This window comes from Aquila chrysaetos, chromosome 12 (genome assembly GCF_900496995.4).
Source record: "Aquila chrysaetos chrysaetos chromosome 12, bAquChr1.4, whole genome shotgun sequence".
In the NCBI taxonomy this organism is placed as follows: domain Eukaryota; kingdom Metazoa; phylum Chordata; class Aves; order Accipitriformes; family Accipitridae; genus Aquila; species Aquila chrysaetos.
The window spans coordinates 43059271-43203449 of NC_044015.1; the positions used below are offsets into that span (position 1 = coordinate 43059271).

Consider the following 144179-nt stretch of genomic DNA (forward strand, 5'->3'; position numbering starts at 1 on the left):
CATACCGTGTCCATTGTGCACAGCTGGCATTGTTTTTCAGCTGGTGAAATGCATCTATTTAGCCGGTGTAATGTCACAAGGTATGATTTCCGCTGTGTAAGCCAGTAACGATACATTTGAGGCACAATCATCAGCATCCAGTGACAAGCTACTGAGAATACCTGACAGATTAGGGAGATAAAAAAAGCCTTTGTGATGAGCCAAAACTCAGTTTTGCCAGTGGCAACACTGTTAGATAGTTTGCTTTTCTCACATATGTTCAGTTTAATAATTAGTCTCCTTTTTTTTGGCGCATGTCGTGTTTTTCCCTAAGTGCCACCTGCATTTTTTCACTTTGAAGTTAATTACTAGCTAGCAATGGATAGGAGAGCAGAAATTACCATGGATAGCATTTCCAAAACCATAAAAGTATCTATTTTGATGGTTTTGCTTCTTACCAAAATTCCACCTGCTCCGATTACAGGCATACACACCCATGTTGTGAAAGTACACGAATGGTACATCTTTAACAGCCACACCAACAGCAGTAGAGCAGGTCTCAAGCTGAAACTGCCAAATTCAACTCCGTTCTGCATCTGGTTCAAGTCCTCTGACCATTTTAGAAATCAGTTGCCTTAAAGGAGCCAGACAAGTGAACAGTACTGCAATGTCCCAGGCACAAATCTGGCTCATGTCACCCCACAGCTGTGTGGCACCAACGAGCTGCCTGTGGCACTGCCGGCGTGCAAAACAAGTGAGGGGAAAGGCGAGGACGGGAGCGGGGGGAAACCGTTCGGTACATCACAGGGAGCGAGCTGTCAAGATAGGGCAAGGACTGTTTCCTTTCCACAGATCAAACCTCACCTGTATCTATCTTGTAAATATGGCTGTCAGAAAGAATAATGAGAGAAAACAGATGATCTCATCAATATAATACAAGCTCAGAAATTACGGAGTGTTCTTGGGAAATTTGATTTTTTTTTCCATCAGTATATAAAACCAGAGTACTTGAAGTGTGGGGGTTTTTTTAGAGCAATACAAGAACTTGCACGAGTTGGCATGTTCCTAACCAAAGGATTCATTTCCCTAATTGTTAAAATCGTACGCACAAGTGCCATTTATAAATATTTTAAGTATTTTAAATAATGAATTGTCAGCTTTCCAGTTCCTTACAATCACCACTGCATTGTTCATCTGGGACTTCCCTGATGCCCCAGATCTTCTGCAGCCCAAGAGTGACATGGGAGTTCAGCTGCCTCTTGGTTACCAACACTTGCCTTTTTTTCTAAAAGGCTGAAGTGGATCTAGTTAAGTCGCCGTCTGCTGCTGCAAACTCAGTACTGTACCTGACCATCTTCAGCATGCTCTGAATGCCGGATTTCTTTGAAAGCAGCTTCTACGCCCAAGGACAGAACCCTCCCTCCTGGCGCAAGTGTTGGGAGCGCAGGCGGGGGGCTGGCGAGAGGCTGCACCAGGAGGAGAAACCGGCTTCAGCGATGGCTGCCAGCCCTGAGGACCACCTGCCCCCGGGCAGCCCCAGCCACAGCGCTGCCCGGGGAGCTCAGCCGTCGCCCTCCCATCGCTCAGCACACACCGCAGAGCAGCCCCTCGAAAGGAATCGCCCGGGCAGGGCCGTAGCCCCGAGGGGACCTCTGCCTCGGGCAGCACAGGTGGCTGCAGACCCCTTAACGCGACAGAGCCAGCGCTGCAGCGGGGACCCCGGTCCTGGTGCTCGCCATTTGCAGAGCAAGAGTGTTATTTAAGAGTATTTTGAGATGCTCTGCAGATCACTCCAGCGCTCACCTGCAACAAATGAATCAAACTTCTTCCCTCTTGCATTCTCATCCTGTGTTAAGCAGCTAAATGTCAAATAAACCAGTGTGGTTCGTGATCTGCCCAAGTACAGCCTTAGTTTTAATCCTGACCCTTCAAGGGAATTCCTGCTAAGGCAAATCCCTGCGCTCCTCCCTCTGCCTTTGTTCATCGGCAACACTTGAATTGCAACCCACATGGATGAACGTGCATTTGTAAATGGCTTTGGTACAGTCATGCTCACGAGCCACAGGCATTTGCTTTCCACAGGTATCTGCGTGATGCAGTTTTTGCGACACAAATATTCAACCCAACATTAGTCATCCAGTTAGAAAGCAGAGGTAAATACTGAAGACCAGGCCCTACTTGATTGGCAAGTATTATTCTTACAGTGAAATCATTTGCAAAAATTCAAGGAACTACACAGACTGGTACATGTACTTTTATAGACCCAAGTAAATGTGCAGGTGTGCATGTGTATACGGAAAAAACAAACCTCTGGAGAAGGTAATTAGCATGAATTTAAATTCTGAACACTTCACATACCAGGTGTATTCAACTGTAGAGTATGTAAACACTGATTATCTATTTACTGCACTTTTTTTATATTGAACAACACTGAAAATGTCTTGGTCCAGTGAATAAGCCACTTCTGATTTTGTGAACATTCCCTGGTTAAAAGGAAAAGACCGTTGTTGAATGGTCAAAAGTCAAATACATGCTTTGTAAGCAAATATTGCATATCTTGCACAGAATAAACATTTCAACCGCAGCACTCAGGATTACTTGATGCAATGCTTTCATTTAAACTGCTGAGGACTGTAAAGCTATTATTAGTCTTTTTTGCCTACTTTTCTCTTTCAAAACCCTTCCTGGTATCCAGACTGAAAATCAAATGCAACCAACTTTAGTACAGGAGGGAACAAACATGAATTACCTGATCACATTTAAATTTCCTATCCCATTTATACTGATCTTAAGTGACTTACAGTAACAACCCACTCAAAATCCTGCGCGTTTCAGTTCCATTTCCCCATCGAAAGCACAGTTAGAGTCTCCCGTGTAGGGGTTGAGCATCCTGCAGCCCACCGGCAATGCCTGCCAGGCTGCTGTGCACCCAGCGCTGGACGCCACGGCCCGGCAGGGTCTCGGGGAGCCCTCGGCGGTGCAGCTGAGCTGAAAGGGAGACTCCGGCAGCGGAGAGCCGCAGCCAGCGCTGGGCTGAAACAGCTTTACACTGACCACCCCTCCTGCAGTTTCAGCACAGACTCCGTGGGCCCAGGGAGTTACTCCCGACACCAGCAAAAGCAAAAGGCCAGGCTTTATTCATTTACAAATACATATTAGAATTGGTCTGATTTAACAATTTTCAACAACGTTTCAAAGTCCCAAGAATACCCTGAAGTGTGGCCAGCAACAAGCCTGGATCCCGGAGGAAAGAGAAGCCCCCACTGCATGCCACCCACCCGGCAGCATGGGGCACCTGTGCACACTGGAGGGCTCGCTTGCCTGTAACATGGGGTGGAGGCAGCCCCCCAAGCTAAAACCCCCTATGTGAAGCCACCATTCCCTCCATGATCCTGCTGTTCCACATCTCTGCTGAACACCCCCAGATGCTCTTACCAAAGCATTAATGTGCGCAAGTGCTCTATGCACAGCAATGAAGACACAGCCCAACTCACAGTGAAGAGTTTGTAGTTCAGAAAGGCAAATGACACACAGAAAAATGCAGTCAGTACATAGACACAGACACAGTCAAACACCGGCACTCTGTACAGACAACTTGTCCTACGGAAACACGTACAGCACATCACCCTCAGCCCTCCCTCCCACCAGCCAGCAGAAGCAAGCGGTGCCTGGGGGAGGAGGGGAGGTTCAGCCAGTCCAATATTTCTCTGTGTTTTGGGAAAAACAAGCATGACAGCTGTGGAACAATCCTTGCAATTACTGTCTTCATAATTACGAAGGAGTGCTGTTTCCTGGGCTGGCATATACAGGCTTATTTCAGTTGTCTGCTGCACACTGAGAAGCTGTTTTAGTAAAACGTGACAGATGGTTGTGGTGCTCAAGGAATACAATAAAGGAGTGAACATCCCAACCGGCACAAATCAACAGCAATTTGTGTAAATGTTGCAGGACACAGCACTGAAGGAGCTGCAGAAAAAGCTCAGAGGAGAGTTTCTTCCCCATCCTGGGGCTGTACCGAGGGCACGACAACCGCATCTGGGTTTACAACATCCTACGAAACAACGAGAAAAACATTAGCTTTACAGAAAACATGCTAAACTTTGAGCTACTGAGATACTGTCCTAACAGATTTCCTACAAGCAGATGCCAGAGTAACCGGAGAAGCTGAGTGCTGCTGTTGACCCAGAGCGTCAGAGCCAGCGGGTGCTGCCGAGGCTCACCCACTGCCACCAGTGCCGGGTGGCGGGAGCTGCTCCGTGTGGCCGGAGGGGCCAGACGACTGCGGGGCTGCAAGCATCAGCGCCAGAGCAAAGATATTTGCAACAAGACTTCGGGAACAGGAGAGAATGGAGAAGCTGCCACCCAAAAGGATTTATCATCCCTTACCCCAGGTACCAGCAGCAGACACTTAAGGATTAAGTGTAAGAAACGGGACAAAGTGGTTCATCCTCTGCTGCTGGCAGGGACCAGTCTGGGGACTCGAAGGGGCGCAGGGGGCAGCAGTCGACCCACGCAGGACTCACCCCACGGGGACCGCAGCTCCTCTCGCCGGTGTCAGCAGCTCCCGGGGTGTCTGGGCTCCCTCCAACGGGACTGTCCTTCCTCTGCTCCCTGACCCCAGCAGCGCTCCATGCACTCTCCGAGACACCCGCTGCTTCTCTCTCCCTCTTGTTTTCACAGAGGCCTGCCTGCTCCCCATCGGCTTTCGCTCCTGCCTGCTCTGTGCCCCCCTGCAGCCCACCCTTGCCCCCCACTGCCCCCATCCCGGGAGCTGCCAGCTGCGGCTGGGTGCCCAGGCACAGCCCCTCGCCGCCTGCCGACCCTCTCCCCCCCGACTCCGCTCCCCCATCCCCACGCGCAGGGGCGCTCAGGGAGGTTTCTGCAGTCGGCTGCTCCCCAAGGGACATCGCTCCATGCGGTTCTGCGTGCCATGGGGACACGAGACCCGCTGTGCCCCACTCCCACCCCGCCTCGCCCTGGCCCTCGCCCCCCAGCACCGCCTCCTGGTTCACCCCTCGCCCGCAGGCCACGGCTCCGTCGGCCACCCCTTCCCTGTCCCCCCCAGACTCCCCAGCTGCCCCCCTTCCCTCGGCTGACACCCCCTCTGCCCCTGCCGCCCCTGTCCCGCTCCGTCCCCCCAACACTGTTCCCGCCACCCCCTCCCGTGCCACCGCCCCATCGCCCAGCCCGCCATTGCCAGCCACCTCCTGCACCACCAGCGCCGGCTCCGCTGCCGCTCCCCCCTCAGGCAGAGCCCCTCGCCCTGTCTGGCCGCCCGCCGCAGCACCAGCCACCCCCCCTGACCCCCCCACCCCGCTCACACACAGCCCCAGGGCAGGCAGCGCTGCTTCATCCATCACCCCCTCACCAGGAGACCTCTCCTTCCCTCTCTGTTCAGCACGCTCCAGCCATCCCTGCGGCCCGGCTGCCAGCTCGCTTGGACTGGCTGCTCCACCCGCAACCTCCTCTCTACCTCCTGACCCTGCTCTGGCTATCTCTGCAGATATTCCCATCGGCCCTCCATCAGGTGTCTCTTCCATTGCACTCTCTGTCTTTGCTTTGCTGCCTAGAGATGGCTTTCCACTCGAAAGTGCTTCTGCTGAGCCCTCCTCCTCCTCCTCCGCTGTTGTGGTCTCCTCCAACTGGGATGACCCTTCAGTTATGGGATCCCCTCCAGCACCCACCAGTGCCTCTAATCCCGGTGCTACTTGCAACACGGGACCCTTGCCAGGCTCCACAGAGTCCTCCGCTCTCAGGAGAGAGCCGCCTTCTACCCCTGATGCCTTGCCAGTCTCAGATGTTCCTGCTCCTATGGCAGCTTTCCCCATCTCCATCCACTCTCCCCCTGATGCTTTCAGCTGGGAAAACTCATTTGGCTTTACAAAGTCTTCTCCTCCAGGCACTGCTTCTCCTGTGCAAATGTTTGCATCCCCTAATGTTTCCAGGAGAGCCCCAGGCTTCTCTGCAGCCTCCTCCCCTTCAGCAACAGCTTCCTCTACAGACTCTTCTTCAGGGCCAACTACCCCAGCAATCCCTTCTTCTGCCACGTTGGCATCCTCCACGGCCTCCTCTGCCTCAGACACAGCACCCACCACAACGCCCTTCCCTGCAAAACCTCCCTCCTCCACGGCCTCCTCTGCCTCAGACACCGTCTCGCCCACCACCTCCTTCACCGGAGGCCCCGTCGCTCCCGCAGCCTCCTTTGCCCCGGAGGCCTCCTCCGCTGCCTCTTCTCCCTCAGAGACCTCCCCAGCCACCTCCTCGCCCTCGGACGCTGCCTCCCTGCCTAGCAGTGCCCCTGCCAGCTCCGCTCCCCCAGGCGCCCGCTCCCCCGGTGCTGCCTCGCTCTCTGTCTCCTCCATCAGAACTTCCCGCTCCCCGGGTGCCACCTCTGCGCCAGGCTCCGTTCCCTTCCCTGTCCCCTTTCCTTTGGGATCCTCTGCCATGGCGCTCTCCTCGGCTGCAGATTCCTCCACCACAAGCTGATCCTCCGCCTGCGGCACGGCCACTGCGTCTTCCTTGGGCAGCAGATCTCCCACCCCTGCCGTTTCTTCTCCTGCCTCATCGGCGCGAGCATCTCCTCCCTCAGCAACAAAATCTTCCTTCTTGAGTGCTTGCCTCTCCCCTACCATCTGCCCTTCTTGTACCACTTGTTCTGCTGCCTTCTGCACGTCAAGTGTTCTTGTTCCTTCTGCCAAGAAAGCTCCATCTGGTGCTATTAAGAAATAATCAAAACATTAGTTTTATTGAGAACCGTGTTAGTGTTAAGGCTGTTTTACAGGGTTATTATTAAAGATGCTATCTCTCCCAAGCAATGAAGGGACATCAGCAAGGTGACAAGAAGAAAACTTGCTGTGCTGCTTCTCATCACACACCTGTGCTCTGACTACATTTCCAGTGCTCCCATTCTGGCATCTGGCATAACTAATTTAAGCAAAAATGTTGATGCACAACCAGCTTTCAACTCTGACAGTTCTGCCTGCCCTGCCTACTCTCCCTCCTTCCCTCACCTGCCTAGCAGGGAGCTCAGGTCTGTGTATGAAATAGCTATAAGCTTGACAGTAATATTCAAAAATTCAGAAATAGGTGGTAAATTGCTCATGTATAATATGCACACACAGGAAGAAAAATACTCAGCTGTTCATGTAAAATGGGTAATTGCTTCCCATGGATTCTGTAATTACACCAGGGGAATAATACAGGGTTGATTCCGGCCCCCTGGGAATTGAACAGCAATGCCTTCATTGAATTTGGTGCTCCAGGATCTGTCCCCGAGCAGGAGATTCCAGGCTTTCCAAAGACCACCTGCCTGGGAAGCAAACATGTTTCAACCCTGATTTGGAGGGACAATTGACACAGAAGTCAGGTGGCGCAGGCACTACATGTTCTCTACCCTGGTCTATGCATCAGAAACATAGATCCTTGTGAAGACCAACACATGAAGACTACTGGACTTTGAAATTAAATGTTATAGACAGTTGTTTGTGGTCAGCTGATGAGACCAAGGCAGAAGCAATCTCATCTGAGAAAGACTTACTGAGAAAAAGACAATTACTGAAACACCAGAGACGAAAAGGAACCTCCAGCCTCCTGTATACACCTTCTGAGTGAAACACAACAAACCTTAAAAGACTATGTTCTTAGACTACATAGAAGAAGATCAAAAGGCTCCCAGCTGACCAGAAAAAACCTTAGAAGACCCTGCATTAATGTGCCAAAGTATAAGACAGTGCACAACTAGCAATTTAAAAACAATGTATATAACCTGTTCCTGCCAGCTGTTAGACTCTTAGAGGATGGAAGAAGGAAATGTAAGAGCAACAGTGCAGACTGAAGTCAGTTTTTTCTTCTCTTTTCAGACTCATTGCTACTGTGGAGTAGAATCTTAACGTTACTTTCACTGTGGCTCATTGCTGCAGCAGGATAGCTGGCTTTAATACCCCCTGTATAATATGCAAGCCTCTTCTGTCAGGCACATCAAGTCTCCAGCAATAAACTGCTAGGGTTGCAAGGACCAGAAACATTATTGGAGGGAACAAAGATCAAGCTGAAATTTCCTCATTGCCAATTATGCCAACTGCTAACAGGGAGATGAGTTTGGGAGACAAACAGGGTACAGCATGGAGATCAAGTCTGCAGTTCAGCTCCACTCCTAGTCTGCCAGACCCATCCTGCCTGTCTGGACAATGCATTTCCCAAGGAGGCCCCGCACTACCTGGAAGCAAAGGGAAATTCACTAGATTCCTGCTTTCCACAGCTATTTTCTTGACTGGCAGCCTGGATGCCCTGGATTCTTTACCTAGGACCATTACAACTGCCAAAAAAAGCATTAATTATACATGACTACAGAAGCCAGCTACTCATCACCCAATTTTATACAAGTTAGGAAAGAAAAGAGCACGTGGGGAGTTTGATAGCCTAGAAAGGAAAGGGAAAGGGCAAACACTTCTATAAAAAGACTTCAGATGAAGAAGATTTAATCCATGTCCCTGATCAACAGCCAATCTCACCTTCATTGGCATCATGCTCTGTACTTGTTATGTTCTCTTCTTCCTCATCTGCACAGGAATCAGTAGGTTGAGGTTCAGAATTCACATGATGATCATTTCCAATTGCCTTTGCTATTTCCTCCTGGACTGGTTTGCAATCTTCAGAAACTATCACAAAGTTACAAAAGAGGAAGCAAGAAAGAGAAACCATTACAAAGCAAAAGGGGAGTAGAAGTCATCCAGCCATCTCAGCTTGGTTTAAAATTTGAAATGTTAGGGCAGACCCGATTGCAGCCATGTAAATCTTCACCAGCAATAATTTTTTGAAGTAGATTAAAACCAAATGGAGACAACCATTAAAAACCTAAGGGAAAATTCATGCAGGAGCATCTACTGAACCATAGAGTGGCAATCTTCCACAACATCTTCACAAAACAGTAAGACTGCTTTTGTCAGGCAGTCAGGGGGTGTGGGGCTGTCAACATACAAGCAACAACATTGTTGTATAGAGAGAAAATTGTTATTGTTCTATAAATACTTAAAAAAAAAAAATTTCTTTGTTAAGCTCCCAACTACAGTTCTGATGATTCCTCAATTCCCCAAACTAACATAAGTGACTGAAGACCTATGCTTATCTATAAATAAGTGGGGAAGTATTTTCTGCTCTGTAAATGCAATGATTGTGATGCTTCACAGTCAAGTCATACATCTGACATTATTGTTAAGATTGTGCTATTTGTTCCATTTTTGCTTTATGACTTGCCGGATGATTACATGAATGGCTTTCAAGCTAGTAATACTAAACAACTTCTTTATGAGCAGTATTCCAGCTATATACACAGCCCAATCCCTTCAGCATCTCCTCTGAAAGCTCTTCCCTCCAGCAACCCAGGCTTCTCCCTTCAAGTTCCATGAGTTTTCTATATCTTTCCTTTTCTGTTGCAGTTATTGCCTTAGTCTTTTACACAAAGAGCTTGCTAGTTTGCCAGTGGTATGGACTGACAGCATAAAGTCGAATCTCGCACTTGGTTTTACTGCCCAATGGCCTCTTTTGCCAGTATAGTGTGTCCATTAGGAACCACAGACTTCCAGGTATATCTCTGAAACAGCTGTCCGCTTTTGCTTGTGTTGTGACTGTTAGTGTGAGACTTGATTAATAATTCCTGTTGCTGCTGGGATGGTGCCAGTGGTCATATGTTTCAGACTGTTCCTCTGCAGCTTGGAACAATCAAGCCTTTGACTGAAAGGGAGTAACTCTGTCAATTGCTTGTACTCAATACTTATGTCAAGCATAACTTTCAGATCATAAAGGAGACAATCACATTTCTAGATTTTACTGCTGTATGTGACACGAAGCAGTACACTGGTCAGCTTCATCTGTGCAGTGGAAGTGCTGCAGAGACACTTGGTCCAAGTTTCAGTTTCTAGACATCTACAGACAATTTCTACATCAAGGCTCAGTGAGAACACAGACACCTTTAAATATCTTCACCAATGATCTTCCCAGAATCAGCCTATGGCATTTTATTTAGACAAAGTATTTTGTTTGAGAGTAGAGGAACAGGGTTTCGGCCAGCGAGAAAAAAAGATCTGAATCCTGACTTGGCCTTCTATTACAAAAATACAGAGACTGAAACCAATTGCCACAACAAACCACTCAACATGTTTCTGGCTAAATCATGACTCACAGACTAGATAAAGAGGTGTTACATGGTATGATATCTTGACTTCCAAGCAACACCTTACTTCGATTTCTCTGAAAATGAAAATAAGGAGCCATGAGTAACAAGCTAATGTTTCCACACTAAGGAACTGGCTGACTTTGGGCCACCCTGCAGTACGGCATATAATAAAGGTGCCCAAAATTTGGGGCTTCATAAAGAATGGACAGGACAGAAGCAGTGAACCTGCTGTGACAGGAGCCTGAGGGTCTGGCAGCATCAGCAGATTCAAAAACACGCTAGACAAAGTCATGGGTACAAAAGGACTAGGCAGGCATTTTTTTCTAACAGCTATTATACAACAGATTGGAGTGCAGGAGAGCTACAAAATGAGTGAAATTCAGAAAACTGAGCCTTTTGTGTTCGTGAACAGCATCTTCTCTTGCCATTGGGAGACGCAGACTACTGCAAGAGGTGTGCCTCTGGGCTGATCTGCTGGGCACTTCTGAAGTTACTAAGAGCTGTGCTAGAAGAAAATCAGTTGCATAAACATAAGCACAATAAGGCTGACTGACCTGGCCACTGGTCTCATCCAAATTGCCCACTTAACCCAGAGAAATACTGTCTTGCCTCAAAGCATTTGTACAGGTCTTCTATGGATCGCTGGCACTCCTGGGCGGCATGTATTGAAATCACGTGTACTTGCATGTGACAGAATGTTCCCTCCAGCAATTTATTACGAAAAATAGCTAACAATTCTTATGAGACTGATTTTTTTTATACATGTAGCTGGGTGTATGGGATTTAATCTGCTTGCTGCTTCAGAGTCAGTCAGGTCACTGAAAGGTCCAGGAGTGGGAGAGGCGTTGTTCCCGCTGGCTTGCAGTGAGGAGAAGACTTAACACTGTCTTCTCTGCCACAACCTTGCACTCTTCTCTTCCCAAATCCCTGCCTCTCTCTTGCAAATGCACACCCTGTGCTCTCTCACCTTTTTCCTAGGAGGTGTTTATTTTCTACACTGTCGATTCTGTCTTTCTACTCACCCTTGCATATGCTATTTTTCTTCTTTTTTTCACTTTTGTTTTTATTTTTTCTTATTCTTCCTCCTGTGGTTCTCCTACTTTATGCTTACACCCATCCTTCCTACCCCATCAGTACCCTGCACCCACACAGCTCTGAACAGAAATGTGAGAAAATTTTTAAAAGACCATTTCAGTCTACAGGACTACAAAAGGCACTTACTCAGCATGAATGCCTTTTTGCCTATACCATAGGTCCTAAAGGGCAGCGATGGCTTCACTCCTTGTCACACTTCACCTGGCTGAAGCGCTAAGACCTGCTCTGCAAGGAACCATGGAAGTGGAGCAGGGAAGGTCCCAGGAGAGCATTTGTAAGGTTCCTCCTGGGACCCAAGATCCTGGCAAAGGTCTCCACGCAATAGTGCACAACCTGCTTGAATCATTCTGACATTTCAGCTCTGCAGAAAAGACAAGAAGCTTTCTGCTCCAGGACATCCCTTGGCTGCCTCACGCAGAGGTACGGGGCCAGCACTTTCTTTGACTTGCTGAAATACAACGTGCTTTGCTAGGTATGGTGCATATATTTTACTTTGACCTGATTATAGGCCTGAAGTCTGACTAGCTGGCAGTTCCCGTTCTTTGCAGTTTACGGCCTGCGTAACATTTGACAAAAGGGAATTGACAGTCTATCAAAACACAGAGCCCAGGGAAGGATGACAAATACTGCTCACAATAATTCTCTCTCTTGGGATCAGCAATATCTCCTTGCCACAAAGAGCACAGCAAGATCAGAAAACACGCAGCAGGAGCCCATCCCAGGTATTTCCACACTTCTGACAGATCCTGTCACACCACCGGTTGTGATTTGTCCAGACTCAGCCTGCGACTGAACAACCCCACAGGAGCATTTTGCACCTTTTGCTTTCTTCAGCATATACAATTCTCTCTGATAAATTAGCTCTGCACTGTTAATGACAGCACTCGTTAGGAGAAACCCTGTCACGAGCAGAGCATGATGGGTCTCATTGGGGCAAAACCAAAATGGTGCCATGTCAGTCTCATCTAAACACAGGCTGGGTGGCTGATGAGAATGACCAGTCCTACAGAGAAGTTCATGTGAAAAAATCAGGGAGGCCCAAGAATGGACCGAGAACCAATTCTGCAGTCACAGTAAAGGACTGAGCTCTTCCAGCCCCCTGGGTGTCTCTGGAGGCTTTTAGTCCTCAGCCTTTTGGAGTACTGGAGTAGTGGGAGTTGTAATCATCTGGCATTTAAGGCTATAGATGTCCTCGAATTTTTTAATTAGAATCTTTACCATGGCAGCAACTGTGCTAAATACCTAGAAGAAGCTAAGATTCCCATGTGACCTTTGTTACCCTACAATATTTCTTTAGCATGCTCATTATATCTCAGAAAAGTTGCTCTACACACAGATTCTTGGCAATTCTTTATTTGCTGTAAAATTTACCTAGACAACGCCCATGCAGACAGGGGGAAATCTGTATGCAATTTAGCGAGTTGTTTCTTGTCCCTCCTTGATCTGCACTGTCCCTGAATCTCAGGTAATCTCCTGGCAGCAGAGATGATGCAGGACTTGACTAAGAAGTAAACGCTGTTACCTACATAACTTTCAGACAATCTACCTATATTTGATAGAGGATCTCTGTTCAAACCTAGAGCCATGAAACCATGTGTGTTGAATGTAAGCACAAGGAAATTATGCTAATAAAGAACAATACTATTGTTTTAGGCTAACTCAGTATCAGATTACTAGCTTGACACATTCGATTGATCTTTTCTTGGTTTTGTATTACAGCGTAATATTCTGTCCTCTAGGTTTTTAAAGTTCTTTCTTCTTCAGTAGTCCTTACTCAACTCATCTGAGCCTAGTGGTGAAGGTGCTTAAATTGAAGTTTCTTTCACACAAGAGAGGGGTTCCAGAAGCAAACATCTTTGATGACTTGAGCATTATTCAATTAATAGTATGTTGCTGTCTTTACCGTCTCAATTCTGAATGCATAACAAAGCAAACGCAATGCACAAGACAGTCAAAGTAACCCAGCAGCAACAGATTTGCAAAGCATTAAGCACCAGCATTCAAATTGTTTATTCCACGCACAGCTATCTTAGACAGATGAACTGCAGTGAACAGAAAGCAATAGAAGCAGAACCAAAAACTTCTGTTAAAATAAAGGAAAAGCACTCTACATTCCACTGCAAATCCAGCATATAGAGAGACAATTGGAAATTTCATCTACCATAGCTTGTGGCTCTCCTTTACGTCAGCACCAGTGCAGACAACTATTCTTTTATACTGACTGATTTAACAGCATCCAAGACATTTCCCTCATGACCTGGATGACATTGCAAAGCAAGGGCTTACATTTTTCCCCATTCCCCAGATACAATAATGCAAAGCCTTGCTCGCGTGGCCAACCTTTTATTAATTGCCCATTATCCATAAGGGTAAGGTTGAAACTGCAAGATGCCCATTTTATCAACAGTAAAAATGAGGTGTCACACAACTACCTGATTTGCTCCTTGCCAACAAATCCATGACAGAGTGAAACAACACAACCATGGATCAACTGACATAGTTTTGATCTTCATCTGCTGCACCATGATTCACATGGTAATTTTTGGTGTTCTTTTTGAACCTAGTATGTCAACATTATAAAACAGAGTCCCCCAATGTGGCATACAGATTATCCTATAGGTAATAAATCATGTTTGGATTTTATAATTATTGCATGATATGTGAAACCCAACTACTGGAGTAAAAAAGAACAGCCAAAGCCTTACACTAGAAACACTAGAAAAGAAACAATAAACCAAGGTTACATTCTGGGTGGTTATTTAGCTCACAGGAGTACAGACTACACTAGTAGCTTGAAAACAGTCCACGAACTGCATTCCCCATGCTGCACCATGACATAGTATAAAGGCAAATACAGCAACACTCGCATGCACTACTCACTCACAGTTGTGCAGAGGGATTGTACTCACCACCTCCTTCATCACCCTGAGGAGACTCTTCATTGCTATCCTCTGCTTCCGTCATACTGCTTTCCAAAGGCACTAGAAGACTTTCCTCCCCATCATCCCTCCTGGTACTTGCATTCTTCTCCCCGTCTTCCCCTATGTTACTTTCTACTGCCCCAGCCTGTTTGAGGTCCCCATTAACTGCAGGACTTTGATACTGTATTGCCATTGTATTTTCATGAAAAATTCCAGTATCTTCCCTTGCTGTTAGATCTTCTGGTTTTGCCTTTTCTGCTTCATCTATTCCTTCCTTTTCCAGTGCAAAAGCTTCCTGATCTTCCTCCATTCTGAGCAGTTTATTCTCCCCGTTCTCACTTCCATACTGTGCATGTGCTGTGTTATCAGATGCCCTTTTGATATTATACTCCTCTTTGTCCTTGACATCGTCTTTCATCATTTCAGCATGCGAGTCATCTTCACTGCTATACTGAGTACTGACGGATGAGAGAGAGTGTGCAGGCCTCCTATCTAGAAATAGCAAACATAATTTTGGTTTAGTATTTCTCCCTAAAACATCTGCATTCATTGTCCACTAGTTCCCTTTGCTATGCACAAAGGGACAGATGCTCATCTGGTATCAATCTCTGAATTACACCACCTGAGGATATCGTGACAAAATCCCAATAAGTGTAATAGAGGAACATTTCCCAGGTGTATCAAAGTGTTAAAATCAAAGCCATTTAACATGTTTTTTTTCTGACAGTGGAAATGAACCAGATTAGCTCCATCAACCACACAGAAACACACCTCCAAAAGCACCTCTAAATATGACTCTGACAGGTTTTAAAATAGTTTTCTTGAGCTCCATTTGATAAAAGATTTCGGCCATGGCAACAGCCCTTTAGTGCACTCCTGTTAGCTCAGTGAATATGATAAAGATCTCCCAGATCATGTGTAAAGCATTCAAGTTGAACTGGAGATGAAGTTCACTGTCTCCTCTAAAGAAACATACAGGGACCATTATATGAAATTCATAAATGGAAAATTTGAGGGAAAAAAAAAAAGCAATAATTCTTCACCTAATATTTAGCTGAATGGCAGAGCTTAATGCTACACAGCATTGCTGGTGTCCAAAGTTCACATGGGTTCAAGAAAAGATTAGTCAATCTCAAGGAAGAAATATCCAGTTAGGCCTAACAAGTAAAAGGGACCACCACTCTTGGCACCAGCTAATTACAGGGCTGGGAAGACACAGTGGGGAAGCACCACAGTATTCTTGCCCTTTTCTTATATTTTTCCTAGGCATCCACTGCTGGCCAAAGGCCAGAAGTAGAATTTGGACCCACAGTCTGTCCCTGAACAGCTATTCTCAGAGCCACAGGAGCCAATCTGTGCCACCTTATTTCTCCCTGCAGCCACAATCTTCCAGCAGCTTCTATGCTTCTTCTTCCTCTGTGGATCTGAGGAAGGCTCACTGCAATTTTTTGTAATATTTTAAATTATCCTTTTCATCTGCAATGTATTACAAAAACTTTGCAGGACTGCTTTTAAAAAAAACTCAAATATGGAAGCTAAAACTTCCCTAAAATATGTCAACTACTCCCATTAATTTTAAAACAAGAACAAAGAAGGTGTGTTTGAATGGAAACTGCAATTCTAAATGAATGGACTGCCTTGTATAGATGCCAGACTACTGATTCAAGAAAACTCCTCAATTTTCCTTAAAAGTAGCAAAGGAAAAGGAACAGCATGCAACTCCACGCTTTAGTGGTGGTGCGAGGAAGCTGCCTACATCTCTGGGGAAGTTATTGAGGCGTATGCTCATTCTGTCATCTTCGCAGAGACTGGCAGCAAGGATAATGAGTGGTACTAAATGTGAGGTGGATGTCCATCCTCTAGGATCTCTACTGCAATGGATTTCAGGCACAAATTACCGGAGAGGCACCACCTGGTAATGACTCTCAGTCACTTCCAGTCTTCACTGGATTTGCACCTGTGTTCTAACGGTAGGTATGTTTAGACTCCCAGAAAACAGCATCGCTCCTAAAGACACTTACAAGAATATAAACAAGAAAGTCAGAGAACTCCAATATGCAGATTACATATTGTACTACGGGAATTGTCAGTGATTCTTTCCAATTTATTCACAGGCTTGTGGTCCACAAGGATTTGAATGCCAAGGTCTCTCTTACATGCTCTTTATTTATGTCTGATTCGTAATATTGGATTCAAAAGTAACATCTTTGGCACCTCAGTTATCTGGATATTATTCTAAAACTCCATGTGCTGGCTGAACTGACCCAAGCAGCAAATCAGGCTGCTAAGAAAGAAGATTAAACCTGTCTTATTTAAAACCACAGAGAATGTAAATGATTTGAACGCATGTCCTGAGTTACTGCACTAAAGGAGAACAAAGCAAGACATGACAAATACAAATTGAAAAACTTTAGCCGTGCCTGCCAGCTGATCGGTGAGGAACACCCGCCTAGATGACTAGCTATTATACACTATTTGTTGCTGATGTTAAATGTCCGTATTTCAAGATTTGGTGGCTTCCCAACAGCCTTTTCCCCTCATCAGAGAAATTTATATTGAATTAGTGAGTTTTGGTGCATGCAGCATTATTACATCCCAGTATAAACAAAGGTGAATAAGGGTTGCTTAAGTTGTAAATGTCTATAAAGGAACTCCCTTCCTCAGCCCCTTGAATTTTCTAATGGTGGAGGAGTGGTACTCCGAGTGGGATTCTTTAAACTGTGGTTGTTAAGATTTCTTTGTACAACATGTTTTCTGAACATGCTGCTGGATTACAATTCTGGCATATGGATGGCACATGAGCGAAAGCCACAGTTAGAGAAGGAATTCTTCCTCTTCACCCTTCCGCATGAGTACCTAACTTGTGTGAAATTCTGTGACTATGTATTTTTCAATATTGAATGCAAGGCCCTGCCGAGGTGTAAAGTTCAATGCTCCATAGTGCACCTTGCAAAGTCTGGTATTGGTGACAGGGATAGCATAAATAGGGTGTTACTACATTAGCAATTTAGTCCACAAGTTGAGTTCATTTTAGGTGCAGAATTGTTTTGCATCTACCCATGGAGCCATGCACAGCACACAAAAATGCACTGCTGATGTCCTCAATGCACTTTTCTGTCTGACGGAATCGAGGTTGAGGCCCCCTTGCAGCGTGCATGCAAGATCCTCCAGTGTCTAACGCTGTGCATGCCGAGGGCTGGGAACTAATGTGGTTCTAATGTGGCTAAATGAGGCTAAATGTGGTAACTAATGTGGCTGAAACCAGGACAGAGCCCTTAGCAAAGGTCTTAATGTATGGGTAGCCATGAAAGGCCCTTAGAGTTACCTGTTCCTTTCCGCCTACACACATCTATGCATCCACACACTTTCACTTGATCATCACATACTGCTAGAGCTTGAGAAGCAGCTGATTAAAGTCACAAAAAAGTTCGTAATGCCATACACTAACAAGCAGAAAAGAATGCTTAATTCTACTGATTATTCATGAATCACAAGCTATTTCTGATTATCATGAGAAAACAAAAATTAAGATTCTTTTTGATCACTGCAATGATTTTATAAGCAAGGATGTTTAAAACCTGGTTTGACTTTCTGGTGGATTTTATACTTTCTATAAAAAGACTGGATCTTTCTTGCAGCTGCAACCTTTTCACAAAAAGCTGTATTACCTTTGCTTAATTCACCTAGAAATACAAATGTGAAAGTAATGTTTCCATTTAACTTGAGAAACAGTTTGCACATAGGACTGCCAAATGTAAGGAATATAAAGTAATTAATTTTAAAACAGCAGTAAATGGAGAAATCTTGGTACACTATGACAAGCAAGAGGCACGTAAGTCAGTTCAGGATCTAACAAAGCCATAGAGGAGAAATGTTAGAGAGAAATAAAACACTGCCACAGGGAAGAGGCAGTTCACTTCTGCCTTATTCACCCCTTGGTGAATGGAATTCTGTTGGTCATCTAATAAATGATAAATTGCCTGCAAGTTTTCTGTGGGATTATTTATGAAGATGCACAGCTTGGACTGCATGAAGGCCAACAGTTAAAACACTAGACGTTAAAAGTGCTGATCCAAAAACCTGAATGACAGAAAAAAACACTTTTTCTACAGAAATTTACTCCAGAACAGTTTAATCTTTCTGAATTAATAATAATAGCGGCCTTGGACACTTCACTGCACAGTTTTGTACCTACATTTGGATCAAGAATCACAGACCACCTTACTGACTCCGACTTTTACTCATTCACAGCCAGACTTGAACAAGGACCCATACAAACTGCCCAAGGGCTGCAGGTAGAAGGGACAGCTGAGCTGATGGCGTTTCCTCCCTGAGCCAGGACAGTGTCAGTGATGTACCAGAGGACAAAGCTGAGGTTCTGATTATTCAGGGCCACTAAAGATAGCACTTCTAAAATACAAGGTGGTATGTCAGGTTTCCTGGTGACTTCTCAGATAAAAGTGCATATCCTCAGCAGGTGTAAGTGGTCATAACTTCTCAGATGTCGGTGACCACTGCCATGAAGCGCTGACCTGCCCAAGTATTTAGAGCTAATTTGCTGACTGGCTCCATCTCCATTTCTGCAACTCAATAGTTCAGCAAAGTCTGCTGTGAGCTGGCACACGCTTACTCTGCCAGTGGGTTTAGCTGTATTTCAGTGATGGATGGTAGAATTAGTAACAGATGAAGTAGCTATCTTTTACCAATTCAGTAGAAATTGCATAGTTTTTCCCTATGCAGACACAACATACGTACTGGACACACAAAAAATGTAAAACATGCATCACGTCAACTTCTGTAAGCCTCATTATGAAAAAAACTAACCTTGTTTATCATCCTCGGAGTCACTGTTGGAATATCCATCACTTTCATCTTTCTCACCGTCAGAGGCCTGCAGTGCCTTCGGTGATGAGGTTTTACTCTCCTTTTCATAGACTAAATTATGTTTTTTATCATCTGAGGATGACTTTGACATTCCATTCATTTGATCACCAGTCTGTCCCTCTTCATGAACTTCTTCATCTGCTTCAAAATCTTCATCATACTCTAAAATAAAAGAATCATACCGTCAGACAGGAAATGGAATTTCACAACTAATAGAAGTTCTTTTTAAGTAGACAGAGGTTAACTTCATTAATCTCCTTTTGCCTTTGCATTTGCTCAGTCTTTTTAAAGCCATGAGAGAATCTAAGACCACAGATAGGAATCATAAGAGCACATTATCATAAAAAAGCATCATGTTCTTCATAGATAGAGTAGCAAAAATGCAGTAAAGGTATTGAATGATGCATCAAGTATGATTAATACATTAAAAACAAAACAAAATCATTAGTCACTGAAAGGACTAGAAAAATTAAGAGCTGGGCAAACTCAAAAATAAAATGCAAGACAGTCTCTTATTACAGGAGAAAAACTTGTTGCGATGAAAAAAAATACAAGCAATAGAGAAAGCTGGAGAAAGGTAATATATTGTAGCGCAAAGTAAGATAAATGTGGATTGACATGGCTAATTAGCAAAGAAGTGGCTTACAAACTAAAGGAATTAATTAAATCCAGCCAAAGGGTGCTGCAGAGGAACATTCTGTTATCGCACTGTTCTAATATGCTCCTTCAGGTCCCAGGTGAAATCCTAGTACAAATGAAGCTTACGGCAGAATTACCATTTTTACATCAACGTGGTTGGGATTTCATCCCAGGCTACTAGCCTGACAAGTTGTAACATTTGATAGATAACTTTGCTCAGATCTATAGGTAAAGACTGTCTTCATGCATATGCATTAAAGAATCCTTCCCTTTCCAGCCAAGGCTGCACTATTTAAAATCCCAGGCACCAGCATGCACAGTGATGTCAGTGGTTGCCATTTAAAATTCAGTAATTCCACTGCTACCACTAGCTCACTGCGCATGCAGCAGAGGCAACAAACCTAAATTGTGAAGGAGAGCTGTCACTGCTGACACACCAGCTGTCCCTCACGGCCATAATTTCCCACCTTTCAGATTTTATTGCTCACCTCTTTTTCTTTCCATCAGTACTTTTAAAGTACTGAAGTGACAGAATGCCAAGGACAGAAATGAAGAGTATCTGATGCAGAACCAATTAGGCAAATAAACAATTACCCAGACAATGAGAATTAAGGGAATAAGGAGATGTATTTTCTGTATTAAAAACCAATTGAGATTCCAACTGCATTGTTGGAAGTGAGGCCTCCTTAGGTAACTGTCAGAAAGGTGCCCACCTCCTGAAGGAAAAAGGCTTGATTAATGACAAACACACATCCACAGGGACTAATGAGGAAGCTGAGCAGTAGCACTGCAGAATTATGAAAGTAAAAATAGAAATAGGAAGTAGGAATTAAAATCCCTCTCTAAACTTGACTTATTCTGAAGAAGACTTTATAATAAGGAGTGAGTAAAGGCACAGGCTGACCTCACCGCCTCTTCCCGTAGGGGCAGGCAGAGGCGTAAGCATCCTGATGGCAACAGGGACTGGCCTTAGGTGGCACTGGGGAAACGGCACATTCTGAGCATGCAGTTGGAGCTGCCACGCATCATTTTTATACCACAAATATTATATTTGCCTGCCACAAGAAACAGCCCTGAGCAAACTTTCAGCAAGGGCAGCCTGTCTCTGGTCTTTCTTTTTAAATCTCTGTCAACAGAAACAAGATTTAAAGCAAAAGGGGCAAGGTCACCTAGCTACACCAGGCAATGAGAGCATTTGGTAATGGGAAAGGACAATAGCCCCAGTGGGGTCAGAGCAGAGAAGGCAAGAAAGGTGAGCTGGTAGACCTGGAGCAGAGGGAATGAACACTCAGACAAGTAAGAAAACTGGAGGTTTGGGCAGCTGTCGGGTAAGCAGTGCCTGGGGCAGGGTGGTGGAGAAGGGACTGGAAAGAGCCTTAGATGAACAAAGCATTGCACTCTCACTAGCAACAGACAGGAGAAAAGACCAAAATACTTCCACTGGTGCTAAATTTTGCTGACATTTTGCTGCTATGTGCTCTTCCCACCTTCCCTCCCCTTCTGCACCCAGCATTCGGCCTCCTCCCCTCCACAGTTCGTCCCTCCCTCCCATCCATCTCGAATCAGGCAGCAGGAGGCTTTTCCACCTCCTGCCCCTGTGTCCACCATCTTCTCTCCATTCACCTGATGCTGACCTCCTGCCTCCCTTAGGAGCTCACTGTCTCCCTACCCACACCCAGTCCCATTTCTTCCTTCTGCTCTACTTGTTCTCCACCTACCGCCATTCTCCTTCTTCCTTCACTGTGCCCCTCTTTCCTCCTGCCTTCCCACCTACCTCAGGCTCCTGTTTCAGCCTCTCAGACCTTTCTTACTCACTTATTTGGCTCTTGCAAAACCCTCTCATCCTGTTGCTTGGCTGAAAGGAGCCCCGCTAATTTTATTGCCCAGACACAGGCATCACCACATTTGCAATAGATGAGGTATCCTAAGAGAGGATGCCCCAGACGAAGTGGGAGGCCCACAATCCTGTACCTTCTCCAGAATCATCCTCTCCCATTTTTCATCCCCTGCTTGTGTTATGGAATACTATACCATTTTTACCGGTGTCTTCCTGACTATCTTCACTCTCACGATCAGATAGTTTTTTCCTTTCTTCTTTTCTGTATTCCTGTCCGGTCTCCACTTTGTCCTCAACAGCTTCCACACTTGCTTCGTGACCTGGTAAGATGACTAACACTGAATCTTTTCTTGGTTTCTGCTCAACACTGCTTTTACTTGGCTCACTGCGCACTCCATCTCCCCAGGAACCCACATGCTTTTCCTCATGGTCCTCCTCTATCTTTCTCTTGGGAGGGGATGGCTTTTTGTCCAGACCCATTGCAATAATGCACCTATAAAATAACAAGAATTGGAAAGTACCACGTTTTTCTTTCTGTGAACAATGGAAGGGCAGCAGACACAGCGAGCTATTCCGCTCATTATCAGCAGTGAAACCAGGTACCTATCTGCCTCTGCATTGCCACTCAGACAACAAGGTTACTGATAATGACTCACTTGGAGAAGCACCCTGAAATCCTCAAGAGCTCCACTAACACAGATGCAGTTCTTCCTTGAAGGAGAGTAACGGTGTCCACACTTAAAGGTGACAATTGAAGTATAAACAGATTAAAATCAAAATTATCATAAGTGCCCATTAATTTCAAGCTACACCAAGCATGATCTGTGAAGACTTAACCACTGAGAAAGGCAGACAAGCTCCAAGTCAGATGTGTGCTGGATCCAGATCCTGCTGTAACACCCAGCAAAGTGATAACTCAAGTTTTGTGGGTAAGACTTCTTTTTTTTTTTTTTTTTAATTTGTCTGCTGGGTCTAATAACTGCAGGGTAAGAGGGAGATTGAAATTGAATTATTTTCAGTTTCTGTTTGTTTTTCCTACCTAACAGAAACCCAAAGAGTTGGAAAACAAAGCATTTTGAATGACTTGTTGAGACTGCTCCTCTTGTATAAAATGGAGTGACAGCCTCTCTATCTTGTGGTTAGGAGGCTCATATAAGAAACTAGAGCTCCTAATCCTGATTTAACATTAACTGCAGACATGAAAAGCCACCCTACACCACCCATGAGTGTCAGGACATTGTGCTGTATGTAGTACGTTGATTCAAATCGGCAAGCACAGCATGAAACTGAAACTGGAACTTTCACTTTAGCTAATCACAAGTCTCTCTGGAAAACCATATTTTCTTTACAGACAACTATGTCTTAAAATCTTTTCCTCCCCCAAAACTGCTTTTTTTTATGTAAGGCTTGATTGCAACTCCCCTCACATTCCAGCTGTTTACAAACTACTGTGAAATATCCTACAGTCATTCAGTCTAGAAATCTTTCAGTTTTGCAGGCATAAAATGTAAACGTGACAATTTCTGAAAATAGTCCTACCTTTTAATTACTTGTTCCTGGTATTTTTTCCAGGGACCTTTGAGATAATTGAAGCACTTCTACGGTACAGAAATGCTGGACCCAGGCCAGCAGAAAACTCTTGGTGCAAGGATCACAGCATTGTTGTAGAAATCACCGCGGCATCACCTCTTTGTGAACCAAAGCCTTAACCCAACAGGGAAAATCAACTGGGATCTCTACTGAGAATCAGAGTGGGTATTTAATCTATGGATGTGGTGTCATACTCAAAGCGGAAAACAAATACGACTGCATTTGACCTGAAGGAGATGTGAAAATAGTTGTCATTTATGGGGAGAATCTGGTTAATGGAAATGTTTTTTAGTCACCAGATAAGGTTGGCTGGACTGACAAGAGACAGGAAAACAGAGATATCACTAATAATAAGAGGGGAAGGGGGACAGAAAGTGGGGATGACTCAGGAAAAAATTAACCAATATCTGGAGACTATAATAATTCAGAAAATCCACTTCAAATCTTTTTAGAAATCACACAAAAGCTGAGATTTGGGCATTTCCTAAACTGTATAGCCACTATATCCATTCTGAATTCAGAAGTTTTTCACTACTTTAAACATACTAAGTAATACATTTACATAAATCATGTTCAATGTTAGACTGGAGTAGGAAAAATACAGTACAATAAAGTAGAATTTTCTTCCTTAGAATTTGGTCCTTCCTTATCTGAAAAAATAGAGTACAGCTCTGTGGAGGTTCTCTTCTTCCAACTGCTTGCCGCTCTTTTAAAAATTACTTACGAAAAGAATATAAAAGTTTTAAAATTATCCATGTGTGCAGAAGTTTACTTGTCTGGCATGACTTAACAATCACACAAAAGGAAAATTTTATTAAAATTAAAGCTTCTTGGCAAAACCACAGCTGTTGCTCACAACATTGACTTTTGCCCAAACCTGATAATCTTCTGCACAGATTTGCTTTCTGAAGCATGGCTAACATTCAGTACTGTCTTATTATGCAGCCAGGGGTATTACAGCAGAACCCCACCTTAGAGGCAGAGCTGTTTAAAAATAAATTATCTTATTCTCACAATCACAAAGAAAACTCTGAAAACTACAGTTAACTAAGCAGCATTCTTGATATTTATTTCACTATCACTTCCACCAGAAACATGCAAGTGGCATATGTATACCACCCCACTCCTATTCCTCCATACTCGACTGCTTGAGGAAGTGCTGACTGCCTCCTGACAAGCTGACAGATCCAGGGCAAACATTGTCCATTGCTGTGCGTACTCCACAGAGTGACTGAAGAGGCAGCACAAAAGTAGCTGACTTTGATGGCATCCTTGGATGTGGGACCCTGAGGGATGAGCTCAGTTCTGCACATTTCAAGGGGTGCTGAGAAACAGACCGGGCTCTACAGAGCTGTGGGGTGCCAGAAAGATTGAAAAAGAGGAAACAAGGGATAAACTGTCTAATGACTGGGCTACTAAGTCCTTGTGAGCAACGTGTATTCATCTCCATACCTGTAGCAAGGAGATGCTCCCTCCACATTGAGAAACCTGAAGTATCCATGTCTGCCTCCCAGCCTGGAACGCTTCTGATGTTTGTACTCACAGCAACAGCTCAACCTGTCCACTTGCATCCCATTCAGAAAAAACGTGAGGCTGAATGGGAAACCACGGTGCCTCTTTGAGACAAACTGAAAGGTCTCTGTAATCACAAGAAAGGAAAGGGTTCAAAGAAGGTGGTTATGCTTTACTGTCAGCCTGTTGCAATTGTTGTATCTCCTCTGCATCACCACCAAAGCACCCAGCCCTCTGAGGTCAGGTACTTTGGTTCTCGGCTGTATTAATTAGTTGGTAAAACTCTACCTCCTCCCCACACAACAGCCTTGTCTCTTCCTGACCCAGGAGTACCAAGCTGGACACCCCTGTGACAAGCTAACACATCGTCAGTTTGGCCGCTCCCTGCTACAGCAGAACAGAAACCAGAGCCTCCTGTCTCAAAAAAATTAACTCTGCCACTTGCCTTGTAGGAGTGTACATGATGCACGGAAAGCTCAGGATTCCTGGCGTGTGTCTACGTGGTGCAGTATGGCAGTATGTCAGAGCTCCTGCAGTGTAATGCGCACGTTCCTCAGTGCAGCACCTCGCAGAGTGCGACCAGGCTCCAATCAGTACAGCTGCACTATTAGTGGCGCTGGGCCTGCACTAATACGGTCATACTCACAGAACACTGAGCAGCTGAAAGATGCTGTTTCTGGAGCCATTTCAGACTACTCTGCAAGGGCACAGTTCGGTATCCAGGCCTTAAGGGCACTGAGGCTGCTACCCAGCTCCGTGCCGGGTGGGACTGGGTTGCGCTCCCTTCACCCACAAGTCATAGCATCCTTCCAAAGTAAACTGAGCACACACCAGTGGGGAAGAAGCCATGCTGCACACCGGCGGGTTCCCTGGTAGGTGTGAATGGGGCTCCGGACAACAGGAGGACACACAAAGGATACCTTCCGCGCAGCTGGGACACAGCTAACCAGATGTGCAGGCACACTGTGGTGCACCCGTAACCTGAGGGGACAGGCTGAAGTGCAGGGATCTCTGCACCATCTTCCCATATCCAGTGAAAATGCAAATGCAAACCAGGGGGTTCTGTGAGCTGCAGTGAGGGGTATAATCTGTGGAATCACTCTTCCTCATTAGTGAAAATCTCCCAGCCATTTCCTCCTCCCAGTTTCCCAGAACACAATTCACCTTTTCCTGGTGTGGTGGAATCGCACTCATGTAAAAGAGATGCGAACTGGGCCCCCACTACATACTTTTCATTCTGGAATAATAAGCAACATGCACTGATGTATTGTACCAAGTCAGAAACAGATAACCCCTATTTAAGGACAGTTTACTGCTACAACTACTTTATTAACCATACATCTCTATACAAAATTAATCTAAGCTACACCATTTTGTTAAATCAGTTCTCTAAATTCATTCTACCATAATTTGCAAAATTGTAACATCACTTTCAATCATGAAACAGTAGATCCAGATTTAGTGGGGAGGCAGATGGTATAAAAATCCCTGAATGCATGTATCTTGTCTGAGTTCAGCTGAAATCATTTTGATACCACATTGACATTTTAGCCAATAAAAAAAGATGTTGCCAGAATCAATATGAACTCTTTGACTCTTTATCCTTACCTCCTTCCAGTAGCTTGCCTTTGTAGACACAAAGGTTTTCTCCTCCACAATGCTGCTGATAGACTTTGATTTCATCTCTGTAATCAGCATCATCGTGAGATAAATGCACACTTTTTCCTAGAAAGACCATGGTAACAAATGCATTGCTGCGTAACGAGGGCTTAGGGAATCCTCCAGAATTCTGCAGCAGGAAATACACAAAAAGTGCATTCAGCTTCCAACTCTTACAAAAGGTGAACACAAAGATCATGTATGTGCGGCATACACTTGAGGCTTCCAATCTTTTAAGACAGGCCTTGAGCTGCTTCAATTGGAAAGTGTTTTGTAATGTGCAGAAGGGCAGGAAAATATTTTGGACTGAAAATCCATTGCACTGAACTGCCCAAAATTGCAGGGGTGAGGTCTAATGACCCATATTGTCCCTCCCAATCCTGGGTTCCTAGAGTTTCCTTTACAGGAGTCAAAACTGGCTGGAGATACAGTGTAACAGAATAAGTTTCCATACACTAAAGGCATTTCATATATTCCTCTGAAGTTCTGCTACTAGATATGGTCAGAGACAGGATCAGATTGGCTAAGATGGAAGACTTTAAGTAAGAGTGCTATGTTTTTTTTGTTCAAGCACCTTTTTTCCCCCCAACTGATGAAAAACACCAAATGTTTTAGTTTAGTATATATAGAGATGGGTGGCAGTTAAATATTTTAATAGTTGTAAATTTTCTTTCTTTCAAAAATTCAGTGAATCTTTATGCAAACTAGGTATACACATCTTTCAGCATTAGGCAAATACACCAATGAGGAAGGTAACATACCTATACATAAACAGAGAAGTAGACAGAGATAACTTACCTTTGTTAAAAGTTGCTCTACGTCATTTGGTGCAGTGGTGGGATGATACCGCCTGCCTCTGTGCACCCCATTTCTCACCGCAGTTATGCTCTTGTCTCCTTTTTGCAGGGGGGGAGGTGGCACTGGTATCACATAATTGTTAATGACGGGGAGCTGATATGGGGATGTACCAGTCACATATTCCATTGAATTCATAAGTCTTAACCCACTCTTCTCCCCCTGCAAAAACATTTTAACCAGGTTAAATAGGTTATGCAAAAATAGCTACCAAGCATACTGAACTAACCATGGTTTGACTGCTCTTTACATTTAGCAACACACATACTTCTAGAACAATTCTTTAACTTGGTGCTTGCAATTTTGTTCATGAAAACATTTCTGTGCTAAAACCCTTTCTTTTAATTTGCAAAGCAACAGGCAGATTGCTTGGAAATGCCACCCTCATAGATTATACAACATTGTAAACCATATACTACTTGTAACCACACAGGGTTCTGATCACAAGCAGACAGAATATTGCACAACCCCACAGCACTGCTGCGTTCTCTCAGCTGGCAAGCAAATTCCAAAGCAGCCAGAATCTTCCAACAGTAACATCATTTGGCATCAGTTATACAAGATGTGGTTCAAAATGCTTTGTTCCCATTTGTAGTGGAGGTTTACTCCTCCTTCAGGATGAAATGCAAACAGAGAACCAGGGTCCTGAAAAGCAAGACATCTCTAGAGAATAAATGCTGCAAAAGTTGCATGCTTTGATCTGAGCTCTGCATCATGTCTTCATCATCTATGACTAATTTAGTTGTTTTGTCAGTAGTGAGCATTAAAGAAACCATTTAAATCACCCATAATTTGAGCAGACATAGATAGTGCCAGCAAATTCTTGGAGAAAGGATCGTGACTTTGCAGCTGTAGATGAAGATGAAAACTTATAAGACTGTGTGAAAATATTCTTGAGTTATTGGTGTTAACCAGGTGGTTGCCTCCCTTTCTACATAACAGAAAATCTATGTAGAGAGAGAAAATTTTGCATGCAGAGAGATTTTATACTATAAAAGATAAGTCACCACATTTTTCCTGGCTGTGATCAAGAACTGGGCATTAGACCAGTAAGACAATGTTTTGAAAATTAAGAGGAGGTTAAAAAGGAGAGTTTAAGTAAAAGCTGATGACCATTTGGAAAGCATGTGGCCTGCAGTATGTAGTTCTGGGAACTACAGTACTAAAGCAGTATTATAAAGCTGCCCCTAAAATTATATTATTTTCAGAATGAAATATGGCCTCACCCCACTGGCAAACTGCTGATCATGTTCAAGTGTGTGGCACTTCTGTTTAGAGCTAGAAGCCTTTGGTACAGACCCCACTGCAGCACAGCTGCGAAGTGGTTGGAGGCGAAGTGGGTGTTGCATATTTCCTGGAGCTGTATTTGGTCGCCAGGAAGTCTAGAAAAGGAAAAAGAAAACAGCTACAAAATCTCAGCGTATAGTTTCCAGTGCAGAGCAGCATCAACAAAAAATAGCACTGATCAAGATATTTGGAATTGATGAGTGATTCTGGTACCTCTGCCTCCCTTTAGGCATCTCTAATTGAGCATCCAAAAACTGGAGCATCCAAAATAACTCTTGGCCATAAATACAGGTTTTGATACTGCCTCTTCACAGTGCAGCCTTGAAGCAAACATAATGAACTCACAGAACTGTAGCATTGTGCTATGTTTTGGTGACTTCAGCACATGGACACTGAGAGAATGCATGACAAAAGCATGCCTATTTTTGTTCAATACTCAGCATTTTTCTGACATTTTTAGTTCATCTTTTCCTTGTATACCCATTAGAATACCAAGTTAAAATGTTAAAACCTAAAAAAACTGTTTAACTGAGTTAACTCACCATCTTAGAAAAAGCAGGCTCCTTGGATCGGTGTTGATGAGAAGGATGTCCACCATTATAATCGACTACAGGTCCAGGTGCCCTCTGTACGGGATGGAGAGGAGAAGGTCATTCAGGACTGAAAGTCTCTCTTCAGTCTGCATCAATTATCATTAATGAAATGGAGAACCAGTTAAACCTTAACTATATATTTGACCTTTGACCTTAGACTTCAGTTATCATTATATTTCAAGAGTGTATTAACATTCCTTCTCTGCCTGTTAACAGAGAGTAAGAGGCTTCTGAGCCAGAGCTCCAAAGCACGGCCTTCTGGAATGAGCTTTAGTCTTACTGCACCCCTTCAACTCTGTTTTCTAAAAGACCTCCATTGCTTTCAGGATTTTATGATGTGTAAACTTGCCTACAGCCACAGTTTTCACTGACAATACTTAATGTACTGATACCAGCCTAACCTTGGGTGACAAGGCAGGTAAAAGGGAAAGACTAAAGCAGATTTATCACAAAGCAAAGCTATTTTTTTCTAGGTTCTGATGTGCCATTCCTGCAACATTGGCTTCTCAAGAATTCTCTTCAATCACACAATCTTGCAAACGGGAAATCACCTTCAAGTGATGAAGGATGAGGCCCTAATCTGTAACAATCAGGGCAGTCAATGCTCTAGACTAAGCACAGATGTCATAGACACATGTGCACACTTTCAGCTGTATGTGCTCCCATTATAGCATGTGGCGAAACTCACCAGTTGTGAGTGACTAGCTGGTTCCCCAGCCACTAAAGGATGGAGCCCATAACGATTTCTTGGACCAAGTGGTGGATGGGGGGGGGCGCATAGGGCTCGCACCTTCCACTGATCTTCTGGATTGTTCCACCTAAAAGAATAGAAATTTACATCTCTGAGGTACTAAATATCCTAACAGCAATGTCTGAGCTTGCCTTCCATCTGTCTTTCATTGGACAGCTATGATGACCAGCTTGCCTAGACCCAATGCAACACCTGGTTAAGGAAAGGAAAGGAAATCACGGAGAGAATGAGGGATGAGGGAAAAGACTTATTCCCACCTCTGATTCATTTCCCTGCAGCCTTCTCCAGCTGCTGATCCCCCCAAATTCAATTCATCTGCCTGTTCCCGTGCATCTCCCAATTCTTGGTTTGATTGAAGGTCTCTTTCTTTTTTAAATTTGAGTGCATCTGCCACTTCCTTGTTCTGACTGCTGCCCCTCCCTACCTTTTCTTCTCAAAAGCTCCACGTTGGGCTGACCACCCTTCTGGAAATAGACAGCTCTGTCTTTCACCCTCCCTTGTTCAGTCATCTGTCTTTCTCCTTTCCTTTTAGATTAGCTACTCAGCCGAATTCACTGAATGTTTGAGGTGAGAATTAAATTACACTGCTAATTCCAGCCAGGTTCCTGTGTCCCAGTGTGGCATCACAGCAAAGATACAGATCACATATCTGCAGGCGTCTCCCTTACACTTCTCACTGAAGGAAGCTGTTTTGGCTTATGTTCCAGAATTATCCAAGTCCAGAATCCCTTGACAGGGTGCCTTAATCGCTGCTTCCACTGTGGTGACTTTCTATCAGCAGGAGTTCAGTCAGTAAACAATGCCTTTGCAATTACCACAGTGATCAGTGTTTTTCAGTAAAAGATCCTCCTTTCTTTACGTGATGAATTGCTCATACATGTGTTATTTAAAATTAAAAATATTTGACATCATTGTTTTTCAACTGCTTAAAGAAGCAGCTAGCTTCTCAATGCATTCTTCTCAATGTATGCAGGCTCCTAATAAAGAAATAAGAATTTGAGTATATTTCAGCCAAAACGAGAACAACTTTTCCCATATGAGTCCAAGTGACTTCAGGGGGAGAAGAATCACTGACTTTTGTGGGATTTCCATGACTAATAACTACAGAATCAAGCTCTACCTACGTGACACCAAAGTGAAGATTTCTGAAACCTCTTTTCATTACTTACATGCTGGTTCTGCTAAATATCATGTGGAGAGGCCAACGACTGAAAATGTGAGCTCAGTGCTCAGCAGCAGTCAAAAGCAGATAGTGTCTAGAATTACTAGGAGCAGAACTGTAACACATATCTTGAATTATTCATCCTGTTCTGGTTCCCCATTTCAAAACAGAAATAGTAGAAGTAGAAAAGGTAACAAAATGGCAACAGTAATGAGAAGCCTGGAATGGCTCATGTATGAAAGATTCAATAGACTGAGGGTCTTCAACTTGGAAAACTGAGAAGGAATGTGAAAAAGGTGTATAAAATCACAAATTCCTTGGAAACGGAGAACAATTATTAACTTTTTTCAAAACAAGAACAACGGAGCATCAGAATTATCAGACAGCAGACACATTAATTATTGTGCAGAAATGCAAGAAGCACCATTTCATACAACTCATAATTAAATTCCACAACCAAGAACACTGCAGAGCCAAAATAGTAAGTAGATTCAAAAGGAATTAGGTGCATGAATGGAAGTTCCTCAACTGCTGGATAGAGGAAGAAGGAGATGTAACCTGGGGCAGGATCATCCTCTACTTGCCTGTTTCTTGTACTTTTTCCATAAATATCAGAGACAGAACACTTGGCTCAATGAATCTCTTGCCTGACTCATGGCTGCTACTTAACACAGGGCAAAACTGCCATGTCCCATCAGTACTCAGTAGCACTCAAGCCTTACCTTGATTTTCTGCACCCTCTCCTTCCTCACAGAATTTTCAAGTTTTCTTTTTATTTCTAGCTGATGATGACGCTATAAATGTAAAAGAAAGAGAAATCTCATTAATGGACATTATGAGATGTCAATGAATGTAAGAACACTTGCTTCTGTTCTGCTTATCACTTGCCTGCTCCTGGTCATCACCCTCATTGAGCCCTATCATAAAACTACTATTGATTCAATCCACTTGCATTACACCTGTGTATATTAACACTGGCAAGGGAACAACTGAGCATTTGTAAAGTTGCAGGGACCAACTCCATTCTTGATATGTAACACGAATGTGCCCAAATTTTGTACTTGGATAAGATATATAACCGTGTTCAAACTATTTTGTTTTGATTAGATTTTTTTTTAAGCAAACTGGCCCTGTGAATATCATCCCATAATCTGATGACTGCCAAAGATCAGTACGTGAGCCAGGACAGTGTATGTTCTACTGACAGTATGGTTTAACAACCAGAGGCCAGTGGAGATTTCATATGGGGGACATCAAGCACAAAGATTGTCCTTTTTCCCAGCTGGAGAGCGCCTTTCAGGGGAGCACGAGGGCACAGCTATGGAAAACAGTCCAGTATGAGTTAACAGCCACTGGCCATCAGTAGGGAAGTATCTGAAAAGGCTTACACATCACTAGTAAACACATACCTCCATGTCAAGGACCTTATGAAATATGGCATGAGCCAGGCACTCCTGGACACATCTCTGGTGATCCCTCCTCATAGCATTTAGCCGGTATTCTTTCTCAGATATTATTCTTCCACACCTTGAGATCTGCCGTAAACAAATATAATGTAACTAAAAAGGAGAAGACAGAATAAAGTATGTTTTTAAAGAGAGTGCAATTTCCCAGAAAGACTTCTTTCTCTTCCCAGTTAGGTACCACCTCTGCTTCTGCCATTGTGCTGGAACTCACCATCCCAGCAGAGAATTGTAGTTCCTTTGACCCCATGGACCCCATCAGCCAAATGAAAAGAGCAGCAGAGCAGCAATCACATTTCCTAACAGCTGAGGGATCAGCCTTACTCTTCATGGGTCACTGCCCAAGTCAGTGGAGAGAAATTAAATACTTGCCTTCCTGTGCTAAACAGAGTCACACCTAGGAGTGCATAAGTAGTTTTAAAAATGTTCACTACATTCACCTTTACCAAATCCTTCAGTTTTCCTTTAGAGCCAAAGATGCTTAGATTTCACAGTTTTAAAAACCTAGGAGAATCAATATGATTCTGTATGTTTCCAAACTGAAAGATTTTGCAGAAGCAAACCCCAATGAGCAAAAAGAAATATGGAGCAAAATCATAAAAACATTCCAAATTTATCAAAACCTCTCCATGAAATATCTTCTTCTGCCTGGATGTGAAATACAAGCAGATTGACAAATGTTCTCACATCACCGTAATTGTGCAGTAATACAGTGCCATGTGTAATAACTTACTGAAACTGCATTACTGAGCAGAAGTTCAGGACTAAGCTGAGGCTCTCAAGTATTTACATACACCATCAATCCATGTCAGCCACTGTTCCCAGTTTCACGCAGATAAGCATTATGACTGCTGCAGTACAGAAGGTGCAGTGGAAGCATAAGCGTGATATTCTATGGAGTATGGCCTCCAAATTGACTGTTAGCACATCACTTCTAGTGTGCAATCATCACCCACCATCAGCCCACATGCCAGCATCTTCATAGCCCCAAGTGGCCCTTGGACCCTGATGTCCTGAAACATGCTCAGTGCCAGCTACAGTATGTCCTCAGCTGTCGCTAGTGTCGTCCAAAACCACTCAGCACACAGAGCTAAGCTCCAAATTTAGTTTAACCTGTCTTTTTGTCATTCTGACTCCAGTAGCACAGCCTTAAGCACCACAGCTCTGTGTCCCTGCAATATCTAGCTGACCAACAGTAGATAATAATGCAGTGGGAGATGCTTTGATTAAACAAACCCACCCTCGGTCACAGTGTGATCATGTGGCTTTGATCTGGCACAATAAAATTTCATGTGTTTGGCCAGCTGGTCAAATTCTTACCGATGACAACCCGTACTTCTAACAAATGAACAACAGAACCATCAGTGTTTTGACTTGTGCAGTATTAAAAGAAACAAAGAATTCTTTTCTTTTTTTCTCAGAAAAGGGAACTTTTCAATCTCACCAGTCCTGATCTCTGAAGATGTCGTCTTATCCTGGTATTGCTGAAATATCCAACCAGGTGTTTGTCTGTAAGGCTATTGTAGGTTGCAAGAAATCTGAAATAAAAATCAATACAGATGCATATAATCCCCTTGACAGGCAAATTATTACAGCTTCAGTTACAAAGACCTACCCAATAGCTTGCTGCACAAAATGCTGTCTTGATGAATCATGTCCAGTGTTTTGTCAGATAAATGCCCATTAGATTATGTAAAAGCAACATCTTACTGCCTCCAGAAGATTCATATCAGAAACAAGTGACTTCTACATAAGATACAGCAGCTCAGAATTGAACGGCGTACCACCACCGAGGCACGGGGTCCGACAGAACCCAGCCCTGAAGATCTCCTCCAAGATCAGCTCCCGCAACAGCCGCCTCAGACAATAAACTCTGACCTTCGGCAGGTCAGTTCCTTCTGCCACCTCCTAACTCATGATAGACAGGGCAGCGACAGAGTTTCTGGCAGCTTTTGCAAAGACCTGTAAGAATAACTTGGGTTGGGAGGCACCTCCAGAGGCCATCTAGTCCAACCTCCAGCTCCTGGCACATCACTGACCAGACTTAACCTACGTGAAGGAATTTTCCTGTGGTCTTCATTGCCAGCTCTCAGCCATTATTGTCTGGTATCTAACATAAAAAAAATTGCTTTCTTCAGTCAACTTATGTTAGCAGAAACTGCTAGCACCAAAACATATTTTTAAGACAGGACACTTTCCACAGTATTTTCACTGGCTTGAGAGTTATCATACATGTTATTAACTTGGGTGCAAATCTTTGTCCTGATGAAGACTACTGATTTGTGTTTTCAGCCAAAGCCTCCTTCAGTATCCACATTTCCATCCATTTCTTTATGGCACTTCCCTCTTCTTTAATGATCCCACCATCAGAGGGACTGCCTATCAAATTCATCACTTGGAAGACCTACACAGAAAACTAAGTGGCTTCCATTTCAGGTGTCAAAAAAGATGCTTAAGACTTCCCTCCTATTTTGAACCATTTTCTCAATTGGGATTCAGCTACGTGTCCGTTAAAACGTTGCCTGGCCAACCACTAATTTGTTCATGAACAAAAAAGCCTGTTTCAAAAAACAGTTCTCAATTTGGCCTTTACACCAACAGAACTCACAAACCACTTGGGAAAACTAATCCATGACAGCAAGATTAGGAACCGTGCTGTCTGTTTCAGGGACCATTTATTTGAACGCAGCAGTGACTCTACAATATTTATTTAAATAAACAGCCAAGAATGCTTGTCCCACAAACATATTTGTAAATTCAATTGCACAAAACTTGTACAGGACAAGATTTATTACTTTTGTGGTATTTACAGGCTAGAAAGCATACGTTACTGTAGTATGTTTTTGCTGGCTGCCACCATATGGCAGCAGTTTGTCTGAAGTGCAGCTTGCGTTGATGAGAATACTTCTTTTTTTCCCCCTCTAAATACAGCTACGACATTTTACCAAAAATCATCAGATCTACTGTATGTGACCGATTTGCTCAAGCTAAACAAAAAACAAATGTACTCCGCAGGAAACCAAAGAGTTTGCATGACAGGCCAGCAAGCACACTCGTCTGTCTGCATGGATCCCGATACGCTATTGCTCTGGCACTCGGCAAGCTGCCACCTTTTCACCACCTCGGTCTTTCTGTGCAGAGTATGCTTTGTGCTGGAAGCACAGGAACGAGTCCTCACCCAAAGCAGGGTATCAGAAGACAGCTGAGTGGTGAGAGACAGTGCCTCTCTCTCGAGATCCCAGCCCCTCCTGGGCTGGAAAGCACAGATACTGGACAACTCATCACTCGGTTCAGTATTGACCTGCGCAGGTCAAAGCTAAAGACCCAGATCTCTTTTGCCACACCACGCTCCCAAGATTTTAAAGAGACCAACCAGCCGGTTCTACGACGGCTCTATGGCACTACGAACCGTCATTCAGTCTAAAAGACTCGTGGGACTACACTGCTGCAGCAGCAGAACGGTTGGGCTAGACTACTTTCTGCTAATCTTCTTTAAAGACCCCTGATGTAGGGGTGCACAAGTCCTCTTCTGTATCCAGAGCAATAAAAATGAAATGCAAGAACCTCTCAAGTCTTTTCCGGTTCCCAAGTCAATATACTAAAGATTCTCTTTAATGCATACACTGAACAATCCAAAGTGAACAAATTGCATCTCTCTTCTACTTATTGGTGAAAAACTGTAAGACCAGCAACATGGAGAACCAGACCATGCAGACCACTCAAGCAGGGCCCTCCCCTGCTCTACCCAAGGAATGCCACCCATCTCTGGAAAGCCAACAGAGCTAAATCATCACAGCTACCGAAGATCAGAGCTTCCAAAAACTGAACCTAAGATATGAGAGTTGAACACAAAAACTGAAGCATCCGTAAGTAGCAGATATATTTTTTAATAGTTCTTAGCACAACCTTATCTCACTTCACTCTCTGGAAAACAGGACAAATAACAAAGTAAGTGACAGTAGGCTTAAGTTTTTAATACTCTAAATCCATTCACATTTGTAAAAATTATACACTCAAGATACATGTTGCATAATATGTTCAGCCCGACCTTCGGGCTCTCTAGGCAGGATATGTTTTAATTACACAACAAGAGATTGATCTCTTTTGTTTCCTTTGGCTTTAAATTTAAATGCCACTGTACCTCTATTACAAGTCTTTCAATGGGATAATTCAAGATAAATATCTATTGCTGAGGTAACTAGCAATACACACAAAAGTATACTCAAGGAAATAAAGAACAATTAAAAAAAAAAAGAAATCCAAAAAAACACAGAGATATGGATTTACAGCAATTTTATCTGGGGTTTCACAATAATCTCATAGGTAGCCTACCAGCAATAAATTAAACTTTAACACACAATTTAGCTTACCCTGTTATGCATGTTGATTAAACACTGGTACTATAGCAACTGTTCTACATTACTTTTTTAATCCACTGTTTGCATTCACATTTGAAGCCACCAGATTACATCAATCGTGCTAAGTATTGACTTATGGTATCACCTAGCAATTGCATACGGAGGCAGAGGAGAAACTCAGTCCAGTTCCTTTTCATTTACTTCCTTCCATCTAATATTTCATGGACCATATAACTAGTTAAAATGCAACTCCCACCTGAGCACAGTGATGCAGCAACTTTAGTTTCAAAGAAGTCTCCGTACATGTATTTTCTTACTTAAATTATGAAGAGGCTTGTCCTACAAAAACACGGAACTAAATTCAAAGTTCAAAAGGGTATTGGAAGAAATAAGGAAATGTTTTGGGCCTGAACTAAAACTCATTAAACCATTGGAAAGACTGCAGCTGGATCCACTGGGCTTTGGCAGAGCCACACTGCCAAGGGAAGCCTGAGCTCTCTGCCCAGGTGAATGCCTCTGTTGTCAAGAAAACCAGCACAGACAAAGCCACACAGAATACCCTGGGCATGGACTCGAACTCCGATTTAAGTCACGTGCAGTAAGCGGCGGCTGGCCCTGCAAGCCTACGCTCACCTGGAGCTTCTGCCAGTTTTCCTGCTTATTTCAGCTGACCCGTTCACCCTCCACCAGCAGATTTTAGGCCAGTTTAGTTGGGAGTGGGCCATATTGGTACTATGCTTGGGCTTGGCCCAAATCCCTCTGGAGTATCCCACTGACACTAAAGGATCATTCAGTGCACCAGCAGATGGGGTGCAGGCATACTTTCCAGTCTGAGGGCAGCCAGGGTGAGACCTTATCCTCGGAATGGAATCTGTGCCCTTCGCTCAAAAGCATGCAACTTATTGTCAAGCGTAAGCTTCAGATGAGACCTGTGCTCCCTTGCGCCAACCAATGACTATGGCACAGACGCGTGCAGCGTTGGGAAAAGGGCACGAGCAGCATCTTCGCATGATCCCCCCATTCGGCAGCCCGAGTGCTCTTTCCTTTCAGTCTTTGCTGACTCACAAAATCATGTCTGGAGATAAAATTCAGACCGCTGCTTACAAATGACAAGGGTGAAACAGACAAGAGGATGATTCAGAGAGATGCAGTAACAGAACTGCTCCAACACAGATTTGGGTTCATTGTTTGCTTCACAGAATAAAGCAGCCTCTAACAATGTGCTATATTCAGAGCCAGTGCTGTGTATCACAATGATTTTTAAGACAACCCTTACTCATTTGAAAGGATATCAAGACAAAGTCGCAGTGGGCATCCTACATTAGTTTTGCAAAGCAAATCTTCAGTTAATAATTTACAGTGCAATTAAATCGGTGACTGCTCACCAAAGAAATAATCTAAGAGAGCACCAAAGCTTTAGTTATTGATTGGTAGAGTCACAGGGAATTACAGCCCCAGTGTTGTATGTTACAGCTCGAGTTTATTGCTCCTCCAGTCAAACAAACAGTCCTGCCCGTGATGGAGACCATTCCTCACTCTAACAAGCTACTGGATCTTGCACTGTTTCTGCTGGGGACATAAACAAGAAAGGCTTGTCTAGCTTTCAGACAGAACAAATCTAACTGCAGGCTGTCAACCACAAACAGTGAGTTCAACATCCCACAAGGCAGGGGGACCTGCCCAGCACATTCCATCTGGGAGCAAAAGACTACTCTCGGGAGACTTCCCAGGTATCTGGCACCCGTCTGCCACTCCCTCCCTAAGGAAACTCTTCAGCCACCATGAAGTACACCCCACTTCCAAATAAAACCACTGTCAGGATCTCCAGAGAGGTAAGCAGATGGTGGCAAAGTGGTTTTCTGCAGCAATGGAATTCGGCGTTAAACCCTGAAGGTAAGGACTTCGTGAATCCTAGCTGGGAATGGCCTAACAGGCACATGTGGGCTTAGGAATCAAATGACGATACAATTCCATCACAGAGAATGGAGTTTTGCCATCTACTCACCAGTACAGGCATTCAGAAGATAACTGCTGCCTTTATTACACTATTCAGCATAAATGCTTATTTTGTTTGGTGCGTCCAAGCTTAAGCCAAGCGAGTACAGCCAGTGACTATGCTGCGCTTGGGTTCCTCTCTCTCTGAGAAAGAGGGCCATCTATTCAGAAGATGAAAAGCCAGGAAAACAATCCCCAGTCTCCACAAAAGGAGGCTCTTGCTTTGTCAGGAGACAGGGCTGTTACCCGTGTAAATTGACCCTTCCAACTGCAAGCCTTAGACCACATTCCTCCTCCTCCCAGGGGAAGCTGCTGCCGTCCAGCTGGGTCACCAACCGACCCTTGGCTGCACCACCTTTGGACTTCACCTCGAGGAACAGCTCCGGCTTCTACGCTTATTAATTTCAACTACCACTGCTGTGCTTGTGAGAAACCATGCTGGAATGCAACTACCGAATCAAAGCTCACTGAAGTCAGCAGATGACTTGAAATTTTCATGAGGCTTTGCAGTCTTAACAGTAATTAATCGGTTTATTCCAAGCCCACAAAAACCTTAAGCACATGTACACTTTTACTCAGGTGATAACCAAAGAAGGGAGAGGCCACGGTCTCTCCAAATCACGTTGTATCTCTGCTTAAATATCTGCAGCACCCCTTCAGCCCCGGTCATCTTGCCCCACAGACACACAGGTCACGTTCGCCTGGGTTTTTGTTTCAAAAGCTTCATACTACTTTCTTTACTCTTTGTCTAACCTGACTTTTTAACAGTCAAACCACTGAGGATTCTTTGCCCAGATACTCAGTGAGAATTACTTTATTTTATGAATACTTTGCCCCAGGGGATGGTCACCACACTCAAAGGCATCTGTAGATCTAACAAGGAGAGAGAAATGAGCTTGCTCTGCCCATACCCAAAGGTAGCCACGATGCTCTGGAAGGCAGACAGTGGCTCACCCAACACTGCACCTGAACACGGTATGGGACCCTTACGAAGTTCAACAAGGACGGATGAAAATCCTGCACCCGGGAAGGAATAACCCCGTGCGACAGCACAGGCTGGAGACAGCCGGGCTGGGAAGCAGCTCTACTGGGAAGGACTGGCTGCCCCTGGGAGGCACAAGCTGAACGTGAGCCGGACAGGCAGTGAGGACGGCCAGCAGCATTCCGGGGGGGAATTAAGAGGGGCGCAGGCAGTCGAGTGAGGGCAGCAATCGTCCCCTTTCCTCAGCACCCGTTAGACGCCACGTGCTCTGCTGTGTCCAGTTTTGGGCCCCAGAGCAAGGAAGCCATGGAGGCAATGGAGCAAGTTCAGGAGAGGCCGCCAGGATGGTGGAGCCAGAGCACGCACCCTGTGAGAAGAGGCTGAAGGAGCCGGCACGGCCTGAGGAGGGGCAGCTCCGGGGTCCCACAGCAGCCTGCCAGGACCTGGGGGTTGTGGAGAAGACGGAGCCAGAGAAGGGACAATGGGTACAAGCTGAAAGAAGTGGGGCTGAGGCAGGTCTAATGAAAACGTTTTTTCCTCACGAGGAGGGCCAGGCAGTGGAGGGGTGTGCTGTTGCCACCCTTGGAGGTTTTCGGGATGTCTGGATAAAGTAACCTGGTCTGACCTCATGGCTGACCCCATGAGCAGGAGATTGAACTAGAGACCTCCCGCAGTCTCTTGCAGAGTGAATTGTGATCCCACGTCTCATTTGGCTGCTGTACTAGGCTAGCTCTGTTTGAGGGTTTCCAGAAGGGAAACGGGCGAGGAGCAGAGGCAAACCCCACATGTGTTAGCCTCTCCCCATCCACTTCAGCAAGCTCTTGGTAAGTCACAGCTCTGCAGTTTTCACAGTTTTCTGTGTCAGATGCAGACCGGAGGTATTCCTTGAAATATCTGTGACGTGAATGCAATCAGCCACAGCATAATCATTTCCCAAAAACTGAATTAACAAATGCCACCCAGAGTCCAAAAGTGCCTTACGTGGTAACTGGAGTGAAACAATCTTCCAAGAATAAGGTTTTAAGTATTTTGTTTGGAGTTCTATATATTTCTTCATAAAAGAGATTTTCATGCAGAACACTTTTTCAAAGGTTTTAAAATAACCAAGTCATGCTACAGGTTCCAATTCTGAACACAACTAGACATGGAAATGAGAGGCAAAATACTCCTGTTCCGCTACTGGTTTGTTGTATGGCCATGAGCAAGCTATATCATTATTTCTTTACTCAGAGCATCGCCCACTAAAACAGGGTGTCTTCAATTTTGTCATGGAGATGGAAGTCTACAGAGATACTCAGTCTCTCAGTATCTGTAACTCACATCAGCCTGGGGAAGTCTGGATGGTCTGAAACTCGCGACCGGCAGATGTGGAGCCGGACAACGACAACGGGAAATGCCCGAAGTCAGTGGCCCCGTTACCTGTGACTCCATCGCCCCGTTCCCAGAACCAAGCAACCACCTCGGCGGAGGGCCGCAAGAGCCGGAGGGGACCTGGGTTAAAAAGCGCTCACCTCCGCCCGGGGCCACCGGTTCCTCCCAGCCCGCCGCCGCACGCACCTGACGCCCAAAGCCAACGTTTTGCCCGCGCTGGAGTGCAAGGAAACACCTTTAGGTCTCTCAGGTTGTTCGCTCCATTCTAGGCCATTCTTCTCACAGAATTAAAAAGGCAAACCCGATCGTTAAGCAAGGAGCGGCCGCCCAGCTCTCGTTATTCCAGGCAGGCGGGCTGCGGCGCCGCGGGCGGCTGCGGGACCCCGGGAGCACCCGAGGGCTCAGCCCGTTGGCGCGGCGGCCCCAGGGCCCCCCTGCCGCCGCCCCCCCCACCTCAGCAGCCGGCGGGGCAGCGAGGGACGGCGGGGCAACGCCGCGGGGAAGGGACCGGCCCGCGCCCGGCCCCGGCCGCCCCCCGCCCGCCGCCCCACTCACCCCGGCTGCGGGCCGCTCATGGCGGCGGCGGCGGGGGGCCTGGCGGTGCCCGCGGCCCCGGCGCTGCCGGCCGCGTCCCCGGGCGTCGCTAGGACACGGCGGGGCGGCCGCGGGGGCGGGCGGGGCTCCCGCCGCCGGTGATGGCGGCGCCGGCGGGGCCGGGGGGAGGCGGGCCGGGCCGCGCCCGGGGACGGGGGTCCGGCCCCGCGCCGCCGGCGGCTCCCTGAGCCCCGGCCGGCCCTGCCCGCGCACCGGCCGGGCTGCCGCCTGCCCCGGCGGCCCTGGAGCGCTCCTGCGGCGGCCCCGCGCACCTGCCGCCGGAGCCGAGGCGCGCAGCCCGCGGGGAAGCGGCCCGGGCCCCGGCGTCACGCAGCCGCAGCAGCCCGTGGGGTGACAGGGCCCGAGCTCCGAACGGGCAGGGGAGGCCGCAGGGCACGTTTTGCCCGGCGGGAACTCCAGGCTTTCAGGGGAAGAGAAGGAAAAGGAGGGGACGGAGGAGGCGTTTTGATGCGACACGGAGCCGTGAACTTAGCGGTACGGCACAAGAGGTGAGAGGATGCAGGATCGTTTCAGATACCCACCCTGATTTCCGTTCTTTCAGCAGAAAGGACAGGGGAGGTCCAAAGTATGAATTTCAACGATCTCTAGCTGTACTCAAGCAAAGGAGGCGGAATCACCCTTCCATGCTCCTGTTTTTCCCTTCTTCCTCCACTTCTCGTGGGTTCAAGTTGAAGCACCAATGCACAGGTAATGCGTTCAGGGGCCACAGTACAACTGAACCGGCTGTAGGTCCTCAGCGTGTAGGGCCGGCCTTCCCCCGCTGCTCCAAAATGTGAAGGGACTGCCGCTGTCCTCAGGTCGTCTTGGGCACCATCTACCCGCACTTCATATTGAATTGTCTTTTGTAAAGGAAGCAACTACCAAGAACATCGATATCCTCTTGGTTTTTTATCTTCCCAACCCCATAATTAAAGTCTCATTAACTTATTGTATCATGCTGTAGCACACGAAGTCAGGAATACACACAGGGACCACATGATGACAACGAAGAGGGGATTAAAAATGACTAGAAAGCGTAGGCAGCATTTGTTTGGGGCACAATGAGATTAACAAACAGCAGCTGCTTTTCAGAACTATTCCACTCTTCTGTTTCAGAAACATGTGTAGCAGCAGTTTCCAGACCGTGGCATGCGAAAAAAACTGCACACCTTGAACCCCAAACCTTACCTGCACAGAAGTGAGAGAAAGCCCATGCAACCCTTCCCACCACCCACAGCAGCACCCAAGCAGACTACCACTGGGAACCACTGCTTCAGAAAGCCCATCTGATTAAATCAGGACAAGTTACTCAAAAATAAAAAACAACCTGACAGACAATTGACTTAGGGGCAGAATAATTCTATGATCCTCATCCTCTTCCCTTCTCTACCCTGCCAAGGGGACGGCATGTCCTAAATGGAGAGCTGAACCAAGGACTCTAGACTGACAAATTCTCTGGATGGGTGGCTTGAACAGACCAGATACACCTGAGAGATTAGCCAGAAACGTGACAAATAACAGCTCTAAGAAATTCAGCTGCAGCAGCTGAAGAAGTTACCTAGCCAAGATGATCTTCCCTCCACTGGACTTCAGTGTCTCTCTAACAGAGAGCGCAGCCTGAACATCCATGAACAGCTCAGCCATTCCCCCTTGCACATCACAGCCAAGGTGGGTTTGCACTAATATGCAAGGCTTGGACTACTGTAACTGAGTCACGGGCAAATCGATGCCCCCCCACCTTCAGCATGACAGCGCTGACAAGGTCTTACACTGCCACAGCTACACCCACCAGCTGGAGCCCAACCTCGTACCAGCAATACAACCCGGGTCTCACATACCCATCTCCTGCCCGCAGCCTGAAAGCACCCACTACAGCTTCCTCACTCCTTCCCACGCTATGTTCAGTGCTACCTCATCATTTTTAGTCACACTACTTTTTCCAAAATCAAAACAACCTCTTCCATTTGTATGATATATCAAAAATGGACAAAAACATTAAATGTTATATTACATTTCTTCACAAAGCAGTCTAAGTTATGCTGTTTTATTCTGCTAGGTTACCTTTGTAGAGAGAAGCCAGCAATGTAATAAAAATAGAACTACTCTGACACCTTCTGGTGAGAAACCCCGTAACAAACACTACCCGTGTTAACAGCAGCAATGCGTACACAGACTGTATGCTCTGAATTTCATCTCCAAGCATTAGCTTAGGCATTAGCATTAGGCAGCACTAATCAAGAAAGTAGTCACTGTAAATCATAAGCCTCTCATTACTATAATACCCTCTGACCAAAGGCCAAATTAAAAAGAATTAAATATTTTAAAACATGCACTGTATAAAGAAAGCATATATTTTTGTATGCACATCATCTCCATAACCACATCCGTCATTAACTGTTACTCTTAACCTGCTATTTAGTACCTTAAGAGATGTTTTACTTTTTCTAACAGTGTTGTCAAGTGGAATCACAGATTCCCTACATGCCATCACTGCCCCAGACTGCATTCTGCCAGAATGAATAGGAATAATCAGCATCTTTTACCTGAATAATCAGCTAAAGAACTACCTACCCACATCACTTACACTAGGTTAATCATTCTTAAACCTTCAAATTCCGACTAAGTAGACATGCAGCTCCCTACTCCTATGGAAAGTGCAACATGGAAGGAAACCAGCTTCTACCCATCCGGGCATCTACACAGCTTCGAGGTATGAAGTATCCTACTACACCTGGGGGGGACTAGGATGCAGGGTACCAAGTTAATGCGTTACTACAGCTGAGTCTGCCTCATCCTTCTCTTCCCTAGCAACTATTTTCAAAAGCACTTATTGAAATATTAGTTTGAAATCAAACTCCAGTTTGAAATTTAACTCCAGAAACACTGAATCTTCTTCGCTGGTAAAACAATCCATTTGATGCAATGGTTTTAAGGTTTATAAGAACAAGAAATCATTAAATGACTCGGTATAATAGCAAAACAACCTCACACTTATATTTGCACAGAAGAAACAGTACTGTGGTCTACCCACTTTAGAAGATGGAGCTCAAGAAGTTCACAAAACCAATTATATGACAAACTGCTTGAAAGAAATGAGGGCTTAAGTCAGTGATCCAGCATATTCCTTTAGTCCTGCGTTTAATAACAAGGCTTACAGCTCTAATATCTTAACATCATCCACCCCCACCAGAAATACAAATACTTACTTAAATCCTACTGAATTAATATTGTTGGAAAAAGTATGTATATCTTTGTAGAGACGTGTATCTGTTTATGGTATGTTAAAAAAATTATTCACTTGTAAGTTTAAATTATCACTTGAGTAGCAGTCCCAAATAAAATTAACATGGCATTAAAAGAGACCTTTCCATACCTGAAAAAACCTGACATTGCAAACCTGAATCTTGAACTTCAAGGGGTCTCCTATCTACCAAAGAGTTAATTTAAAACACAGGAGATGCACTTCCACAGGGACCAACTTGGTGCTGGACAAAGTCTTCCTTACATTACTTAACCTTGCATTAGAAAAACATTCCTTCCCTATTTGACACTAAGACCTTGCTGTTTTATCATCAGTATTCATTGAATTGGTTTCATAAGCTTCACTGTAAAGATTGTCTTTCCTTTTTTGTGATATGTGCCTAGTTATTGCTCACAAGTTCATATTCTTGAAAATGATTCTAATTTACTCCCCCAACCCACTACAATTTGCACAACAATATTTGTCTCCAGGATGTTACCTGTCTTGGACCTGAGCCTCAGTTCCCAGCCTACAGAAATGATAAAACTACTACCCAATGAGACCTTACCAGTGCCTTTAATAAAAAGAAAACATTAATCTAGGTGTAACTGAAGGACAGATGCCACAAACAGATCTGACACCAGTCTTCCCTATCATTGATTGCTAACTCAAAAGTGAGTGTGAGCATTAGAATTAAATTGTAGAATATGAAAAAGATTAGTATCTATACTCAATTATTTAGAAAAATATCAATGTTCATTATTTATCTCACATTCTCTCAAATTAGAAAATAACAACATGCAACTGGGCAAAGAACAGTTCCCAACAGTCTCATTAACTCTGCTAGCTAGATTTGAAGTAGCATGAGCACACATACTTCCATGGGCATCCTGGGAAGAATACAAGGACGCTGCCCAGATGTGTAGGGATGGGATTAGGAAAGCTAAAGCACAGTTGGAGCTGAATTTGGCGAGGCATGCTAAGAATAATAAGCCTCTTGGCCAGAAAAGGAAGATTAAAGAAAATGCACTACCTCCAGTAAGAAAGACAGGAGAGCTAGTGACAACCAACATGGAGAAGGCTGATGTACTCAACAATCACCTCTCCCATGAGGACAGGCTGAGAGTTGGGGTTGTTCAGCCTGGAGAAGAGAAGGCTCCAGGGAGACCTTACTACAGCCTTTCAATACTTAAAGGGGGCTTATAAGAAAGGTGGAGAAAGACTTTTTACCAAGGTCTGTATTGACAGGACAAGGGGCAGTGGTTTTAAACTGAAAGAGAGTAGATTTAGGTTCGACGTAAGGAAGAAATTTTTTACGATGAGGGTGCTGAGACACTGGAACAGGTTGCCCAGAGAAGTTGTGGATGCCCCATTCCTGGAAGTGTTCAAGGTCAGGCTGGATGTGGCTTAGAGCAACCAGCTCTGGTGAAAAATGTCCCTGCCTGTGAAAGGGGAGTTGGACTAGATGATCTTCAAAGATCCCTTCCAACCCAAACCATTCTACGATTCCATGATACTTCAACTATTGTTATCCATATCAACTACAATGACACAAAAATAAGTCTTTTTGCTAGAGCTCTAAAGAAAATTCTCTCTTGATTTCCATGCACTTACCATGAATCATCCGCTTTCCATTAACAAAGTGCCAAAATATTTTCACCCATTTAGGAGTGATAGCACAAGAAACGTGGCTGTTGGAGAAGACCACATGAAGCCCAGGACCCGCTTCCAGGTCTATCGAGACTGCACTTGGAAGAGCGGGAGGAAGTAAAGCTATATTATCTTATTTCCAAGCAAGTATTTTGCATCTCTTTATATAACTATGCACAAGAGAAAAATCAAGCAGAAAGACTGGATATTTTCTGAGACAGATTTTAAACAAGCTGGCACTGCATCAGTTGTAATGATCCAACTATTCCTGGTCTCCTCCAAGGGAAGTTACTTGGCAAGAAGGAGGATCTTACAGGTGACAGAGGCTATCACCTGCAACATCTTCTGTGTAAATAAGTCAACAATTTTCTACCACTTTTTTTAGTACACCTAGTATTTATATGCTAACATGTCTACAGGCTTGGAAAATATTTCAATTCCAACTACTCTAATTTAAAAAAAAAAAAAAAAAAGGTGCAAAACCAGAGATCAGGCATAAGTTTTTGTTTTGTTTTAAACACGTCTGCCAAGCACAACGAAGACACTAGAATGTCAGCAAGAGTTCAACACAAACAGTGTCCAATTTTCTGAAAGGAGCCAGTTTTTCCTAGAGGACACACAGGTAAAATAACTAACCAGTTTCAGGCTCTAGAGACAAGTAGCGTGTCAAGATTTGGTTTCTCCCAACCACACACAGAACAGTCGTGGTCGATTAAGCACTAAAACAAAACGTTAAGATCTGATCGAGAGGCTTATAAAGAGCCATATTGTGGGGTCCTCTCTTACCTTAGTATTTTAAGAAGGGATCACAATCATAGAGCAGAAATCCAGACATTTCAAAAGATTTTGCCAATTATTTTCTTAGTTTAGATTAAGCAAAACATCAGTAGAAATGAATGCCTGTTCAGAAAAAAAAATCACAATTTAGAAAATGCTAGTGTGATGAAGCTACCACCCTGAGAAAACTATACATGGATTCAGAGAGTGTGTGCTGATTTATGATAGCACGACACCAAATGAATCCAGACCAAATGTTAAAAAGCAAGAAACCTTCACAGACAAAAATACTTCTAAAAAGTTTCTGTTTAGTAAGGACTCACTTTTCCTCAAAGGAACAGAAAAGCTCACATTCAAAGTTGAGAAAACTCTTCTGCAAGTGATGACTTCACTGCTTATTAGAGAATTATATCATTAAAAGGAAGTGCCTGTAATACCAAACAGTATTTTGAGTGTAAAAACTGTCAACATATCAAAGAAACTGTCCTTCCTTAATTGGATTGTATGTGGAACAAGTCAACAATGTATACACATTCATTTATGAAATAACATGAATTCTCAGTACTCATGAAAGCAGTGCAGCCTCTCTTTTCTCCTCATTGTAGCCAGGGATTCAGGTGACTTTAAATTTAATAAAGATCACAGGAAGAATTTAAATCCTCCCTACCCAGCCATTTACCGTCAAGGAATCAGCTGCTTCTGCCAATATGATTTGTTGCCAAGTAGCAAGTATTAGCATGCAGCTTCAGAGTTATGGTCCCTTTGGATTAACTGGGACACTTTCACCTCACATACTAAGTCAGGCGTAGAAAAATGAAACTGCCTCTGCTTCCTAACAATTCACATTTTAGAGATTCTTTGGCCATCTTTTGATCTGGGAAGTGAACTATTTTGGCAGTAAAAGCTTTTATTCCAAGTAAATTACCTGACAAAAGATGAATAAGGCAAATTTTGCGGCTGAAGAATTTAGAGTCCTAGTTATATGCACATAGTTAGTTATATACATTTGTGTATCTGCTGAAAAAGCAGGCTTCATTTTGCACTACCTACAGTGGCCTCACTATAACTTCACATAGAGCATGATATCAAATTCTATCTTAGATATTAGTTTCCCCTGCATCACAAGGCCACACCAGCCGAGAAAATTTATTATTTCCACATCAGCCAAAAAAGCTACAAATTTACTTTGAAGTATATGCAACTCTGCTTATTACAAAAGGAAAATAGATTGTTAATTAATTAATGTAAGTTAGCATTTGCTGTTACTGTCAAACCTGATCAAGAGTATGTTTTACATCCAATGAATCATGTAAGCAAAGGTACCATTAAGAACAGCTACAAAATAAATGGAAAAAGACTTTATGGAACGAGCACCATCTTTCCTCGAGCACCACTGCTATGAATAATATCTTCATGAGCCTTAACTACTTTCTCCAGCGGATATTCAGAGCCCACAATTGGTTTCAGCCAGCCAGCTTCTATGCCATCAAGGAGTGCTGTTGCACATTCATGCCTCTCCTCCTGCAGGTAATAAAGACAGCATTTACCACCAGGTCTTTACATTTTAGAAAATATTGACTATTTATGCAAGTGTTAAACCAAATTTCACAAGCCAAAAATATTTTATGATGTTCTGAGATTCAATCATAACATAAAGGAATGAACAAACACGTTCATTACGCTTTCATCCCTACAAATGATTTTAACTGGAAATAGGGAGGTGTTGGAATAAGCCAACAAAACATTCTTTAAAATAAAAATGTTTCTTACCTCAGTTTCAAGAAACAGACTAACTCCAATTATGCTAGATTCTTTACTCATAGTATCTCTCGGATTTATCTCAATAGGACCTCTAGAGCCCACAACCTGTTACAAACGAATTAAAAGGTAGTTCAAGTTACAACTGTTGAATTGCATTGCTAAATGCACAAACTAAAGTCAGTCACAAAAAATACTTACCATCACCCTTCCTCCATAGGACAGCAGTTGCAAGTCAGTAGCAAGATTGACATTAGAGAGCATTTCTATTATTATATCAACTCCTTCCATCCCTGTGTGTTCCTATACAGGACATAACATGTTATTTAAATCACTCCAATTAGTGCTTGGGTACCACTGTTTATTTCATATGCTACAGATAACATACATTTTACAGTTTATTGTTTAAATCTTAAATACAGCCTTTGTACTAAAGCTGACAGCTACTAAGTTTAATTTTAGCATATTTGATATGCTGAATTATGATATGCTACCATATTGGAATTTTCTGGAATGCAAGAGTCTCTAAATGCCATTGTCTGTGAAGAAAGCTCAGCTTCCCCAGCCTGGAAAAGTTTTCCCTTGTGTAGAAATGAAAAAGGCAGTACACTATTACTTCTACATAAATCTCCTTTAAAAAACTTCTGCAAACAACTGTTCACATTTTGTTAGTAAGAAAAATACATGCTGCACCACCTAGCCCTGAAAACATGCTTACCTTAACTTTATCAATGTAATTAGCTTCTCTGTGATTAAATGCTTGGTGAGCGCCATTTCTCAGAACTATGTTCATGCCTTCCTCGGTTCCTGCTGTACCCAAAACCTTCAAACCACAAGCTCTGGCAATCTGACATGTTGCTATTCCCACCTGAGGGAAAAAGAAAATAAGAAAAGAAAACAAAAAAAAGAAAAAGAAAGAAAGGTCTTTTTTTCTCCTTCTTTCTTAGCTTTTTAAATTTTATGTATTCTACCAGCAACTTGGAACTTACTCATTTAAAAGGCTGGCCTGGTAACATTTATTTTTAGCCATAATAAGTAATTTGGATCTTAAAGATAGCAAATACTCTTTGAAAAAAGAAAAGATATTTACAGAGGCATAGTACAGTCTTGTGGGTTTTTTAATAGCTCTCAGCATTTGATATAAATCCATGTAGAATGTTGTCTATCTGTTAAAGTTGGGCCATATATATTAGATACAAAGCCAAGGAAATTCTTCTCTTCACAGAATCAGCTGCTATTGATACCAGCATTATATATTGCAAAGACAATCTGCAAGCACAAATTTTATTAACAGTACTTTTGTACCTTTCACAAACAGATTAAATAATATCTTTAGAAACCAAATTCTCAGTGTCTCATACCAGTTTTGCACTCCAGAGGATGTTTAGAGGTGAGGGATGCCTTCATAAAAACCTGACGTTGGAGCCAATGATCACTTGAGGCATACCAATGCCATCTCTTGGTTTTGCTTTGTGTCACGCCAACGGAATATGAATGCAAAACGAGGGAACAGCTGACACGAACAATGGGATTCAGTCCCAGCTGGTCAGCTTCCTGAGGCTACAGATTCAGCAGCCCACTGTACCAACCATACAGCTGGATACCTCCTCTGGGATATGTTAAGGTACGTATGTTTTTATATTTTTGGGGGGACAACAAAATAATAAACAAACACACAAAGAAGACCATAAAAACTCCATTCTGTGGCTCTGCTATTTAAATTTGTATGTATGAATAACACAGAAAATAAATGGACAGGCTTCTCAAAAAAATCTACCATGACCATCTGTGTGGCCAGGATCTGCCCAAACTGTTTGGCAAATGTGACCTTGTTTTCTCAATAGCAGATCATCAGTTTTCAACTAAATGAAAAAACAAACACCACTAATTAAAATACATCATGGCCAGACTGATTTTCAGAGAAAAATTCAAAAGGAGGCACATTTTTAAGAATCATTATGTAAATCAGCATCACTTGAAAGAAAAGATACAGCACAAACAATCTTTTCTCTTCAGCATGTGCTTCATACCTACATGTATCTCACTGCTTTGACATGTATTCCTATAACAAAGGTTACAAGTCCACAGAACAACAGATTCGCATTATACGCTTCTGCAAACCAAAGGCAATATATCTTTTCAAGAAACATAAAACAAATAAGAACTATGTTTAGTTTAAAAGAAAAAAAAAGAGGCTATGATGCTGAATATCATTCTAGAATCTTAGAATGAGATCTGAATTCCTCCTCATACGAGACTGTCATAATCACCTTTTTGCTGTCTACCAAATAATTAAGGAAACTTTGCCCGTTTATAGCAGCTGTTCGATATGTCAGCAGAAGCTGAGCAACGAAGTGCAGAGTACGGGGGACAAACTAGAACATTGTGTGAAAGAAACCTAAAGTTAGCTTGTCATGTAAAACCAAAGTAAGAATGTATGTTCAATTTCACACAGTATTCAGTCAGGAATATATATATATATTCCAGTGTATCTCCTTGTGCAGCTAGCTGTTAGCCAATAGGTAAAAAATATGCCAGAAATGCACAGTTGCTATGCACCAGTGATTACTGCTCAGAGAACTGAGAACAACTTGCACATATTTTAAAATTACAGCTTTCTGCTATTAGTTTTATCTTAGGAAGACCAGTTATAAAGCTTCCAGACCAACTTCCGCAATGTGTTTATTATGTGACCCTCTGTATTAGGGGCCTTACACAATCACTCACGCCGTTTCATAGTTATTTGGAATAACAGGATTTGCTCTAAGAAAAAAGTATCCTAAAGTGTCTGAAATAAAAACCTAATTTTGTTAATCTATTAATTGATATAAATGTGGCCATAAATCATATCACAGACAAAAGCAGATAACAGGGACAGAAAGCGGCATTTCTTATAACTTGCCTTCTCAAAATACTTACTCCTCCACTCGCACCATGTACTAGCACACTTTCCCCTGCTTTGGCACGCCCTCTGAATGGAAAAACAGAAAATACTGGCATTACGATTGTAGTACATAATCATTAACCATAAGGCTGTATATACTGACATCAAATCTCAGCTTTCACATAGTATTACTTCCAATTTATGTTATGGCTAAACAGGTATAATCAGCCTCTTTGGGAAAACAAGGAGGCAAAATAGACCATACCATTTATGAATTTAAGTAATATGCAATTTTGTCAACATGCAACTAGCAGCAAGTAACAGTCTGGTACTGAACCTCAGTTCAAGACCTTCAGCTGTTACAGATCTGAAAATCACAGAATGGTTTGGGCTGGAAGGGACCTTAAAGATCATCTCTTTCCGACGCCCCTGCCATGGGCAGGGACACCTTCCACTAGACCAGGTTGCCCAAGGCCCCATCCAGCCTAGCCTTGAACACTTCCAGGGATGGGGCAAAAAAATAACATAAACATAAACCACACTCGTTCTAATAATTTGTTCTATCAAACTAAACCAGTCCTAAGCTCTTTACCTAGCTGACACGGAAGTCTGTTTTTTACTCGTCATACTGTCCTAGGGCACCAGACAGGACTGTACACAGAGACTCTGACAAGAGAGGCTCATGAAGAAAAGAGGTGGGTCTGCTCTACAGCACATTGTCCATTTAATTAAGAAATTAGAACTATTCCTGGTTTTCTTCCCTAGCTAAAATACCAAAGAGTACTGAAAAAGAGTTACACGTTTTATTACATGATACTTATAGAAGAATCCTTCCCAGGTCTGTTCTCTTAAGAAGAAATACTTAACAGGAAAATACAGTCATTAGCTTCTAGGTAGCAATTGTCTGACAATTCCATCAGTATAACGAATTTAACTTAAGTGTTTTAAACATTTCCCACTCATTGATCTCCCCCCATTTTGCAAGACAATGAAAATATGGGCTTCAGTATTTTAAATATTCAAAAGCAAAATGCACAAACTTAGATTTGGCACCTTACTTTTGGAAAAGAGCACGATAAGCAGTGAAGTAGGGTATTCCAATCGCTGCTCCTTGCCTAAAGTCCAATTTATCCGACAAAGGAAAGACTCTATTAGCTGCAGCAACTGCATAATCTGCATATCCTCCAGAGATTGTACCAGTGGTAAAAACCCTGTCACCTTTCTGGAAAGGAGGGAAAGAAAATAGAGAAATTAATAATCTCCCTTCTTTTTTCCTTAATATACATTAAGAACCAGTTCACAGAAGTTTAGGCTATTTCTAACAGCTCTATTAAAAATAACCAGTTATATTTGTCACAGAGAAGATTTTTATAAATGCTAATACATACAATCAATGCAACACAAACCATATAATTTCATATACTTAGATTTAAGTGTCATAATTATAAACCCCGCTCCACAGTGTAACACACAAACCTGCTGTCTCATTAATATTAACCTTAATGAACCTGAACACTAAAGAATTCCATCCACAGATTTCAAATGCAAAACCTCGAAAGCTTTTGCAGACACAAAAGAAACATTTCTCAATTATTTTTGTTTAAACATGGAAAAAAGATATGCTGTTAATATGCCCTAATGTAACTAAATATCGCTGCTGTTCTTCAACAGTGAATACTCCAACCAGCAATTCAGCAGGCGATGCAGGAAACGTACCACCTGGCAGCGTGCTGTGTGTGCGGGCGCTGAAGCGATTCAGTCCTGCCGACGGGGTACGACGCCAGCTGCTGTGCTCCAGGTCAGCACCCAACCTTCTACAAGCCCGCTTGCAGAACGCCAGTACCCGTTAACATTCGCAGTTACTGAGCTCTGATTTTTCGACTTATTTGCACGTTGATCTCATTAAACATATAGTATGTGGACTACGCCAGTTTGGTTTGCAGACATTGGGTATTAACTGCTGTGCAGAGGGCTGCATAGCAGCACAGCTGTTTCTCAAGCACTATGAGTACGCGAATGAATGAGCTTGGCTACTCTGCATTTTCAGGATGTCTGTCAGTGGCACGTATTGATCTCATCATCTCTCTCTTTCGTTCAAGCAAAGAGCATCATGAGTTCCGTAAGAAACAAAACACACGCACAGCAGATATAGCAAACTACTGATAAGAAAATATGAATAAACATGATTCTTCTCTCTAGATAACCAAATCTCTCATCTCTCCCACAATAGTTACATAAATTCCAAGTCAGGAAATTCCAACACAATTTTAACTACAATTTTTATGTTTGCCTGAGACCAACAGTCTTAGTCACTTGAAAGGAAGAATGGATTTAAAAACTAAATAAATTTCATAGATATCTTTCAGCAAGCTGATAATCGCCTTCTCCTGTCCCAAGACTTTCCCCCTGGGAAAATCTAAGCAAAATTACTAAACTGGAGTAATGAAGTATTTTAACAGTTTTAACAACAAATATGTAATTTATGGGGTTTCATAGGTCAGTAAAATAAAAGCTATTTCCACTTCCCCAAAAAACTTTACAGAAATTTTTTCAGTTCTGCATGAAATTATTACCTCAAATGTGAAGCATCCAACTTCAAATATTTCTGCGATGCCATAAAAAATAGTTGTGACCCACAACTTTTGTACACCTGATACCATTGTTTCAAGCAGACAAACTGAAGTGCCTCTTCTGAGACCTTCTAACTCTTGGAGGCCAACAGCATTAAAGACTTCCCTACAGTTCGATCTGCACACTGGGCTGCCAGTATGATTCTCACTGCGTGCTTTTACCAGTCAATGAAGGTGATTTCCCCCCCCGAACAGATTACATGATTATAAGCAATAAAAAAAGGAACAGTAGTATAGCAATCACAGAAGAGGATACAATAAACAATAATGAATTAAAACCCAATGTATAAATACCTTGAATGCAGTCACATGTTCCCCAACACATTCTATTACACCAGCCACATCTGAGCCAGGAGTATAGGGTAAAGCCGGTTTTCTAGCATAATTTCCAGAACGAATATATGTCTCGACAGGATTTACCCCACAGGCATGGACTTGAATTAACACCTAAAAGAAAAGATGCTTCTTAAGCAATAATTAAAAAGATTTAGAACTTGAATTCACAGCACAGTGTCATGGCATTTTAACTAAATTCTTACACAGAGTCAGCAAAAATCCAGTGTTGAACTGAAGCTGTTTTCAGGAAATCCTTTTATGGATTATGTAGCCCATACGACAGTAAAAAGCCCACATTTGTTAAACATGTCAGGTAGCATGAATACACTGATCAAAAACTACGTATTCAAGATGGAAAGTTTTGGTTTGTATTCTTTACTCTGTTCCAAGTGTTCCTATTACCATTCAATGTCATTATTTCAGTTCACAGAACTCATATATACCTGATTTTCTTTTGGAACAGGAATTAAAACATCTGACTGCAGTTTAAGCACTTCAGGGCCACCAAATTCAAAAACTCTGACAGCTCTCATCACATTTCTTGTGGCCGCCATAGCGATCAGAATATCTGGGGGAGAAAAAAAAACACCATAATACTGTAACGCCTTCATAATTTATTTTCCATTTTCAAAATAAAGAAATCAACTGCCTGTCAAGGAACTGATTAAATAGAAGATCGCTCCTGATTTAGATTTAAATTGGGGGGGGATGTTGTGTTTGTTATGGGTCTGGTGGTTGTTTGTTTTTTTGTTTTCACAAATCTTGCAAAAGGCATAAAATTAACCCTACCATATGCAGGACTTTATGGGTATTGAGAGAATCACAGGCAAATAATTTATCCATAGAAGTATTTCTACAGCAGCTCCTGCAAACACTGCACTGCTGTCACGTATGCAGAGATGTACGATACTTTGGGGAAAAATATTGACAATTTACTATTACATTCTGGCAAAACAGCCTGTCGTACATTGGCTGACTGGGTAATCTTAACCAAGTGACATTCCAGTCACTGCTCCTGCTTACTATTAAACTTACCTGTAAAAAAAAAAAAGCAACAAAAACCTAATTACCAGCTATCAAAAACAGAAGATACCGTAGGACGTTAAAACAAGTCAGCAAAAACAAGTGCAGACGTTCAAGATTCCAATCCTTAATTCCAGCTGGATTTCGCCACTGCAGCTGTATGCGACAGAGAGCATGAACCACAGCCCTCAGCTGCTGCAGCTCACAACCTCATACGCATTAATGGAAGCGATGACAATTTATCAGCAGATGAAGCTGCTATTCCAACTGCATTCGTTTGTGAGGTATTCTAACAAAACACTGTGAGCCAAGTTACTCCTACTACAGGAAAAGCTATACACAATTCTTTCAGGAATGTGATCGGCTCAGACTGAGGCGCTTTACTGGGTACGCAGCAAAAAATCACAGGAGAGCAAACAGGAAGGTTAAAGACAGCAAGAGATCACGCTTTTGATCAACTCCGGCTAGAGAACTTTAGCACCGTAGCCTGAAGCAGGCTTTTTCTCAAGGACGATTACAGCTTTTAGAAGTACCCGACTGACTGATTTTTTAAAAGTACCTGACGACTTTTTTCTCCTCACTGATACAGCCAGCAAGGCTTCACGTTTTTGGTTACCTATTCACGTCAGGAGGAGCATCAGTCACACGGATATACACTACTAACTTCTGCGGGTGCCCCGGCAGCCGAGGGGAGCGGAGGGGAGGCCGGGCGCGGCGGCCCCGACTGCTCTGAGGCCTCCCCCGCCTCAGAGCGGCCGCCGGGAGCCCGGGCCCCGGGGGCGGCCGGGCAGCGGACCCCGCTCCTCCGTCGCAAGCAGGGGCACACCCGGATGAGAGGGGCCTGGCCCGGCTCCTGGCAGGCTCACCGGCTGCTCCGGAGGGAAGCGCGGCCGCGGAGCACAGCGGCCCCGCGGCGTGCGGACGGAGCGGGCCCGCCGCCGCCGTCCCCTCAGCGTCGCCGGCGAGGCCGCGCCCCGGACACGCCCCTCATTGACAGGTCCCTCCCCTGACACGCCCCTCGCCGACAGGCCCCGCCCCTCCGAGACGCCCCTCGCCGCCCGGCTCCGCCCCGCCGCTGCCGCCGGCGGGGCCGGCCCGAGCCCCGCGGCCGTGTCCGCCTCGGCCTGCGTAGCCTAGCCCTGCGCGCCCGGGACAGCCGCCACGGGCAGCGCGGGACTGGCCGCGGCCCAACCCCGCCGCCGCCTACCTCCGGAGCGCTCCTGGCCCCGCGGCGGAGAGCGGGCCCGGGCCGATCGGCGGCGGAGTGCGGGCGGAGGCAGCCGCGGGCAGGAGGGGGGGCGGGCGCGGCGGCGCGCACCCCAGGCCCCGCCCGGCCGTCGGGCGCGGAGGCTTGGCCCTCGCCGGCTGCCGTCAGGCTCGGGCGGCGGCCGCCGTAGGTGCGGTGCCGGCGGCGGGGTGCCGCCGCCTGCCCCTCCATGGCGGCGTTCCGGCAGCGGAAGGCGCAGCGCCTGGCGCGGGCGGACGCCAGCAGGAAGGGCGGCCTGGACGAGCGCGCCGCCCCCGTCGTGCAGCTCCTCAACGGGCGAGCGCGGTTCTGCACCACCAGCTCCTGCTCGGGCCGCCTGGTCCTGGCGCAGGGCAGCGCCGCGGTGAGTCCCGCCCGCGGAGGAGCCCGGCCGAAGGCTCGGCTCTCGGGGCCCGTGGAGGCTCCGGCGGCGCCCCTCCGTGCCCGCGGGCCCGCCGCGCTCCCCCGCACCGGCCTGGGCCGCTTCCCTGGCGTGGGTGCGGGGCGGGCCCGGCCCCGCTGCCCCGCTGCCCCGGGCACCCCGCGGAGGGGCCGCAGGCCGGCGGAGGGGCCGCGACCGGGACCGGGGCCGGGGCCTCGCCGCGCTGGCGGCGCCGGGAGCGTGCCGGGCACGCGGTTTGGGAGCCCCGGCGCGACGTGCCGGGGTTTTGGGACGTGGAACGGCAGAAGGCAGCGCTCGGCGGTCCGCCGTGTCCGCTCTGGCAGCTGTCATCTCGGGGGCTGGGACACGAACGCGGCTAATGCCGGCCCTCGGTCTGGCTGCCTTACCGGGCTGAGAATACCCACAAATGCAGATAAGCCGGTTTGGAACGACTTTGACGTAAATATGGTTTCCTGCGTTAAGAAAACACGCTTTTTTAAAAGCGACATCACTTATTCTGAAGCACCATTTTCTTATATGAGCACAAGATCAAACGTCACCTACCTGTAGTGCTAGTTTAATCGTTTCTCTTCATCACTAGGATACAAACAGCTGTGAGATCCAGAAGAAAAACTGCACATGGCTCATGGTAACACATGAAACGTGTACCAAAGACGATGTGGTAAGAGGACAGTACGGTACAACTTTTGATGTTTATTTAATGCAGTGTTCCTAATGTCATGGAAAACACATCATGTAAAACATAAAGAAATATTTAGGGTTTTTATTCCTGGTACTGAGATGAATTGACACTCTCCTTTCAAAATAAACTTTTCTCCAGGTGCTCTGCTTAATAAATTCTTAAGACCTGCTTTGAAGAGAATGCTTTTGAGCCTCATACCAAATTCTCTGCATAGTTGTAAATGCAGCTGATACAAAACTTGAATAATTTTCTCCTGTCTGGAGTCACATAATCTCCACATTGCAATGGCTCAACAAGAAGTCAGTAATTACTGTTGTTGCCATAGCAGAAGATTGTCTTTCAAAAAGCAGTTTCTGAAAATCTAAGATACAGTGATTCTTACTTTTTCAAAGCCTTTTCCTTACTCAGAATAAGTGGAAATAATGCTTTTCTAAGCAAGTGTTCTTCCTTTCCTGAAAGATTACTGTTAGTCTAACAGTGTATTTTCCATTTTTTATCTGCTCTTTGTTTTCCCTTCTTGTTGGATTGCCAGCAAGGTATCAACTGGAGACTAGATTTGATTTAAAAGCCTTCCTAACCAAAAGTAAAATAAGCTTAATTTCTGTAGAGTACTTGCTGGTCTTTGGACAGTGATGACCTAGTCATTAGCAGACTACGCTGGGCTAAATGGAAACAGTGTATTCCTTGTTAATACCAAAGTAACAATTGCTGTGTGAAGCTAGGCATTTGCCTAGTGAAAGTTCTGTGTCAGGCAGCATCTGCGATGACGCTTACTCGAGCAGCAATGTTCCTGGAGGACACAGACGCAGGATAATGTGGCACTTATCCTGTTCTCCCACAGTCAGAGCCTGACATACCCATTAATCCAGTAATTGTAATGCCTCCTCCAGAATGAGTCAGCTGTGATTAACAAACATTTTGTGTCCTCATTAACTGTTTCATAAGCTATGGCCATTCTTGCTTTTTTGTTTTGGTCAGCAATTCCAGAAGGAACCAAAATGAATTCCTTTGTTTCCATTAAATGTAGATGTGTTCAGGTAAGCATGCCAGTGAGCATGTTCATTTTGTATGTAGTAACTCCTTCAAGACAGTTAAAACTGTCTTGAGTTTAAAAAAGTGCCCTGAATTTAAAACTGTCTCGAGCCCAGCTTGCTGTGCTAACAGCCTTTCACTTACAGACACCTGAAACTAGTGTAACAGTGAATCTCTTATACTGCATTTTCAATTTAGTATCTTAAAATCCCCTGAAATTTAAAAGAAGTATATATAGTGGGGTGGTTTTTTTTTTTTTTTTAGTATGCTTTCAAAATAGCCTGCTCTCTGCATACATCTCTTTGCTTTGTCTCTCCCAAAAAAGAAGCGGTTACAAGGTCAAAATTCTTTCACTCAATTCACAGCTTTCTTTACCACGTGCATACGTTCTCACACATGCACAAAAGAAATCTCCTCCAAAATATTTGTCTGTCTTGGTATTTGTTCTAGCAAAGCAGAGCTTGCTGAAATTTTCATCAGCAAATTTCAGGTTGAGTAGGACACATTGGGTTGTTGCTGACCCTTATGAGAGGAAATACTCTTGATTTTTCCTGTTCCCTTTAACATGTAGATGGGATTTTTTTTTTAATGCATGAATTGCAAGTGTAAGAAAAATGTCTTCAACTAGTTTTTAAACTACTGTACTCTCATGTATGACAAAGCTTTGCTAGTGCAGTATTTAGGAAATGAGAAGGGAAGTCAGGATCTTGTATGCTGTGTGTTGTGCTTTTCGGCTGTCAGGTCATTTGACCTCACTGTGTGTATTAACCTCAACAATATGAACATAGGATATTTGTTTTGTAATTTATTTTTATCTCACTATCCTCCCAATGCTTAGAGAAAAAGCATCATGTATCACACAGTGCCTCTTTGGAAGGTTACTGATACGACACAAATATAATCTCATAATTACACGATAGCGTAAAACTGAAATGGTGTAATTTTTTCCTTGACACACTATTGGTGTGAATCTCGACCATCTTCAGCATTGGATATTCAGATGTAGGTACAGCAGAATTGGGCCCACTGCTGTTTAATACTTTAAGATGTGCATGTGCAGAGCATTCCCTTCTACCAGGACCGATGCACACAGTTTTGTCCACGTGTCTGTACGGACAGTCCTGTAAGGTATGCTGTCAGCTGCTGGGTTTGCCTGTTGCTGACAAACCTTCCAAATGACTAGCTTGAGCATCAGGAGAGTGTATCTGGTGAGTGAGGTGTCATCTCATCCCTTTCTCGTCAGCAGGTTTTGCCGAATGCAGTGAGCTGTGCGCTGCCCTCATCACACTGTAACTTACACCTGAGCTAGTAACGTGACTGGAGCTGTGCAGCGCTGCAGTGACAGCATTTGCTGTAGTACCAACAGACACTCTTTCTAGAGCAAGAGCTGCGTTCTGCGTTACTGTAAATGTGCTGCTGTGGTCAGTCACTAAACACAAGTCACTTTCTGTTTCGTATCACTTCAGCAATTGCTCCTGTGTTTGGAAAGGAGTGGTTTTCATTTGTGTGAGTTTGTTTACGTATCGCTGACAGGTATTTTCTGTCATTTCATGACAGCAATTAGACTTTGACTCTTTTAGAGATGAGGGGCCTAATCCTATTCCCAGTGGGTGTTTTCCCATCTGCTTAACTGAGAGCAAATCAGGGCCTCAGACTTCATAGACTTAATAGAAAATTACTTTCAGCATTTCCCTATTAAATTAAGTTCGCAGGGAATTAATGATTTAGACACAGTAAGATAATAAAAAATCTTTACTGAAAATATTTTGTTCCATTAATAAGCTTTTGAGGAAACAAGTGTTGTAGGGCAGCTTTGGGGCAATGCTAGCATGCATAGATGATTTCAGTCAGTATGACTTTCTTAATTAGTTGTAGTCTTGCTGAAAAGCTGCCTCTATAGAGTATCTGCTAAATTACTTAGCCTTTTCAGAGAAACAGAAACCCTTAAAACCACCCTCACCGATATCACGCACACGGATCACAGCTAATAATGTGTCCTCTGTTATAATACTTGTCTCGGAGACAAGTCTGTCTGACTTGGCTTCCAACCACAATGGATGCCGATCATTTTGCTGAAGCAGGACACTGTATTGCTCAGACGGCTAGAACAGAGTTCTCAAACATGGGAAAGCGTCTGAAAAGCGATCACGGAAACACGCCTGAAAAGGGAACGCACGCACCCGTGGCAGGTCCCAGCCTGTGTTACGCACCGTGAATGCCGACTGCTGCGTGTGTTTGGACTGCTGCGCGTGTTTGTACTCCTGCTGAAAGCAGCGCAGCCCAAAGAGACACTACACAAGGCGGGGGCCTCTGGAGTGTACACAGCCAGCCTTGTGCTGCGCTGCAGAGGGAAACCACACGAACTCTGCAGAGCCTGGCTTTGGATAAGGAAGCTGTTTGACCGTGCTAGCACACTCTCGGGCAGGGTGAATTCACCTCACTGGAGCACTGTGTCAACAGAACGCGTTTCCAGGCCCAAGGAAATGCTAAATAGGTTAGCTTAGGTGTTTCTGTACAACAGTGCATTATGCAATGTTGATCGTTTCTGTTTCTCATCAGCTTTAGCACAGCTGTGGTTACTTGGGTATTTTTTAAAATCTGGCGCACAAATTACAAACTTGGCCATTCAGAAATACCTGCTTTCAACTTAAAATAAGAACATTTATGGAGGAGATGCTGCATAAATGCATTTAAATACTTTTCAGTGTTTAAAGAAAAGGAGAGAGTGTTACTTCAACAGTTTCTTTTGTGCCATCACATCTTAAAAAAGCATATGAATTTTAATATTTCCTGAAGATTTTATTGAATATTTTCATTTTACAAGAAAGATGAGAAGGGCTAGACAAAACAACAAAGTATTGGAAAACAGCTGAAATTTCTCAAGTTAACATAGCAAATTTTTTAGTGATGTGAATTAAGCAAGAGAAGGCAAACAAGAAGGGGGGGGCAAATAGTGCTTATGATTAAATAATCATACAATGAAATAAGTAATATAACTGCCTCAAAGCGACCTTTCTGAATGGAAGAAAGTAATATCAGCCCTTAAGATCTCTCTGCATAAAGACAGCATAGAAGAATAGAGAAATTGTAATAGTAAGCCATGCAGAATGTCCTATAGCTTTCTCCACACTCGCAAATCCAGGAAAGATTGCCACTAGCATCTTGGTCTTCTAGCAGAACTGAGGGGCTTGAAGGTAATTTCTTGAATTTTATAATTATGAAGTTACTTTTTTTTTTCTTGTCTTGTGGGTTTATGCCTCTAATTTCAACCTCTGAATTTTTTATAACTCTTATACAGTAGGCTATGCATTATTATTTAAACTGGGATTAAAAGTGATCAAGTATGTTAGGCCATGAATTTAATCTGCTGAATCCCAGAAAATTTTCTGAAGTTGAGGAATGTGCTTCAGAAACTAAATGTCTTTGATTTTAAAGAACAGTTTTAAAAAAAAAAAAAACAAAAAACACACCAAACTAAAAAAACCTGCTCAGGTTTCATCTGATTGCAATAAAACAGTCCTCTTCCCGTGCTGTACTGACTGTATCGATCTGTTTGAATGTGCAAAGAAGTAAACAGGGAAATGCAGTTTTTCAAGTTTTTAAAGTCTATCTTGCAATGAATTTCTATCAGACCTAATCAGTTTAGCAAACAGAATCATGGAAATCCATGGAATTTCTATGTATTTTGAGCAATGAAAAATCAAAAGCAGCTGAACAAACCTGATTGCTTGGAACTCATTTGCTGTATTTTTAATGCTTGTTTCACACACTGACTAGCTATTCTTTTCTTTTCTTTTTTTTTTTTTTTTTTTTTTGTAATAACAGTACACACTTGCAGTATTAATATAAATATTTTGGTGTATTTTCCAGATGACAGCACTGGAGAAAGCCACTGGTGATGTCGTGCTCAAGTTTGAACCATTTGTTCTTCATGTGTTATGTCAAGAGCTGCAAGATGCACAGCTTCTGGTAAAATTACAACAAGTAACAATGTTACATTGTTGTTCTGTTATATTCCTTGCTGTAAAAGTAAAAATATTGGCTCCTGAGTAAGCTTTAGCACTTAGAATAGTCCCAGATGTGCTGTATGTTTAATAACTGGGGTAATAAGAGTATGCTGATGAAGAAAACATAGCTTTAAACTTAGTAGAGATTTTGCTGTACTTCTTAGAAAACAAAATTACTCAACTACAATTCAGTGTTCAAGCTGAAGCAGGTTGCCTGGTAAAAAAATGTTTTCCAGTGAGCCTGGGTTGCTTTCGCTGGCTGAAAGCGATGGGTTTTTTTTATATGTCATTTTGCTACCCGCCAGGCCATTTGGCTCCAGTGTTTCAACTAATTGAGTAGTACCTTTGCCTTCTGCTTTTCCAGAATGACTCCAGAGAGTAATGCGTGATGGGTTTGTTCCTTCATTAATGTAGAAGAGAGTTGATTAGCTTCTTTTATAGTACTGCTGCACTTTTAGCTATAAAAGTGTTTCATGACTGTCTATATGGTTACCAGCTCTTCAAGATAAAATAGTACAGTGCCCAGAGGGATGTTAATGTCCCATCTGCACTAATGGATTAAGATTAGACAAATCAAGATTGACTGTGCTTGGTTGAAAACCAACCACAATTTGTGATACTACATGCGTTTGATCTTAAAAACATTTTAATGTAACTGTTACTGCATTAATTTGGGGAGATGGTTTTCAATAAGTTTTTTTGCAAAATTGAGATTATAAACTGCATTGCAACCCATCCATAATTATTTCTTGCTGTGAAAGTGTGTAAGACCTGCTTAAGGCATTTATTTGTTCTGCAGCATTCACTGGCTATCGATTCTGGGTTCAGGAACTCTGGTATTACGGTTGGCAGAGGAGGAAAAATTATGATGGTAAGGACTTTTCTACTTACACGTAAAGAATGTAACAAAATCATATCGTTACTGTTAACCTTGATTTTTTTACGAGCCAAGATCTGAATTGTAATGTGATTGACAGCTATCACAGGGCATGCTGTAGCAAAGAAATACCTTTCTGCTTTAGTTGACAGTGAACTAACCAATTGTGTGCATAAGTGGTTTTTTTTCTGTAATGAACTTCCCATATTATTTAAATAACCTTCATAAAATAAAAAACTTTATTCTAGATAAATCCTGCTGTGTGTGTTTTTAGGCTGTCCGGAGCACTCATTGCTTAGAAGTTCCACTGAGCCACAAGGGGAAATTGATGGTCTCTGAAGAATATATTGAATTTCTGATACATGTAGCTAATCGGAAAATGGAAGAAAACACAAGGAGGATTGACAGGTTTGTAAGAGTACACCAATCCTATTCATGACATCTAAATCCAAAAGTGAGAGAGGTTATGTAAAAAAGAAAAAAGAAAAAAAAAAAAACAAACCAAAAACATCCCCTCCAAAGTCTAAAATACAATTTCAATTAATTTTTTGAGCTCTGAAGACTATAAACTGTTTAAGCAAAAAACCTGTAAACAACACCAGTTTACAGACTATCTTTATTACTGAGTAGGGTTTAAGTTTCTTTTTCTAATGATAACAGCATTTGTTATTCTAACACAGTAACCATTTCAGAAGTATTCAGATTGCAATGCACACTTAAATCCACTAAATGCTTTGTATAGTTTCCAAAACTGATGATTTATGAAGGCGGTGGAAGGTTACGCACACTTTGGGTCTTTACATTTGTCTCCAGCTGAGGAACAGAATACGCAGAAGAGTCAAAGAGCATGAGGATGAAAAGGATGCTGGAAAGACAGACACCTACATGTACTAGGACCAGTTTCTTTTTATACGTCCATTGAAAATTTCTGTAGTTGTTAAGTTAAAAGCAATTGCTAATAGTAGCAGTCCATCTGATGATTCATGCTATCATTCATCAGTCGTTTAACCTGATACCATTTTATAGTTTCTGTAAGATTAACAGGGTCTTAATGGCACATGGGTACATCCACTAATTGATTTCTAACACACAAGCATTACAAAGGGGAGTGGCCCAGCATACATAAGGACGCAAGCTGGTATTTCGAATTTTTCTTCCAGTATTGGCTAGAACATTTCAATGTTAGTAATGATTTTCTTCTCTTAACACATTTTAATTATATTACAAAAGCATTAGTTTCTCCGAGTAGTTTTGCAGATCCTGAGCAAACCTACAAAATAATAACTACACAATTATTTCTTCCTAGATTCTACAAATGCTTAGAGTTAGCTTTGAAAACTGCCATCAGTGCAAACAACTCGCCTTCTGAGGAGACGGAGAATCGCTCCATGTACATTCACAGAAGAAAGAGGAAGACCATTCAAGAACAAGATGTACATACCTCTCTGAAGGATCACAATGAAGAACTGGAGCCTGAGGATGATACAGAAAGCAATCTTGCTATTTTTGCTGAAATCATGATATAGACTAAGGCATTTGAAAGCAAATGGCAAACTGAATAGTAATTGTAATGCTCTTTGTAAGAGATAAAAATACTGCTCTGTTCTAAGTAGTAACACTTTCATGGACATTTACTAGAAAAAAGTAATTAAACAGAATTGTGAGCAGGTTTAATGCCAGAGAAGCACAGAGAACAAAACCTTAGAATGTTTCGGGGGCTTTTTTTAACAGCGCTGTTGAATTAACAATCTTTTACTCTGTCAGTTACCACAGAAATAACTGGCTTGCTACAGTTCTCTATGGAAGCATTTCACTTCCAAGTGCTGGGTTTAGGCCTTCTGATTTTTGCAGAGCAGAGAAACTCTCAAAACTGGGTTGTTATCCTTGAAGGTTTTTAATCCCTCTAGGACCTCTGCAAAACAGTGTGCACCAATATAGATGGCCCTTTCAGAACGACAGAAAGCCACATATTAGCCAGCTGATGAACAGTACCTGGTGTGAAGGTTAGAATAGAGAAGTAGAAGTTACATACTGCTCTATGCTGGCTTCAGCTGCATGCGTCCAGGATCCTTCCTGACTCTTGTACCGAGCAGCAAAGTTGATGCTGTTTTCTTGCGCTTTACTGTGTTTCAGGCTCCAGCCCCACTGTGTTCATGTGTTCTGCTTCCCTTGGCCAGCAGCCATTAAGTGTTATTTTCCTTTGCATCTTTTAGCCAACTCTGTATTCTGGTAGTTCGTTAGCTCACTTACATCTCATTCTGTGTGGCCAGCACCCAGCTTCAGTTCCAGCTGGTGAGCAGGAGGGTCAACCAAAGTGTACAGTAACGGGCTTTCTTACCAGGCTATGAACCACTGATATGCAATAAACGTTAAATACAAAACTGCAATAATTTGTGCATTCCTGTATTGTACCACTGGAAAAGTCACTCCATACTCGTAGTGTATTTTTCAGAAAAATGGTGAATTTGTAAACCTTAGCAACAATGAATTCTGAGCCCTTCCTTTTATGACTGAGTGATCGCTAATGCTACAGAACAAGACCTGACCAAAGAAAATGGTTTATTTGGTACAGTAACTCCCCATTCATATAGGTAATTGTTTCCATTATATAAGCCTATGTCTTGGGGACGTTTTAATTCCACTGTAAAAATTTGACATACTAGGTGGCAGCCAAAGGAAAAAGTAATTAGGGGCTTTAAACAGATTCTGAAAGACCTGTTAGGCTGTGTTTCCAGTAGCAGGCATGCCAAAACAAATAGATGAACCTGTTGTGTTGCTTGTTTGTGTTACTAACTTACAGCTTGAACAGTTTGGTGTGCTTGCTTTCATCCTATTTCTGGTGCCTTGAAAGGCCTCAGTGCTTGGTTGGGGTATGGGAAGGCAGAGGCCAACACACTTACGTCTTTGCGAGCAGACTGCAGTCATGTCAAGTGAAATGCCGGGTGGTTGTTGTGTCTGTCCTTGGCTGTTGGCTGCGAGCACAAATTAAGCAAAGGGCAGAGAAAGCAGGCTCTACTATTTTCCTCCTTTGTGGAGGTGGTGAGGCACTGGTGGCAAATTTTGAAGATTAAAGAACATCAGCTTGCAAGGCGACCAAGTACGTAAGATGTTGAAATACCACAAGAAACCTTGAAAAGTAATATGCCATATACGCTGTTTTCAAACCTCGTGTGTATTTGGGTGGACTAATCCTTGTTTAATTCTAACTGAATCAGGGGGGTAAGCATTTCTAATGCTGAAGCGCTGCTCGCTGGGAGGGGTGCGGCAAGCGCCCATCGCCTGGCGGGATCGGAGCATGTGGCGTGGAGGCGGTGGAGCCGCCGCAGTGGGGACATGGGTGAGCAAAGCCGGCGTCCCACAGCCCGTGCAGCAGCAGGCACACGGGTGGGAGCGGCCAAGGGTCCCCGTGGCAGGCCAAAGTGACAGCAGCTCCTCAGGCCGTGGGGACGTGGCACCTGCTGCACCCGTTATCAGAGTAACGCTGGGGCGGCAGGCTTGCTTCAGGCTTTTGCAATCGCAAGTTTTTGTGGACCTTCCTTTCCATGCTGAGGCACAACTGCATTTCTTTGAACTGAGCTGAACCGAAGCCCCAAAGCTTCCATCGCAAACAGCAACATCTGCTTCAGTGCGGAGGGGGTCTCGCAGGCCAGCTACCCCAGCAAAGCCCATCGGCTGGCTGTCCCTGTTCCCATTCCTGCTGGCGGGGGTCCCACCATCCCGCAGGTCCCTCCTCACCGCCCCGGGGGGCAGCTCCTGCGTGCAGAGGAGGCAGTTGTTGCTTTTAAAAGCCGGGGGGTGGATTTCAGAGAGTTTGTTCAGAACAGTCTGAACCATCTTCTGTGTGTAAAGCAGTCCTAACAAGGTCTGGCGCTGCTCTGTTAGAAATGACTGCGAGTGACTGTAGATGCCGTTAATGAACGTGAGCAGTTTCCACACACTTGGCAGTGCTGTGATCTTCCACCACAGGTGAGAAGACAAAATTCAGCACTGAAGATGCAGAGATGCAAAGAAACCATATCAGACTTCAACCCCAGCCCAAAGAGTATTTTTGAGACCAGAGGAGGCCTGTTTCAGACTTCCGAGAAGGTTAACTTCCAAGTACGTACAGTCATGAACGCACCCGTGTAAGGTGGGAGAGGGATCGCAGATCCTCATTTTCTGTATAAACCAGGACTGTGGTATGCTTTCAAGGGCAGAGCTGTGAGGCTATGTATTGGGAGGAAAGGATATTCAATGCAACTGCTTCATTTTTGGGGAAGCTTCTTTTTTCTTCTACCTTTATTTTTAAAATGTAATCCAAGCACTACCATAATGGCCCAAACCTTTATGGTATGTAACAGCATGCACAGGATTTACTTTCTTAGAAATACGGTTTGTCAGAAACTGATGTGTGATATGATCCCATGTGCCTCTTAAAAATGATACCAAATTCAGGAAGATTTTTTGACAGTCTTAACCTAGAAAAGTTACCTTAACTATTGCCATCTTGTTACTTTATACCTGTTAACTCCAATTATTGAAGATTGTTGGGGACCTCATACAAAAAAAACAAAACAAGACCTTACAGCAAGAAAAATAAACAGTCTCATGATTCTCAGTGAAGGATTAGGGGATCGTGTTACTTCAGTGCTTAAAATACTGAACAGTTTTTACAAGGTTTTTCTGATGTTTTTAAACCCCCCTAAAGGTTTCAGAAGGCAGTCCTGAGGTGGTGTCTCACTGTCCCACAGCCGTGCTGGGTAGGTAAAGAGCACCACCACTGCCCTGCTCCACGCACCACTATCCTTATTTGCCCATATACCAGGGGGTAACCACGCTTTTCCCCAGTCTTACCAAGTTGCACAAATTCCTTTTGAGATTAATTTTGTCAAGCCGTGTTTTACTTCCAGCCCCTAGAACTAATTCTGTTGCGCTTTAAATGCAATATTCAGTGGCAGACTACAGGCATCCCAGTGGACAGAAAGGCTACATGCAACAGGAGGCAGCAGCCTACAGAAAGGTAACGCTGGGGTTCAGGGCAGAAGAAAAGATTACTGATAAGCAACAAGATTCCTAAAATTGGCAAATCTTTACCATTTGTAAGTGTGCTTAGCCACTTAATTAATGAAAGGGTGTTTTCAGCCCGATTTTCATATTTGCTTTTGCTATCTTAAAATATTGGAACATTTAAAATTACAATTTCATTCACTTTGCATTCAGTTGTTTCTGGGGAGGCAGACATTCACCCTAGTAACAGATCGTCTTTTCTCACCCGTAACATTTAGCGTCCATACCAGAAAATCACTTTAAGCTGTCATTCCTCAAATTAGAGCGAAATCCTCAAATTAGAGCCAAAGCATTAGCCAGTTGTGTGCACAAAGGGCATCCAGCAGGCACTTCAGCATGAAAGTCACTTGACTGATTCACCAAGATAATTCTTTACATGTAAATCACAGATGTCACAAGCACAAGTATTTGCTTGAAACAGCATCTTCCTCTGAAACTTAGGTACTTAAATCAGTTTACAAGAATGTAACAGTAACAGCATCAGATTGCAGTGGAAATCATTGTTTTCAAACGGAGTTAAAACTCTCAGGATAGGAGGGCTTATCAGTTCTCAGCCACCACTCCTATTAACGCTTTACTTGAAATTGCCTAAGTCTATTGCATTTGACAACATGCAATTGTATAAAATCTAGTCTCAGTTTTTAAAATAACTTTGTACCATTAAATATACCATGCACTGGAGTTTTAGAAGGTCTTCAGTACTTTTGGTTACTTATGAAAAGACACAATTACTTGGTAATATCTTGTCAATTTGATTTTACATAGTGTGATATTAAGGAGAATGTTTAACTTCTGACCTACCAACAGGTGAAAATAACACCAGTGCAGCATGCTGTGCGTTTTTCAAAAGAACCTTTGAAAGGAAATTTGAGTCTTCAAAAAAATAATCATGTGCCTAAATTTTCCTAGCCGCCTGCTTAAATTCTTTACACCAAGAGAAAGTAAAGGCTGTAAGAATTACTGTCTTAAACCTGCCAGCTCTGGTGTGACAACAGCAGACAACTATCTAGATATCAAGATCAGAGCATCTCCAGCTCTTTTTTAAAAACAGAGAACAATATCCAGATTCCATATAGAAAGTACACATAAGCTTTTACCCTGCTTTCTGGATGCAGTTTATTTATGGTAACTGAGCAGACAGAATACTTTGGTCAATTTTGTACTGGGGAGAAAAAAAAAAATCATCTTATTTTGTTTTCATTTTCTGCACGACCCCATGAAGAGAGAAATGTTTTTCTCAAAACCAATTGAATTTTTTACCAAAAAGAAGATAATTCCTTTCCTCAAATAACACTGTAATCGGGTTTTATAGTTGTTGTGATTAGATTTTTTGAAGAAGAACCCTAAAACCTAACAATCTGATCGTTTCCCTGTTAAATCCCCTTGCCTCGCTGGCAGACACGCCAATTCCAGCACCTCACCCCAGGAACGCACAGGTCTCAGTTATTTTTCCATGCAGCAGGCTCACGTTCGAAGGCATGCTGCCGCTGCACTGGCACCCACGTCGATACACGACATTCGGTGCGGCAGAGAATTAAAATCTAACCTCTAGCACACGGGTGTCGGACGGCGAAAGCTGCCAGAAGCCCCCGGGACTAAAAGCGTGTGACAATTCGTACGTGCACCAGAGTTCGCTCCGTACAGGAAAGAACAAGCTTCTCCGTTTCCCCAAATAAGCACCTTTTAGATACGGTTTTACAGTCGTTCCCCCATGGTACAGGGAACGCAGCAGTGCGGACCGCTCAGGTTCAGGGGGGCTTCGCTCAGCTCCTTCGGCCGCCCGGACGCTCCCAAAGCTCCCCGGTTCGGTGCCCGCAGCCCGGGGCTGCTCGGTGGGGAGCGGCAGGGACCCCCCAGCACCCTCACTCTACGGGGGGGGCCCGGCAGCACCCTGGCGCTTTCTGAAGGGCGGGAGCCCGGCTGCTGCCGTGCCCGAGCTGCCCCCCGGGGGAGACCCTGCGGGAATCCCCCCCCCCCCCGCTCCCGGCGCCTGCCCACCCCCGCTTGGCCGACCGGGGTTGGGGCCGAGACCGGCCCCGGGCCGCGCTGAGCCCGGCGCGGAGCGGAGCGGAGCCCTCCGCGGCCCCCGCAGCCGAGCAGCCGGTCACCGGCCCCGCCGCGCTGCCTGCCCGGGCGCAGCGGGCAGAAGCTGGCAGCCCAACCCGTCCCGTCCCCGGCCGAGGAAGCCCGGAGCGCGGCGGGGCCGCTCCCCAGGGCTGAGCCCCCCCGGAGTAACCCCCCCGGGACCGCAGCCTTGCCAGCGCCGTTAGCAGCTGGGGCTTCGGTTGTGTTGCGGTGCAGATTTCAGCACTAACGCATCTGCCCGCAGCACATGAAACACACAGACACCTTCAGAAAATGTAAAGCATCGTACTTACGGTGCTTGTAATTTTGGTACTAGAAACGTCTGCAGTCGCATGCCCCCCCCCCCCCCCGCCCCGTTAAATGGTTTCCTAAGCGACACTGGAACTTCGGGCTGAGGCTCCCGGCATCTGTAACTCGCCAACATCTAAATAAACGGACACACTTTTGATGTGGTGTATGGGACCGAAATTGCTCTCCGTCTGGGGGTCCGTTACCCGCGGGGGGAGTTGGGGACCCCCAGGCGCCCGGGACACGGCCCAGCCCCGCCGCAGGCCGGACCGCCCCGCGCCGGGGGGGACACTCGCCGGTGCGGTATTTATGAGATACCTTCCGAACGAAAGACGCTGCCAGCCCCCGAGGCGGGTGAGCAGGTCACTGCAGTGTCACGGAGGGCCGCCCCGAGAAGGCAGGACACGGCGGCGCGGGGTCAGAGCGGGGCTCCCCTCCCGCCGGACGGACCCCCGCACCCCCCGGCCGGCGTCACTCACAAAACCCGGTCTGGTGATTCGTCTCACGCATGCTGCCTTCTGACAGTAGGAGTCATTTAAACCCCTGAAATACTGAACAGCTGGGCTGGAAAAACCTGTTTTCCTTGGACCGACCACCAATTTTCCACTAATACAGATGTAAATGGGTCCCATTGCTTTCTAAGAAGTTTGCCCGTCCGTGATCAATTCTCTACCGATGTGAAACTGGCAGTACCGCTCTTTTACAATCTGCTAATTAAAACATTTTTGCACAACGCTACTGACAAAAATCAAGGACTATTTACAAGTGAAACGCGCCCGGAGTTTAGGCATATAATCTACTTTTTTCCCCGTTATTTTGCATCCCTCGCTAGCATATTTTAGGCAGAATTTTCTTCAGTTCCACTGAGACTGAACCTGGTTTTGTTTTCTCTCACTGAAAATACACTCACCTCAGAAATACTGCAGAAGTGTAGCAGTGATGAGAAAGTAAAATACAGCAGAATTTTACGTAGAGTTCTGTGCAGGATCTGCGTGTTTTCCCTGCACCATCTTCACCTTGGAATGATAGACAGGACCCAGGGACATGCCACTTTTGGAAAATATACGCCGGAACGCCGTGGCTAGTTCTGCGTGGGATCAGAATTTGGCCCAAAATGTGCAATATTACAAATGACCATTTTCCCCTCATTCCTATTACCTAGATAGGAAAGTTCGAATTCAAGAATGTGCTTGCAAATCCACAGCACTCTAGGGGAATATTAACCAAACTCCATTTAATAAAACACATTCCAAGCTGTTCTTTTGATTGAAGCATTATACTTTTTGTCTTGCAATAAGTAGTTCAAATTTCACTGGGTCACTGAAAATTTTTGAATCAGTCTCTCTTCAAATCGTATTTAAAATACGGACTTAGATAACTGTGGCAACAGATATCTTCACAACACAAACCAGAAATAAGGGATATAATGCTGCATTAAAGCTGTTGCTGCATTTATCTCCCGAGTCAGTGAATGAAATTTTGCCATCTTCCAAAATACACTGATCGTCCCTTTCATAAAACATATCACATTCATCCAGGGAAATGATGGCATGCCATTTTGTCCTCGATTTACTAAAATAAGAGGTATTTTGATCACAAATGCCTGCTATTATCAAAACACTATCATGATTTCAACAGGATTAGCTAACCCAGGTGAAGCTGTGCACAGGTCCGCCTTGGTTTTTTTGCTCTGCGTCACGCTGCATCTGTTTTTAAATGCTTTGTCATTTAGAACAGCAGCATCGGACAAAATCCTGTGTTCTGACCCAGGGCAATTGTGGCACTCCTCGGATTCATGGCTGGAAGGCACATTGGCTGAATCCTCTGATTCGGTGTTTTCTCCCTAGAAAATGCCTATGTGAAAATCACAACAGACTTGCAGAAGATGTTGGAATAAATATTTACATAAATATTGAAATATTTACATACGCAGTTCTCCATACTTGAAACAGGAAAACAAGTGCAATAAATGTAGTTAAGGTATCGGGGTTCTAGACTAATACACCTTGCATTTCCCATCAAGAAAACCTATCAGTTAAATGATTAATATTGTCTCTCATTACACTGCCTACAACGAGGCAGTATAGGCAGGATTAGGACAGTAAAGCAGCAGTTCCATCAGGCTGGGCAGCCCCTGGCCATGGAGGGCAAGCGCCAAGGAGGCTCCGTCACCCGGCTGGCTGCGCCGCAGCCCCTCCGTGGAGAGCCCCTCATCGCCCGCGCAATGCCATCTGCCTGCAAGGGGGCTCCCGCAGCCCCGTCGGCCAGCACTGCCCCTCGCCCTTTCCTTCGGGAACTTTCTAGGGCAGAAGGCTTCCCAGTCGAGGCAATTCATGCAGGAGCTCCTGGGGTGGGAACAGCGGCCCCGCTCAGTGCAGTCCCTAGACCCGATGCAAGTAACATACAGTATGTGCAGCCCCTAATCCCAATGCGCTATACAGTAACAAAGGGAAACAGCCATTTCATCTCTCTTTGTGAGCCTTCATATAAACTTTTAACATGCCGAAGCCCTGTGATCAGAGTATCGCTCTGGGCTTTTCTTTCTTACATATTTTCACTGTACATTACTTTCCTTCTAGTACGACATCAGTGAGAATCAGTGTGGTGGAAGTGGTAGAGCAGCAGCAGGAAAAAAATATCTGACAAACAGCAACAGCCTCCCAACACCCCTTTAAAATAATAACGATTTACCAAATGGTTGGGAAGTTGTTATAATTCCTTTTCCAAATTATTACTCGCCCTTTAGATTAGAAATGAGGCCAGGGTTAGCAATCAGCCATAAATGGTAGGATTTCTGAAGTAGAAGCACTTGTCTGATTGTGAAGTGGAGGCCATTATTGCCTTGATTGAGTCTTTTTTTTTCTTTTTTTTTTTTTTTAAAGCTTGCTTGATTTGTGGCTGAGAGCACACATTCACTACTGTACTAGGAGCAATCAGAGCTTTCCCTGCTCTTTTTTTGCTCAGCGATTTAGGGTCCACTACTTTGGCACAGCTGCCACCTTTTAGCCTCCATCAAGCAGAGATATTTTTAAGTGAACTGCATTTTGTGTTTGCCTTTTCTCGTCCTGCCCCTTTCCTTCCTCACCCTTCATCTTTCCTTTTTTTTTTCCCCCCTCCTTTTTTGGGGGGGGCGGGGGGAGGTGTGTGTGAAAATATTGTGTGAACTTCAATTCCAAGTATGAAGTTGAAAGAAGACAGCTGAAACTGGCTGGCATGTCATCTGGACGCCACAGCACTTAACAAATCTGCAGTTACATGAGAAATAGGGATGAAATGACTTGCTCAAATGACTGAAGTCAGCCAAAAGCACTGACGGGTGTCTAGGTTCTGGAGTTTATAGTTTTGTTTGCCTGAAACCCAGATTCAAGCCAAGGACCTCTATTTATACCATTATCTTTCCAGAAATCATCTGTTTTGCTGGCATATCATATTTTACAACTCCTCCCAAATTTGCTTTAGAGGCATGCAGCACAGCTGAGGGGGTCCTGGTGCAAGGGACAAATGCCTCGCAGACCTCCGGGGCTCAGCCCGTCACCCCCAGGCTCCTCCAGCCCACAGCCCATGCCATCCTGCCCGCGCACGGCAGCAGTGAGGCAAAGCCGGCACAGAAAAGGCAGCACAGCCCGCTCTGGGACCAGACCCACTCAGAGGCCAACCTGCAGAGCCCACAGGCACTTTGGGTTCAGAAACACATAAGCGCATCTGTCAGAAGCCACAAATACCTACTTTATTTCTTTAATTGCTACTGTTCTGAAATAGCTGAATTTTGCATCAGAGTACATTTGCAGGCAGAAGTTCTGTGTCAACTAACTAAATAAACCATACTTCATGGTCAACCGGCATATCCCTGAAGCTAGCAGTTTAGCACTGAAATGCTACCAAAGCCACAACTGGAATGGTGTGACAGGCCCTGGGAGTGAAGAAGCCAGATTGCGCTATGTAATATAACGCTGCATTAGAAAGGTAGTTCTTGCTACTGTGTGTAAAGACAGGAAGAGTAAAAATAACAGAACTAATATTTCCTGGTGCTAGGGACTGCAAATGCAGCAGAACAGGTATTTTATTATAGGTTTATAACTCACTTTCTGTTTAGCAGTCATTTGTTTTCCAAAACTGTCATTTTACAGGGTCCAGTATATCAAGGGGAAAATTAGCTACAGAACCGGCTCATATTTCAGTCCAATTAGCAAGCTTATGTGAATGAGGTAATGGAAGACTCACAAAAAGAAATTACTTTAGAAAAGGGAAGAATCTGTTTCAGCATTATCCAGGAAAAAAATTCCACGTTAGTCAGACTTAGAGGGAATGCACAGTGAAGCCAAAATGCAACGACAGAAATGACTTGCTTTCTTAAACCTGCATTTACAGTACGTTCCTGCGGAGCACCAACATGCACCTTCCCCTGAAAGCAGTGTCAGGACAGTGGTAGAAGGAAGTCGATATAACCCAGATCCATATTCACCCAAGGAAGCAGGGCACTTCTCCTGCCCTTGCTTGCGCCAGAGAGCTGCCCAGCATTCTGCCCAGACGTGCAGAGGGCCGGGAGGGGACCCTGGTGTACAGCGCCCAGCACTGCCCATCACCGCTCCCCCAGACCGGGAAGAGTCGTCCCACACAAGTGCATCTCTGCGGTGGCGGCGAGCAACGGCAGAGACACCCACTTTGCCTCCCAAGGCTTGGCAGCCTTGGGTTTGCCCCTCCCTGGCACGTCCCCACTCATCGAGCGCAGCCCGCGCTCTCCCCGTGCTCCTGCCACCTCCTTCGTCCCTCTGCCGGACCCTGCCCTCGCCGCCCCGCCAGCCCCCAGGCTCCCAGTGCTTGGGCAATCCAAAAAGGCAGCATGCTCCTCTTGTTTACGAGGGGTCGGCAAGGAGCCCCAAAGACTGCCAGAGGGCGAGGCGATGCCGTAAGCCCTTGGGAACAAACCGGAGAACCAGCGCCAAAAAAGACAACTGGGTGCATGATTTACCAGTGACGAGAAAAGGCATATTTCTGACAAGGACATTACATGCAGTTAACAAACCACGCTTAAAACCAAAATACAGACTCAGAAAAACTGTGCTGCATTGTATTTACCTTTTTAATAAGCACAAAGAGTCCAGAGCGAACTGCACGGGACTGTTTTGTGAAAATACCATGGTAGGACGAAGACAGAAGAGAGCCTTTGGCTTTAATTCATCCTTCATCTATGCTAGATATCGCTAACATAACTTTCCATGTGAGAACTGTTTTATTCCCAGTCAATCCCAGTGCTAAGAACCAAACCCATCCACCCACTTTCCTTGTACTTGCATAAATGTGCCTAGCTGCACTTGCCCATCGGGGCGGCTCACCTAGTCTGTAATGGGAGCATAATTCATTACATATATTCTGAAGTGTACTGTTTTCTAGGAAGGATGCAGGTACGCTGAGAGGGGTGAGGAGTTTGACCCGATCCTCATACCCACACTTGCTGGTGAGGTTTTTGTGCCCACCAAGCCAGCAGAGCAGCTGAGCTCCACAGAAGCTCTGGGGATGGAGAGCCAGAGCCCACACAGCAGAGCAGAGCCTCGAGCCGCTGCCAGACTCCCCGACGTGACCATCTCAGCTATGGGGAAGGGCTCAGGAAACTGAAAATGAGCTCTGTCCATTTATTGCTAGCTTTGTAAATTGCGCTAATGCATCCATTACAATCAGGCCAATAGAACTAGAGAAGAAGATGCAAACAATGCAAAACACGACTCAGAAGAATTGCCCTTTGTCCACCTCTCCTGTCTAAGGTAATTAAAATTACAAGCAACTTTGGCATGACAAAAATAACACAAGAGCAATCAAAATGTTGAAAGAGGCTCTGCCTTTCTCAGTTAGAGGCTTTGCTCAGCACCTCTGAAAAACCACCGGAGCTGGGTCTGAGCAGCAGGGCCTCCTGGCTGCCCCTCGGGTGCACAGAGGTGCCTCCGCAACCCCCCAGGTCCGCCTGCCTCGGGCACTGCCGCCGGCCGGGGACACCCCGCTCCCGGCCGCTGCCCTGCCTGCGCCCAGGCGCTCCCCCAAAAGGCAGCAGGCCTTGCTAAACACCATGCAAAACATAAGGCAAACCGGGGTGTCCAAATCCTACACCTGCTTTTGAAAGTACTGTCCCACATGAGTTGCTCACATCCTGAACAAGCACTGCACCAGCACCGAGAGCGGTCGCCGTTTGGCGAGGACAGTTCGGTGGCGTGGTCGGGGTTGACCACAGCCTTCGCCCGCAAACGGAGGGTCCTCAGGAGAAGGGGATGCACTGATGAGAGGGCCGCTGCCAGGCTGCGCACACACAGGGACGGGGACCGCACTGCCCAGGGGAGCACTGCGGGACAGACGGTGCCGGGGCCGCGGGGCAGAGCCCTGTCCCTCCGGAGCAGGGAGGCTCCGTCAGCGCCACTTGACGCCTCATCTCCCCGCGCCTTGCTCTCCTGCTCTCTCCATGCCCCTGCCGGTCCTCCCCTCCCCTGGCCGACTGCCGCCCTTCCGCCCGTGCCACCACCCTGCCCTCCTGTCCCACGTCCCTTCTCCTCTCTCCAGCAGCTCTGGGATCAGCGCTTGGAGGTTTGACCACGTGTGTATTTTCTTTCTTCTCGCGCATCTCAGTTCCTCGGCTGATCTGGCTCACCATTTCAACCCTTTGGCTGCAGAGCAAGTCTCTGGTGGAATAAGCTGTTTTATTTGCAAATAAATCTTTAAGTCCTTAATAAATCATTTTGGCCATCCCAAGCAAGTACACTGATGACCCTGTAAAGTTCACATGCCACAGAAAACTTACTTCAGGACAGTTTAGACTTTTAAAAAGCTGTGCTTCAGTGAGTTTTCTCTTTCACGTTGCCTGAGGCAAGATCAGATGCGAGGAGCCAGCTAAAAAAAAAATAGACAAACATTTTAAAGACTTAATCATGTATAGTATCTTAGGGGGCCCCCGGAGAGAAACAGAGAGAGATTCTGGTTTCTCATCTTCCACAAAATGCAGCTTTCACTTTATCTGCCTTTTTCCCGTGGTGTAAAGGCCAGCGAGGGGGATGAGATAATGCTTGGGAAAAGGCATGTTTTTCATAGCATGCACTAGAGATTGGCACACGGCTAAACTTCCCCCTTGCGGACCCCATCCAAGTGCAGCTTTAGAGAAATGTGAGTTCTGGGTGGGACAAGGAAGAAATCGCTCTGACAGGTTTGTGGCTCTTTCGAAGAAAAGCCTACTTGGAGCTGCTGAGCAGAAAGGTTGCTAGAATAAGCCCTGGGGGGAGGGTGTTGGAGGGCAGAGAGAAGCTAGTCACATTCACAAACCATCCCTGCCTTTGCCACCCAACACCACATTCCTGCAGGGTATATCTACTCATTTGACAAGAACCTTCCATCAACTGAAAAAAATGTTAAATTTTGAACAATCTTTTGGTTAATGTTTCAGCTCAAATGAAATCTTGGGGCAGAAAAAGTGGTTATTTGTCTGGTACAACTATCTATTATTTTTCTAAGGAATTTTTTCAAAATTTGTATTTCAGGAGAGGTTTCATTCAAACATTGAAAAATGTCAGCTAGTTGCCATCATCCAGCAGCCCACTCAAAGCTTCGCCCAGGTGTATTTTGTCAGCTCTGAGAAAAGTTTGCCAGCGTGGTGACTCACGGGATCCATACACTCCTCTCGTCCGTTAGCTAGTTTTATGAACTGAAGGGTGTTGCTCTGCAAGGACTACAGAAGGGAAAGGAAACGACCCATTTCATACATGTGTAGCCATTTGCCTTGACTATAAACCCCCCCTTAACCTCCAGCAAGGCTTTGTGGCTCCAATTACCATAGTGAGCTGGCCGGCAGAGGACGGGTAAAGCTCTCTTGATCAACCATGAGGTCCATCGCATTAGAGAGGAATGCACATTTTATTTCCTCCCTGAAGTCTAAAGCTGAACACATTTGACTACAGCGGTTCAGAACTGTCACTTAATATTATCAGCTACATCTACTGTATGCCCAAGCAACTCCCCCAAAACACAGGAGGGGGAGAGCACGCGCTGCAGGGTGGTAGCATGTCACCGGTCCTCCAACGGAGAGGGATAACCATCTCTGTACAAACTTGACATCTATAAATTGATTACATAAGTGGGCAGTGGTGGTCCTTTCAAGTATGCTCCTTTTGTTTCAGCTTTACAGTAAAATTACCAGCAGCAGTTTACAATTAAGGGAAATAATAATAACTGCATATGCTTTCATCTGCACATACAATTACAATAAACTGCATGCTTTAATAGGATTGTGAAAAATCTGTGTTTGACCCATACAAAAAAGTAAACATTCTTGTTCTGGATACTATATCATTATCACAACAAAGGGAAACTCCTGAAATCTGATGATTTAAACATCTGGAGAATGTTAATCACTTCAAAATGACGGATGTTTTTTATTTTAGCTTTTGACAGACACACTCCTTTCATAGATAGATGATTATTTACATAAATTACATCACCAATGTGAAAAAAAAATCCAAAATAACTTCAAAGGATAAAGACCTTAATTAAAAGGAGATTTTTTTATTTCTTCCCTTGTAGAACATAGAATAAATAGAAGAATTTGCAAAGGGAAAAGGTAACGCCATCATTTTAAGTATGACGCAGTTGTGCTTTAGGTTCCCCCACACACACACGTGCACAGGCTTTGGAGGTGTTCTTTAAATAGAGCTAAGGTGCAGCAACAAGCAATGCAACACAGAAACAGGCTAACCCCTCACCTCAATGAACAGAGTATATTATGAGACAGGCATGGAGCCAAGTTTTAGCTTGGTTCTTTAAGCGTATGAGCAAAAGGCACAGGTTTTGGTGCCACTCTGATCAGTGCCTGCAGTCCTGATTGTTCTCTTACCATAAATTTCATACAATATAAAGCCACTAACTTCAGCAGAACTATTCTCCATCAACTCATATTTACTTTGTTTTTTTATATATATGTATATAAAACAAATAATGTTATATATATAACATATATATATATAATGTGTTCTGTATAACATAATGTGTTCTACGTGACATACATACATATATGGAACAGCATCAAGTTCACCAAGAGTAGGATTACGGGATCTGCATCAGGTCCTTTAGTCCTGTTCCCCGATGTTACACATCAGGAAACAAATTCAACATCATGGCCATTGTGCAATTATGAGAGCAGACTCAGCTGCAAGATTTCAGCTCCCAACTATTCATAAGACAGCAATTTCAAAGAAGGTTGCAGGAGTGAGTGGGAGGGAAGGTGCAGGGAAAATTGCACCATGTAACATCTGCAGAGAAACATGACCACTTTGTATATGCCCAGGTAATTGCTGGGTTTAATACAAGGAGTCTAGGGGACCACTGAACACGTCAACATTAAGCTGAAAGGATAGCTATGCTGATCTAATTCATTGTCACCATGCCAGTTAAATTTGTCAGATTCAAGAACAGCCTGAATTGGACAAACTACAGCACGACAATATTGGAAAGCTGAAGGGCTCTTGCTGCGCTTTGCCATGGAGGGAGGGGGCTGTGCCTCCGCGGTGCCTGCCGCGGACCGGCGGCGTGCTGCCCAACGCTGCCGGCCAGACCTGGTGCAATTTAGCTGATCCACTACAATTTCCTCCTACACTCTGAGCTGATCTGCACACTGACCTTAGACAATTTGTCTTCTTTCTGGCAGAAATGTCATCCAAAAGGAAGCTATTAAGTCAAGAAGGTAATTCTGCAAGAACAGTCCACTGTATAAACAGAACTTGACCTAGGGTAATTTATTTCTAGTCCCACACAAAGGAACTTAAGAGATATGATCAATATATTTCAAGATCTAAATACGTCAACGAAGGCGAGAACGTAAGAAATTTCGGCAGTATTTGTGAGAAGTTGTCTTTAATACTAGAAACTGAGAAACAACTATAAAACACAGCCTTTAAAATCTGAAGAGATTTTGTGTCTGCATTTCACAGGATAAACATCTGCAGATAGTGGAGTTTGGTCTAAAGTTTTGTTGACCAACTATCTGCCATTTAATTCCACCCACAAATACATAAAACTATGCTGATGCCTGTAACACAACACCATTACAAAGGTAGACCATTTACTGCCTTAATTCTTTACCAACTTTAGAGGCTGCTAAAAGTTGGAAAGCATTTTAAAAGGGAGACAAAACAGTGAAAAAACATGAATTCCTGCTTTACAATGTTGAAACAAATTAATTTGGAGTGCAGGAGGAGGCCTGTCTTCTTTATTAATACCGTACCAATATTTTGCTTAGCCTGAACCAAAGTAATTTCCTTATCCAAGACCAGTGCTCAACGCATTCATGAACACAATCCATCAGCTTTTTCTTGCAGGGAGTGTACCGGGTGCACCACACTGAAACCTAACAGTAGACAGAAACAAGCCAAGTCCCTGCTGAAGGCGGGCAAGCGGCCCCCGCAACGCTCGGTTCTCCCCAGGCACAGCTATCAGGGTCCCTGCCAGGACCACCTCCGCCCCAGAGCTGGCCAGCCACAGTCCCTCTGTGTCCTGCTCAGCAGCTGCCTGCCAGCACATTAAATGAACTTGACACTTTTCTAAGTTGGTTCTAAGAAAGAGTTCAGAGGTATGAAGGCAGGAAGATCACCAAGATGAGTTCTGCAAAGAAACAGCTGGGACCAGCCTCAGAAGCAGAGAGGTTTATGTTTTGTAGGCAGCAGGCAGTTCAAGCGTGGTTTTTGGTAAAACTGTAGGCGGGCAATGTTGTCACAGTTTCACGTATCAGCAGCATATAGAGGGATAATATCACGGGTTCTACATCATTAAAAGCCTCTTCTTGTGTGCAAAGTGTATGAAATGGTTAATTGTATTTATCCTTTCCCAAGCTATAAAAAGCAATTCCCTTTCTTGCATGGTATTTACGCTTACATTAAATAACACACTTTCTAGAAGTACCAGCATTTGAAGTTCAAGGAACTTCGCAATACCAAATGTTTCCTTAACGGCTGCACCTGGATCTATATGAGCTCATTGTATACACCTACACCCAAGTTCAAAAGAACTGTCCATACTGTTTGTTTTCACCAGTGAAACATGAATATATGTGTCTGACAAACTTAGAATCTGCTTTTTGTTCTTGCTCTTGTCATCCAAAAGGGATTGTATAACATGCTGTAGGGTCCTCAAAATCTACTTGAAAATTACTCATACTAACCAGAATGAAAAGACAACTCTGTTTACTAACTTTTGACCACTACATTGCTTTTGGGTCCCCCACCATCAGCTGGAAAGACTTCTTCATATTTTGTGCCAGAGAAGTGAGTCTGTTTCTTGGCATTATTTGTACATTCTTCCCTCCTTCCACATTTTCCACTTGAAATTGCAAATTCTTTTCACAAGGGGTTCACTTTGTCTGCTGAAGCCAAAAAACCTCTGTTTCCTGTCCAAACTTTATTCCTGACACAGTGCAACAAGCTTTTGGTCATTTAGGGTCTATTTCTGGTGGAATGACTCACATCACGCAGATACTTTTGCAGTCTGGCACAGAGTGCAAACCTTCATTTAACAAACAACATATTGCTGATACACTTTACTGGACCTAGCCCGAAGCAACAACAAGCCAGGTACTGCAAACTCTAACTTCTGGGCACTTCCCCACAAAAAAACCCCACATCTTTGCTTCATGGGTCTGGCTGCAAGGCAACTTTTATATTCTGTGTTAGGCAGCGTACAGGAGTAGCACAGGAACCGATCCCAGGGCTGCCAAACACCCTTTTCAATGGCCAAAGAGCTGATTCCCACCGCACCCTGCATTCTCTCTCCCCTGCAGCGATTCTGGTGCCTCTTTACGCAGAGGGTCACTGCATCAAAGGGAGGGACAGAGGGTGATGCCCCAGCCATGCCTGCTCACTGGTGGTGACATGCTGACCCAGGAGATGCAGGTAGGTCTCTGCAGGTAGGAGAGCTTGAGACTTGCTGCCTCCTCCTCAGCACCAGCATGCTGGCTGCTGGGTCTGCTCCCGCGCGGAAGCACTGCCACGCAAGCTGGGTACAACTTGATTTTGGGAAGCATGCTCCTAAAATATCAGTTAGATCAGACCCCTGACAGCTCACCTGCCTGGCCTGCCCCAGACCCCAGCTGGCTGTGGGACCGCCATCCTGATCACGCAGAGCAGGCACTCTACATTTACACATGCAGGAGGAGAATAGTGCTAGGTAGGTCAGAGGGACGCAGTGCTGTGCGCAGAGCAGGAGCTCTGCAGCTCCTGCACAGCTTCACACACCCAAAGGAGCTGCCCGGCAAGGTGCCCATCATAGGGGCTTCCATTTGAATCAATCCAGCCCAGAAGGAAAAAAAAAAAAGTTACCCTAGAATCACTCTATTAAAGCTATCGTTAATATATTATCTGATTTTTATCATAGTTTACCATGATTTAAGCAAGTCAAGTGAAGTTCTGGGATTTAAAGACCTGCCTGCAACAAGAACCAGGCGGTCACCTCAAGTCTACCAGACAGTCAGGGCAGTAGTCCTTTGTTGGTTTGACTTTGTGCTGTTTTCAACCAGTTTCTGCAGTCCATTTTAAGACAAGGCTTTTCTGTGATCCAGTTAAAGTTCTTGAGCTTCTCTTCATTAAAGACATTCCTTCAGATGGTCAGACCTGCCAAATTGATTATTGTCCTCCACTTTTTTCTCCATTGACAGTGTTCTACATATTAAGGAAGCCCAATCCAACATTTTTATGTAACTTTCCATGACACGATTCATTTTTGTCATAACAGAAAAATTAACTTGTGCCAGGGTCTAAACATTCAAAGTTCAAAGACTTGAGAAGTAACCAAAAAAAAATTGTTAAGTAACAAATTTTCTGCCCCCTTTAGAATGAAAAAATCTGTTTTTCAAACAGCTCTTCCCATTACATGTTGCATTGTCAGGCCAGGAAGGTAAGCACAGGCCCTGATCCTGCTACGCACAGAGGCAGAAATCCCAGGTCTGTGTGAGTACACACAGAGGAGCATGCTGGGATGAAATTATCAAGTTCTGCTGCACATTGGAATGATCAGTGCTGCCTGCCAGTCCACAAAACACAAGTCTTTCTTTCTGGGGTTCCACTTTTCTCCAGGAATACAGGGTTTCAAGCAGCCACCAAAACTGCATCATAGCAACCCCCAGGGTCAGCTATGCTCAGCAAGAATGCGCACTATGCCCATGTTTTTTTCCCTCTACCCTCATTTATTTGTTGTGTCGTTTGCTAATTTGTTGCCCTCAACCACAGTAGCTTCCAGTAGGGCTCCTCTGGCTGGCATAACTTAGGAAGGTTGTTATTCTATCAGTGAGGGTCAGCATTTAAAGAAGTTTGCCCATAGTAAGTTATAACAATGTGATGAACACGTCAGCGAGGCAGAGCTCACACAGGAAGAGTATAACCACATCCACAGACACTGAGCACTTGTAACTTCTTGGAGTGGGCAGGTTACCCAAGGCCCAAGACACACAGGAAGCCTCACACAAAAGTAAAATCCAAACCAGACAGTGAAAATTCCCCTTGCTGAAAAAAGGCACCGTAACAAAGGGGGCAAACTGCCCCTGAGCAGACGAGCGCTACCAGAGACCACTCCATGCCATCTCCAGAACACACATCACTCACAAGGCACCAGGACCACTCGGCTCATTTCAGAGGATGACTTACCCACATGCAGCTGCCAGCACCATACACATTATTTTCCAGGAAAGGCAGAAGAACAGAGTCAGATGTCCCAGTTTGATATACTTGTCTGCACACACCGGTCAACAATCTGGAGAATATGAAAGAGAAAAGCATGGAGCAGCACACAAACACACCGCACTCCCCTGCTGATGCTTGGCTCACCTGAGGACCCTTCATCAAAGGCTCCTCCCTCTCCCCAGGTGTAGATCTCTCCTCCCAGCCACAGGCACCTGCCAGAGCCCCCCCCCCCCCCCCGGGACAGGAGCCTGCTTTCATCTAGCCAGCTTGCGTTCCTTTCTCAGACTGGAGGTGTTTGGTCTCCCAGGTTATCCCCAGCAGAAAAACACCAGCATCATCTCTGGCCTGAGGACTTTACGTGCATGTGAGCTCCTGGTGGCTTCACAAAATCCCAATGTGTTTCCTTAGAACTTGGGACTGCCTGACCCCCATGACTAGGCTGTCATGCCAAAAGGCAGTGTGTGGGCTTTTAGGCACCCGGTCTAAAGAGAGAAAGCGATGGTGTTGAATCAGATGTTGACAAGGTCTGTGCGAGAGTCTTTTTGGCAGTCACCATGGTGCCATAAGGGCTGCACCCTGGCCTCTGACAGCACAGTCACAGCACAGGACTGAATTCAAGATGGTTACAGTCACAGAGGTTAGACGTGGCAGCATCTGTTCAGCCATGCAGCCTTTTAACAATCTCAAAGACGTTTTCCCCTTTGAATGGGGGTCTTGGCCACCAGTGCTCATTGGCATTAATGAGGGTCACTATTGAACATTTGATCCTGCAAGTACCTGGAGGCAGAGCTGAAACAGCTGAAACCTGCACAACAGTAGAAAGTTTCCTTGGGAAGAAGGACCACAAAGTGCTTTAAGTAGAAAACAAGAAGAGTTTAGTCCTAGATTTTGTACCATTGAATGTATTGGTCATTTCTGGCTTCAGTAAAAAATATGTGAAAAGAGTCTAGACTGTATTTTCCTTTAATGTGATAGCTTTACTTTGGGCACTACACATAGTTGGCAAAGCATGAGATTGTTGGCTCTCGCCTTCAAATACTCTAACTCTTCTGGTAGCATCCACGACCTCTGTTGAAAAATAGGTCTCCAAATAGCTAGCAAAGTGTCAAGCTGGAGAATAGGTGAAAGCAATGAGCTCTTTGAGGATCAATCTGTCACCACATATTTCTGTGTGGAGTTAACAAACTTCTAACATAATATGTAATGGCATGTAATGCCAGCTGGAGTTAACTCGAGCTTTAAAAAAGAACTAGCCACTCTAAATCAGAGAGGAAAGGTGATTCAACAGGAAGGTTCAAGATATCAGATGAACAGAAATTACTGATCACAACAAACTGACCAATCCACAGGGAGTTAAAACATAAGCAAACACAAATCTTTGCTTTTGCGACTTTGAAAGATCCATTCTCTCACCTTCGGTTTCAGCTTTTCTGGTTAATACCAGACTGAAAAAGTAACTGTTTCTTAACCTGTATCCTTCCAAAAGAACATGCAGCGAGTAAGGCTGAAAATTCCTTGTAATGGTCATAGGTTATCCTAGTGTGTAGACCTTTATGATGCTAACTAAAGCAATCTAATAAGCACATTGCCCGAGTGCTGTTACAGTCGCTGCCTACACAGGTCTGAGAAAGTAATATGAGATAGGAACATGTATGCCTTAGCCAGTCATGTAACATCAATTATGTTATTAATCACAGGTGTCTACAATTGCATGTCATACTCTTGTTCATCGGGCTTCCTACAGACACAAGGAATTACTGGTATCACTGAAAGCCAGTTGCTGAAATTCCATTATTGGTGGAACAGGAGGTATGGAGGCATGTTGCTACAAAAACATGCTGACATGCACAGGTCTCCTAAAATATTTTGGTTTATTATCATCCAATTTAATGTAAAAACTTGCAAAAGTGCTGGACAGCTTGTTGCAACTTGGCAATCTTACAGAAAAGCACAGATATGACCAAAAACTAAGTTCTTAAACTCTGTGATTGCCATGAGTGTCGCACAGATGCTGCCAATATTTGAAGAGCCATTCTGAGTAACTCACTTTCGATGTTCACTCTTCATATGCACCTGAAGGTCAGAACTCTGTGGCATTATCAGGCATAGCTCTCTGTCAGGGTCTGGAGCAGGGACCTGATGCAAGAGAAACATAACAGGACAAGGTACTCTGAGCAGCCGCCCTTGCTGATCCCTGACACTCCCATCCACAGAAGTTATTCCTTGGAGTGACACACCAGTTTTAATTGCTGACTTCACCAGGAGCTTTGTGTCATTGGAAACCACACAATTTGATTGTTTCCTTTGAGTTGCTAGTGCCTAATCATAAACATTTCTAGGGCCACATTTTCCTTTGCATTATATTGACATAGCTGTGATAAAATCATTGTGATTACACCAGCATAGCACAGGAAGTCTGGCCCAATTCTTTAATCACACAGCACTCACAGCACATAGTAATGAACCTTCATTCAATCATTTTGGATTTACTATTCTAGCTCATTTCCCTTGAATCTGTGATTTACCGTTGCATTACCTTTCTTTTTCCACTTTCGCTAATTTTCAAGGGTCTGCAACATATCATTGTGGAATTCTCCAGCCTCTTTGCAGAATCAAATAAAAAACATTTTTCATGCAGAGTTGTTTAGGAATAGGATGTATAAATACTCCGTATCAAGAGTGTTCAGAGAATTACATAAATGGCTTGCACTATTTTAGACCTGGAACCAATAAAAAATTCAGAGTAGAAATTTCAGACAGTCTAAAGTGCCAGACATATTCTTATATATCTTTATAAATCTCTCAGCTAAGGTTATCATTCACTGAAGTTAATCTAAACAGCATAGCTTCTTCAAGCAAGTATGTCAATAGCAGACTCATTTCAGCCTAGTTCACCTAAACATCTTCCCTCATCCTTCACTCTGTTTTAATCTAATTAGGGTCTTATACAGCGCAGGCATTGAGAGATCCTGGGATTTCCATACCATCTAATTGTTCATTGCCATTGAATTTAATTATTCTGGGAAAGAAGATTAAGTTTTTCAGCCCCCTGACTCTGGAATTATCTTCTGTCATTGACTGATGGGGATCCAGGTCTGTTGATCTCCAGGGTACACTGTGAAACCTATTTCCTCAGCCATTTTCCAAGAAATCATTGTACTAAGTTTGAACTTTCTGTCATGGAAAATTTCTACCATGTATGTTTTCCGTGGTTAGAAAGTAGTAAGGTGGAAACTTTAAAAAAAAAACAAGAGGCAAACAATAAATATAAATCAATCAAAGTGGCATATCGAGATATAAAACCTATCTACAAAACGAAGCTAAAAAAAAAAAGCAAACACCCTTGCTGTGCCCTAAACACGCCAGATAGCTCTACCACTGGACAGCAAAGGTGTCTCAGCACCAAACCCCAAATTCTTAATATTGACAGAAATAAATGGTTGAAAACAAAAAAAAACTAGCTTGATGATTATTATTATTTGTCATCATTATCTGCAGCCTATGTCATTTGACTTTAATAAACAAAGCAGTTGTGTGAGCATCCCCAGTTCACACAGTTATGTCCACAGTAGCTTCAGGAATGGGCTCTAAGGAAACGTGAAAAGGACTAGCAGATTGATTTTCAAGAAAGGCAGCACAGGAGAGATCTGAGCAAAAGCAGAAGCAGAGGGAGTAATTTGGGTTCTGGTAACTATAGCTCATTCCACAGAAGTAAAACAGCTGAGGCTGTTGACATTGTAATTCAGACATTGGAGTCCCAGCGCACACTGCGAATGCTGTTAGTAGTTTTAAACAAAAAAGTGCGATATTACTAACGTTGGGTAGAAATTATGTAAAGGAAATCAGTGGTCCTGGCAGAAGCACAGCGCTGCGACTCTGGAAAGTGTAACTATTCCACATAAAAAAACGAGAACGGAGAGGCAGAGGCTGAGATCTCACCTTCTCCCTGGGGCTCGTGACTCTGCCTTTGCACCGGTTATCTTGGCTCTGTGCTATGAGAACTAGCCCAAAGCACAGACTCAGCGAACTTTTCACTATGGCAGCAAAGCGCTTTAGTGATGATAATTAAAACACTTCATAAAAATCTAACCTTCCTTTTTGTGTAAAGTGAATCAGACTGTCATCATGCCCTGAGGATCAATGTACCCCCACTCCAGCAACCTGACAGGGAGGAAACTCCAGGACTCCAGCCCAGGATCAGAGTGCCAGAACTGTATAGCGGGTTTTCACCTTTCCAGTATTAGATATGAATGTGTTTCTCCTCCAGAAATTAGCTGCAATTCCTCCTTTTGAATAGTAACCACTGCCGAGTAACACACTGTGAAGTAAGGCACAGTCAAGTAACTTCACGGACAGCCAAGTTCCAAGGCAATTTTTTCTGGAGTGGCTAGCCCTCTCTTCCCCTTACTCCTCCTTGGTTCTGAACTCAGGCTCCCTCCTTGTCTTTAGCAACGTAAGCAGTTGATTTGCTATGTTTTGCAGTCATATCAGTCCTTTAGTCATTTCATAAGACTAAATCAGCAGCCCATAGCTCACCACTTTCTCTCAGCATATCACCAGGTGAGTACAGCGCTCGCCTTATGCTGTCCAGCCATCCCAGCCCCACCTCCACCACGACCCCCCCGCGGGGCAGCCCTCCGGACCTCACCGCACCTGGGCTCGTACTGAGGTTTAACCCCGGTTGGTGGCTGCGTGACTCATCCTCCTCTCCTTCAGCAACACCGGCCGTGCAAAAGACACATTTCCCGTGGTCAGTTTCGAACTCTTTTCTGTGTGACGAGCGAACCATTCCTTGCTTATGCAAACTACATTTGAAAGATACTGTTGCTGTCCAAGAAGGCACATGAGCCAGTTCTTCACATCTTTGGCATCTCATTGATTTCTGTGCTGAGTGTTTCTGGCAGCCTTCCCTCTTCCTTCCAGGTCAGGTGAAAGAACAGCGCTTGTATTTTCTGTAAAATTATTTCCCCCTGCATGTGAACACACAGCACCCACTGTTATCAATGAAAATGAAAGCTGTGGCTGAAACAATTGAAAAGCAACAAAATCTTTGCTGACTCTTTAGAGCTTCACAGTCTGGAGCAGCCACTGGACTCATCTCTCGTGTGGCCCGACTTGGCAGCGCCTGGCAGCTCTTCCAGTATCTTCTTCTCTGAGCTTACAAATTGCTTGTAAGAAAACAGGTGACTTCCTAAAGAGTTGTTAGGCAGAAAAATGCTGTAAGATAGAGCAGAGTCCAAAGCCCCACCTTTGACCAGGGCGGGCAGCATGCTAGCAAGTGCAAAAGGGAGAGTGCCACGCAGAGAGGCCAGGTACCTCGCTACCTCCTTTAACCAGCAAGAAGGCAAGGGCTAGGTGAAATTACCAGGTGGCAAGCTGCAAGAAACCAAATGGAGATATTCTTCACACGACACACAGTTCTGCTGGGGAACTTGCTGCCACTGTGGCTCTGGATGACCAATGCATTCAACGTAGGTTCGGAAAATGGCTACTCACATTCGTAAAGAAGAATATATCATAGGCTGTCAAACATGAAGATGGAGCCCCCAGACCAGGATTGTCCATTATCTGAGCACAGGGTCCTTCTGAAGGGAAAAACACAATTTCCTTCATAACCAGAAGTGGATTAAGGACAAAACCAAGAGTAAGAAATTTCGCAAACATAAATATTTTTTTTCCACAAATCTTGCTAATCTTTTGTCTGACATTTACAAGGATAGCTCTGAATTCTTCCACTATGTTAGCAGCTTAAATCGGTGTGCCACAAACAATCAATACACAACCATAACAGAGCACACTTGTCCAAGTTACTCGATCACAGTACTAAATTCAACCTGGAGCGCTGGTGGAGTCGGAGCGAGGTATGCTTCCACGGAGACTGAGCCTGGGGTCTATACCAAAACACATCTCGTGCTGAGGTCATTCTTTGAGTAAATTGAGGATAGATGGTGGTTTCCAGTGGGATATCAAGGTATAGTTATTTGACTGAGAATGTACAACTGGAGCAAGCAAAAGTAAACTGTAAAAAGAGTTTCCTAGGTATATAAATAAACATAAATGCTAACACAATTATACCAGATTATGGCAAGTACAGCAGACAATAGTTTGTTGCATTGTCTCATTCTTACTATAGGGAGCACTGTGACCTTTAGGGATTTTAATAAATCAGCTCCTGATGACAACACAAGTAAATGAGAGTAAAACAGGTTTGTGATTATAGCTGAGGCCCAGGACTTGGGAGATTTGATTTCTATCTTTCGCTTTCCTGTAGATTCTCTGTGCGACTTTAAATATATTCCCCATTTTTTGGTGCTCTATTTTGCCCATCTTTCAATACAGCAAACTACAGTTGCCCTTTTAACATGAGCTTTAATCTCAACGGGTGACTGTGATACACCCAAAGCAGCAGGTAAAACACATGCTAGTAACAACTGCAGTACCAGACACCTGAGCCTTATCCATTCTCTTGCACTGGCACGGTGCTCTGTGAATACATCGTCAGAGCAGACCTTCAGGTGGCTGCTTTGCCAGCATCAGGTATCAAAGTTTCTCAATGAGGTCTCTGAGGTAGGCTGAGCTCCTACAAAGTGTGTCCAAATTACAGTCTTATCTGAGGACAACCTGTGGGTCAGCCTGAGTTGTGGCTCACTGGTGTCAGTGGCTGTGATGTTGCACCGCGGGTGCCAGCTGAGAAACCCTGGGGCCACCCAGGAGGAGACGGGGCAGCTTCATCACCTTACGGGCGCTCCACACTGGTACGAAGCACGGCACCGCCTTTGCACCAGACACAGGCACTGAGCACCTGCTGACACGCAAACACGTAATAGGGAATTACCCTGAGGTTTCTGCTGATTACCCAGCAAAATACCAGCTGGAGTTACAGACATTTCTGAAAAGCTTACTAGGTACTTACCTGTGCATCCATGGACAAAACCTAACCCAGAGAAACCCAGCAGTCAGTCATTTGCAAATGGTGGGGTTTGAGCTGCAAAAGGCCACTAATACTCAAAGGTAACAAACTTAACACTGCAATCCATTATTATCAGCTATTCACTGTAGATGTAAATAGTGTGAGCTTACACTTTTCACACCATATTTTTACTCAATACCTGCCAAAGACTGCAGCCAAGATGCTGTCAAGTCTCTGTTCTTTTCAGTTTTGATTCCTTGAGAAAGAATCTGAGGGAAAAACATGACTAGGACTCCTTTAAACAAACTGAAAAATTATGCACTCTTACAAATGAATAGAAGAGAAATAGACAGTGAAAGGAAATGTCATCAAAATCCCAGGTTCCCAACAGTCACAGAGATGTGAACAATCCTCTGGTAACTCTATAGCTGCATCAAAAGCAAGCGAGCAAGCTGCAGGCAATATCGCTGAAATGATTACTCAATTCCTCTTGGAAGTTTACATCCAATTCATGTCTTAAATGCCCTATGCTCCATGTTCTGCAACAGGTAAAAGAAAACTCAGCCATGTGTTCCCATTCTAATTACAAACCCAGCCCTTTCAACTTATTCCTGGATGACTTAATCATGCTGGGAGACTGAGCAAAGATGACAGATGAATGTGAGCATAAGAAATACACAGTTGTTAATCTGAACCTTTCCTCTGCGCTGAGTGACTGTGAACTCCTGCTACGATCAGCAGAAGCAAAATGCCCAGGGGACCCAGGGGAGGCCTGCTCATGGTTTCAGGACTTGTGTAGTACTTTGCATTGCCATAGAAGCTGCACAACTCACCATATTTGGTATATTTTTCGTTATAAAACCCCTAAGAGGTAAGTTGTGCACCATTTTGCAGAACATGAATTGAGGCATAGCGAGTAACTGAACAATTTACCCGAGGGCACACGGAAAGACATGCCATAGCAGGAGACTGAACGTTGATGTGCAGCGTCTTTGGCTCGTTTGCCAAACACAAGCCTATTCTCCACATCTAATCCGTGCCCAAAGGCACGTGCAGTCCAGCAAGAAACAGCAGAAAAGCAGAGGCATAGAAATGTTTAAAGCCACCCTCTAGCTGTAACCATCAGTGGTCCAACTCAGATCACTCTGACACACAGTGTGGTGGTATCCTGGCTGACGAACAGAGCTCCTTCTAAAGAAGGACCATAGCAAGAAAAGCAAAGGGTTATTTTGACCTTATTCAGAATATTCCATCAAACATCCATTACCACCTACACCACAACACTCAGTATGAAATTGAGATCTCCTAGCAGGTTGACAATGGAGTGTCCCAGGCCCTTCTCCTTGGGATGGTAGGAGATGGCTCTCTATTTCATCACTCAGACCAAAGCCCATGGGTTCAGAGGTATTTAATCTCTCTGCAGTGTGTCTGAGCTTTTTCTTTACCAATGATGACTATTCAATAAAACTTTGTAACTGCAACTTCGTATCCACAAAATAAATCAACATTAACTGCACAGCCTAAGTATGTGAGCATTCTGGCAACCAATTGAAAACAGAGAGGTTCCTACTCACAGCTCCATGGCAGTGAAAACCATGACAAACTGAGGAAGATATGTTCAGAAAGTAAAATCTCACACTAATACTCATATGGAAATGATTTTTTAAAAATGCTGTGGTATTGCAAACCCAGCCCAATAAACAGCAAGGTCACCATAGCATTGTTCATCATGGCATCTCCTGTAAAATTCAATTTATTCAGCATTTTTGACTGCCAGGCCACTATTTGCTTTTCAGTGTTAAAAGTTAATGTTAACAGCTGAACAAAAGAGCCATCGTCAGTCACCATTAATTATTTCTATTGGTTCTAAAACCCAGGAATTAGGCTATATACTCCTGAGTGCTGCAACCTTACCTATAGAATAGTTGCCTAAATACCAACATGGAACATTGCATACTTCCTACTTACGATAACAAAAAAATAACAATTTTATTAGTTACTAATGCAGTGAGAGACTTAATCTGTGTGTTTGTTTCTCAATGCAAACATAAAAGCTTATCTTTGCTACAGGACACTACAAAGAAAAAAATGGAATCAACAGTGGGAAAGAAAATAAGTTTAGTTTGTGTTGTTCTTCACAGTAGTGCACACACAGCATTATAAAATCCATGTTCAAAAGGAGCTATTCACACTTGAACTCAGCAGAGGTGAATTACAGGACTCAGCACATCTTTTCCACCTTCCCCATTTGAGAGCAGAGGGATCCTGGAGAATTCCTAAGTGCGTCTCAGAAGATGACAGTTCACACTGTCAGACTGTCACTCCAGACTATCTGGAGACTGCATTGTATTGCCAGGAGAGGAACACGGCCGGGTTAATAACACTATTCCAGGGGCACAGTCTTTAAAGCAAACTTGGCTCTTCATTCACTCTCTTTAAAAGTTCTCTGCAAACAAAACTGATAAAAGATTCCTTTTGTGCTTGCAAAGCATATTACAGAGGGACAAGCATTAAATAAAGAAATCTAAGACTTAAGTAAAGCTTTGCTTAGAGAGTGCTTCGCTGAAGTGATTTTCTGGATTACAATCTTCCATCAAAATCAACACCCTAGTTAAAATATTGTTGTTAATGGAACAAGCTCCCCAGGGAAGTGGTCATGGCCCTAAGCCTGTCAGTGTTTAAGAAGTCTTTAGACAATGGTCTTTGATATATGGTTCAACTTTTAGGTTGCCTTGTGTGGAGACAGGAGCTGGACTCAATGGTCCTCACCGGTCCCCTCCAGCTCAGAATATTCTATGATTCTACACATGTTGTTGGGCAAAGATAAAAGTACCCACGACAACTATGTTTAAAAAGCATGCAAACTTGTCAGTTTAGAAGGACATATAGTGGTTTTCTTGAGAACCTGTTGGAGATGCACTGGATAGTTCTCTGGCTAGAGACAAAGCTATGAGCAAATGCATACAATCAACTTAACAGGCAGGAACGATTACACAAAAAAAGTCCTGAGTGAAGGCTAAACTTGGTCTGCCTGGAGATTACATAGATATAATGCATTAATGAGCAAAAGTGACCAAAAAAAAAGGAGACACTCTGATGTCTCTAACCATTCATCCAGCACCGAGCAAAGTGTGAGAGCTGATCATGTTTAAGTGGTTAGGAGGATCTAGAGCCTGGATGAGCATGCCTGAAGCTATCAGCTAGACAAGCAAGGTGGGAAGAAGCATCCCCCTCCTCGTACTCTAGCTTTTTGCACTGGAGGAATTTTTCAGCTATTGCCATGCCAACCATCCTTTTGACTTGCACACCCTTATACAAGACATTTTATCTGTTTTCAATGGTTCCTAATCCAGGAAAGGACTTAAGTATGTGCTTAACCTTAAACACATACTAAAGTCCCATTGAAGCAAAGAGGGAAGCATATGCCCTGGCTTAAGAATCAGTGCCAAAGCAAGGAGAATGATTTGAGTGGTTTTGGAAACAACTTTGTGGTTTTGCTTTTCCCTCCCTTGCACAGAGACATAAGCACTGGCTGACTCCCTGGAAGGGAAGGAAGCATGCTGCAAGCTCTGCTGTCATCCCAGGAGCTCCAGTGGTAACACCTAGACATTCTGCTGGGCCAGCGATGATATGCGCCACTGCCAGTGCAGACAGGTGGCTAAAACCTGCCTTAAAGTCCTTTGTGAGCAGCATCATAGGTATAATTTCAATGCCTCATTACTTTTATAGTGCTTTTATCACAAACTGCAATGGCCCAGGAAGCCTTGAGTAGAGTTCGGAAATACTCAGGGACGAGGACTACATGATGTTTGAAGATTGGGGCCATATTATTTCCAGTGAACCTAACCTGTGAGAACCATCAGAGTTCCTTCTCTGTTAACTGGAAAAACTAGGCTGTTACTCTATTTTTCACTCAGTGAGCTCATTACTGAGCATGGGGCTGGTACCACGCAGGGAGAGGCAAAGGGATGTCCCAGGAGCAAGAGGAGCCAGCTGTGTCTGGTGAGCAGGAGGCATCAGCTTCATCTGTAGCAAAAAGAGGTAAAGTATTGCTGCTACCAAACAATTCATATGTGTGATTGTGCAAAGGGCAGAGGACTTCTTAGATATCTAGGCAGCCTTAGAATAAGGCTACAGTGACAGGTAGATATCACACTAGCCTTTCACAGAGGTGCAAGCTTATCACAGCCACAACAAGCATAATTCAGCTCATTACAGCCCTGGTATCAGTGGGGGTCCTGGATATGCATTTTTTCCTCTAATGTACCTCTGCCATCTAATTAATTAGCAAATAATTAGCCTAAATTTTGGCAGGTCTTCAAGTGGTTGCAGCTTTCTATAGTGAGTAGGGTTTCCTAACTGCTCATTGCTGTCCTCTCACTGAAATGCATAGTAAAGCATGGGCAAACATAAGGTTTAAATGAGGGACGTAGTAGCATCAGGGGTGGGCCAGGGCTGAGCACCCTCCAGAGACCCACCCACTGATGCGGGCAGTCAGGGATCAATCAGTTCTTCCCCATACATTGTGGCAAACACTTACACGCCCCACAAGGGGCCTTGTTCACTGATAAATACCAGATTGCCTCAACATGGTTGTTCTGGGGCTTACATTTCCTGAAAAATGCAGCTTTTATTAAAGATAATTAAGCACTGTTTTCTTTGGGGTGAGTCACTGAGCTGCATCATGTACTGCTTGCACATTTTGGAAGATCAGTATGATGATACCAGGGAAATATAATCATTTTGATTACCACAGCAAGAGCAAGGGCAGCAAGTTCTGATCTTAAATTTCACAATGAACATCTATTATTACTCCCATATTAACAAAGCAAAGCCCTGAACATGTTCATTTGTTACTCAGGGCTCCTCGGGAATATTGGAATAACTATTGTTCCATCCCACTTGCTAGATACTACAGCTTTGCAGTTCACCAGTTCAAGACAAATTCATATTGACTTCAAGAAGCTATTAGGATATTTTAGCCAATTGTCTTCTAGTAAGAAGTAATCACTTGTGAACAGCAAGGATTAAACTCCATCTTCAATGAGGTCTAAGCATCTTTTTAGGCACTTTTTCAGGAACACCACACTGGAGGAGAAGCCAAGATTCATAAGCAGTCTTGTAAAAGAAGGTTTTGCATCATCAATAAATGTTTGCTGAAGTTAACAAAGACTTTGCTGCCATTTATTCAATGCAGTCAAATCTTCATCACCTTTTCAGCAGCAAGGGTGGGATTCACCTCCAGCCATTCAGAGGAAGGAGACACTGCCAGCTTAAGGCACATCCACCTTAAACACAAAGGCAGTTCTCCAGGGTTCTGGTTCACATCTGAAATGCTTCTGAAACAGTGATGTGGAGGTGTTATGCCAAAGTAGGTGCATACATAATTTGGCTTACATTTCAGTTAAGATTGCTAGCTAATTCACTGGCAGATGTAGGCACTCTGGGTTATAGGCACACTACAGTCCACCCCACTCAGCTCAAAAGCTGCACCAAAGTCAATGAAATAAGCTAATTAACAGCATCTGAAGATCTGGCCCTCCATTCTTCATTTCTGTCTTTAGTTTTACTTGGTTGAATTTCTATTCATTTCAAGATCTTGTGCCTATTGCAAAGAAAAAAAATCTGCCTATTAAGAGGAAATAAAAGTCTTAGGCATCAAAAATGATCAAGCAGCCATTCAAAGCCTTGCAGAGGCTCTGCTGGAGGATTTTCTTGTAATTTGTTAACATATATTTCATTCCCTGAGAAGAAAGTCTCTCACTTCGGTGGCTAAATATAGCTCAGACCTATAAAACTTGTAGAAAATACGCTAAATCCAAAATAATAAAGCAGTAGATTCAATTCCATTTGCATTTAGATTTTCTGAAATTTCCATGGTCTGATCTCCAGCTGATAAAATAGGACTATGACCATCTGTTTGAGAAGAATCTGCTCCGTAACATGAAAATTAGCTGTAGTTAAGAAAAGAATGAACCTCAAGACCCTAATTCTATTTTGCAACACATGTAGCAGCTCACAACTTGCAGCAGTACACATCTTCTGAGCATGACCTGTTTCCAGGTGAGGAAGCTGTTGTAGGATTGTTGTGGAAAGCTAGATTCTTGGTTTCTTCTCCTTGCATGTTTAGATTTCATAGGACTTCAGGGCTTTGAAAGTCTTCGAAACAATTGACCGATTGCTTTTTTTCTTTAAGGTAGCTAGAAAATGGAGACTGGAAGAGTGAAGAATCTTCTAGAAAAATAATTATAGTTGTTCTTAATTATTACAAAAAGTATGAAGACATACAGAAGAGTGAGATTCTTGTGGGAAAGTCTATTCTATGTATTCTCTCTAAAACTTGATTACCTACAAAATGCATCTCTGTGACAAAGCTTTTCAAATGAGTCTGATTAGTTTCCACACGGTGAAATCACAAGGATTACTCAATGGGTTGGTTTCTAAACTAATTTTTATTCCTAATACCTGCAATAAATTATTTTGACCACTTTCTGAGTTCCAGGCTGCCACAAATTATACAAATCATACTACTGGAATAAAGCATTTTAAAGCTTATCATTCCTACAGGCTATTTTGATTATTTTATTCAACTAAACTTAAACGGGGAAAAAAAAAACCAAAACCAAACCAAAACCAAACACAAGGGAAACTCTTGTGTGGTTTAAAGCCATATTCACCTGGTTTCAGCTCTTTGTCCTGAGTTGAAGCTATACTCATTAACTTGAAGCAATAAACTCAAACTTTAACATATTTGGGTTGAATTTGACTCAGAGTCTTGGCAGCATCCCTGGTAGGGTATTATCCACAACCTTATTTGGCTTTCACAGATGTACAGTGATTTAGAGCTCCATGGACAATGCTAGAGCTTTTGAGATAGCCCAGGTATATTTAATTTTATATAAAAGCACAAATAACTAGGCTGCCACAGCCTCACCAAGTGTGTCCTGACAGGGCCAGCATTTACATTGAAGCCCCACTGTATAAATACTGGGAAGTCTTTCTGTGATGAAGGAAGGCTAAAAGGAAAGGACAAATGGGTCATCAATTTCTAAATAAAATGCTGGATTTTCTTAAAGATGCGTGAGTATGCAGAGGACATTTATCAGTAGGAGGGACTTTGTAAAAGCACTTGCCTTGCTACCATCCTGTTTGAGTATGAACTTTTTAGATCTACTGTGCATGCTACAAAGCCTCTGCCTGTTGAAAAGCAAAACCAAGTCCTTCTTACTAGTGTTCCCTGATTTTCTGAACACTTCTTTGCCTCAGCTTTCCTCCCCAGCCCCTCAACTGCAAACCAAGGTTACATTACTGTCTCAGTGCTGCCTGGGCAGACACAGGTCACTGTGGTAAAAGAAGTATTTACAGTTACCGCACAGCAATGTCCAAGACAGTGCCATATTCCCCTTTATTTAAAGCAGGAAACGTTTTCTGAAGTGTTGTGGCATCTCACAAAAGCAATTCAGTTGTCAGCATCGGATATTCTATTGTATTCTCCAAACCTTGATAAGAGCTCCAATAGTTTCAGTGAAAATTCCCTGGAGTACATGTCTGAGAGCATAGAAATGTAATTTAAATGCTTTTAGCTGATCTCACATCATTTGTGAGAGAAGTCTAGATTAAGTGATAGGGCACTACTTGCTAAATGAAAGCCGACTTCTGCCAATAATCATAAAAATATAATCGTGCAAGTGTTTAATAGAAGTCCCAGTAGCTAAAGGAGAAAAAACCAGACTGTAATCCCATTGCAAAGACTGGGTGGAGGCACACTCTGCAGCTCAGTAAGCACAGTTGCTGCTAGGTTGATGCAACATCCCCAAGATACTGTGTCCCATCATTGCCAACTCATCACAGCAAACACCGCTCTGAGCATCTCCATGTTACACCTGGGTGTTGCAGACAGTGACTGCTGGTAACCTACAAACTGCCCAGCTGTGTTCAGAAGTCCCTGAGACTGTGGGTAGAACAGAGGCACCCGAAAGCCGAGGCCAGTCATTAACGGCTGGCAGGATTGCTGCGTCCTGGCAAAACCACGGCCCCAAGCCCTCTCCGCTCCACTGCGCGAGCCCCCTCCGGCCCCCGTGGCCCTCAGTAAGCCAGGCTCTGCGCTGCCCGGTCCTTCTCCCAGGGATGGAGCACAGCCCCTTTCCACCAGGCTCTCCTGCAGCCCCCAGGGAGAGCCAGAACCCCCCACAGCCGCTCGCTTTGCAGGGGGAAACCAGCACCTCACCCTTTCTCTTGCTGTTCTCTTCAGTGTGCTTTCCACAGAAATGCTGTGTAATTTCACAGCAGCAGATATCACGGACACAGCACCTTTTATGCAAATATTAGGCAAGGCTCACACCACCCAGCATCTGAACTTGCAAATGCAAAGCTCTTACTCCAAAATGCTAGTTTGAGTTATTTTGTTGACATGGCAAAAAAACACAATATCATGCAACACACAAAGGCAGCCAAAACAAGTATCTACAGGAAAGATTTGCAAAATAATTTTCACTCATGGCAAAACTGAAGAAAATCCCAACTCCCACGGTACACATATAAAATGACCAGTTCCAGAAATAAATTACTATCTCTGCTTGCATGCTCTGTTCTGTATACTTATATTGCTTGCCAAGACTTTTTAGAGAAATGTTTATTTTAAAAATATGCTGATTCATCAACACTGATTTTTTATGTAGGGAAAAAGGTCAGTTATGACAAATTGCCAGTTTCAATATCCAATTCAAAATCCAGTTTCAATAGTCTAAATGAAAAGTTCTAGTTTTTTATTCAAAGCCAGTTTTTTACTATGAAAATGTGATCACTTATAGTAAAAATGTAACGTAAAACAAAAAAAATTCAATTCAGAACAGAATATTTTAAAATATTCCAAGCAAGTCATTACAACTGACTGCCTTAATTTTTTTTATTTTCAGTGGTTCGTCACGTCCTAACCGTACATCCAGAAATCTGGATGGTGGTCTTAAATCTTTTCTTACAATTTTTTCCCTGCAGCGTTCTTCTAAGTACCATCAATAGCTGTCAAAGCTTCCTATTAGCACAATTCAGACAAACACAGAGGGCTCGCGATGCAAGTAGTCAAGCCAGACACACCAAGGCAGTCACATCCCCATGTGTAACAAGCCTGAGTACCTGCACTGACAAAAATGTCCCATTTACAATGCTCCTTACGTTGTCCTCTGCTAATGCTCCATCACAGCGTGGCACACAGGAGACAGCACTCTGTAACCCCCTTTGGATGTAACAAAGAAAGTTTATTTTACCTCCCTCAAGCACTTATTCTGTTCACTTAGTAACAGCCTTATGCCAGACGGTGGTTAATTAATATTTGCTCCTTCTTTCTTACTCTTGTCTATCCTTTTCTCTCCTTCCTGCAGGCAGCACGGAAGGTTAGCGGGGCTCCCCGGGAGCTGCCCCTCGCGGGGTCACCCCCGCCACGGCCTGCAGCCCCTCTCGCCCGCAGCAGGGCCGGAGAAGGGGCTCCTCGCCTCTGCGGTCCTTCCCAGGGCACGGGGCGGCGGGCAGCCTGCCCTGCTGGCGTGGACACTTGCCCGCTGCTGGAGTACTTCTTGGCTCCTTGCTAGCAAGGAAATGGGCACCTTCAGGACATTTCTACCACGGAGGTGATCGTACAAAGTGCTTTATAGCCTTGTAAAATTACACTGTGTTATTAAACACTGTGCAGCATGTGTTGTCCCAAACCACCAGCAGCAGCAGCAGCCCAAGGACAGAAGCCTAGACTAGACTGTAATTTGCTTCTACATTTTAATCAAGAAGGAAGACCTAATCAGCCTTTCTTATCATTTCCCACTAAAACAGCATCATGGAGGCTCTAAAGGCATTCACCAAAGTTTTCTTCTACAACTTTGCTTTAAACCAAACCAAACCAAAAAAAAAAAAAAAAAAAAAAGAAAACCAAGGAAAGGAGGCATGGGATATGTTTGCAGGTCCAGGTTTTCAAGGCAATTAAACTCTTTCTGCATTGAAATCCCCACATTACTTTACTCAGCAGAGCAGAGAAGATCCCTTTGTTCCTGGGGAAAACAACAACTGGGATTACTTACTTGTTCTCACTGTCTGTGAGGCACCCCACTGACAAAGCACACTTACCTACCCCTGAATACACGCACCTGGAAAGGACTATCCCACACTACACGTACTGAAACACGCCCTTTGCTACCCGCAATGATCAATACCAAATGTCAGAAAAAAACACATGGAGGAAGTAAATTAGAAAAAGGCAGTAGTATAGAAAAGGTTTCTAGTGCACAAGATACACTTTCACACTCTAACAAACATTTTACTTCCAAAGGACAGCAATTTGGAAAGCTCAGAACATTATGTAAGGGACATAGCCAAGAGAAGGATCATAAAGTTAAAAAGTCTCTGTTAATCAATGACAAATTTAGTACTTGTTGCTACAATTACAAAGATAATAGTTCCTTTATGTCAGTGCCTTTGGTTTTGCAGCTGTAAAATAGCTTTGAAATTCAGCATTTCAAGTAACAGAAATTAATAGGAGGTCATTTCTACCAGAGAAATTTTAGGGGCCCATCCTCTCTAATCATCATTAAAAACTAAATCCACAGGAGAAGAGGCACTTTACTGATTGTCAAGTGGAAGCTATTATTCATTTGATGAAGCTCTTGGCACAGTGCCATTTATTCTGCTGTAGAGCCTGCTGGTTGCTCTACTTCATCTCATGCAATCAAGGTTGTTTCTGCCTGCCAAGAGTTATTTATAGAGTGGAAAAAAAACCCAATATGCTCTCTTGCTTCAAAAACAAGTTTCAAACTTTCTAACTGAACAACAGCTTCCCTACTCCCCAATGACATTCTTTTATTTTGAGCCCCATTTGTACAAAAACAAAAGCACATTCCTAGATTTCATCCTCCCTAAAACATGGAAACAATTCCTGTACCATGCACATTTTCACTGAGAAATCAGCCGATTTTCTCAAGTTAAGATTCTGCATAGCCACATACCTCTGACAGCATGCAGCCAGTTTCACCGCGTGTCAGCCCTCTTGGCCCCCATCAGTCAGTGTCAAAGGGGATGTGCAGAAGAAGTACCTCCTTTGAGGATCACCTTCACTGATGCAATTCAGCTATACCTAAAGGGTGGGGAAATTGTGTTGGTGATGGACACACTTTGCCTGTCGTCACTAAGCTGCCAGGCATTTGGGCTGAGGGAGGGTGAATTTCTATCCAAAGCTTGGTTCTCCGGTGTCCAGATCATGTGTGAGCTTTACACGCACGCAGAGTTTGCCACTGTGTTGTGGAAGGGGTTTACGTCCCCTTCAATGCGCAAATGACCATAAAGTCCTAAGCAAAAGTATAAAGCCTGTTTTTGACCTCAATGCTAGTTTAAATCAGGAATCCTGACATACTTGAACTGAAATACATGGAATCAGAAACAGTCTTTAAAGTGAATGTAGTAAAACACCACTAGTGTCAAGTTTGTGCATGAACCCAGAAACAGCTCTTTAAAGTTTCTGTAATCTTTAAGAGCAGTCCCATATAAAGCTCAGACTAAACACCTTAAAAAGCGGGAAAGTTAATTTCACACACAGTAAGAGTAGAAGTCTCACAAGTGCTCAAGAAGCAGAACTATCAGCGTGCAACTGAGTAGTTTTACAGCTGACTTCTAGTTTATTCAGCTCCGTGAAACAGAAGGAAAACTATGGTCATTTTCACTCCCAAAAATATTGTTAATCCTCCATCTCCAGAACTATTAACCAGTCCCTTTAAACAGACAGGGTTGTTTAGAGTTTACTCATTGCAGTTCTAATACCTTTACTTACACAGAAGAGCACCTTACTCCATTGCTGTTTTCCCTGGTATCACACAATTATTCCCTGAACAAAATATCTGTCACTGGTATGCCCTTCCCTCTTCACCTTAGGACTTCATACCTAATAAAAAAAAGCACAACTTCTGCACGAGTCTCCTTCACCCCTAAAGCAAAACTCTGATTGTTCCCTAATCCTCCATGCATGAAGTGTCTCCAGTGTCTGATTTACTGATTTGAATGGGTAATAGAGCAAAGGCAGGGGCAGGCTCAGCTGTGTGCAGACAACAAGGGATCAGTGCAGCAGCTCTTCAGGTAATCCTGGCTCACAGATTTCTTGTTTGGTTTGCAAACTTTGTGTGGGGACTAACAAAGATGATTAAACTGGCCCTGTTTCTAAGCTTTTATTATTATTATCATCTAACGAACCTCATAGACAAAAAGCAGGGATCTGAATGCCGATCATAATTTCCTAAATAAAATACCAACCAAATGCAGAAATGCTGTTTTCTAGTGGGTTCTATTCCTTTCCTTTTGATCAATATAAAATTTGTTACAGTTTAGTGGACCTTTAGTTAAACAGAATTCATAAGACATACAGAGAGCTACTAATAACCAACTGCTATTGTGAGACTGCCAGGAAATCCCTTCAGTAAAGAAAATGTTGAGCCACTGTTAGCCAATTTCCTAGGGATTTTATACATAATAAGCAAAGTACGTTAGGAGCTCTTGATTTAACAAAAAACCCTGAATTATGCGTTTGTGTAATGACAAGTACTGTAGGCAACATTTACACAAGTATGTAAATTTTATGTAAAATCTAGTTTGCATATGGTGAAATACCCATCCCCCATATAGAAAATGGGATAATTCCAGGGAAGAAATTTCAGCAGGTACTACCTTCTGCTGCATGGTAAGCACCACACAGCTTGATCAAAAAAACACAGGTTTCTAAAATAACCAGCAAAACCATTGTTCTAACTGGTATGTCAAAAAAAAGATGTATAAATCACTGGAAAATCATGTGTGGTTTGAGGATTATGTCTCGAAGCTGGTTTTCCCATTGGATGACGTGCCAAACCCCGGACACCAAAATGGGTTATGCTGAAGAGCAAATACCAGTCATTAACTTTCCTGTGGTTTAATAATTACACCTCTTCCTGGGGATGTGATTAAACCACACACAGCATTAGAAAACAGAGGGAATTAAGTCAATATGCCTCAGAGCTGAAGAGTAAGTGAATGTGTATAGTAAAAAAAAAGCTGGATCAGATGGCTGGATGTGTATTTTCAAGGTCTGTACAGCAGTGCAACACACGAATGCAATAAGAATAACATCATTACCAGATGTAACGGCATTCTCCCCCTCCACAAGGGAAATGCAGCATTGCATTACAGAAAGACATGAGGGGCACCATGATCAGCAAAGACCTGACCCCCCACCATGAGCCTTGGCTCTTTGAATGGAAGGATGACTCCTTGCCAAAACATTTCGGTCCACTATTTGCTTCAGCACCAGTGCTGTGTTTTTATATTCCTTCCTGGAACACAGGGAAAAGGCACCTGAAATGCCTGGCAGGGTACTGCTGCTTCTGAAAAACCTAAATACAAGCTGAAGCCCGTGGAAAGAAACATTGGGTCCAAGGACAAACACCCTCACCCCACATACATGCCTGGCTGAAGACAAGTTGACTGTTCAGCCATTCGTATTCTCTTCCACTTTACTTTGACTTTAGCATTATAGTGTTAGAAACATTTCCAATCAATATAGTATTACTACATTATATAATGATTCATGTGGCACTGTAAGGTGACATAAGCCACAAGAAATAGCATTTCTGAAGAACTGCATTAAACAAAGACTCTCTTATTTCTCCAATTTTTAACTGGAGTAAGTCCAGGAAATTCACTCGAGTTACTTCTGGGTGGGAAGTAAGAAAGGCGTGGGGGGGGGGGGGAACAGTTTCTCTGTTTCTCTCCCTGCCTGTAAGACAAAGTTGTACAGCACCCTCTCAGTGGGAGACAGATACTTACCAAAGCATCTACAATGGAAATAATACATTTAAAGTGTGATACTGGCAGGGAGAGCTTTCCAACCCCACTCTGACACTTGCCTAATCCTCCCCATGTTTCTCTCAGCCCACTTGCTTTCCAACCCACGGCCTTGCCTTTGAGACTGAAGATTAGCTTTGCAGCAGGGGAGGTTGTAGGTGGGAGGACCACTCATTCTCCAACAGCACTTGGCTCGCGTTGGGTAGCTACACCACATTCCCCCAGAGAGAGCAGCTGGTGATTATCGATCTGGTCTGGATCTGAACCAGTGACCAGGAGAGAAGGGACCTTGTCAGGCTGTCATTTGCCGAGCCATTCAGTGCTTCTTAATCTGAGCAGAAGTTTTGCTGCCAAGTGTTTGCGGACCTCAGTGAGAGCAATTCTTAATTTTTTAAAACACTCGTATTACTGAAAAGATAACTGTTCTAGCAGCAAATGTTCTTAAAAAAAAAAAAATAAGAAAAGATAGTCATGTGAGTATTACTTTCCCTTCTCTGGAGAAGACAGCATTCATAACAGCTGGCAGAATTTCATGTAAGCAAAAAAAGTAGCAAATTCAAATAGGTAAAAATTAGATATTTGCCTCTAAAAACCTTCCAGCTTTATCAGACTCACTGTTAATACATAATAAAAAGTATCTTCAGGCTGAGTGCAAATTTCTAGGTGGGGACAGCTCTCTTCCTAATAACAAGTCTTTGCCCACTGACCATGCTCTCTGAACACATGTCCGGAGGGGATGGGAAGAGGACTTGTTCTAAAACCATTCGCAAGCAACAGTAACAAGCCAAAGAGGTTTGGCAAAGTTTAGGAGGATGCTGGCTCAGGAGGCCAAATTAATTGGCTTTGATGGAGTAACATCAGGGAGGAATTTAAGACTAAAACATTTCAGTTGTGAGTCATTTAGGCTCCAATGCCACCATCTGGTTTTGGACAGTTCTGTAACTGTTACTGCTCAAGGCTGCGCTTCTGGGAAGAGCGTGGCAGCGTTGTGCCAGAGCAGGCAACGGCAGAGTCCTGTGGCTGGCCAAGGGCTGTTTTCAGCTCCCGGGGCAGGGGAAACGACAAAAGTGACAAAGTTTTCATTTTCTTTCAACATTTTTCTTCAATAGTTTTGGGGTTTTCTTTGAAATACCCAAGGAGAAGACATTCCATCTTTCAATCATTTGAGAAATCATTTTCCACTTAGTGGTAACAGCCCCAGAACTTAAGTGTAAGTGACTATTCCCTGTGTAAACTTCCACTTTAGCAGAGGAAAAAAATGGAAGAAAGATGTTCTCCCCCCAAAAATTATTTTTAACAAATAATTTCAAACAGTTCTAGCTAATTTCTTGCTCCACTTTCATAATAGTGCTCAGATACAGACTTGGGATATGAATGCACCTTGCCCAGCACCTCTTGGCACCTGGGCTGGAAGGAGTCGTGCATGCCACTCACCATAGCACAGCCAGGATGAGCTAAGGCAACAGGCCTGGCATTTGCCCAGATGCTCCCCGGTCAGCAGCTGAGTCACCAAAGCCTCTGGGACAGCAGTTTTCTGAACCGAGGCACTACCCCTCACACCCTTCTGCAAAAATCACTATTACTAGTCTGCATGAGGCTGGCTGCCCATTTCTGGTTATGCAATACCACTACAGTCCTGCATACCAGTCCCTCTGAGAGATCTCCATAGATGATAATACAGCCCTCAGAAGAGGCTGACAAGATCAGCACATCCAGCCCAATGACCATGTCACTTTCTTGCCCTAAGCATGCTCCTTCTCACAGAACCACAGACTGGCTGAGGTTGGCAGGGACCTCTGGAGATCATCTGGTCCAACCTCCCTGCTCAAGCAGGGCCATCCAAAGCCAGTTGCCCAGACCCATGTCCAGTTGGATTTTTAGTATCTCCAAAGATGGAGACTCCACAAAGAAGGAATAGGATCCTTCTTTCAGCAAAAGATACCATGTTAGCCTGGGACGACCTGTCTTTGCTAAATTCATGCTGTATTTTAACCCAGTTGTCATTTAACTCCACACCTTTCATCATCCTTTCCAAAGTAAAGCTACTTCTGATCTGTTGGTCTGGTTGACAAGCCAGCAGCCATCAACCATGTCCTCTGCACCCCTCCTCATTCTGCCCAGGGGTTACATGACCACTAGTCTCTGATCATACAGCCTCAACCAGGCAGTTTTACTAAAAGACATTGCATCAGTCTGCTGAAGGGAGGTGGTAAGTGATTGCCTTTGCATCACTTGTTTTTTCTTTTTTTTTCCCTCCCTTCACTTAAACTGTCTTTATCTATACCTTCTGGTTTTTCTGGGTTTTGGTCTTCTGATTCTCTCCTCCATCCAGCTGCAGGGTGAGGAGGAGCGAGCGAGAGGCTGGTAGGTGCTTAGTTCCTGGCTGGGGTCAACCCACCGCAGACTGACTCTAATGCAGGTCTTTTTCCCTATCATTTTGTCTCATTAGCCATCCAGCACCTGCCCACAAGGCTGAAATAATATTTATGGGAAACTTGGACAAAGCGTTAGTTTATTATATCAGTATATGATCAATATTTTTAAAATAGATTATCTTTTAAATTACCTTTTACTTCTTTTTCCAGTCTCAGTGCAGACTTGATTGAAGAAACTTTGAATTTTCCTCATAAAAATATAGCTCACATAGCCTTTGATAATCTTCACTTTATCTTGCACTTTTTATCTCTAAAGCACAACTTTTTTATTGGATTGATATTTTTTCTTTTCATTATAGGATCTTTACTTATTCATAGTGTCCTTTTGAGATATTTATCCAGTTCAGTCTGGAGTCATTGCCCACATCATTTTTTTCTCTGTCTGCCATACAGATTCTGGATAGTTTTTACACCTTTGATTTAAAGAAATTCCAGAGCTCTTCCATATGCAAAAAAACCCTAGAGACCAACACAAGCAGAAATATCTGGACCCTGTAATTATTAGTAGCATTTGCTCTTCGATTTATATCTGGAAAGTTAAGAGTGTCCCATAATGATACAATTACTGGTACTACTTATCTCTCTAATAACATTGCTGAGATCTCTCTCCATTTCCAAATCCAACCCTGAGGGCCTACAGCAGACACCCAGCACTACCCCAGTAAAGCCTCTTATATCATCCTTTCCCAAAATGATTTTGCCTCAGACTAATTCTGGTTTCTATACACATCAGCCCTTCTTTGTTCTTTATAGTCACCAGGTCGTTAGTGTGCAGCGCTATCCCAGATAAACACATGCACACTCCCCAAGGGATGAGGACTTGCTACCACATCAGTCCCAAGCCAGCTGCTCCTGTCTGCTGTTCCCAGACTTCTGCTGTGAATTCGCTGGCTCTCCTGACCACTGACTTTAAGACCGAGTTCTAGAAGAGAATACAACGGGTGGAAGAATGAGAGGGATCTCACTGCCCAAGTTGGTACTTTCCACCAGCTGGCATTGCAACACCACTTCTGGCAAAATCATGGCTATGTATAAAACTCAAGGCCCCTATTTATGTGACATGTAAGTAGGACTGAGATCTCTTCAATATTTAGAAGTGGTTTCCTGGCTGGGTTATTTCTATTTACAAAGTTGCCCTATTAAGGAAATGTTTTATTGTGTTTTGATGTGTGCAGACAGTAGCCATGAAAGAATCATAATACGGAAATGGAAGAAAATGCTGGTGGTGAAAGCACCGTAGATATGCATTGTTTCACTGGCAGCAAATAGAAATATTTTGGACCAGATGCATCTGTTGTGTCACTTATTTAAATTGTAGGGATTGTACCAGGAGTAAAATGGGTCATATCCCTAGCATTACTGATGTATATTTTACATTACAAGAAGACCCAAAAGCACACCAGTCTATTTGATAGACTGGTCTATTATTAAAAAAATTATAAATGTAATATAAATAAATATAAATTATAAATATAAATTATAAATAAATAGATGTCTGTTTGATAGAAACTTAATAAATACATCATTTTTAATGAAGATATGTCTCTGAAATTCCTCTGACCACTGAAGCAGAAATGCAATTTATCCTATCTTGAGACCCTAACCAGGGGACTTTAAAAAAAACCCCGAACTATTTCACTGAATACACCAGTCATTTCATGCCCCTTATTATCTAAATCATATGGACTTAAGACATAAGCAAGGGCATAACCAAGGAAGAGTATGTAGCTCAAATGCTTTGACTATAATGAGTGAGCTGCACGTTGTATTGTCTTAATCTGAAAGAGACTGAAAAATTAAATTAAAGGCACATTTCATGTTTTAAGTTTCTTGCAAGAATCAGACTCCTCTAAAATTTAGTTGCCTTCTCTACTGTCAGTACCTCCTCTACCTGGACTGCCCTCACTGTCGCCTTAATTTGCAAAATACCCACTAATCACAGTTAATGAGACCACTAAGGTGGCTACAGTTTATTAGAGGATGTCATCTTTAACCAGCCACCAGGCCACACCGTAACTTCTACGTCCTGTAATTTACTCTGCCAAATGGCAAGATTAATTAGCAGTGACTGTCATTGAAGGGGAGGCATACACAATTATTCCTGGAAAAGTCACCCAGCATAGGACCCACACTGATCAGATGCATCTGCAGACATGACCCAGTGCTTGAAAACATGAGAACTTGCAGTGATACACCACAGGTGACACACATCTACGTTTCTTCCAATACAGTCATTTTAAGGGCTAACCCTTGTGTTTGGTGCAGTAACCAGCTCTTTCTAACTCAGTCTGCAAACGGCAACAAGAAAATAAGGAGACAAGGTTACTAACTTTTGACAGATTGCATTTCTTTTTTTGATTTACCACCATTTATTTTCCTTCTTTCTCCTGCATTCTGCTTTCCTTGTCATAAACCTGTCCACCACAGGCAGCGGGGTCCTGCTGACAGGAGCGCGACCCAAGAACTTGCTGTGCTTCTGTACTCAGAGGCTGCTGAGCCCTGGGGAGTGCCACCGCGAGGGCCCCGCTCGTGCTCAGACACCCGCACGGAGGAGCCCGGAGCTCCACAGCCGGGGAAGGTCAGACTGGACTTTAAACATAGATGTCTAAACCAAGAAAAACACTTGCATGGCAAACGTTTCATTCATTTAAAAAGTTTCTAATTGTTCCTCTCCAGCAACCTGAAGTTGTTCCTGTTCTGCATGCAATGTCAAGCAAAAACATTGATTCTGCTTCTTTGTGTCCTGGAGTAAAACATATAAAAATTCATGGTTTATGGAACAGTTTTTTGGGCTACTTCCACAGTTACACTTAAACCACATGTATTGCACATATTCATTTTCTCCTGAGGTTTAAGGAACTATGCAGCATGTGTGCATGGATACTCTCATTTTGAGCAAAGCCACACTATTCACACAGACCTGTGAATGCAAAGCTTAAATGTTGAATTTCACCAGGTTCTACTATGAACTCTATTTAAACAAAGTAGGGTTTACAATGTATGCTCCACAAGAAGGGATTTTTCTAGCAAATTCTGGGATTAGCCTAAAGGAAGCGTGAGACAATAGATTTTAACGTTTTAATAAACATGTGATTCCCTGGGGAAATTAAAAATTAAAAAAGAGATCTGTTGTTGTGGTCTGCATGCCAGATTGTTTCTTTTCTTCTGCCCTGTTACTCCATCTCACTGTTCTCACAATGTTTGCCGAGATAAACACGCATCTCTTCCTGCAGCTCCCTGCGCTCGCGGTGCTGTGGCTCCAGCTAGCCTTAGCAAATCCCACGGAGGCCAGTGGCCGCGAGGGTGGCCTGGGGGAAAGGCCAGCCGCTGCTCGGCAGGGCCGGCCGTGCCCCACGCGCGGTTAGGAAAGCCAAGGGCACGGCAGCGGAGCAGGCGTCGCAGCCCTGCCCTCCGCCCTGCCAGCCAGCCTCGGCACCGGCAGCCCTGCGCCCTGCGCCCTGGCTGCTCCGCGCGCCGTCCCCGGGGCCACGGCTCAGCGGGCCAGGGCGAGGACGGGCTGAGACGCGGGGCGAGAGCAGAGGGACCTCTGCTTCGGCAGCCCTCCACACCGGGAAGGATTTTGACCACCATGCTGAACAGCCGCGCTGAGCCAGGGGCCAGAGCTCTGCGCCGCTCACGGCTCTTCCTCACCTTGCGTTTTACTGCTCTGTTTCATCTGCTCTTCAATCCGCTACAAATGCACACTGACTTGTTTCCTTTGGAGTCAGGTATAGGTTCGAGGATTCTTTTTCTCCTCTGTGATCTCACCCGCAGCGACCTGGGGAATTGAGTTATATAAATATTGACAGAGAATTATACGTAACAAAAATATTTGTCATTTTTGTTTTCCTCAGTGTTAGGATTTTGCTTCAGGGCGCAAGGTGCCTGTTTCAGTGAATATGTTCATTAGTAGACAAAACAAACAGGAGTAGAAGGTGTGTTTTCAAATAGGACTGGTGATGCAAGCCCCTATTTAAAAACAGTCCCCCATATCACGCGGATACCCATGCACAAAGAGTCGCTGAGCAGAATAAGGTGCCCACCCAGGGATGAGCAGAGAGCAGTGCCCTGAGTCCCTGCTCCCTGGCGCTGCTGCTGTCCTGCACTGGAAGACCTGACAATTCCGCTTATTGAATGAAGCTTGGCAAGAGTGCTTATCAGGGTAGCTGCATGCAGGGCAATAAAGGCATTTCTAAGCTTCTTGTTCTGACCATGTTTAAGCAAAACGCAATTTTTCCTGGCCTCTGCTTCCTAGGGAATTGCACACAGACTGAAGTTTGAGTAAAGATTAAAATACACACAAGGAGTCTCAGAATAACACCACAGAAGCAGCATTCCCAATTCCAGTCAGAGCAAGACTGTCAACTTATAACTGCTAATGCAGCACAAGATATGGAAGCACCAAAATGCCCAAGTCAGAGTAACTGGAGTTGCACAGAGTCCTAAGCAAGATGCCAGTCTCAGCCCAGTAACAGGCTGCAGCTGAAAGGAGAGCAAGTACACCAAGAACAGCTTTAATCTCAAATACGTGCTGCTACATCATTGTCAGATACCATTTCACATCATCAAGAATCCAGTGAACAGGCCAAGGAGTTAGGAGACTGACTGAGGTGTCCGATTCTTGAAAACCTGAAAGAGCAGCATGGTTTAGTAAGTCGGTTTTGTATCATCCGCCATAAGAAAATAAGGGGAGACATGCTGTATTTATATGAGGTGGATCAATTCATATATATATCATCTAGGCAAAACAGGAGCCTATGTTATTTCTGTCATTAGTTATAATTAGAGAACTCTAATCAACCCCCTGCCTGCCCCAGTACTCAAAAGTGTTTGAATCTGCAATTTTACTTGTGTTCTTCATTAAAGAAGAGGGAAAAAGGAAAAGAAATTCATTCATGAAATTCCCATCCATATAAAAAATTTTTATTTTAGGTTTTACCTTCAACATATGTATCTTTAGATCGTTTTAATAGGAATACAGTTCTCCTGCTGTACCCTCTCCAATAATAATTCTCTCTATGCATAAATTTATGTAATGCCTATTAAAAACCAGGCATTTCTCATTCCTCTTCAGCAACAATTATAGGACTTTGGTGCAGATATAGAGAAGAAATATTAAGAGAAGATAAAGATCTTTAAGACAACCACAGGAGGTATTTGTTGCACATGCTTTCTGGTGCAGAAGGGTAAAATTACTCAAAAATCTTCAGCATCTTGAGTCTCAACTATTTCCAACAGATGGTGCTGATGACATAATTACTAATGATTAAATTTCAACTTTTATTAGTGAAGGATTTTTAAAGGCACAGGTAAGCAGCATCAAGCCCAGACTGAGATCTTCACTGGGGCTGCCCAGATGCCATGACACTGCATTACACCTCCACCCACTCCACTGCTTTCTTTCTACATTTCTAGGAGGTTCCACAAAAACGCTGGACAAAAACCTCATCCCATGCACACTGCTGAAGTCCGGAGTATTACCTACCACATCCTCATAGGGTGTCATAGATTTCATAGGATGCTGGATGTAAGAGGTTCATAGAGATTAGAGACAGAGTGACAATTAATCATCCTTTTTTAGTCTATCATATCGCTGCTCAAAAAGGCACCATCCATATGTGCTGTAACATGAATGAAGGCTTCATGTAAGCCAAGTGTTTTGACTCTTACAACCAAAAACACATGCTACTAACGGAGAAGCAAGGAGATCATGCCACCTCTGCCTGACACTTGCAGGAAATTGATATGAGACTTACAGAGCTGATTTCAGAAACCAAGCTGCATACCAAAGGATGTGAAAGAAGGCGAAAAAATGCAAAAAGGCTCTGCTTGGGAAAGACCACAGATCTGCTGGTGGCTAGAATCACAAGTCTGCAGCAAAACCCACTAGTCAAACATCCAAGGGGAATATCTTTGTTTTCCCCAGGAACCCAGCACAGTTTACTCAGAATTTTGTCTCAGACACAGCTAATTGCCCATATGCTTTAAAGAAACAGTGAAATTTAAAGTTATGTGCCGCCTTGTGGAGAAAAAAAGTCTCCCTGAACCTAGAATGGAATAGGCAGAAGCCCCAGAGCAGTATATATTTGGCTCTCTTGATAAATAACCACGTGTCAAACGTGGTCCAATTGCCAGCTCTAAACTACCCCAAGCATGTGCTGAACTCAAGCAGTAATCAGGCCAGGATTTAATGGGCACTTGAATCCCACGGGTTTCAGCGTTACTGAAGTATGCATGCAAGAACCTTTCCTGAGAGGCTTTCTGAACTGGAATCAGAAAAGTGTAACGTTCATTGAGCTGGACAGACCTGTCTCAGTTTCATTAGATTTCCACATTCCTGCCTCTTGGAAAGGAGCTATGGAGATAGCATAACACCAGGCAATGCAGCGCGTATGCCGTTCCCACCAGACAGCATGCCTGCACATCGGGTGCAGTCAGGTGAGCTGCAGGAGCAAAAGAGCAAAACAGACAGGAATCAGTTACAATCTGTTTATTCAGCTTATCTGGAATGAGATGTGTGGTGACTCTCATATATCCATGCTCTCAGAAGCATAATTATCTCAGAACTCAACTACTTTTTGTTGACATAAACCAAGTCAATGAACTAGGCAAACAGACAAACCCACAGCTTCTAGAGATACAGTGATACCGGCTTGCTTACAAGCCCATTATTCGTGTGGCCACGGTGCCAAGGATCCAGGCATTCCCCTGTGATCCGGGGAGTTCACAGCCTTAGCCATCACTCATCAGCAATGCTTGTTGGCAGAGATGGGCCTTGGACACCAAGCAGCACAGCTCTACAAAATGAAATAGCAATGTAGCTGGAAAACTGTTAGAGGGCTTCTTGTGCACTAGTCTCCACTTGGCAGAAAGTTAAAAAGAACACAAGCACCAAAGACAACCAAATGAGTTTTTGTGATGAGAAAAGCAAAGTTCCCCCATGGTCACCTTAGTAGTTCAGCCCAACATACTAAAGGATATATCAATGTCCTGGTGCTCTCAGAACTGAGGACAGAAGAGGGTTACAAGCACTGCATGATCAAAAAAAACCCCAACAACCCACAACTCAGGCTCAAAAACTATAGTATTGAATTTACTATAGTACTTTCCATGTTTTCTACCTCCCAGCAACCTACAAAAACTGCCCTATACTACACAGATTCCAATCTCCTGGACAGCTCATGGGAATCACTCCATGCCTAAGAAATCCTTTCCCAGAGCAGAAAGTCCAGGGCCCTTCTGCCTTGCCAGGTGGGATGTCACCCTTCTTGTGCCCTAGGTTGCATGGAGACAACCATAGCTCCAGAACGCAGTGCCAGGTTTTCTGGTAGTGTACTCCTCTCCTTAGCAATCCACATCCACAGACACTTCTGCCTGTTTTTCTGCCACTGGAGCAGTCTGGCTCAGTCCCAACAGATGCCTGAGAAGCAACTTGTACAGACTGCTGAGTCCCATGGAGTTGTTCAAGTAATAGCCTTGTATGCCACAGGCCTATTTCATTCAATGTTTCTATTCTAAGTGGCTTATAGAGCCTACCATGAGCAACAAGCATGTTTCCAGTTAATTCATTCTCATTTCCCGTACCAGCATTTCCCAACAAAGTTAAGAATAAAAACAATTAACAATTAATCATCATGACAGAATTACAAGAACATATAATCTACCTGCAAATTAAAACTAAGGACAGAGTTAAAAAGGCCTCCGAGGCTACCCTGCACAGTTGCAAGGACTTGCTTTTCACTGCTGTCAAGCAACAAACACACTCATTCTGGCTGTGTCAACACTCTTCTGGGAACTTTATTCAGCACTGACAGCATGGCTCATTCAGACACCGTGCTGCGCTCCTCCAGTTTCTCAAACACTTCATTCAGCTAGGATAGCTTCACACAGTGGTTCTCTCAGCAGCCGGATCAAAGATGCCAGTTTTCCTGCACTCTCCATCATTTATCTTGGTACACTTTCTTCTGCATTGATACCATATATCAGCAACAGTCTCAGCCTCTCCAAGTTTGCTGTGTTCACATCTATCCCAGGTCTGTTATTTCCCTTACATAAAGTTGCATGTTATTTGCTTAGCTTTAGCCAGAGCCGTGATTCTTCCTCAAGACCATCATCAAAAGCCTGTTCCATTTTGAGGGGAAGTCTCTCAGGTACCAAGCACAAGTGGCAGTGTGCAGAAGCCATCTCCCAGACGAACCACTGAGCATGCACAAATGTGTGACCTGTTTTTCTAAAGGCACCTGGCAGAACCTGAAACACCAGGCAGAGAAAAATATTTTTAGCACTGGCCATCTCTCCCACTCCAGGAAACAGAAAGTGTTCTCTCTGCAAAGTTACTCAGGAAAAAATGGACCAAGTATTCAGCTCAGTTTCCTAACAAATAAAGGTAACTGGCAAAGTACAGCTGTGTATATTAATGTGTACACAATCTCTCAGACACTCCCACTTAACCAGCTTGTAAGCCCTCACCAATTTCAGCTAGCTCTGACAGAGGAATAGAGAGCTGTCTCCCAAATTCTTAGTGAAAACAGGTGGCCAAATAGCAGAAGGATCTTACTATTACATTCGTATTGATGGAGAAAGTGCAACAAAAGCTTGGCTCCAGCATCTGAGGGTTCACATGAGGGAGAGATGATGGAGTCATCGGTGAAAATCTGTACCTAGCTAAGGTACAAGTCAGCACCATGTTCAGGGAAACTGTCACTCCTGTGGAGAGTGTCTGAGATCTATTAAGCATTGAGCTCTTGCTGTAATTGTAGTAGTGACGTTAAAAATCTGATCCATCAACAAATGGATTAGAAATGAGGATTTTTGAACAATTTCTTGAATCTTCCCCATGGGTGGCACCCGGTCCTGCTGTAGCCTTTCTGCCTACCACCTGGTCTCCAGCCAATAAGGCAAAACAGTGTCACATCTGGCTTCTGCCTTTGGGTGAGGCAACTTCTAGGAGTATGATTTAGGAATCCTGTTCCTGTGCCCTGCTAAAAAAAGGGCATGTCCTAGAACTGCTACCCTTTCACGTGACGTCCCTGATGCGCAGGACTAAGGACTTGATCAGCAGTGGGTATCCGTTACAAACTGTCTTTTCCTGTATCCCACCCAGCACAGGCGTTCTGAGCCCTGTGAACACTGAGCTGCAGCTGCCTCCTGCCACTGCACCTGGAAACACATGGCTGCCCGTAGCGGCCTCCAGCTCACCTCGGAGTCACACCAGCCTCCAGGTCATCAGCTCCCTGCCCGCTGCTGCGCCGCTCCGACGCTCCTCTCATGCCCTCCGTCTCTGCCACACTCTTTCCCCAGCACCTACACAGTCCTGCCCAGACGTAATCCATAGCCATTTCCAGACGACAGCCATTGCCTCGGGCTGTGTTATTTTCCACAGGGTGTGTCATTCTCGGCACCGCTTCCTGAGATGGCAGCTTCAGCTTCGAGCTCCCCATTGCTCAGCCTCTTCTCACCACATCCTCAGAGTACGCGGCTCACCCTGCCCAGCCTCACTGGCTTGTCAAGTGCTCGTGGCTTTCCTGGCGAAAGCCTGCGTCTCCCATAGTCACTTGTTCTTTCTGTATTTTGTCCCCAAAGTTGGTCACAGCAGCCTTCCCTTGCCTGTCCTCCCCTTTCCCCAGGCTGGCTTCCCAGCCACAGCACAAGGAAAAGCAGCAGCAGTGCAGAGCTGGCAGTCCCCGAGTGGAACCAGCGACAGAAGGAAATTACTCTGAAAACTGCTGAAAATTAGAGAGAAACTGTTTGAGAAGTATTGCCAGAATAACTGTAGTTCACTTAAAAGTACTACAGATAGGATTACTTTGGAAACAAGCAAATTTTCCTATGTATGTATCGTGATATTATTTTATGATGCACCGTATCTGGGGTATATTGATCAGCACAAAGGAGAAGCAACAGGAACAGTGATCACAACCCAACCTCTGTGCTTCTTACTTATGTTGTAAATGTATTTACCGCAGCTTTATTTAGGCAGACTGCAAATCACATCCCTAACTGGATCATGACCAGGCTTGTGAAGGGGGCTGCAAGGGTAACATTGCACCCACAAATCAAGAAGCCATTTTGCTCTTCCTGGCAGGAGTTAAGGAGTCATTTTACAAGGATCAGCAATAATTGCTACAAGGCTTAGGGGAGTTTATGCAGCAGCTCCCCAATTCCCTATCACAACTTGTCAGATGCACAACAGTGCAAAACAGAGGGGAATCATAAGAATAACTCTAGTGTAGCTTCTAAAAATAAAACTTACAAATGTTTGTGAAAATTTTTAAAACACAGAAAATGACAAGGTGACTGCTGAAGCTACAGGAGTGTTCTGTATACAGTAGTGTAGATTACAGTGAATCTAATAGTATTGTCTTCCAATAGATGAATCTTGGTGGGGAAATGAGCTTTTGCATTGTGAATAGCACACTAGGTCCTCTTTGCATTGAAGAGTGATTAAAAACTTCATTGAGAGGGGCTTTTCCCCCACTCCATGGCCACTAATGCTTCAGTAATAACTGAAGGTGAAAATAATCTATTTACTTGGTAATTTTCAAGACAACAATAAACTGAATGCTTTGGACTTTGGCAATGCACTATCATGTGCCTTTGGTAATATTAGCCTGAACTTCATGGGGTACTGTTCTTGTTTATGGATTAATGAAAAATAAAAATTACTTGCTTCTAGCTAAATGTCTAGGTCCTAGGCTGCAAATTAGAGCAGAGGAAGCTCTAAGTAGATCAGTTTCACCTTAAAAGTTGTGTAAAACAAGTCATAGATTCATAGAATCATAGATCTTGAGTTGGAAGGGATCCATAAGGATCATCAAGTCCAACTCCCTGCTCCTCACAGGACTACCTGAAACTAAACCATATGACTAAGGGCATCATCCAGATGCTCCCTGAACTGTGACAGGTTTTGTGATCACATCCCTGGGGAGCCTGTTCCAGGGACTGACCATCCTCTCAGTGAAGAACCTTTTCCTTATGTCCAGTCTGAACTTCCCCTGATGCAGCTTCATTCCATTTCCTCGTGTCCTACTGCTGGTCACCAGAGAGAGGAGATCAGCACTTCCCCCTCCGCTGCCCCCCTTAGGGAAGCTGTAGACTGCAATGAGGTCCCCCCTCAGCCTTCTCTTCTGCAGGCTGAACAAGCCAAGTGACCTCAGCCGCTCCTCCTAAATCTTGCCCTCGAGACCTTTCCCCATCTTCGTCACCCTCCTCTGGACACATTCTAATAGTTTGATGTCCTTCTTCTATTCAGGTGCCCAAAACTGCACACAGTACTCGAGGTGGGGCCACACCAGTGCGCTGTAGAGTGGGACAAGCACCTCCCTCGACCAGCTCGCTATGCTGTGTTTGATGCACCCCAGGACATGGCTGGCCCTTTTGGCTGCCAGGGAACACTGTTGACTCCTATTCAACTTGCCATCAACACAACCCCCCAGATCTCTTTCCACGGGACTGCTCGCCAGCCTCTCATCCGTCAAACAGAAAATTTGTACGTATAACCATGATTACCCCATCCCAGGTGCAGAATCCAGCTTGCTCTTGTTAAATTTCATATGGTTGGTGATTGCCCAGCACTCTAGCCTATCCAGATCTCTCCACTTGCTTGACTTCCCACACTTCAGAACTGCCTGCTCCTGCGCTTTTATGAGATGGCTTTTAAAAAGTGACCAGCATCCATGGACTCCAATACCTTCAAAAGCAGATTCCCAGGGGACCTTACTAACTGGCTCCTTCAGCAGCCCCAAGTCTGCTCTTCCCATGTCCAGGGCCAAAGTTTTGCTGGCCGTTTTTCTCCTGTCACCAACGATTTGAAACAAAACTGCTTCATGGTCACTGTGACCAAGACAGCCACCAGTCACCACTTGGCCCACGAGTCCCTCTCTGTTTACAAACAACAGACCTAGGAGGGCACCTTTCCTAGTCGGCTCCGTTAGTACCTGCACCAAGAAGTTATCTCAACGTGCTTCAGGAATTTCCTGGACCTGTTTGTGTCCACTGTATGATGTTCCCAGTCAACGTCTGGGAAGTTAAAATCACCCATAAGGACAAGGGCAGTTTTAAACAGTATTTTCATTTGCCAGAAATGCTGAAAGTCTTACGGTAGACATTTCATTTTATTAACCCTGAAACAAAGGGATGATATGGAGTATCCCCGAAGTCAGGAATAAGCACAGGTACACAAAGTCAGGATTATCCGAGAGTCTTAAAGATGTAGATGGAGGTTGTAGAAAGTCCACTTCAGAGATTAAATTTTAAACCTCCACTAAGTGCAAAGAATGTTCTATGTTACGGTCTTCAAATTGAAAGTGAATGCGTGCATACTGAAGTTTATGATGATGCAATAAAGGAATGGTAGGTTAGAAAACAGGGTTAATGAGGAATTATCTGATTACAAATGTAACTAATGTAAAAAGTACATCAGAAAACAGCAGAAGAAAATAGGAAGCTATTTCAGTCAGTGACACATTTTCATTTTAAAATAGCTGATTTAAAATAGCTGATTTCAGCAAACAAACTTAACCTGATTCAGTCACTTACCCAAGGGAAAAAAAAATGTTGACTTTTCAGGAAATCCTTACCATTACTTAATGACTGAAATTTCACAAAAGACTGATTATGAATTGTTTGTCTGAAGAAGATTTTGTAGTGAGAGATTCAGCAGAGCTTAAGCCTCAGTAGTCTAGTATTAACACTAAAAGTCTGTCTTCAAATACTGTTGCTATCCTCAATTTCTTAAAACTTGTGTGGAATTTATCATGTCCTTAAATGCAGTAATGGAAAGAACATTTTCCTCTGTAAATAGACTTGGACAGAGTGCAGAAAACTGCTGAACATAGATTTTTCTACGACTGGGCTTAAGGTTAAAGCTGAAGTCAAAAAATATGTAAAAAAAACGTTCTTTGATTCAAAACAGCCAAGACATACAAAACCAGAATCCAACAGTCTGAACAATAACAATAATAATGAAATAGAGTTGTATATTTGAAGACAGTGGAAATATACACTGGAGGGAAAAATACATGTCACACTAGGGAACTGCTGTTTCCCTAAAACGTTCCTTCAGAGAATTTTCCTTTGTTTTTCATGCAGCCTGTTACTTTCATCCAAGAAAGATAGATGAACTAACCAAGTGTCAGAGCTAGCAATGCTGCTGCAGTTCTCCTGGACATACAGCATGGCCTGGGCAAGCTGGCACGGGAAGGGGGATGTGGAGATGCAGGCAATTTCAGGTAAGAACTACCGAAGGGCAGAGTGGTGACTGCTGGCACGTGCTTTCCCTATGCTTCTCAAACTCCTCCCCAGGCTGCTACTTGCAACAATTTCCCTAAGAAGCCATTTTCTATACCAAGGAAACACCACTAACCATTATTTATTTAAGGAAAAATAATCTGCCTTTTTGTTGAGGAACCATAAAAATAAGTACAATGAGAAGAAAAAATAAGCAGTCATGGATCACGTCTGATGCAGAGCCCTAACCCGCCACAGTCACCTGATTTTTAGCTGTCTCCTACTTCCAGCCGTTCCTCACCGCAGCATCTCAAGCTCTCAGCCGGCAGCACTGGGAGCTGGAACCTTTGCTAAGGGTGCACGGGTGCCAGGAGGTGCTCTGAGCGTGGCGCCGGACTGAGCCCCAGCCGAAGTAGTGACCGTGATGTTCCTCTGCTGGGCTCGGCACACCAGCCTGGCCATGGCACAGCCGCCCTGGGGCTGGGCTCTGCCCAAGAAGCACACGTGGACAAAGGGGTACATGCATCGCCCGATCCTCAGGGAGAACCTCTGTGCAGAGCAGGGTCAGTATCCCACCACCCTGGACAGGCTGGTACCACACCATGGCCAAGCCTGCTGTGGGCTCTGCCAGGCGAGGGGTGGGACATGGCCATCGGGAAAGGGAAGGGATGCAGAAGTTTTGGGTTTGGATTAGGGGATACCTTTGCCACCACCAGCTAGCCCCATGCTCCCAGTTGCTCCTGCATTAGTTAGTGTTTGGGCTGCCTGGCTAATTGTGGCATGCGAACGGCAGGCTGCACAGATGTCAGATGTCACGCTCTATCTGATGAAGAGGTCTCTGCCTCAGGCTGTTTATATATGACCTACCAGAATTTCCTGCTGCATGATGAAATAATTAGGGGGCCCTCATGCAGGGAATAATGTTGCGAGTAGGTTGCAAAGGCATTACACATACAAAAAGAAAATCCTAAGCATTTTCCTTATCTGTGATGTAATCTTCCAAGACTCCTTATATACATTCAACTTGTTTGTATTATTTCTTTTAAAGTTCTTCATGCAGATGCTAAATGAAGGCTTCAGAAAGTTTAGCAGCATGCTTTCCTTTATGCTCAGATTACATAGTGGGAATAGTGGCATAAGCAAACAGGAAAAAAGGGAGATTTATTTGTTTGTTTTAAATCAAGATTGCTTTTTGCCTCTTAAGGCAGCAAACTCTATAAACTGCGGGTAGTTTAATAGAAGTTGATCCTGTCATCAGAAAGAGTCTCATTTTTGTGGCTCTTCTTTTTTCTAATGAGTTTTAATTCGCAACTGGTTTTATACATAAAGAGAATGTCCATATGCCCACGGACGCTCCATGTACTGATTGATCTCAGCCCTCTCCCCTCCCAGCTCACTACACTAGAAAACCAACTGGATCACATCCTCAGTTTCAGTCTGGAACAGCTTACCCATGACTATCAAACTTTCAGGTAGAACTCAGAAACCTGAGGTAAGACTCTGACCTCGCGTGCCCTGAATACATCCAAGGCGGGTGAACTGGGTAATTCTCCTGGCTGGCAGCAGTGGAGAAGCCAGCCCAGGCGGGAGCTTGGCAGGGAGCTCTGTCCAGAAACACCCTCAAAGCGGAGACCCACCCAGCCGCTCGCTCCTGCCAGGGCTGTGCCCAGAGCCCCCAGCCCCTGATCTGCGGCCCTGAGGTCAGTTGGCCAGGAAAGCTGCAGGCAGTGGGCATGGCCTGCTGGGCACACTGGGCCCTCTGAGAAACCCCCCGGTGTTCACAAACCCAGCTTCAAGGAGGTTGGCAGATCTGAGGCAAGAGTTGGAAGTCATCTTATAGGAAACAGTTTGTTGCTGCTTCTGCATTGGGGAACTGGTTTCCTAGGCTAGAAAACAAGGAGAGTTTGAGAGAGTCTAGAGAAGAGAGGGCTCGGGGGGGGTCTTACCCAGGTGTGTAAATACCTGATGGGAGGGGAGGAAGAAGAGGCAGCCCACTGACAGGAGAAGAGGCAATGGGCACAAACGGAAACACAGGAAGCTCCATCAGAGCATAAGGAAACACTTCCTCACTGCAAGGGTGGTCAAACACTGGCAGATGTTGCCCAGAGAGGCTGTGGGCTCTCTGTCTGTGGAGATACTCCAAACTCAGCCTGGTGTAGCTGACGCTGCTTAGGCAGTGGGGTTGCACTAGGCAATCTCCAGAGGCCTCTCCTAACCACAGCTACCCTACGATTCTGTGAAAATAGTAATAAGATTGTTTGTTAGTGTGAAAAAACTCTGATGTGCCTAGAAAGTCTTCCCGGAAGCCCATTTAATTTGCACTTACTCTATTAACTACTTAGAGTGCAGTGAAAAACATGCTATATTCTTTCAGTTTGGAGATAGACACACAGTTGTTACACTTCCCTGACGTTCTTACTGCTCGCATGACTTCATGGGCTGCTGTCAGCCTCGGGACATTCCCTCTGTCTTTCTCAGAGCGATTACCTGCTTGGATAGATATTTTGTTTAGAAATGTAAATATTTTCTTTCTGTTTTTCCTGTTTCCAAAGCACATTACCATTATTCTACTATGAAATCTTAGAAATGGCATTCTCATTGTTTTTGAGAAGACAAAAATATTAGATAAATCCTGTAGTTCAGATTAAGCAAACAAGTGAAAATGAATTTTCAGATTGGGTGCGTAACTCATAGCCGGCTAGCTGGATTTTGACTCACTCATCTGGAGGGAGCATGAATTAGTCACAAGCATATCATTAAATAATCAGAAATCTTTCCAGGCAGTTAATCAAAATGGGGTATTCTCACAGAAATGCAGTAGTAAGCAAGGATATGCTGAAGAAATACCTAGACAGGGTAAATGAATAAGTCAAACTTTTTTCTAAATTTCTCTTATCGCAAGTCATAAAATAATTTTGGTTGGAAGAAACCTTAGAAGGCGATCTAGCAAACTTTACTCAAAGCAGGGACACTTTGAAAGTAGATCAGATTTGAATGTCTCCAAGGATGGCAGCAGATGAAGACTAGCCAGTCCCCACATCATTTACCTTCACTTCTTAATCTTTCTGACAAAGCTACTATGTGAACCTCTGTAGCCTACATTTACGCAAAATGTCAGTAACAAACAAAAAAAGAGGCAAGTGCACCTTCTCATTAGCTATTGCGTATTAGCTGCTAACCAGCCAGACCCTATTTGAGGGAACCAGTGAGGTCCAATGGAGAACACTTCAGTCTCTCAGCAAGGTGCAACTGGTATTTTTGGATGAGATCACTGCACACCTTTTTCCTTCTGCCATCTTGACTTCCCATTGACTGTTCTTTTTAACTTTGACCTTGATGCATCATTGTACTGGTTTTGGATGGGCTAGAGTTAACTTTCTTCACAGTAGCTGGTATGGGGCTATGTTTTGGATTTGTGACCAAAACAGTGTTGGCAACACGCCCATGTTTTAGCTATTGCTGAGCAGTGTTTGCACAGCGTCAAGGCCTTTTCTGCTTCTCACCCCAACCCACCAGCGAGCAGGCTGGGGGTGCACAAGAAGTTGGGAGGGGACACAGCCAGGACAGCTGACCCCAACTGACCCACGGGATATCCCACACCATATGGTGTTGTGCTCAGCAATAACAGCTGGGGTGAAGGAGGAGGAAGAGGGGGACGATTGGAGTGATGGTGTTCATCTTCCCATGTCACCGCTACGCATGATGAAGCCCTGCTGTCCTGGAGATGGCTGAACACCTGCCTGCCGATGGAAAGCGATGAATGAATTCCTTGTTTTGCTTTGCTTGCATGCACAGCTTTTGCTTTACCTATTAAACTGACCTTATCTCAACCCACAAGTTTTTGCACTTTTACCCTTCCGATTCTCTCCCCTATCCCACTGCGGGGGAGTGACTGAGCGGCTGGGTGGGGCTTGGCTGCCTACTGAGATTAAACCACAGCAATCACGATGGATGTCTATGTAGAACAAACCGGGCTGAACCATATTAATTTCTTTGCTTCTTACACAGCCTCAGATAATGCACCCAGACATACTACGATTCATTTCAACGACTGAACTCCACAGATCTTCCAAATTGCTCAAACAGCTGCCATAAGTGTATCACATTTCCAGACTTCACTTAATGCAAATGACCTCAAATGATTGGAAATAGGATAACAGGTGACCAAAATATGAAAAAGAAGAGTTTTCAGTGTGGTCACCATCTATATTTTCATGGTTAGGAAAGCTGGATCCACACTTTTATTAGGGCACAGCATGGAAAAGAAATTCACATTTCCTAAATATCAAAAAGCATATATGTCACTGCTCTACAGATATGGAATACAAATCCATTTCTAAATTATCATTGCCTTCCTATGACTATTTAGCATCTCAGCAGTCTTCCTTTCCCCATCTCCTTTTCTAAATGGATCCTGTCGTTCACTAACTAAAAGTTCAAGCACAATAAACAGACATTTCTTTGAGTGTATGCTGTCCCTACAGGTTTCAGTTCACATTAACACTTCCTAAGTTAGGTTTGTACATAGCACTGTACACAGTACTACCAAGGAAGTCGGTCTCAAAGGTTGGAATAAAACTTAACATTTCCTTGATCTTAGTCCTCCATTAAGCTTACTATTTAATAGCTTCTTTAGTTATATGAAAAAGATATAGCCTCACTTGCTCACCACCATTAAAAGCACACAAGTATTCAACATCAGCTAAGGCTTTGGGTGGGGAGAACAGCTGGTGGGGTAGGGGTGCATCTCACACCAAGAGCAACAGTATTCTGCCCTCTGCATAAGACAGAACTGTATTCCAGCATGCTGATATCACAAAGAAGCCACTGCCAGCTCAATTTAAGTTCCTTATTCTCAGTGTACCAGTGCACCTTCAAGAAAGAATAAAAAGACCACAAGACAAGAAAATTTCTCTTGCTCATGTATTTGAAGACTACAACCATAACAGACATCAAGCCGCCTATCATCAAGGCCAGGACCCCCTCGACAGCAGCCATTCGTTTCTGTAAGGGAAAATCAGCAACGATATGTGATGATGGAAGGCATTGCCTTCCTCAAGGACCAATTTAGCACAGCAGGGGAAAAGTAGCTAAGGCAATATGCATCTCAAAGCAGGAGAAAAATTAAAGGCAGGAAGAGGAAGAGTGGATTTGGAAGGAGAGTAAGGGATGAAAGTAGCAGTAGTAGCCATGGGAAGGATAACCATGGTAAGGACAATGGATAAAGAAGAGCAAATGCAGTCCTTGCAGTTCATTAGTAGAGAGGATATCTGGACTGAGAAAACTGGGACATCATAAGCAGAGTTGGAGCCTGGAGAAGTGAAAGTTTACCAGAATAGCTGCTGCTTTGTTCAACTTCTTTCTACCAAAAGGTAAAAAGCCTGTAAGAAGCCCACATCTGCATGTCAGGTACCACGCAGCAGGATTACAGTGCTGCTGCTCTTGCTGTGGGCCCAGACCTCGTTGCTCACCTCTGACTACTGCACCAGGGTGAATAAACGGGAGCTGCTTCTGCCCCAGCATGCCTGTCCCCCCCGACCCAACCCAGATGAGCAACTGAAAGAATGTCTCCCTGGCTGTCCCTCTGCCTTCCTGACCCGGTGCTTGGCATGCTCTCTTCCACACAGTGCCACCCCTTTCTTGCCTAGCCAGAGTTCAGCGTGATTGTCCCGAGCTAATGAGAGAGCATCCTCATACCACACTACCTGTGTGCACTCACAGCAGGATGTGCTGCTGGGGTAGCACTGTGCTAGCAGACCCTGAACCTGTAGGACCTTAGGCAAGTCATTAATCTCCCTACATCTCTGTTTCTGCCTCTATTAAATTTTACTGACTTACCTCACATAGCTGAGAAGAAAAATTATTAAATTAGGAGCATATTGAAAGTTGTGGGAAATTCCCTTCACAGCTGGCTGCTGACAGAGCTGTGGAACTGTCTACAAAACAATTTAGAAGCCCTAGAAGTGCCTGATATTTGGATAAAGTATTTGTTGAATCACCCTTATCTTTTGGCCTTTTCTTTTTTCACAACATGAAGTCACAACTTCTGCCTAAATGTGCGTATTAAACCAAAACCCAGTAGTGGAAGTGTGAAGAAACAACTCCTCACACAAACTAAATATGATCATTGAAAGCTGGTGTATGGAATACAAATTTTTCACCTGTAGTGCTCAGTCCTTCAAACCAAAACTTCCATTAACTGAAACTCAAGACTCTTTTTCAAAGTGGTTCTGGATTTAGGCAGTCCATTTGAAAATATTCTTCCACCTATTCAGTAGGTGAGGGACACCAGTCCATTCCCAGGCCCACACACACCACTTCTGAAACTACCAGGTACCTCCCACACAGCACCAGCTTGATGACAACAGAGCAGTAACTGCTGAATGCGGGGAGAGGGCCAGGGGCCAGCAGTCCAGCCTTGCAGATCCGTGGCCAGGAGAAGGCATCCCGGGGCCCAGCTTGCAGTGGCACAGACAGACTGTCCCCCGGCTGCTGGGTCTTGTGATGGTAAATCCACCAGCAGTTGCCAGACAGTCTGTGGTGATACTGGAGCCCTGCGAAACAGCCCTTTCAGGGACAGCATGTCCTTCCAAGCAGGACTGCAGTTGTGTCCTCTGGGTCAGAGACTGCCCTTTTTGCCTGTTTGCGTATGTACCTCCCTGACCTTTAGCTCCCACCAGAGTAAATCTGTAATAATAACAGGCTTTTTAACCATGAATAATAGATACCCCATATAAAGATACACAAAATAGAGGTAAGTATGGTTTTACAGGTTCACAGGAAATTTTGTCTTGGTGGTCCACTTGATCTCGTATATTTGAAGGATAACACTGAAATGTTCTCAGTGTGAAAAGGACTCTAGTCTAGGGGAAACTTGAACTCCCTTGCTGCCTGCCCCCATGATTTCTGTGATTGATTATATATATCCTTGTCTTAGTTTTAAGCTATTCTTCGTTTATTTCATTTGCAACATTTCTAAGCCTTTTCCTGATAATAATTTTATTCCCTTGTCTTCCTTTCATTTGGCAACAGCTGAGCTGGCAGCAAGCCCAAAACATGGTAAATGACAAATCACTACCAGATGAAGCTGTGAGTTTTACATAGAGCATTTCCTCCAGCCACAGAATACTTTGAGGCCCAATAAAATTACCGAACTGACTGAGAATTACACCAAGATCAAGCTTCAGATGAAGGCCTCCCAGTTACAGAAAACTATGCTAATTCTCCAAGCTGTGAATCAAGTAACTGGGTTAATGAAGCCCCAGAAAAGCTGTAGAATCAGAAGCAGCGATAGCAATGCAAATCCATAGCAGGTCCCCCAGTCAGGATTTAATACTTGCTGCCTCACCTGGGAGCAGGAAAGGCCCTTTGTTCCCCTAGAGAGACAGCGGCCATGGAGAGAAATGCTCCACAAGAAGCAGTAATCCCCCTTGTAACCTCCCTGATCCACGTTAAAGCTAGGGAGCTGTGCCAAGTCACCTCCCTGCAGATGGGGCTTGGAGAGGGTGGTGCTTTTCCAACACAGCCACAGAACGTTTCCCAGCCATCCAGCATTTGGGGCCAGAGAAGAAAGCAATACCAGAACTTAACTGCTGCTAACACTGCTGCTAATAACCATGGTAAATCCTTCTCTGCAGAGCGTATCCCCCCTAGAGGGTGAAAGTGGGATGAAGTTACGATCAGGGAGACAGACGTTTCTCCTGGGTACCCTCCAAGCAAGACAATGCTGCCTTTTTCCTGGGAGTCCTCCCTGCAGTCTCTGTGAACGCAGCATTGAAGCCACAAGGCATGATATACGAACATTTTCCTCAACCTTGTTTCACCCTCCCAGGGCTGATGTGCCACAGGACATCACGTTGTTACCCAAAATTATCAGACAAGAATTAAGACACTCCATCTTGCAAAAAGGTTTCCCCATTTTTTGCTAGGGAGACATTTTTAATCAAGGCTGTGGCATTTACAGTGCCCTTGGAGGTCATGCATAGAGTTACATTTCCTCATCTAGTTGTACAGACAGAGGTCTGAATTTCTGTGTACAGTAATTCTATAGGAGATACAGAATGATAAAGTGGATGTAAACTAAAACCATTCTGAGTCACATAATGTAGGCTAAACAATGCCTGGCTGTGGACATAACCAAAAGATATAAAGTGAAGCCAGCAGAGTCCTAAACAGAGAAAACACTCCTGAGGTATACTCTTCCAAAATTTTCAAGATGAACGATACAGCCATGCAATGAATGTTTAAAAGTAAAATCAGAAGGAGAGGAAAAGACCCAATAACAAAGTGGTGTTTGGCTATAGTTCTGTGTACCCAGATGCCACACAACTTGTTTTTCATAATTGCTGGAAAACCACTCCCTTAAGAGGGGTGTTGTTTGATTTTGTGGGAAAGTTTATAAGATATTGAACAGTTACGTATACAAACACAAAATACACAGCATGTATCAGGCTTACTTAGCTGCTTCTAATTTCAACCCTCATTCACCAAGGACTTAATTCAGCATTCACAGGGTATGGTTAGGACAATTTGTTGCCACCAAACAAGCTAGTACGCATTTAGGCTTGTCTGACTCCAAGGTGCTACAGGACTGAGCAGCGCTGGGGTTATCCAGGCTGCACACATGATGAACCGGTCTGTGGGCAGCAAATTCCCATCTCTCCCCATTGCTCGTGCTGCTGGACCCCTCTGCCTGGACGCAGAAGGACCAGCAGGATGCTGCTGCATCCCAGAGCAGCAAAGCCCAGAGTGTTTTACAGCCAGAGGAGCACTGCTCTGCCTGGTGTAAAAAATACATGAGTGAGGTCATGTGTAGTCATTCTTGGAAGAGTTAGATTTGAGTGTTTAATGAACAATCCCATACACCCTTTTTCTTTCAAAAAGGACAGAAGCCTGGGTTAGTCTCACAAGCCTGCCATAAGGCAGCTCCTCTCCATCGGACAGGATGCTCAGGATGAGGGGGTTCAAGCACAGGGGCCACAGGGAACTGGATCCCCGCAATCCACCAACCCATGGGGCAGACACCAGGGACCCGGGGCAGATGCCAGGGACCCGGAGCAGATACCAGGGACCCAGGGCAGACACCAGGGACCCGGGCCAGCTCCCGGACCCAGCCGTGCCGCCGAGCTGTGGCGCGTTCCCCAGGCATGTGCTGCACAAGAGCAAGGGGGGACAGAGATGTCCTCACACCATGCACCCCACTGTGCCCAGCTCTGCCCAGCGCTCGGGGTCCAGGCCAGGACCATCAAGGGGAGTGCGGTGGTGATGGGCGGCAGAAGGACAAACGCCAGGGCCCCCCTCAGCCAGGTTTGGGTGCTAAGCTGGTGAGCAGGAAATCAGTGGAAATGACCGTGAGAACCTTTTCCGACATGTTTTTCTTTCTTTAAATATCTTTGAAGTTAAGCATCACCTGAGAAATAATGGCACTGCATCCGTTCAGCCTTCTCAGTCTGCGCACCCACACCCCTCCTCAGTGGGCCACAGGCCAGCCCCGGCCACCCAGGGCTGGGCAGAAGGGATCTGGGGACCCCCTGGGGGCTCCCCCCCACAGGCTCCCATGGAGCGGGCCCCCCCATGTGCACCCGTGGCACCCAGCCATAATAACCAGGCAGCATCCGCAGCCTCCAAGCGCAGGGGACAGGGGACCACAGCGCTGAAATTGCAGTGAGCTGGTGGGTGGAGGTAAGGGCAACTTCAAAGGGTCAAGTCCAGACTATACTTTCCTGTCTCGGGGAGTCGCGTGCAGTCCAGAAGAGGAGAGCAGGGGGAGGCCTGTCAACCTTCATTGGCCACAGGTAATGGTACAGGGTAATTTCTTCTGATAATGTCACCGGAAGAGGAAATCCTGCAGACTAAACTCATTAAGGTCTGAGGGGAACACGGTGAGGGGCTCTTTCTGCAGGAAGGAGGACCGTAGGCTGAGTTTGTCTGAGTGGGGGAGCATCTCTCATGGCACACAGATTGAAAGCTCTCAGGGCTTCCTTCTTTGGTATATGTTAGTTCTTAAAGCCTGACTTCTCACTTTCGAGTCAAAACTCATCCGTCCTTCCAGAAAGCATCCCCCCCTCCAAAAAATAAAACAAAACCAAAAGGAGGTGGCAGATTCAAGAGCCAGTAATTTGGAGGCATTTAAACAATTTTCCTTTGTTGGCGCTCTTGTTTCAAGCAAGCCAATAAATAAGACATTACATTTCCGTAAGTGCTTGTTCCAGAGGCCGTTAAATGTCATGCAGATATTTCCATTGGCTTTGGATCAAGACCAATAATGCCTTGAAGTTGAGGCTTTCCAAGTACTCTATGGGCAGTGGTGGAATAGTCCTCAACAGCTCTTCACCAAAGGGTGGCATCATTTGCCAAAAATAAACACTCTCATCCATGCAAGGCAGCTGAGGCATATAGAGATTTAGCGCCCAGCTCTCCCCTCCTTCATGCATCTGCAGGTCTGGAGCAAGCCCCTTGTGGCACGGGCAGGAAGGGGCACCATGACATGGGGGTGGCCATCGGATGAGCAGCCTGTGTCCCCCCAGGCACCGGTGGCATTGCCAGCCCTGCCAGCCCTGCCACCACCAACTGCTTCGACCCTGATAAACCGCGCACTGAACAGTGTTCAACAATTTGTCCCACACGTGCTCTCTGACTTCTAGGCTGCTGCTGCTGCAGTTGCTTTTCTGCACACTGGTAACAGATTTGGAGAAAATGTGCAAGTTCCTCCTCTTCTGAGCCCATAGCACAGCAGCAAAGATTAGCCTGCTCAACTCGATAGAGAAATGCCCTTGATTTCAGAAGCAATGCAGCCTGATCCCTGGTATTTTATAGGAAAATATTTTGACGGTACAACAGCTGAAATTAGATAACACTAGGATGACTGGCATTTAATCTGCTAATCCTTCCAGAAGCAGTTAACTTGAAAATATAAGATAAATTTTTTTAAGTGCATGTCTCCACTTTGACAGTGCGGGTGGTAGTAGCCTGGCTGGCACACAGATCTGACCTGGCCTTCTGCCGAGGCAGCGATTTACTGGGGACAGCATCTTGGCCACAGCTCCTCTCCTGCATCAGCAAAGCCATCCCACCCCTTCCTCCACAACACAGCTGGATCCCACCCATGTTTAGAGAAATTCACGCATGGAACTTGACACAGGCAAAATTCAACTAACTGGTTAAAGAAATTGGGCCTCATCTCGAAACAAAAACCAATTATGACTTTATACCAGCACCAGTCAGAAAATTTCTGATGGACATATGTACCTCAGAAAACACCAGCTTGCAGAAGCGAAACAGTTAGGGAAAAATATGTCACTTTTCAGGAACGTTAGTTTTAAAATAAAGATGAAGAGAAAGCATTTCCAGTAAAACAAAACATTACATTTCTACGTATTTTTTTCAGGTTTTAAAACTAATGTTGTCCAATAAAATGTATAATATATGATCAACATATCAATGAAGTGTTTTGATTTTGTTAGTCAGACTGTTCACTTCTCTTTTTTTTTTAGAATTTGAGATCACAGGAAACATAGAAGGAAAAAAAAATTCTGTTCCAGAACGAAAGGCTGAAATCATAAACTTGACTACAAAATTAAAAATCCTATACCTGCACTGCTGCACTTTGAAGCATTTACCCATATTTATGGATTATATTCTTTCACTCAGCATATCTAAAATGTCAGCATAACCATTCCTTTGCAGACAAACATATGTATTTCATCTGTGTACATGCATACTTCCATGAGAAACTTAAAATCTGCAGAGAGAAGACCAATCTTGTGGTCATTATTCAGACTGAAAGCAGCGGGCACTTTGACAGAGTAAGGATCACAGGATTGTTACATCAACAGTGCTGCAATTTGATTTTTAAACACAGAACTTCTACACTTGTCATCAATAAATACACAAGTAGCTTTTGCATCCAAAAGTGTAAGTAACACATTATATGAACAAAACCATTTGTCTAAGGTGGCCTTTCTTAGAAATGAAAGATAAAATTAAGAGGAGTATGAACTATCTGAAAATGCAGTGAATTGAATCACTGTGACTCCAATCTGGGAGGGATGGTTTAAATCAAAACTGGTCTGCTGTGCACAGAGTAAGTAAAAAAGCCTCAAAATATCCCAGAGGCTAAGTTCTGCCTAGCCAAGTAGAAGAGGCATCATTTCTCTGCAAAACAGGTATGTAGACACACTGTGACAGCAGCATGTATATAGATCTATACTGCAGTATTATACACCCCATTTCTCTCCATGGAAAGAGCTGGACTGCGGGCCACACTCTGGCTCACTGCTGCCTTACACACACAAGTAGCCCAGGAAAAACCAGCATGCAAGCACATGGTACTCATGCCCCACCACGAGAGCTGGCACCCTCGGCTCCAGCTGCCTCCAGAAGCTCTCCCAGCCGGCCCCAGTGCCGGCGGTGAGGAGCGGCCCCCCAGCACGGCTCCCTGCAGGCAGAAGTGATGGACTCGCCAGCACACGGGCAGGACAGTGCAGAGCACCTCTGACAATCAGACCGTGACGCCTCTTGGGTATTAGAGCACATTTTCCATTCAAAACTCCGGAACTGGATATTGTGCTAAACCTCCCATCACCGAATACCCACATATGAGCAAGTGACCAAGACGGCAGAAACCACCGTTGGAGGCACTGCAAGCTATTTACACAGGGACCTGTTCGGTTAGATAATGTCCTGTGCTGATGGCAGTGGGCCCAGGCCTGTCCTCATCGAAGTCAATAGATTCATTGTCTTCCCCCTGAGCATGGTAAGCCTTATGTGATGCTGGCGGGGGTCTAAATTATTTTTTTTCAGATGCACATTGTAGATTGTTGAACTCTTACATGAGGCACAGAGACACTGCTGCTGGAATCCATGGTTTCAGATTGCAGGGCAGAGCACTGAACAGACAGTGAAAAACTGACGATGAAATCTACTCCTAGATGCATGTGTATTTACATAATCTATCCCTGGGACTGTTTATTAGTATTGCGAACTGTATGCATATAACCTTAAAATAACCCCTTCCTCCAGCATCCCATTTTCAGAGGAAGATATTATGCCCCTTAACTGGATCCATTACTCTTCCAATGCTTCCCTAAAATAACTGTTTTGATTTGGGAATTTAAATGGAAGGAAGCCTACGTATGTAGGCCAGAACATATTTAAAGCATCGCTTCTGATCACTGAGCTGGTCTAATTCTGTTTCCTTCTTCTTTCCTGACCATGGTCTTTAAAGCACTTTGCATCAGATCCATGACCTTGTGCTTTTGCCTGGATATTACCACACATCTAAAACAATAGAAAGAGGGTCGTGAACAGACAAATCCTGCACTACGGCCCATGGTCTCTCAGTGTAGGAGGATGGTGCTTGAGATAATCCTGGAAGAGATGAGAGCTCTTCTCTCCACTGGACCAAGCTCAGTAGAGCCTCCTTGCACATCTTAATGTGTACCTTGCTAAAGACTAAAAAAAATCCTAATGAATACACATTGTGGGAGCATCTGATCTCAACTGGTCTTCAAAATTATGAACTTTCTGTTGTCAGTGTATAACTCCTCTCTGAAAATGAGGCAGAAGAAATTACCTGCCTCATCCCCTGTGACAAAATGAGAGATGTCGTAGTCAGTGAAACCATGAAGATGCACTTGCAGAGCAGGCTGCCCTACGTTAACTATTCTTATTATCAAAATGCAACTGGTGCTCACACACAATGGATAAAAACAAGTCCATTTGCCAAATCAAACTGGTGAAAACACACATGGTTCTAATTTTCATTTATAGTAAAAACAATCTACTTACCATAGCATCTCTACAAACCCCTAAAGATAGCAGAGCTAGAAAGAAGGGATGCTCCTGTTGCACTGAGCAGAACTTCTTTAGTGATATGAACTGCAGAAAAAGCAGGATCCAGGAATATATGTAACATTATTTCTTAAGACTGATCCTGAGAATAAATTCTATTTCTCTTACATACCTATTTTAAAACGTATTTTTTCCTACTTGAATAAAAATGTTATTGTATTTGAGGTCTTAATCATATAATTAGTAACAACAACAAATTAAAATGAATTACTCCCATTCTGATTTATTTTGCTTGCAGTGTTAAATAAGAAGTACACAAAACACAATTAAGTCATTTTAAGTCCTCTCTTTAAAACCCCATGATGAATTGCTACATCTAGATAAAAACAAAACAAACCAAAGCTTTTTATTTGGTGTGAGCTGAGAGAGGCGTAGAGCACACACTGATTCCCAGGTAAATACTTTCACTGCTTCTCAGGATTTCTGGTTAGGAACTTGCTCAGCAATACCGGGACTGTACACAGATGATTATGCAGGATCTGCTATTTGGAATAATTAGTGCAAGAAACTTTAACCACAATGTACAATATACAGAAAGACATTAGCCTAAGGATGAGGGAGGTCTGATACTTGTTTAAAAAAAAGATAGAAGTGCTTTGTCAACCTGTGCTGTCATCTCCCTCTTGTTTGGTACTGACACTTCTGCAGGGCACCTCACTCCACAGTAGCCTGCTTTGTTCATTTTTAAGCACCCACACAGAACACAGACTTACTTCTCTAGCTAAGGCATTGCGTGTACCCAGGTAACAATCAGACATGTGGCCCACAGACCCCATTTGAGGAGTGTCTCAAAACACTCAGGAGGCACCAGCAAAAGACAAATATGAGTACTGCTATGTGCGGAGCAGTAGCAGTGCAGCAGGGCTGGGTTTCTGCTGTTGAGTACAGTACTGCAGTGAGGGGTGCCTACTGGTGAAGGGTGGGAGCTTGCCGCCGTACCAGACGGCACAGCAGCTCTGTGGGCAGGACAAGAGTGCAGCGTGAGCGGCCATGCAGGAGAGGTATGCACATCCCCACTGCAACGGTCACGCCTGAGCTGCCGATGACATGACAGCACGGGATGGCTGAGCCTTGGCATAGTTCTTCCCATCACACACCATATCATGTGCATGTGACAACTAGAGGTCAGAGGGTTATTAATCCTTGCTAGGTCTTCAAAATTAGCCCACCTCTGCACACACAGAGGACACTGCAGCTACCTGCCCAGTGATGTACACAAGTCCCACCTATGCCTATTGCCAGAGTCACAGGGTAAGGCCTGGCCTAGAAGTCATAACCCTGCCACAAAGCAGAAAAGAAATGTAGCATGAAGCAGAGGATTTGCTGGATGGTCCAGCTGCTCTCCCACCACCTTGATGCGGTTCACGGGTCTCTCCCCACACCTCACTTTTCTCCAAGTGGTGCCCAGACTTCTCCCCCTGCATGGATGGACAAACCTCTCACCCTGAGCAAGGACACGTGAGCCCACACTGCAGGGCTGCTCCTGGAGCCTGACAAGAGCTGGAGCCTGCAGCTGCATGCAGTGCACATGAGAAGTCCAAGAAAGGGGATCTGCCACATAGCTGCTGATCTTCAGCCAGCCTGATACCTGAGCACCAGAGAGCAAATGTTGCTCCACTGGGATGCACCAGAGATGCAGCTAACGTTAACCTCAAATTCTTCAGATGGCCAATGACAGCATAAATGAAGAAACATTGCAGGGAGAGCTCTTAACTATACAGAGGCAGCAAGGAAAGTACCTTGTCTGTCAGTTTGGCAAGCGTGAACTCCGTGTTCGCTCAAGAAGTGTTGTCGTAGACCAGACCAGTCACCATCTTACTGCAGGGATGAGTCCTAGCTAGTGCCTGTTCCAGAAGACTTACTTGTGGTTAGACGGGCACTGCACATTTGACCATTTCATGTATCTGCTGCACCAATCAACATTCTAAACCTACTTTCACTATTGATTTGTTATGTGAAGGAGTCCTTCATTGTAACAACACCTTCTTTGGTCTTTAGATGTAATAGCTGTCTGGTCAGACTCCATTCTTCTTATATATATCATCTAGTCATACACACCATAGCTGAATAGCACATTCATAGCTTCTAGCACTGAATAGAATCCATATGTTCTCCTCTTGTCCCTCTGCAGAGATTTAGCTGTCTGAGCTACTTGCTATGGGATCCTGCATACCTCATTTAACACCAACATTCAGACATAAAGCAGCATCGTATGGCCTGGCCTGTTCCTCCGTGAGAAGGTGGGGCATGATCAGCCCCCAGAATGAAAATCCCCCCAAAACACTGGCATGAACTGAAGATATACCAAATAGAATGCAGTGAAGACAGGATAAATGTAATTTCCATTTCTGAACTCTCTGTGATTTTGTCTTACAAGAAAACACAGGTTCCCAAGTTAACAGTGCAAAGTAGATGTGGAAACACAGCTGTCGTGGTTTAACCGCAGCCAGCAACTAAGCACCATGCAGCCGCTCACTCACTCTCCCCCCACCCAGTGGGATGGGGGAGAAAATCGGGAAAAAGAAGCAAAACCCACGGGTTGAGATAAGAACAGTTTAATAGAACAGAAAAGAAGAAACGAATAATGATAATGATAACACTAATAAAATTACACCAGCAATAATGAAAGGATTGGAATGTACAAATGATGCGCAGTGCAATTGCTCACCACCCGCCGACCGGCACCCCGCTAGTCCCCGAGCGGCGATTCCTCACCCCCACTTCCCAGTTCCTATACTAGATGGGACGTCCCATGGTATGGAATACCCTGTTGGCCAGTTTGCATCAGGTGCCCTGGCTCTGTCCTGTGCCAACTTCTTGTGCCCCTCCAGGTTTCTCGCTGGCTGGGCATGAGAAGCTGAAAAATCCTTGACATTAGTCTAAACACTACTAGCAACAACTGAAAACATCAGTGTTATCAACATTCTTCACATACTGAACTCAAAACATAGCACCGTACCAGCTACTAGGAAGACAGTTAACTCTATCCCAGCTGAAACTAGGACAACAGCAAAAATCGCTGCCGAGTATAAACAGTAAAACAAGATGGAGAGGGGCCATGTCTCCCACTCTGCTTGTAGCCATCTAGAAGGCAAAAAACAAACAGACCCTGATGACAGCACAGCTACCGCTGTAGCAGGCACAAGGCAGGCAGGCATTCAGGGAGTCATCATTCCGCTTGCCAAAATCATGGACTCCAGCCTGACTGGGCTCGACATGCTGGGAGCCTTTCAGTGCTTAGGAGCAAGGCAATATGAAGTCTGCAGTTTTGTGGCCCTCTGGCATGGCCCACCGAGCATGGGCCCATTGGATTCTTCATTTTGTAAACCTGCCTCTCGATGCCATCAGGGGCTGGTTGCTGATGACCTAAATGTTTGGGTATTTATAACACAGCAGTAGAATAGAGTCAATATTACAGTCTGTATAACCCTGATGGCAAGTCAGTGCTCCATTGAATTCTAAGTTTTCCTTCATCCCATTAGACTCTCTCTCCCTGAGAGTTAAGTAAATAATTTTTCTCCTGCTCAAGCCTCGACATTCAGATGGTACTAAGGAACAGCAAAACATCAGACGGTAAAGCGCTACTTTATGTAAAGCTTTTTCCAGGTAACCAGCCAGAGCTGACTCATTTTTGAGTGTTTGTTTGCACAGATTAAAACAAACAGTTGCCTTTAAAATCTCCAGTGATTCCCTCTGTCACTCTCTTCTTGCAATCCCAAGCTGAAGCAATGAACAGACGATTATGATTAGATCACCAGTAAAAAAATTCATCTTCTGTCAGACTTTTGTTGTGGAGTACAAGGAGTATTGAGAGTACCATATAGAGAGTACGATGTCTCTTGGGACCCACAAAGGGGACAAGCAGGTTTGTGTAGAGCAGTGAGGTGAACAAGACTACTCCTGTATGTGCAACCAGTAAATTTTAGCTCTTTAGCGTGCTGCTTAAGTAATCAATCATCTCATCTGTTACTTTTTTCTTTTCTTTTTTTTTCTTTTTCTTTTTTTTTTTTTTTTTAATATATGCTCAGTGAAACACTTCCTTGCTGCCCTTCAAAAGCAGAGGCACAACAGCCAGGGGTGCTGCTGACCATAGAAGGAATAGGACTGGATCCATATCCCCAACAGTTACAGCCAAGGTACCACAGCACAAAGCTTTTTCCTAAAGCCACGATGTGTTCACAGATCAAAGATGCATTTTAAATCCTGACCAGTGTGCTTTCGTGTGTGAACAGATTAGTTAATCTCAGAAACTTCTCGGAACAAGGAGGTGGACGAAGTGAGTTATGTTAAACTTACATGACATTTCCCCTATCTTGTCCCCTGCCCACAAGCACTGGACTGCTTTCAAGCGCTAAACTCAATGAAAGTAGATATCTGGGCAGAAGCACACACTGTCCAGGCACTTCATTCTCCTCTAGAGCAACATCACTCCAGCACCAGGTAAAAATTCCCTGCTTAGTTCTGTGTCAGTCAAGAGTTACTGTAGCCATATCAGTGTAAAAATGATAGACACAAAGAAGAATAAGATTCCTTATTTCTACTTAAAACACTACGCTGAACACCTGCAGCCTCTGCACTTTCAAAAGAAATGTATTTTATTTCAGAGAATTACAGTAGCACTTTGTACACACCAGTCACACAATTGTAAATCTTGATTGCCTACTTGTAGACACATGCAAACATTTTGGCAATTGTAACCTGTGGGTAGCAAACCGGGATCTTGTTTCTGGAGGCTGGCTGTGGTTTTCAGACCTGGCATGAATGAATCACCTTTTTTCATGAGCTCCCTTCCCAACTTGTCCACTTGGTAAACAAAACATCTCTGCTAGGTAGTCCCAAATGTGCTCGGTTTTTGACAGACATTTTTATTTTAATACACTTGCTGAACATTGTATCAACATGCAAAGTCATAAATTAGCTGGGGAAGGCTTTGAAAGCTTGCATCTTGAAATAGAGTGAGCCTGCCCTTTAATTCACATCGCAAAGAACAGTCCTTCATACTGGTACTCCAAAAGAAAGTCCCGCCACTGAGTGTGCAATGAGGTACTCACTGCAACGTGCTCTGGGCAGCGTCACTACCTTAATCGTACAGCGACCAACGTCATTCATACCTCTGTGCAACAGCCAAAATTTTCAACAGTGACCAGTGGTTAGGGAGGCAGAGGTATTGAAGTGCCCCAGGCAGTTAGTACACCTCCTCGAGTCCGGATTTTCACCAAGCTAAGCACTACTTGAGGAGAAGTTCCCCCGAACATGTCTGCAGCTGGGCTCTGCAAAACTGAAATCCAGCCCCTTAGAAATCCCGGAATATGTTTCAAGCAAAGGCAAGCACATTTCAAAGGCCGCGGTGTGCTCAGTGCTCCGCATCTGTACGGGCAGACAGGACCGAGGACGGCATCACGCACCCTGCTCACCAGAGCGTGGCCTTGGACATTGGAAAGAGGCGGGATTTGATCCCAAGGTAGCGAATGTGGGTTTTTCCTCTGAAAAGCATTCGCTCTGCTGTGGGGGAGGGGAGCGTTCGTTCATCAAAAGAGGCGACTTCCCACGCCTGCCCCAGGCGGGGCTGCGCTTGGCATTCAGAGGCATGACTCAAGTGCAGGAGAGGGTCCTGCGGAAGACAAAGGCAGCTCCGCACTCGGCAAGTCAGCTCCTGCAAGGAGATCCCGCTGGCCCGCGGTGCTGGCCCCGTCCGCTGCCTGTAGTTTGCGTCTGCCCCCGGACCCCCTGCCCGCTCCAGCCCCCTCCTCTCGGCGGGGTTGTTCCCGGGCAGGCGAAGGACGAGGCTCCCGCCTGCCGGAAAGGTGGGCGAGGCCCCGCCGGGCGGCCCTGCCCGCAACCGCCCGCAGCCCCGCGGCTGCCCGCCCGGCCCGCCGCCGGCTCTCGCTCGGGCGGCCGCTCGGTCCCGTCCCAGCCGCCTCCCTCCGTCCCGCGCCGCTCCCCCGGCGGCCGGAGCGGGGCCGGCCTCTCTCCCTCCTCCCGCCCCAGCGAGCCCGCGGGGTGGCCGGCAGCCCCAAGGGGTGCGGGGGGAGCGCTGCCGCGGAGCCCCGCGCTGCCCTCCCAGGCGTGCGGCACCGGGCGCGGTGGGGGGAGCGGGACGCCGGGAGGGAAGCAGCGCGGGACCCGGGGACGGGACGGGGCGGGGCGGGGCGGGGGGGCACAGCGCGGTGCCCGGGTCGGCTCACGGTGCCCGGCGGACCGCGGAGGATGCGCGCAGACCCGCGGAGGCGCTGACCGCGCCCCCAGCGGGGCGGGACTCCGGCCCCGGCAGGAGTGGGGCACCACGAAACGGGCTCCGCGGGGGGGGGGGGGGAGCCGGGAGGGCTCGGGGCTTGCACGGCACCTGCCCGGGGTCCCGGAGCAGACCTCCCGCCGGGGCCTCGCTGCGTCCTTGCGGAGCCGGCGGAGTGCGGGTCGGAGCAGCTGGGCAGCCTGCGGGGGGGGCGGGGGCGGAGATCGTTCCCCCGGGGGACCCCTCCTGCTGCCGCAGCCCCTCGGGTGCTTCGCTAAAGCCCGTCCAGGGCGGGGGTTCCTGCGGTACCCCCCGCTCCCCCCGCAGCCCGCGGGGAGGAAAGGGTCCCTGTCCTCCCTGTCCTCATCGGCGGCGGCCGAAGGAGCTGAAAATCTGTCGAGCTGCTGCGGCTCCGGCGGGCCCCCTCCTCCCCCCGGCACACGCGTTTCCATTTGACGGCCCGGGTCTCCTGCCAGAGTAGTGTTTATTCGTCGCGTAAACAGAAGTGAAAGGAATTAAGCGGGCAGATATGATAGCTCAGGGGAACCGTTCAGGCCCTTCGGCAGGGAGTTACCATGCTCGCAGAGACCAGGACATCCTGACGGCTGAAACCACGCAGCGAGCTTTGTAGCTGGGGGTTTATAAAGAACCCGCGATGGTTTCCATTTTGGTTTTGCCCTCCAGTACGTTAAGGCCAAAACGCTCTTTTACATAATTTGATCGCTGCTTTAATTTCCTCTGTCCCCAGCACTTTCCCTAACTGAGTGACAGCGTGACACACTTAGCACAGACGCTTAAAAAGTCAACTTCTAGATAAAGTGTTTACCGCGATTTCAGGAGCGCATAGTTGCAACGCTTAATTCGAACACACACATGTTTCATCCACATAGTCTGTTCATAGTGCAGGGACCAAGAGGTAAAATAAGCAGATCTGAGTAAATGAAGCAAAATTATTGCAGTTACACCCTGGGGTGTCGAAATTACTCCCCGCACTTCCTCCCGCAGTGCAAGGGTCAGTGCTCTAAAAAGATGCAGGGCTGCACCCCAATCACTCCCTTCTTGCCCTCTGCCTCCCCGCCCCTGCCCCCATTTGTTTTTTCCTGTAGGGGAAAAAAAAAAAAAACAAAACACAACCAAAGAAAAACCCGACAAACAACCCAAAACTGCAAATTTCATCAAGTTCTGGACGTTGGTGGGGGAATTGCTGGCTCAGGAATCCAATTAGGAAATAGAAACCTTTCCCTTCGACTGATCTGGTCATTCACAATTAAGCAACACAGAGCTCCACGCTGGAACAGCCATGAACAAAAGCCACATGTGTGCAGCTTTGGAAGACCCTGGACCCGCAAACCGGAGGCAGACAGCCTGGCCCAAGAAAAGTGCATTGCACTGATTTGGAAAACAAGTCATTGGTAAGAGGCTGGGTTCGTTTACTTCTCGAGCACCAAGAATTCAGGGCTAGTCCAAACCCCGCGGCTTTTACCAGTGGCTGGAGCCAGCGGGGATGCACAAACTCACAAAGAGCAAGCCCGAGAGTGCTGCCTTGATTTCCCTGCCTGTCTTCCACAGCCCTGGACGCTGCCGTCTACAGATGGGAAACCTCTGGACACCGGCAGGTGTGCAAATGCCAAAGTACGTGTACGAAGGTGGCCGAGACAAGAGAGGGGAGCTTGCCTGGAAGCGAACTTTGTCCCGCGGTGGCTGTCAGGTTCTCCCCTCCGAGCCGTCCCTCCTGCCAGACAGCTGCTGGCGACTGAGGCGACGGCGGGGCCCCGCGGTCACACGGAGGAGCAGACCGCGGAGAGCCGGAGCCGCCGGCCCTCCTCCCTGCCTCGCCCCGAGCTCCCCCGGGAGCGCGGAGAGACCCGGCGGCGAGCGGGGAGGTGAGATGGCGAGATGAGATAAGGGCCGGCAGCACCCGCGGGGGGCCCGCACCCCGCAGAGCGGGGAAGAGAGGCGGGGACGCGGCGGGACCCGCGGCGGGGCCGCCCGGGATGGGCCCCCGGGAGACCCGCGGGGGCGGCCGGCGGGGCCCGCTCCGCCGCCGGGTCCGCGCCGCCCCGCTGCCCCCCCCCCACCCGCCAGCCGTGCGAAGAGCCTCGAGGGACACGATCGTCCCGCCTGCACCCCCGAGAGCGCGGCCTTAGCGGCGGGGCGGGCAGCGCGGGGTAGGGGTGGCGGGTCGCCGGTCGCCGCCGCCCCCGGGCACGGCCGGGCATGGCACGGCGCTGAGGAAGCCGCCGGTGCCGGGCGCGGGGATGGGCCGGCCCGGGCGGCGACAGCGGCCGGGCCCGAGGGGAGCAGCCGGGGGCGGGCGGCTCGGCTTCCCGC

At 44.6% G+C, this 144179-nt stretch overlaps 4 protein-coding genes and 1 long non-coding RNA gene across 10 annotated transcripts; 1 reads left to right on the forward strand and 4 right to left on the reverse strand.

The window, feature by feature from the left end:
• Positions 1–3094: 3094 nt before the first annotated feature.
• Positions 3095–41693, reverse strand: ERICH3 (glutamate rich 3). The gene is given in 17 exon segments (XM_041128067.1): positions 3095–4030; positions 4503–6694; positions 8490–8636; positions 14155–14658; positions 18991–19212; positions 21721–22019; positions 24569–24755; positions 26237–26417; positions 27086–27304; positions 28369–28524; positions 28972–29055; positions 29711–29794; positions 29796–29840; positions 31658–31729; positions 32345–32470; positions 33843–33936; positions 41660–41693. Coding segments are annotated over 17 exon segments (4704 nt in total). The 5' UTR covers positions 41680–41693; the 3' UTR covers positions 3095–3958.
• Positions 41694–44667: 2974 nt separating this feature from the next.
• CRYZ (crystallin zeta) lies at positions 44668–57284 on the reverse strand. Of its 6 annotated transcripts, none has more exons than XM_030032297.2 (9): positions 57205–57284; positions 55418–55542; positions 54933–55085; positions 53067–53230; positions 52044–52095; positions 49843–49992; positions 49326–49427; positions 49137–49232; positions 44668–48887 (listed from the first exon to the last, which is right to left on the reverse strand). In XM_030032297.2, the coding sequence occupies exons 2-9, from the start codon at positions 55526–55528 to the stop codon at positions 48726–48728; spliced, it is 990 nt and encodes a 329-aa protein (XP_029888157.1). In that variant the 5' UTR covers positions 55529–55542; positions 57205–57284; the 3' UTR covers positions 44668–48725. The 6 variants fall into 6 exon arrangements, with proteins under 6 accessions (XP_029888157.1, XP_029888153.1, XP_029888154.1 ...); XM_030032293.1 differs by lacking the exon at positions 57205–57284 and adding an exon at positions 56614–56956; XM_030032294.1 differs by lacking the exon at positions 57205–57284 and adding an exon at positions 56557–56956.
• Positions 57285–57295: 11 nt separating this feature from the next.
• Positions 57296–66631, forward strand: TYW3 (tRNA-yW synthesizing protein 3 homolog). The gene is made up of 6 exons (XM_030032298.2): positions 57296–57607; positions 58227–58307; positions 63231–63329; positions 64167–64238; positions 64519–64652; positions 65551–66631. Exons 1-6 carry the CDS (start codon positions 57434–57436, stop codon positions 65768–65770), a joined length of 780 nt encoding a protein of 259 aa, XP_029888158.1. The 5' UTR covers positions 57296–57433; the 3' UTR covers positions 65771–66631.
• A 52906-nt stretch (positions 66632–119537) lies between these two features.
• LOC121233728 lies at positions 119538–130270 on the reverse strand. Its single transcript, XR_005933780.1, has 3 exons — positions 130260–130270; positions 129488–129491; positions 119538–119778 (listed from the first exon to the last, which is right to left on the reverse strand). It is a non-coding gene; the product is annotated as an uncharacterized LOC121233728 (long non-coding RNA).
• Positions 130271–141262: 10992 nt separating this feature from the next.
• LOC115349646 (collagen alpha-1(I) chain-like) lies at positions 141263–142300 on the reverse strand. Its single transcript, XM_030034185.1, has one exon. The coding sequence runs from the start codon at positions 142298–142300 to the stop codon at positions 141263–141265; it is 1038 nt and encodes a 345-aa protein (XP_029890045.1).
• Positions 142301–144179: the final 1879 nt, after the last annotated feature.

Coding starts and splice junctions, on each gene's coding strand:
- TYW3 (XM_030032298.2), top strand. CDS start 57,434: ATGGCGGCGTTCCGGCAGCGGAAGGCGCAGCGCCTGGCGCGGGCGGAC. Junction 58,308..63,230: donor CGTGTACCAAAGACGATGTG/GTAAGAGGACAG, acceptor TGTATTTTCCAG/ATGACAGCACTGGAGAAAGC. Junction 64,653..65,550: donor AACACAAGGAGGATTGACAG/GTTTGTAAGAGT, acceptor ATTTCTTCCTAG/ATTCTACAAATGCTTAGAGT.
- CRYZ (XM_030032297.2), bottom strand. CDS start 55,528: ATGGCGGCCACAAGAAATGTGATGAGAGCTGTCAGAGTTTTTGAATTT. Junction 52,096..53,066: donor TATCGTGCTCTTTTCCAAAA/GTAAGGTGCCAA, acceptor TTTTCCATTCAG/AGGGCGTGCCAAAGCAGGGG. Junction 49,993..52,043: donor TACATGGTGCGAGTGGAGGA/GTAAGTATTTTG, acceptor TTTTTCCCTCAG/GTGGGAATAGCAACATGTCA.
- LOC115349646 (XM_030034185.1), bottom strand. CDS start 142,300: ATGGAAACGCGTGTGCCGGGGGGAGGAGGGGGCCCGCCGGAGCCGCAG.